The 115,000-nt window shown below is 38.8% G+C and overlaps 3 protein-coding genes and 2 pseudogenes across 3 annotated transcripts in view; 3 read left to right on the top strand and 2 right to left on the bottom strand.

Annotated features, from left to right (window-relative positions):
* The first annotated feature begins 20,255 nt into the window (after positions 1 to 20,255).
* LOC140922478 (uncharacterized) lies at positions 20,256 to 43,879 on the top strand. Its single transcript, XM_073372459.1, has 5 exons — positions 20,256 to 21,231; positions 21,816 to 21,872; positions 23,956 to 24,039; positions 31,696 to 33,642; positions 43,200 to 43,879. Exons 1-5 carry the CDS (start codon positions 20,475 to 20,477, stop codon positions 43,877 to 43,879), a joined length of 3,525 nt encoding a protein of 1,174 aa, XP_073228560.1. The 5' UTR covers positions 20,256 to 20,474.
* A 45,229-nt stretch (positions 43,880 to 89,108) lies between these two features.
* Positions 89,109 to 94,360, top strand: LOC140922623 (uncharacterized). Its single transcript, XM_073372607.1, has 3 exons — positions 89,109 to 89,272; positions 90,580 to 91,100; positions 92,379 to 94,360. The coding sequence occupies exons 2-3, from the start codon at positions 90,630 to 90,632 to the stop codon at positions 93,327 to 93,329; spliced, it is 1,422 nt and encodes a 473-aa protein (XP_073228708.1). The 5' UTR covers positions 89,109 to 89,272; positions 90,580 to 90,629; the 3' UTR covers positions 93,330 to 94,360.
* An 80-nt stretch (positions 94,361 to 94,440) lies between these two features.
* LOC140922477 (uncharacterized) lies at positions 94,441 to 96,319 on the bottom strand (annotated as a pseudogene).
* Positions 96,320 to 96,404: 85 nt separating this feature from the next.
* LOC140922476 (uncharacterized) overlaps positions 96,405 to 115,000 on the top strand; it is a 20,173-nt gene continuing 1,577 nt past the window's right edge. Inside the window, exons 1-6 of the mRNA XM_073372457.1 lie at positions 96,405 to 97,190; positions 101,958 to 102,032; positions 110,148 to 110,189; positions 110,848 to 110,889; positions 111,228 to 111,290; positions 111,801 to 111,842. Of these exons, the coding sequence (XP_073228558.1) occupies positions 96,422 to 97,190; positions 101,958 to 102,032; positions 110,148 to 110,189; positions 110,848 to 110,889; positions 111,228 to 111,290; positions 111,801 to 111,842 (1,033 nt within the window). The 5' untranslated portion in view covers positions 96,405 to 96,421. The remainder of the gene's footprint in view (positions 97,191 to 101,957; positions 102,033 to 110,147; positions 110,190 to 110,847; positions 110,890 to 111,227; positions 111,291 to 111,800; positions 111,843 to 115,000) is intronic.
* LOC140922624 (uncharacterized) lies at positions 107,899 to 108,360 on the bottom strand (annotated as a pseudogene).

Here is a 115,000-nt window from a genome sequence, read left to right as displayed (position 1 = left end):
GGCTTCTCCTTTGACAAATCCTTTTCGAACATTTGGAGGGTGACACGAAGTGAAATGTGCGTGCAAGTTTCCGTTTGTTTAAAATGTGTCTTTGCATCAAGGATAGATTTTTCCTTGAATCTTGTGCCTTTGTATACAACCGTGTCTAAAAACGCAGTCTCAGTGTCAAATGTTTCGGCCGTGAATTCAGTAGTTGGGTGATGTAAGTTTGCTTGTTCAGTGAAGGCTTCGATGTCTGGTTTACTCATGTCCCATAGGGAAAAGATATCGTGTATGTAGTATTTCCAAACTGTTGTTCTAAAGACAGTTTTTCAATATATGTCATGAAAATATTGGCAAAGGAATCAAAACTGCTGTCGGCTTTGTGCCCATTGCAGTTCCGTGGTTTTGTAGGTAGTGCTTTCCACTAAAGTGGAAGAAATTGTCTTTGAGGATTTTTCTAAGCATTTCCAGCTATTTCCGACAAGTAATGTGTAGAAATGGGTTGTCTTTGTAGAAATTTTCATATGCTTTGTGACAGACAATTTCAATATACCCTCATTTTGCTGTATATTTGTGTCAAGACTCATAACGTCCATCGAAACAAGAAATGTTCGATTTTTCACATTTGTCTGTTCAGTGAAAGGTATGATTTCTGTGATTTTGATATTGGTTGTAGCAGTGTATCAACAAATTTTGTCAAGCAGAGAACAAGGTTTTATTGGATTATTAAGAGGAAACCAAACATCCATGTTTTAACTAGGGGGTGGGTCATGCAATTTCCAACCTTTCTTTAGGGGTGGGTCAGTCATTTTTGTGCCGAAGGGAGGGAGTGGGCCATGTGTTTTTTATCAACCACATTTCCAAATGCGCCGGCCCACCCCCCGCCCCCCTCCCCCATACTTTTTGACCAGTCCCTTAATTCGAGTTTTTCTGGCGTCCAAAAAACGCATTTGTTTTGCAAGAAAAGAAGTATTAAAATAAGGAAAGTCTGCCATCTTTTATTTAAAACAGCTTGGATTTTCAAATTGCCGCCTCTGGCAAGAAGAGTATACAGCTGTTTCGAGAAAGGTTGTCGGGAGAAATGTGCGCGCGACAATCCCGAAAGGTAATATGGGATATGATCAATGCACTGTTCGTAACGACTGACTTTTGTTGCTTTCCTTTAGTACTCGCAAACATATGTCCGTGGCCTCCCGTAGCATTCTTTCAAATTTCTTTGAAGAACAGTGCCCTCAAAACCACCCACAATGCCTTTCGCGATTGTCGCGTGCACTTTTCCCGACAACCTTTCTCGAAATAGCTGTAGACAAAAAGAGAAAAGTGTATCGCAGAATTGATCTCGGGATTTTCCGTGACGCTTAATTGATCCTTAAAATCGTGTCCTCTGAATACCCCCATACTCCGCCTGGGAGTTAATTTTTCCCACCTAAAGAATCTAACGGCAACCCCATTCCCAGTCTCCTCACCGCGCAAGTGAGTAAACAAAGATGGCTGCCAAAGCGAAAGTCCTCCTTCGGTCAGTAATTCATGTATGACCCCATGAAATGTCCTGAGACACCAGTGCCATCTCCTTCGATCGTTCAAGATAGATGGCACGTAAAGGTTTACAAAGTGTGATGTCTTTCTCTTAGCCTATAGTACTTATAGGGGCGTTGACAAGATTTTTAATACGCGTATATTGCTGAGTGCGTTGCAAAAAGAACTCATCTAAAGCAATGTACATCGGCTGGGACGGGAAATTTTTAATTTACAAAATGCTACTGAGTAGAGCCTTTTTAGCTCATGGATGACGTAGTCATGCCATGGGCTTTTGGAGGCACTCGAATGGCACTCGATCACTCACTCACTCACTCACTCACTCGATTCTCATTAATTTATTCATTAAAGTCAGATTAAACACTTTACTCCAACCTCCCTTACTTAGTATTGCTTTTTTTTCCAAGTGCCTTTTACGTATATGTTTGGAATATTCTAGAGGGTACTAGTAAGGCGAATTTTTTTCCGACACATCAATTATAGAGATGGGTTTTGTATAAATGGAAATGTTCTGAAGAACACTGATCATATCATTCGCAAGAAATGGACTTAGAATTGTTAAAAGGACATTGAAATAATTGAGCGTGGATCATTGTTGAATATTTGGACGAATTGTGCACATTTGTTCTCGCTATTGTACTTGATATGGAGAAGATGCGATCAACAGGAGTGTGAAAGAGCTATTGCAGCCAGACGATGGGATTTCGTTCAGCGAAAAGTGAACAAGCCAAAAAGCCTTATAATCACTGCAAAAAAACGGTCATCGAATTGTTAAAGCGACATTGAGGAGTATCTATTGAGATTTATTCAGTTATTTGGACGAATCCGCTCGACCATTTGTCTTCGTAAGCAAACAGGGAATGAATTAATGTTGTGTCAACTAGAAGCACAGGTTTTAGAACCAACAAGCGTTACGCTATTTCGCTTGAATTCTTAGGTGATCTTTGCCTTAAAGTAGGCTCTTGTTTGTCGGTGATTCCATTTAGAAGTGCTATTAATGTAATTTCTACAAGAAATGCTGCGCTGGTATATAAACAAGTCTCTGGCGAAAGGCAATCGGATACTTCGACTGCGTTTAAATTACTTGGCTAGTTCAGAGCACGTACTGCTTTGAGCTTAATCCGTTTTACATGTATTAAAATAATTTTTAGCGGTGTTTATCAAAAGCGCGTTCTATTAAAGCAGTTCAATTTAGCCATAAACGCCCCTGTATTCTGTATTTAATATAGCTCGTACCGCATATACTAACCGTTACGTACTCATCATATGGAAAAATTTATTTGAAAGCATCGCACTTTTAAAACCACGGTTTAAATAAAACTCATGTATGCAAAACTTGGCTATTTTACAAGAAAGTGTACTGTCGTTCGGAAAGTGTTTGACAGTCACATGAGAAAGCAAATTATTTTACAACTAAAAAGCGTTAATAATTGCTTTTAAAAGTGATCTTTGCTTTGTAAGTAGAAATGCTGCGCTGATAAAAAAGGTGCACATGCAATCGCATACTTCGAGTCACGCTGTATTTTGGCAAGTCCGTACAGAGGGTGTGAATGGGGTTAACCGACTGGCGACAAAGGGCGAAAAATATTACTGACTACCAACAAAACGAGTAAAAAATTATCGACTACCGACAGGAAAAATATTAACCGTCTACCGACATAGGCTGACATTATCAATATCTGTTTAAAAAAAAGAGCATTTTGCATTTTTTTCTAGCCGTTAGGAAGTAACCTCTTCAAATTTTTGACTCATCAGATGGTCTAACAGAAAGCACTTCCTCTTTTGTTGATACGAGTACATCACTACAACTAATATCATAATCACAGAAGCCACACGTTAAAGATGCTACCGATTTAATAAATTTTATTGAAAAGACAAAGGTGAAAAAACTGAACGTTTCTTCTTTCGGTCCGAGAAATGCTTAGCTTAATCCTTAAATAAAATTCTTTACAGTTTAATGGAAAGCACTATCAGTGAAAAACCACGGTACCGCGATGAGCACATACAGCAGTTTCCTTTCCAACATTTTCATGGCCGCATATATTGAAACCAACTTAAACCAACTGTTTGAAAATGCTACATAGATGATGTTTTTTCCCTATGGGACATAAGTAAACCAGACATGGTAGATTTCTTCAAATTCACCGAACAAGTAAACTTACTTCACCCTACTACTAAATAAGCACTTTGCATGATTTTAGCTACAAGATTTTTCTTTTATTGTTGAAAAAAGTTGAAAAAAAAAACAACATTTATTTTCACTCAAAATGGCTTGACCACCTGCTACTTATTACGTCATATCTTCAGACCATAGAAACTGATCATCACTGAACTTGTCTCAAAATGCGTGCGAGGATGCGAGGCATATAAACGAACATCTGCTGAAAACGTCGGGTGCTGATGTTTTATCCTCTTGGAAAAATCCAAGAAAAACCTAAAGGGGTGTGTGTGTGTGTGTGTGTGGGGGGGGGGGGGAGGTGGCATCCACCCCCCCCACCCCTTGTATGTCCGAGGGTTAAAGTGTCATTTCTTTGAGAAAAGAAAGTTATGGCAAAGGACATGATGCTTGTTACAGCCAAAACGTTAAAGGTATAGATGTGCAACCTGTCACCCCTTGTAGTTTTTCACTAAGAATAATTTAAGTATCCAAAAGGCTACTCTGCCCTGTAATCAACAGGGAAACCAAGTTCGCATTATATTTTACAATAAAAGGTTTGGTGATTTTATCAATACTCATGATATTCATTTGGCAAACAATGGTGAAATACACGATCATGTTGCATAAAAAAACAATAGTTAATGAAGTTTAAGTGCAATCAAATGATGCATTCTTACAAGTTTTACTCTTTGCTAAGGGATCAAAGTCTGGAAACTGGGTAAAATACATAAAAATATTAATAATTAACAATCGTTTTTACTTATTAACTTAGATTTTACGACAACCGACAAAAATCAAAAAGTTTAACCAACTACCGACAAAGATCGAAAATTTTAACCGACTACCGACAAAGTAACTGAATTTTAACCGACAACCGACAAGTGGACCCCCCCATTCAGACCCTCCGTACACAATGAACCGTTAAAAAAGATTTATATGTTTTTCTTTGATTATTGAACTGTCTTTTCTGCACTAATTCAATTCATCCATGAGCTCGCTCCTAGGAGCCTTTGATTTGGAGGAGGAAACGTATTTTCCAACTTTACTTAAACGTCCTGCCGACCCGTAGAAAACGGAGAAAGGTATTAACTTATTGTTTATGTGGCATGTTTTATCACTTAAACTGTGTACAACGTCTTGTTGAGTTTTATTAAGCTTAGGCTTAGTTTTTCTGTTTCTTGCCAGGTGTGAATTTGTGACTGTACTGCCTCTGAATGACGGAGTGATACATGTAGTGACTCAAAGACCTCCTTATTCTTTTATTTTCTTTCAAAAAATTCCTCACCACGACCCCTTCTATTAAAATAAGTTAGATGTTTACTACAAAACTAGAGAAGAACTGGAGTCGATAAACGTCTGGGTGCTTCGTAACGGATGCGGTTCACTGTAATAATACTCAAGGAGGGACCCACCATATACATGTACTCGAGTTAATCACTTTTTTGCTGGTTATTTAATACATGTAAATGTAGTCCATAGTATGAGCAAACACTACATCTGCATTTAAAACTAAAGGGAAAGCCATAATAGCCTATTTTACAGTTACAGTCGAGGCTGGAGTTGACCTTGTTTTGATACAACCCCTCCTTCTTTATTATGTAGATCATGTTGTTCTTACACTTTTTTTTTTCAACAAAATTTGCATTAATAAGAAAAGGAAGGAGGTTTAATTGTATCAACCTCAGCCTCACATTCACTCAAAGACTAGGACACCAAGCCCACAACTGCATCACTGGAAAAAAGATAAAAAATCTGACATTGATTTTACTTAGTTTTCACCTGGAAATGTCCTGGTTTTCAAGTAAAATCCAAATTTGGAAAAAGTGCAATTTCCCCAAGTTTGGTTTATCAAGAAATATCGAGAGTGGGTTAAGACAAATTCCAAACCTGGCACATATCTGTATCCAGGACTGGAAGAACATGAAAATCACAATATCCAAGATAGGATTAACATAACATCCAGTGGTGGAGATGAATTTATCCAGAACAGGATATTTCAATTTTCCAAATTTGGCAAATAAGTAGACCACTCAAGGATTAATATCCTCTTCATGTTTGGAAAATGACATTTCCAGCTTTGGATTTCCAGAGATCTCCCTGTCTGGAAAATGACATAACCAGTCTGGGTTTAATTCGAGCTCCATGTTTGGAAAAAGACATAACCAGTCTTGATTTTATATGTTCGCCATGTTTGGAAAATATAACATAACCTGGATCGAATTTTTGAGATCTCCATGTTTGGAAAATAATATAACCAGTCTGGGAGATATGAGAACTCCATGTCTGGAAAGTGATATAAACAGGGGATTTATGAGATAACCCACACACAAAAAATGTCATGCCCAGTCAAGGATGGAACCTGCTTGGTCAAAATATTGAAAGTGAAGAAAATCAAAAATCCAGTCCAAGTATTCCTTCAACAATCAAACATTTAATCATAATAAACGAGAAACCTTTACATGTCAACACGCATTTTTAAGGAGGAGAGTCTCACCTATTTGAGACGTTTTAGCTTATAATGTCATGTACACGTGGGAAGGAAGAATACGCAATAAAATGTGAATAAATTCTGGCCATGAAAATCGGCTAGCTACTGATCATTAGTGACTGAGACATCATCCCGAGAAACTCTGTCAAGAGCTACGTTTTCTGCAATAATTTTAACCCTCTTCTTTTGCAAAAGAGTTGATGCCACTGCTCGTATGTAGGTGTTTTTGTCTTTGTTTCTTAACAAAGTTAAGCCCATCTTCTTGGCTTCTTTTTTCAGCTCCTCTAATCATATCTCATTGCTGGCACTTTTTGCTGGCCAAACTAGCAGAATGGCTGTAGCTGACATCAAGCTTAGATCTGAAAAAGACCACAACCAAATTCATTAATTATTTTTGCTTTGTAAATGTAATAATTTATTAGGGTCTACTGCTCTTATTAAGACATTAATTTTAATAGTTACATGTAATCAAAAAACATTTAATAGTTTGTCTTGTCAAGCCCTCGTATTGATAGTCTGTTGGTGATGCAGTACTTGAAGAATAACTTGAATTTCTCATGAAAGACTCAAGGTGTTGCAAATCATCACTTGTGCAACACATGTTTTATCTCATTCATCAGCAAGAACTGAAAAGGTAGTTTGCTAGAGCAGTTTGGGAGGTCACTGATAAAAAGCAGAAAATGGTGGACCCAAGGTTAAAAATAAATAATAGTTTCATAGCTGAATTTAGTATCACCAATATTAGGAAGAATTGAGTACAATTGTGTAAGAGTGATTTATTTGTCCAAGGATACAAAATGATGGAGTGATACTAGAATTTACACTGTAGCGCATAGTACCATGTATAATTTTTTGTTTTGCCTATTTGATTGGAACTGCATTTCTGTGAAAAATCACCTTTGTTTTAGAAAGGTTGGAAAGATTTCTGCATCACCCTATACATTAATTTTACATGCACCACTGTCATACTAACCCTGCTTCAAAAAAAGGGGGAGAAAGAATAGAGATTGAGTTGCAAAATGTACACCTAATTAATGTATGGGGTGATATGGAAATCTTGCTAAAAGGTTTCATTATCCCCTCACTCTAATGCTGTGCAACATGTCTTGTAGTTATTTTATCAAGCAGTGTTTTTGTACTTCCAATTCCGTAGTTCATAGGGAAATGACACAAACAGTTGAAGTACCATCAAAATAAAACTAATCCCCTGGTTACAAAAGAAATGAGACCAGCAATAGCTTACCATCAATGAAATATGCTTCATAGCCTTGCACTTTCTCTGTTTGTTTTGATATGGAAGGGCTACCTCTACTGGTACTCCCACCTGACTCCTGATCACTCTGCGAACTTAATATGGGTCATTGTCTCTTTGTGTCCTTTCCTGCATGTATTTCCGTATTATTTCCTCGATGGACTTTCTTCCTAAGCCTGCTTTGGCGAATGTATAGGATTCATCTTCAGCCAACTCAGCTGTTATCTCCTGGAGCTTCTTGGAATTGTGTGCACTGCCTCGGAACAAAGATGTTGGTCTGTCATCAGGCCACACATTCCTTGCAAAGGCAATGATCCTTTTTTTCCTAAGAAGGCAGAATAGAATTAAACTGAATTTAACTCTAGTGCTGTTTTCCGCAAATTATAAATCTCTCAGATGAGAAGTACAAAGGAGGGTCAGGCAAAGTTATTGGAGTCATGTTGAGAAGATTTTAATAGAACCAAGAGATCCTGAAAATAATCCCCCTACTTCTAAACACTTTTGGTCATTTATCAAACATGCACACAGTGATAAATCAGGAATTTCTTCGCTAATGGCTGGGTGTGACATAGTAACAGATTCGACTACTAAAGCCAAGTTACTTAATGACCAGTTTCAGAGGGCCTTTTCCAAGAGTGTACCAATGAAACTTAAACATATTGCTGAGCAAGCAGCCAATGGAAAAGCATCTGGGGGCTGCTACCCTAGTATGCCACCAATAAACATCACTGTTGCAGGTGTTGAAAAGATATTGAACAAGTTAAATCCCTATAAGGCACCTGGTCTAGACAACCTACAACCCCGAATCCTAAGGGAATTAAGCTGCCAGATTGCTCCAGTCCTTTGCAATATACCGTAAAATTCTGAAAATATTTAAAGCCCCGGGGCTTATATTTTTCAAAGGTCCTTTTTGAGGGGCTTATTTTCGGACGGGCTTATATTTGGAGGGGCTTATCTACGGAGGGAAATTTGCGTTTCAAAATCGATTGGGCTAGCCTTATAGTTGGAAGTAAATTTACCGTTTTTGCTTTATTCTACTTTGTATCTAAGGGCAATTTTCCAAGTACAAGCCCCCGGGGGCTTATATTTGGAGGTACGATTTAACAGAGGGTTTTTTGCGTTACCGGTTTGGGGAGCTTTGGAGGGGCTTTACATGGAGGGGCTTATTTTTCGGAATTTTACGGTATTCAAGGTTTCCCTTAGAACAGGTACTGTTCCTGATGACTGGAAGTTAGCTAATGTAACTCCAATACACAAAAAAGGATCTAGACAACTAGCTGAAAATTATTGTTTCCCTTACTTATATATGCTGCAAATTAATGGAACACATTCTGGTCTCACATATTTCAAAGCATTTGGATGGCTACGGTATTTTAAATGATTCTCAGCATGGTTTCCGGTGAGCACGATCATGTGAAACCTAATTAATTGCCTTTATAGATGACCTTGCAAAAGAAATGCAGGGAGGAGGCCAAACGGATGTCATCGTTATGGGCTTTAGCAAGGCATTTGACAAGGTTCCACACAATGGCTTTCTATACAAATTGTTTAAGTGTGGCATTGATGACATTACATTGCAGTGGTTGAAAAGTTTCCTTGAGCAAAGAAGACAAAGTGTAGATCTAGAAGGAGAGCATTCACATTCAGTTCCAGTAACATCAGGTGTACCCAAAGGATCAGTGCTGGGGCCGTTAATGTTTCTTCCTATTTATATTCACGACTAAGAGACGGGAATGGGTGTGCAGCTCGAACTGTGGAGCCTGAGTGTTTAATGCTGTCCAAATAACATACAAAGTTCAACATCATAACTAAAGAGTGGTATACAAATATTCCTAAATAAAGTCACTCAGGCTAAACTATTCACGTGCGCCGCCTGATATGAAAACCCAAAAACCCAATGGGAAAAAATTGGGAACGTATTCCCCAACCGATGCGGTCACACAGCCTCTGGGGGTTTAAGGTAAAAAATCAATCGATGACTATTAAAAGTAAGATATAAAAATAAAAGTTGATAGTTCGAGAGCTGAGACGAATACATTACAACTGTCAAAACCTTATATACCTAATAACAATAGAGTCAATTAACGCCATAGCGGCTCACGTGCGTTCATACCAACAGGAAAGTATTTTAGATTCTCTGTCACTGCCACTATGTTTATAGCTCTGCCGAATGTAAATACATTTATTTTTATTAATGATCTCCCATGCTATGTTAAGTCAAGGGTCTGTCTTTTTGTCGATGACACAGTCATTTACCTTACAATAAAATCTGAGAGCGATTGCCGGCAATTACAAGATGATCTTCACAGCTTGGAAAAATGGGAATCTGACTGGTGTATGGAATTTAATCCAAGCAAGTGCAATGTTATACGGGTAACACGCAGACATACACCTTTCAAATTTCAGTACAAACTTCATGGCAAGGTCCTGGAATCTGTTGATACTATTAAATATTTAGGGATCAACCTCTCGCATGACTCACGCTGGAATCATCATGTAAATGCAATTACCACCAAAGCAAACAAGACTCTGAACTTTCTACGCCGCAATCTCCGCACTTGTTCGGCCAAATCCAGAGAACAAGCATATAAAGCCCTTGTGAGACCGATTGTTGAATACAGTGCCACTGTCTGGGACCCTTACGTAGCTATAAGAACATACAACAATAATTGAAATGATTCAACGCCAAGCAGCTCGCTGGGTACGCGGGCGCTACAATAGATGAGACAGTGTCACTGATATGTTAACTTCTCTTAATTGGAGATCTCTGGAGCTCAGGTGATCTGACGCACTTCTCTGTATGTTATACAAGCAGTGTAATGGATTAGCCACTTACAACAAGCTTCTTGCGACAAGCTTCAGAGAGAACATAGAGCAGACTAATAATAATAATAATAATAATAATAATAATAATAATGATAATAATAATAATAATAACATGTTTAAACAGGATGACCATTTCAGTTATAAAAACTGCCATCAATATGGGTCCTGTGTAAAAGTAAATGAATAAATAACTTAATCATATACGAAACTGGGATACATTACATAATTATAATCAATAAAAAAAGGTAGCTCCTTATGAACAAAATTACATACAATCATTAAAAAGGGTAACCCCTTATAAAAAAGGCCCTCTTAGTCAACTCGAGATTGACTTTATCAATAGATAACTATCCTTAGACCTAGTGTCATAGTCATGAATAACATAAGTTCGCCGTCGAAAATAATCTGAGAAATAACTTGGAGCTTGTCCATCAAGACAATTCTTGACAAGTTTGACGACATGTTTCTCTCTTCTCGTCTTAAGAGGGTCCCATTACCAAGACAAGAAGCCACATCTTCAGTGGACAAATGCACCGTCTTTATTTAGCACTATCCTAGCAGCACGTCTCTGCAGGCATTCCAATTCTTCTTCATTTCCTTTACCACAGCCATGAAAAACAGCATAACAGTATTCCAAATTTGGTAGTATCATCAATTTGTACAAACGGTCCGATGCTTCAGTTGTTAATGATGATCTAATTCTTGAGAACGTCCCCAGTGTTTTAGAAACTTTCTTCTTCACATAGTCAATATGCAAATTAAAAGAAAGCAGACTGTTGTCCAAAACTACGCCTATGTACTTAAAGGCATCACAGTGGATCACAGATTCTCCTCCCAATGTTATATGGGCCCCATTGATGTCTTGGCGACATAGTCTCTGGTGGCTGCCGAAAACCATGAACTCAGTCTTCTTTAAATTCAGAATCAGTTTATTTGTAGACAGCCACTCAGACATATTAATCAGTTCCAAATTTAACTGTAGCTCAATTTCCGATATTAGTGGAGCTGAGAAAAGATAACTGTGTCATCAGCATACATCATAACTTTACAGACATCAACACAGGAAGGTACTGTAGATCATTAATATACAACGTAAATAAAACCGGACCAAGGATACTCCCTTGAGGCACTCCATTTAGGACAGCTAAGGGACTTGACAGCTCGTTATCCAGGGAGACAGCTTGAAAACTGTTGGATAGATAGCTTGTTAACCAATTAATCAAATCTTCTCCAAAGCCAAATCGTTTCAATTTGGATAAGAGTTCCTTGTGCAGCACAGAATCAAAGGCCTTCCTTAGATCAATTATAAACAAAGCGCCTGTTAACTTTCCCGACTCTGCACTGGACACCAGGCTCTCTCAGTCATCGATTTGAACAGCCATGTTGTACATGTGATTGTTGTAATAACTCTTTTTACCCTAGGACAATTGCACGGTGGAACAATCTCCCACCAGAAATTATAGCATCTACTTTGCCATGTTCATTTACACAATCCCCGTGTAATCTTACATATTGATTAGTAATTTTATGTTATTGTTGTATTCATTGTCGTAATTTTTTATTACTTATTATAAAAGCAGTCTGCAATACTCTGTTGGGAGTGAAGACTTAAATTGGTAAATAAATCGGAATCATCATCCTGACCCATCGCAGAGGTCGTGGCTTCACTCAGGTTCAATGAGTAGCGAAATACATCATTGACAGTTGAAATTTGCCTTCCTTCTTTGATTGTTTTTTAACTGTGGATGAACATTTGGAGAATCCAACAACAATAAAACTTTCCAGATTTGGTGAATTTCAGAAACAAAGCGGTTAGTATCTACCTTGCGTTTATAATCTTCAATATTTAATTCATCCCCTCAAATTCGGCAAAGTGAGGCGAGATGTTGGACGTGAATATCCATAAGACTAATAAAGTCATTTTGGCCTTGAAAAGAAAAAAGGAAAAGCTTGTACTAATGCGAAAAAAGTAATGACACGTCGGCTCTGTGAGAAACCCGGGTGTGGAAAACGTACGTGTTTTGGACTTCGTAATTCAAAACTTGTCTACCATCACAACATTCAACATGATAAAAGTTAATCGATATGACAATCGAGGAAAAATGTCTAGAACTTCGTTAAAAATCTGTGAAACGAAAAAATAATATATACTTGTTCACATACCTTGAAAACCGACCAAAATCTCGCTAAAAATCGCGTTGTTTAAAAGAAGAAATAAGCCACAAAATGTGCTGCTCCGTCCGCTGTTGCGAAAATTTTTGATCACTGGGGCGATGTTTTGATTTGTGTTTTGATAAACACAAGCGCGCCTTCTCATTGGTTGAAAAGTGTCGCGTGACCAGTGGGCCCTTGATTAAGGGATACCATTTGGATACCAATTTGGATACCATATTCTGTTATTTCAAAATGGTAGCCGACCACGTGGAGTTACAGTTACTGTCAAGGCAATCTGAATGGCATCAGGTTCGACTTTTTTTCACAATGCTGTGTATTAGGAAGTCAGCTGAGTAAGTTTTTCTCATTTTTTGTTGAGGGAACTACTCTCCTTGGCCATTTTCAGGCTTTTACGCATCCGTTGCCTCCACCTGCAGGTTTAGCTTGCGTCATGCAAGACTTATAATTAAGTTGTAGTCCTTCAACCTACAGTGGTTTCGAGATTTGGGTGCTTCGTTTTCGAGATTTGGGTGCTTCGTGCTTGGGTCTTCGTTTTCGAGTGCTTTGTTTTCGAAACTACCGTCGAAAACCGTGACAAGGTCTATTCGAACATGACTCGGAGTCTTTCTGGTCATATTTCTATATCTGGTTTGGTTTTCTTTCTGCTCAAGTCTCTTTATTCTGGGAATATAATTTTGAGGCAATAGAGTCATGAAAGATTTTCAATTTTGACCCTAATCTTTTAGTCATGTGAGAATTTTAATACCGAACTTGGGCTATTCACACCATTCTGTCCCGGGGGGGGGTACTTAAGGAATTTCTGGGTGGGGATGTGCCGCTGGGACCCTGGAACTCTTAACCTATACTAGAGCTAGTTCAGCTAAATTTTGCTACCCTATACTAGAGTAAACTCCCCAAATCCCCCCTATCCTAGAGTAGCAGTTTCCCTGGTCTAGATAAAATCTTCAACAAATTGATCAGTTTCCTGAAAAATGATACCCTATTCTAGACCCAGACGCTCTGATTTATATACCCTATCCTAGAGTAAACTGCTTGAAAACCATACCCTTCACAGCGGCACATACCTATATAGCCCATATATGGCAGTACCCCCCCCCCCCCCCCCCCGGGCATTCTGTATGTCTTCTGAAGATTTTAAGAAATAGTCTGGGCCCTTATACAAATGCTTACTGACCTCTTTCTCTGAAACATGTAGCCAAAAGAGTTGCTAATGCATCAGTCGAGAAGAATAAACCAAATGGAAGCAAAAGAATAAAATAAGTCCCAAGCGGATGGCGCACGTGCAGGGATTTACAATATCTTTGTAGGAATTATCTTGTGATTTTGATGTCTACTGATTATTGATTCATTGATGATATCTTAGTGTTTTTGGTTTTGTAATTTTTAGGGTTTTTTGGTTGGTGTCAGTCTTGAATTGTTGAAAAAATCTTGAAATTTGCCCAGCAGTTTTCCAGATCTGGAAATTAAGGTCTGGAAATTGAGACAATGCCTTAAAAAATGGTAAAAAGTCTTGATTTTTTTAAAGTTTCAACAGGTGCTTTATTAGTGGAAATTTTTGTTATTGATAAAATAATCCCGCCCATACGTTTGCGGCGCATCATGAAAAAAGCTTTGTTCCTGCATGGTTTTTCTAAGTCACTATTGATAACCTATTTGATAACCTTTAGTCTGGAAAAATAAATAGTTTGGAAAAAAGTCTGGAAAAAATCTTGAATTTTGGATCCAAAAATCTGTGTGAACCCAGAATTTTTTTGCCTAATTTTTGTATTTAAGGGGGTTTTGGAGGGTTCCGGCCCGTCAGGGGGTTGTTCTGGTCCTGTTGCTGGTTTTACAGACAACTAATGGAATGTATTGTTATTTTGGAGGATCTTTTTTACCTCTGAGGGGATTTTGCAGAAAACAAAGACCCTGGTCAAATCTATTAATAAAAAGAAGATCTTGTTGTTTCTTACACACCTCTAGTACGGTGTCGTATAGGAGCCGTGTCACGCCGTATCAATTAAGCCACTTCAAGTCCTTTTCAAGTGATTTTGGAGGGAATCTTCATTTTCTACATTTGGGGGAAAATGGGGGGTGTAGAAAATGAAGACGGTGGTCAAAAATTCATTGATAATAATTGAAGATCTTGTTGTTTCTTACACATCCCAGGTCAATTCGAACCTTCAAGGGAAACAGAAAAAAGTACAAGTTATCGGGAGTTCGAGTTATGGAGGGTAAAATTATATCGAAAATGTTCTGAAGGGAAATGCAATTTGCTTCGAATTAGCGGGAGGTTCGAGTTATAGAGGGTTCGAGTTACCGAGAGTCAACTGTAGTCGTTAATGTGCATGCAAGTGCTTTTGAGGGGGGTCTTTGTTTTTAGGTCATAGGTCTTCGTTTTCTATCCACCCGACAACCTTTGCCATTGTTTGAAGTAGATCTATGTAGATGGGACTCAAGTCATAAGTAACTGACACCCATATCTAAGATCTATGATATTTATGGTAAGAACTGAGGCAGAATGGATGTATACAAAACATGGACCTCCGGTCCATGGACTATATCTCTGTACGTGGACCACGTACCCCTACTTTTTGAAGATGAATTTTTACTAGAGGTCTAAAGGAATTTTAAGAACCTTAAATCTACGAAATTGTGTCGTAAATTATATATATTATCCGAATTAAGGGCTCTTCATATTACTTGTTAAAATTCTTCGTGAATTCCATGCCAATGTAATGGGTTTGGTTTAGTCTGGTGAAGGAGTAACAATATTTTAAGGGAATGGGAAGGAAGGTAGGGAGGAACCCATACGAAACGAGCAGCGCTGCTGCAGCGCTGCAGAATGGCTTCAAGAAGTGCTACAAAAGAGCTGTAAAAGCGCTGTAATAGCGCTGGGCTGCACCAGCCGCAAATTTTGGCTGCAGTGGAAAGCCCTTTGACAGTGATAAGCAGTGCTTTTGCAGCGGTGCAGAAAATTCCCGAATCACGATCTGCGCTGCAAAGTGGCTTCGAAAAGACAAAGAATGTTGTTACCGGTAATGCCCTACCACTCGTTAGCACAAAAAAAAGAAATGCAGGCTCCAACAATACAACAATCATGATACATGGTCGAGGAGTTGACAAGGCCTTAGTAGCAGAGTAAAAACCACTAGAAAGTCAAAATGCAACTTTTCCTTTATTAGTATCCAAGTGTACACGTTACTAAAGCACGTGACATAGAACAAATCTGCAGCAGTCTCGCTTTGTAAATATTTAGCAATCACGGCCACTCATCTGAATGTAAGAACATCCATTAACATGCAGACATTGAAAATTATCTTTTTTGAAAATAAAGAGAATAACAGCGATTGTTCTACATAAAGAGACAAAGCAAACTGCCTGCAACAATGAGGTGCCTGATTAAGTGGGTGCATGTCCATAACGTGGCCTTTGACTGTATTATTTTACTTCCATTTTATGTTCATTAATTACCGATAAAGCTACTTGTTTTTTAAGAAGGAGTATCCAGAATAGCTTTGATTTAAAGTTCTAGAGTTATTAGTGAAGCATCCAATTTAGATACAATATTATGTTAAAAACGTTCCATTTTTGGTTACCCTTTGTTTGTTTGTTTGGGTTCTTACTTTTGTTTAATCTGTCTTTATAGGTACATGTTTAGAGTTCAGTAAACAGAATGAACTTCTGGATCTAGGCTTGGAAGGGGGTAAATATCCAGTCTGACTTTATATAATTTGATTGATAAATACTGAGAGATAAATAAGAAGGAAGAGGACTGTGTATGAATGTTGTGCATTTTAATGGCAGGCAAACGAAGTTTAGGAACAGTTTTTGAGAAAAGAAGTCACTATTTCCTTGGCCAGCTGATCGGATAATTATTTTGTTTACTTTAAACCACAAGAACTGTTTTGCTGCACTCATCCTTAGGAATATTTCTTACAATTGAAACTGTGCAAGTGCAGACAACACATCTTCTCCAGCCATATGATTTTATTACCAAAATGTTAATTGCCAGTACCAGAGATTGCAGTATCACTCTAAAAATCCATCATATTGAAAGAATTTCTACAGGTGTTTTAGGTGTATGGGTATATCACCATATATACCAGCGCCCTCACTCAAAAATAATTCTTCCAAGTATATCTCTCCACGAAATGGCATTTGCTCATGTTTTGACCTATGCTTTTGAAGATCTGAAGATCTTTTCCTCTGCAAATTGTGTAAATTTGCCTTTAAATTAAAAATGATTTCCCTTTGTGTGAATTCACCCTACTCTTTAAAGAACATTCCAGTAATTCCACTTAAATACAATCAAGGACACCCAACTTGGGTCACACTGCTTTGATACCTGTCTTTCTCCCTCCCAATGTTGTTTTGTAATGGTTTCTGGGTGGAATTGTCCAATTTCGAGGCCAACATTAATTGAGAGGGAAAAGGAAGTCCTCCACAACATGTCAATCTTTTTCCCTCAATAGACCTTTGTCACACGGCTGCCATTTTGTCTCAGGAGATTTAAAAAGCTTCGTTTACGCACAGCAAGCCTTGAAGAGAGAATTAGGCTAGCCGCGCATAAACAAAGCTTTTTAAATCTCCTGAGACAAATGGCCACTGTGTGTGACAAAGGTCTATTGACCCAAGTTCTGATGTCACGAATTATTGGTTTGCATTTAAATGAATGCAGCCTAATCACATGCAATCAGCATCCTTACCAGATTTGCTATGTGGGCAAATGCTGATTCGTGATTTGCTAGTGAATATTAATAATATTGGAGGTGAACGTAAATGCTTGCTTCTTCCATCAGCCTTTTTCCAGTTGTACTTTTTTGTGATTTGAAATAGGATACCCACTTACCTTTCTTTGACAAGTGGAAGTCTTGGTCTGGTCATCAGGGTTCTCACCAGGAGTCAGTTTAATAAAACTTTTACAAGTGTAATTTGTAAGTGTAGCCATCAATTGTCTTAGGGCACTTTCCATTTGTCAGAACAGACCGGCCAGACCATTCCATTCTTTGTGAGAATTTCACTTTTAATCTAAACTATCCCGACCAGATCAGTCAAATCCTAAATGGTATGCACAAAGGAGATGGTTTTTTCAGTAAAACCCCTTTGGAAAAAGTGGATTTCATTGGCCAGCTGACTGGTAAGGCTGGCCAATTCTGACCAATGGAATTTTAAGAACCTTAAATCTACGAAATTGTGTCGTAAATTATATATATTATCCGAATTAAGGGCTCTTCATATTACTTGTTAAAATTCTTCGTGAATTCCATGCCAATGTAATGGGTTTGGTTTAGTCTGGTGAAGGAGTAACAATATTTTAAGGGAATGGGAAGGAAGGTAGGGAGGAACCCATACGAAACGAGCAGCGCTGCTGCAGCGCTGCAGAATGGCTTCAAGAAGCGCTACAAAAGAGCTGTAAAAGCGCTGTAATAGCGCTGGGCTGCACCAGCCGCAAATTTTGGCTGCAGTGGAAAGCCCTTTGACAGTGATAAGCAGTGCTTTTGCAGCGGTGCAGAAAATTCCCGAATCACGATCTGCGCTGCAAAGTGGCTTCGAAAAGACAAAGAATGTTGTTACCGGTAATGCCCTACCACTCGTTAGTACAAAAAAAAGAAATGCAGGCTCCAACAATACAATAATCATGATACATGGTAGAGGAGTTGACAAGGCCTTAGTAGCAGAGTAAAAACCACTAGAAAGTCAAAATGCAACTTTTCCTTTATTAGTATCCATGTGTACACGTTACTAAAGCACGTGACATAGAACAAATCTGCAGCAGTCTCGCTTTGTAAATATTTAGCAATCACAGCCACTCATCTGAATGTAAGAACATCCATTAACATGCAGACATTGAAAATTATCTTTTTTGAAAATAAAGAGAATAACAGCGATTGTTCTACATAAAGTTTACACGGACAGCAGCCAAATGATATTTTGATTCGTTGCAACGGGCTAGGCTGGATTTTGCTCACCTTGATGTTTTGTCCATGATCCACAATCTTCTACACTTTTTTCATGAAAGAAATCAACCCAATTTTACTTTGGTCGTGGTTAAATTTTACAATGGACTAATAAGGAACGAACATTACCATGAGCATATAAATAAGAATCTTGTAAGTGCGAAGCCCATCTGAGATTCTTGTATCTGTGTTGCTTGCTCTGGTTCGATTCGTCGATACTTAGCGTAGAAGTCACTGTTCAGTGCGTTGTTTGCAAATACATTTGAGCTGTTCCAGCCATCCAAAAACTTCAACAGAACTTCCATCTGGAAACAGAACTAGATGCAAAAAAACTTAGAATGTTTGCGCCTTTTTTTCAACGGTCGCAAATGTTGGGCGATCCCGTGTTTGTCTAGAGATGTAATGGGATCTCTTGCAAAAGGACCGACCAATTAGATTACGGCCTAGAATGTCTCCAGGGAATTAGCGATAACATTCCCACGGTCGCCGGTCACGGAATGAAATTTAATGAAATCTTTATTCCGAAAGCATAGAATTTGGAGGTTTATTCAATAAGTGATCTTCCTTGCGCACAAGCTTATTCACATTTCTTAGAGGTACAGTCAAAGTTTTTGCATTATAAAAACCGTAATCTGTGCCAAGGCTTTATCTGGCGATTCATGTTATTGGCGCTCAAGAAAGTCAGATCGACTGCAGCTGAATTGTAGCGTTACTACAGCTAGTTCGCAGCGTTTGAAAGTCGGTAACTGTGCTGCAAAACCACTGCCGAGAACTTCAAAGAGCCTTCAAAGGCTGCACAGTGCTATTACATCTGGCTGCAACTTGAATGAAGCTGCTGTTTGGCTTCTAAAAGGCTGCTGAACAGCTGTAATTTAGCTGTACAGCTATTTTGAAGCGATTTTGTGGCGCTGTACAGCGCTGCAAGCTTTGTACGGGTTAAGTAGTCTCCTGGCAGCCTTTTTTTGTGTGTCGATGGGTATCGTGACAACACAAAGAAGCCTGCGTAGGAGACTAGGGAGGAAGCTAGAGGTAATGATGTTTGAGTACCCTCCTCAGACTTCCCTTCCCTTGATAAGTCCTTGGAAGTGTTTATTTACAAAATGAGCTGCATATTTTCAATCAATTGGTCAAACTTCTGACAAGTTTCATCTTCATTTTGTGCTTGATCCATAAGCTAAGGAGTCAATAACAGAGATGCCAACCAGAAACCGTATTGCGAATAAGAAAAATTCAAGTTTTGAGCTAAAATTGGGCTAAATCTCAAACTAAGTCTGTTTAATTTTTTACTGAGTATTTAGTACTTACAGTGGACGTAAAAAGCGGGAGATTTATGTACCAAAGCGGGAGAGTTGGCATCACTGCAATAAGTTTGCTGATGAGTGAATTGTTTCCATGGGCTATCAAGGGACGGGGGAAGTCTGGTGAGGGTACGCAATGTGACGACACAAAAAAAATCGTCTGGGAAGGACACTTAATTCTTCCTCGCTACCACAAATTTAATACTGTTACTCCTTCACCAGACTAAACAGAACCCATGTATGGAATTAAAGAAAATTTTAAACGCATGTATAATACGAGGAGCCCATAACCCTGATAATATATAAACTGACTGTTGTTTAAGGTGTTTGAAAATTCATTAAGAGCACATAGTATTAAATATTCATCTTAAAAAATTAGGAGTGGTCTACAGCTAGGGGTAGTTTATGGACCAGGTACAAGAAGGGGTCCATGGACTATAGGTCCACGTACAGGCCGGGGTGTTCTATTGACCATGTTTTGTATGTACATGTCCCCCTAAAGGGGCTCCATGGCATAGGCTTCAATAAATGTTTGCTTTCTGCCTTTTATGTGTATTGAAACTTATGAAATCTCTCAATTACGTTTTCTTTGCAGAAATATGCTGTTTTATTGGGTGCCAAGCTGGGCCACCTTGTGTTGTGTGTGACAAGTGTGATGTTGGAGGAGATGTGTAATTGTTTAAACATAGCTCTTTTGCAACAATCTTTATAGACAGCTGAGTGATTCATCTTTTCTCATAATCATGACTGACATGGAGATCTGTTGTATCAAGCACATACTTTGAAGCTCTGTGGACTGGATTAACAGACATCAACAGAAATGTCGGATACGACCACACAAAAGGAGTTTGAAGAAACAGCTAAAGAAGCTTTATTGAACTTTTCTCACACAAAAACAAAGGAAAATTGTCAAGACGTTTTGCCAGTGTTTCTTATTGCAAGAGCAGATACTCGAGGAAGTTTTACAGTGTGTTCTTCAGGGGCTGTCCTAAGAGAACTGCCAACATACAAACATAAAGGCCGGACATGTCTAGTAACATGTAGTTTGGGTGATGTTAATAGCTTGAAAATCACGGATTATTCCTTATTTTTCCTGGTGTCTTGCTCAAGTGGGAACAGAACTAAAAAAAAGGACTTGAAAAAATTAACCAGCAGCAAAGTCAACATAGAAAGTGATCAAGGACTGATCATAATTCCAGTCAAGAAGAAACGAAGTTTTCAATGGAAATCATATCTGAAAGATCACCGAAAATTTTCTGTTAAAGTTTTGACAGATGTAGAGCGTACTAAAGCCAACTTAGTGTGCCAAATCATAGAAGGAAGAACCAGTTCATTTGAAATAAAAACTTGCAAACTTGAATACTTTTATGATCAGGATTGCTACAAGTATGTGTATGTGCTTCATCTTGGCAAGGTTGTTTGTAAGACTCAGTCAGATATTAATGCAAAAAAACAGAATTTTTATCCTGATGGATGTGTGATTTTGGAGAAGGAATCAGCTTTGGCTGTTGGTGTCCTTACCTTTGTGGATGATAAAATTAGTCCTCTATTTTTTGAGCAACAGTCATCAGTTATTGGTAGGTACAATGCTAGCTAGTAAAAGGGATAAGCAATTTACACCGTTTTTGTGGGGATGACCTTCTTGGTGCACTTAGCATTTAAGTCAGGAAAAGACCAATTCTTCTCATAGAGAGGATTCCACTGACAAGATAAGACAAGTCTATTACTAATTAACTATTATTATTATTATTATTATTATTATTATTAAGTTTGAAAGTGATTTGTTGACATTGAGATGGCCATAGAAAATGTTTGTATTAATGTGGTGTTCATACAAAGTGGGTTGAATTTAGAGAAAATGTAATAGCATTCTTTCTCCAGAGACAAAGCAAACTGCCTGCAACAATGAGGTGCCTGATTAAGTGGGTGCATGTCCATAATGTGGCCTTTGACTGTATTATTTTACTTCCATTTTATGTTCATTACCGATAAAGCTACTTGTTTTTTAAGAAGGAGTATCCAGAATAGCTTTGATTTAAAGTTCTAGAGTTATTAGTGAAGCATCCAATTTAGATACAATATTATGTTAAAAACGTTCCATTTTTGGTTACCCTTTGTTTGTTTGTTTGGGTTCTTACTTTTGTTTAATCTGTCTTTATAGGTACATGTTTAGAGTTCAGTAAACAGAATGAACTTCTGGATCTAGGCTTGGAAGGGGGTAAATATCCAGTCTGACTTTATATAATTTGATTGATAAATACTGAGAGATAAATAAGAAGGAAGAGGACTGTGTATGAATGTTGTGCATTTTAATGGCAGGCAAACGAAGTTTAGGAACAGTTTTTGAGAAAAGAAGTCACTATTTCCTTGGCCAGCTGATCGGATAATTATTTTGTTTACTTTAAACCACAAGAACTGTTTTGCTGCACTCATCCTTAGGAATATTTCTTACAATTGAAACTGTGCAAGTGCAGACAACACATCTTCTCCAGCCATATGATTTTATTACCAAAATGTTAATTGCCAGTACCAGAGATTGCAGTATCACTCTAAAAATCTCATCATATTGAAAGAATTTCTACAGGTGTTTTAGGTGTATGGGTATATCACCATATATACCAGCGCCCTCACTCAAAAATAATTCTTCCAAGTATATCTCTCCACGAAATGGCATTTGCTCATGTTTTGACCTATGCTTTTGAAGATCTGAAGATCTTTTCCTCTGCAAATTGTGTAAATTTGCCTTTAAATTAAAAATGATTTCCCTTTGTGTGAATTCACCCTACTCTTTAAAGAACATTCCAGTAATTCCACTTAAATACAATCAAGGACACCCAACTTGGGTCACACTGCTTTGATACCTGTCTTTCTCCCTCCCAATGTTGTTTTGTAATGGTTTCTGGGTGGAATTGTCCAATTTCGAGGCCAACATTAATTGAGAGGGAAAAGGAAGTCCTCCACAACATGTCAATCTTTTTCCCTCAATAGACCTTTGTCACACGGCTGCCATTTTGTCTCAGGAGATTTAAAAAGCTTCGTTTACGCACAGCAAGCCTTGAAGAGAGAATTAGGCTAGCCGCGCATAAACAAAGCTTTTTAAATCTCCTGAGACAAATGGCCACTGTGTGTGACAAAGGTCTATTGACCCAAGTTCTGATGTCACGAATTATTGGTTTGCATTTAAATGAATGCAGCCTAATCACATGCAATCAGCATCCTTACCAGATTTGCTATGTGGGCAAATGCTGATTCGTGATTTGCTAGTGAATATTAATAATATTGGAGGTGAACGTAAATGCTTGCTTCTTCCATCAGCCTTTTTCCAGTTGTACTTTTTTGTGATTTGAAATAGGATACCCACTTACCTTTCTTTGACAAGTGGAAGTCTTGGTCTGGTCATCAGGGTTCTCACCAGGAGTCAGTTTAATAAAACTTTTACAAGTGTAATTTGTAAGTGTAGCCATCAATTGTCTTAGGGCACTTTCCATTTGTCAGAACAGACCGGCCAGACCATTCCATTCTTTGTGAGAATTTCACTTTTAATCTAAACTATCCCGACCAGATCAGTCAAATCCTAAATAGTATGCACAAAGGAGATGGTTTTTTCAGTAAAACCCCTTTGGAAAAAGTGGATTTCATTGGCCAGCTGACTGGTAAGGCTGGCCAATTCTGACCAATGGAAAGGGCTCTTAGAGTGCGAAAACAATAGCTACACTTGTAAAACTTTTCTTTAAATTGACCCTAGGATTTTGTCTTGAAGTGTGCCAGGAGCCTTTTTAATCTTCCTGACAAATAGGGCCCTGCAGAAACTTGTGGGAATCAAAGTTAATTATGGTTTGTGACTGCCTTGAAGAAAATACTAGGACGCTAGGACTACAGAAACGGTGTATCTTTTGCTGCTGTTTGAAGCAAAAACCCCAAGCAATAAATAACATATTTAAGCACGTAATCCACTTGCTCAGTTAAAAGTAATCCAAGATGGCAGGCAAGAGTCTGGTTTCACATGAATGGTAAAATAAATGGTGGTTGTGATGCATTGTTTTCATTAAGTTTAACTTATTTCCATGTAGAAAAACTTAAGTATGAAGTTGTCACCGGCAAAGTTACTCACTAGCCCCTATATTTTGCCTGTAGCAACTGATCTGAACTAGGCTCACAATCCCGAATGCTACAGCCTGGTAAGAACACTGCGGTCACGTAATGCCAAACACATGAAAAAAAAAGTATACGACGCGTGGGCTTGGTTTTAAGGACCCACCAAGGAGGAAAAGGTGATTATTTTATGATTGTTTTTACTATAGAGTCTACTGGGAGTAAGAGCAGCTCGCCTGAAGATCTTGAAGAAGCTGACAGTGAAACATCCAAGGATGGACTATCAGAACCAGGTAAGCGTGCCAACAATACTTACAGACAAACTAACATTTTTCAAGTTGTCTGTTTTTCACATTTTGCTAAAAATGCATTTGCTTCCAATTAAATGGAAACTGCCCCCATTGGTGTTGCAGTTGCCACCCTAAAAAAGTGAATGTACGAACTTTAAAGGGTAGTTACAGTGCCCTTTACATTGAGTGAAAACTATGAAAAGCCAAAAAACAGAAATCGAACTAATAAAAACGTACAAGAAAACAACATTAAGTCTTTCCTTGTGCAAATTTTCTTGCATCAAATTTTTGTTTAATTGCATTGTTTTATTCTCTTACCTGGCATTACTATTCATCTTTTTTTGGAAACTGTTCACTCTTCTGACTTACATTAGTCATTTTACCATTTTGTCATTTGAAGACAAAAAGTAATTTAGTTTGACGGAGTGCCATAAAGTAAAATAGAATTGCGATTTTCCTATCCAGTTGGCCCCAAAGTGAATTTCGCTTTTCCAGCTAGTTTACAGGCACTCCACTCAAATAATAAGAAACAGGTAATTCAAATTAAAACATAACAGCATTAAAACCCCCGCTGACAGGAGGCAAACAGTTGCATATGAACTTGGGACTTCCGATAAACAAATCTGGTTAGTGGTCAAAGCGGGACCATATCCCATTCTAGTCTTATAAGTATGCATGAAGCAGTGGCTGCTCCGTTGTAATTATGAAGGCAAAAACGTGCTGCTTCTCTTTGAGCTGTTTCTAGCGTGGTAATGCCGTTCACTATATTGCGTGTCCCAAGGCGCTCGCGTATTCCAATTTGGGACGAATAATGAAAGCATAAGCAGGCCTCACTTCCGGTTGACGTGCAACGCTCAATAAAGCCTTTGCTTAAGCTCCCTAAAATCTTTTTATTTACGTCCCGAAGATCGGCAGGGATCCATGCCTGATTCCGTAATAATCAAGTTTCTCAAGTAATAGGTTGCGTGCGACTTCATCGAATTCTTTCGTGAAATCCAAAACTGCGGCGTGTACTTGTTCATAGTTTTGTTGTACTCCAATTGCGTAGGGTCAATGGTAAGAACCAGTTAACCAGATGATGAGAGAGCTGAATTTGCGTTAGATCATTTCTTACATTTGGGATGCTCGAGAGATCTCCCTTTGAAAAGACACTACAAAAGTAATCTTTTAAGATTGTAGCCTTAAGATTCCCATCGCTTGACTGTAATAATTGACATTTGCTTAAGCACTAAAAATGGGGTTCATCTCGGTGAGAAACATATAGTACATTTTTTTGGTCTAATTTGGCTCCCTTGAGCGATCGTTCAGTTTTTTGGGGGGAGGGGGACTGATGGGATTTAGAGGGTAGCTCCTGATATATATGAGGACCCCCAGGACCCCACTTCATAAGAAATTTATTTGGGTGCCCTTCTTGTATCCCAAATTGATTGAGATTTATTCCCCCCAAACAAAAGAAAGAAATGTTGCAGAAAATTGAAAAATGACTAACTGAACGTAAATCAAATAGACGTTTTGAATGGTCATAAACAGAGAACAGACATTGTCTGTATTAGCGGAAGTTGCAAAGTAGAGAAACTTTGGGAGCTTCCAAAAATGAAAAACTTAGTTATTTTTGTGTTAGTATTTACTGCAGTGGATGGTGTACCAAGTGAGGACGGCCTTGTTGTTTTTATTTGCTTTGTCAATATGATAGCGCGCAAAAAGTAAGTGGCGGAACAGTAACCCTAATGCCAGATTTTTTTAGCTCTATTACTTTAAAACGGTCTCCGCCTGCCCAGAGATTGAAGATACAAAACACATTGATACTACTACAGTCAGTGCACTACTCAAAACATTATTTCTTGCTAAACAATACACAACACTAGGCAAACGGTACCTGACGTTAACAACACAGTTATACTACAGCACCCATTACTCTACTCACACGTATTACTGCTACGCCATATGATGGGTAACACTAAAACACTAAAAGAAGGTTGAGTTTGATCGTCCGGGTGAACGTACTCCTGAATAGGACTGTTGTTGTTGACAGTGACTGACGTTTCGATAACCTGTGCGGTAGTCATCTTCAGAGTCAGAGTGAGTTGTATTACGTCAGTTGATGGTATTATGCACTGGTTATTGGTCTGATTGGTCAATTACGTTGCGATGTTATTGGTCGTCTGTCAGTTAAGCCGTGATGTTATTGGCTATAAAGACTCGTAATCAGTAATTGGTGCGTTTCGATCCGTCTATTGTCACAGTTAAACAGTCGTCTATTGTTAGTCAAATTGTCAGTTCTCCAGTCGTTCTCTCGTAGTTAGTTTTGCTTGATCTCGTCAATAAGTCGTTTGTACGGCGCTGGTAACTGTTGGCTACGATTCAGTGGCGTTTGTTCTAAGTTAGTAAACCAGCTTTCTAAAGTAAGATGTTGATAGTAGTCTGTAGAATACGTTATACATGTCGCAGAGTCCCAGTCAATTCGATGTTTCGTCTGTAAATGGTGCTCAGCAATGTGATTGTTGACGTCACCATTCCTTGTCGCTCGTTTGTATTCGGTCAGTCGCGTGCTTAGGTTTCCTCCGGTTTCACCAATGTAAGAAGCCTGGCAGTCGCAGCATTTGATCTTGTATACTGCTCCCTGTCTGTCCTCCGGTTTGTCTTTGTCCTTGGCATTAGTAAGCAGTCGCCGTAAAGTGGTTATCGGTTTGTGTGCAACACGTATATTGGAAGGTTGTAATATACGTGCAATAGTTTCAGAGGTGCCTCTGATGTACGGTATAGTCGCTGTCGTACTAACAGGGCCAGAGTTGGTCTGAGTGTTGGAATCAGTGTTACTGTGAGTGTTCCGTCTAACAAAGTCCGTGTTGTAATTGTTCTTACTAAAAACGTTGTTAAGATAATCAGTCTCGTCTTGTAGGTTGTCAGGTGAGTCGCAAACTAGTTGCGCTCGTGCCACATAGGTATGTTGGGTTTGTGTAGTTTTGGTAGTCCATACTTAACAACAAACTGCTTACACTGAAGAAAACCGACAAGATCGACTTTCGACGCTACAACAGACTGAGGTGTAGTGTTCCGCAGCCACCTAAGCTGTATGGACCCAACATACCTATGCAGCCCATAGTTTCTTTCTGTGGGTCCCCGACCTACCAACTGTCCAAATACTTAACTAACGTACTGAAACCGCTGACTGACGAATCTAGACACTAACTACAGTCTGCTGAGAACTTATTGACGCCATTAAGACAATACAGATACCGGACGACAACAAACTAGTGTCCTTTGACGTGAAATCACTGTTCACCAGTATTCCACTTCAACTGGCTCTAGACTGTACTGAGAACGCTATTAAGAACTCTACTGTTGAACTACCACTACCTACAGGCGACATTATGGACCTACTCAACCTCTATTTGACTTCGACGTATTTTCAGTACAACGGCAAACACTACAAACAGTTACACGGCACGGTACAGCTATGGGCTCTCCAGTTTCTGTTGTTGTAGTAGAAATTGTCATGCAAAACACGCGAACTGTACCTCTTTGGTTACGTTAGTTGACGACACACTCACCGCCGTACACAAAGACGGAATCGACGATTTTCACGAACACCTTAACAGAGAGAACGCGGACATACAGTTCACCAAGGAGATCGAAGAAAATGGTAAGATACATTTTCTAGTCTGCTTGGTCACTCGCGACAACAACAAACTAAAAACGACTATTTACGGAAAACCGACACAAACCGACCGATTACTAGACCAGTCTTCGTGCAACCCGACCTCTCACAAGGCTACTACTATCCGGACTTTGACGACACGAGCGCAACTAGTTTGCGACTCACCTGACAACCTACAAGACGAGACTGATTATCTTAACAACGTTTTTAGTAAGAACAATTACAACACGGACTTTGTTAGACGGAACACTCACAGTAACACTGATTCCAACACTCAGACCAACTCTGGCCCTGTTAGTATGACAGCGACTATACCGTACATCAGAGGCACCCCTGAAACTATTGCACGTATATTACAACCTTCCAATATACGTGTTGCACACAAACCGATAGCCACTTTACGGCGACTGCTTACTAATGTCAAGGACAAAGACAAACCGGAGGACAGACAGGGAGTAGTATACAAGATCAAATGCTGCGACTGCCAGGCTTCTTACATTGGTGAAACCGGCAGAAACCTAAGCACGCGACTGACCGAATACAAACGAGCGACAAGGAATGGTGACGTCAACAATCACATTGCTGAGCACCATTTACAGACGAAACATCGAATTGACTGGGACTCTGCGACATGTATAACGTATTCTGCAGACTACTATCAACGTCTTACTTTAGAAAGCTGGTTTACTAACTTAGAACAAACGCCACTGAATCGTAGCCAACAGTTAGTTACCAGCGCCGTACAAACGACTTATTGACGAGATCAAGCAAAACTAACTACGAGAGAACGACTGGAGAACTGACAATTTGACTAACAACAGACGACTGTTTAACTGTGACAATAGACGGATCGAAACGCACCAATTGCTGATTACGAGTCTTCATAGCCAATAACATCACGGCTTAACTGGCAGACGACCAATAAGATCGCAACGTAATTGACCAATCAGACATATAACCAGAGTCAGAAGCATATAACCCCGAAGCGTCTAACTTCCCCTTATGTGTTAAGAACCAAGCACGGGTTTTTTAGCCGGCGCAGCCGTGCAATCAGAAGCACGGAAGATTATTTTGCCCAAATATGGAATCAGAGAATTCAAGGCTAAAACCTTTGAGCTTGGAACGTTTATACATGTAATTTTTACGGCCGAAAGAAATCTTTTCGTGGCGTAAAAGATAAAGTAAATATGCTTCTATAAAATGCATCCGTGGCAAAACATAAAGAGCCACAAAGTTATAAGCAGTATGGCTTGAAAGCATCGACCAGCGACGAAGTAAGACAAGGATGTTTACGTTTCTTCACAACATCGCAAAGCCTCTCACCGAAAATAGCAAAATGCATCTGCAGCCTGCAGCTGTTCGACCGACAAAGATCATCCTGAGGCTACTAGCTGCAAACCTATCTACCACGGCAAACGAGTTATCTGCAGCTTCTGTTCTCATCCAGCAAAACCAGCATGGCGACTTCAAACAAAATGATATGGCAAGCTGTGCAGAAGCGTTGTTCAAGGCGCCGACGAAGTCTGGACGGAATATTTTGTGAGTGTAGATTTTTTAATTCAACCAAAACAGTACGCGAACACATGTATGGTGGTTTTGATTATACTTGTGACATGAGAAAGTTTGTTTTCTTATTGAGGACAAAGAAAAGTTGTAAGCTGCAAAATTTACCTTCGAGGACTTCGACCTTGTTTCTTTCACGGCGGATCGGAGCGCTTTTCCTTTTTTGAACTGCGACCAAGTCAGCAACCTTTTTAAAGAATTTTCAGGTAACTTACATTTTACACATTATGCTCAAGGAAAGTACGTTATTGAAAGGAAATTTATGTATTTATAAATGTTTCATAGACGTATTATAAATTTTTCATAGAGTTTTCAAGATAAATTGGGAAATGCGCCCGATCTGAGACAGATATTAATAATTTTGCCATGTGCTCAGCCGATTTTACTTGTGGGAACAGATCCACGATCCAGTCAGTGTTATGTGAATTGCTTTTAATGGTAAACTTATTTGTTTTCGAATAAAAATTTTCAAGAAACAATTTGTCTGTTTATTGTTTTCTGTTTGTTCATCCATAACATTGGTTGAAAACATGGTCGCCGGCATCTAAGTCTTGTTACACGCATCACTTCTGCGAAGATGTCAGCGAATTTTATGCAATTTTTTCTTTCGAGTTCAGCAACTACTGAATTTTATTTGAAAATATGCGTTACTAGTTATTCTAGATAGATAGATAGATAGTAAGTGATTTTTGAAAGGTTGTTTGCGCTAATGGTCACGCAAAAACCGTTTTTGAAGTAACAACTTTAAGAAATCGCTTCTCTTACGGTGCATTCATTTGTAGTCGACTTTGTCTTGCTAGGAGGAACTAACTCAGTCCTGGTCATTTGAGGTCATTTGGGGATTAATACTGTATTCCGTTTTTCGTAGAATATTACCTCATATTAAAACAGTAAATGCTTTTTGCACCGCATCATTTACATCGCGATACAAGTTTCGCGCGACAATCTCTCTTATCAGTAATTCCATATTAGGAAGTAAATTTTGATTGGTTCCCTAAAAAACCCGAGCTTTGCGACCGAGTTATACGCTTCGGGGTTATATGCCTCTGACAGAGTATAATACCATTAACTGACGTGATAAAACTCACTTTGACTCTGAAGATGACTACCGCACAGGTTGTGGAAACGTGAGTCACTGTCAACAACAACAGTCCTGTTCAGGAGTACGTTCACCCGGACGATCGAACTCAACCTACTTTTGAAATGACTTCTGGGTTTAAACCTTTCACAACTAAACACTAAGCAAACGCTACCTGAAGTAACCAAATAAAACTGCTATAGTGTTTGAGGTAGTTGTGGTTATAGCTGAAAGTTCCATCAACATACGGCAATGTAAGAGACATTCCATGTTTTATTGTGAAAATGAAGACTTATTTTTTTCCCACTGAAATTCTCGATTTGTTACAGTTTTTTTTTTTTTTTTTTTTTTTAAGTAATGAATATGTAAAAATCATATAATGAGAACTGCGGGGTGAAGAAGGATCATCGCATAACTTTAGCAGTTGCAAAAAAATCACCCTGCAATTCTCGTATATGATTTTCATATATTGATAACTTCAGCATCATCCTTTCACGGGTTTATAACAAACCAATTCAACGACAGTTGGCTTGTTAGCTCAATTGGTAAGAGCGCTGCACTAGTATCGCAGAGGTCAAGGGGTCTAATACCGTACAAGCCTGAAAATTTCAGGCTTTCTTTTCGCAATTGCAAAAATTGCGTCTATAACTGTGATGATCTTTCTTTCATTTATTTTTTGACCCCGCAGTTTTCGTATATGATTTTCATTTATTCATAACTTCACAGACCTCTTTGACTTGTATGTTTTGTTTTCCCAATAGAGGTCCCAGTGGAACTTCACCCTTTGTCTTTTCATAATTTTTGCGTAGATATGAACGGGAATAAGACGAAATTTGAAAGAAACAGTTCTCTAGAGTATTATCACATGACCTGTATTGGGAAAACGAAACATGCAAGCTTAAGAGGTCTATTTCCACTGGAATGACCCGATAAATCGTGTTCCATTTTACTCCTAACCGGAATGTCTGCAAACGTTTCGTAAATCGTAAACCATCTATGGCCACATTTTGCCTTCGTCGGTTTAAGACGATTTAATCTTCTCTCCGCATGTCACCTCCCTCACCAGGATCAATTTTCTTTCGTGCTCTCGTATTTGGCTTTCTGTACAATCCCTAAAAAAATGAGGGGCTCCTCGTAGTTTATGGTATTGTAGACTTCTAGCTACGTCACGCAGTCTTTTGGAGGTTTGCTGTCTGTGTTACACTTCATATCAAACCTTTTGAGATATTGCAATAATTGTTGATAATGGGAATGACCTGTATGATATACATTATTCCATTTTGCAATATTAAAACACCTTTTTGTGAACTAAAAAGTGTTAATATACATTCTGCCCGATTTGCTCCCTGTTTTGCTGTAGAGTCTGCAAGCAGTAAGAGCAGTTCAACTGAGGACCTTCTAGAAGTTGACGGTGAAACATCCAAGGATGGACTATCAGGTCAAGCTGAGTGTGCTAGCAAAGCTAATGGACAATCAGGGGGAAGTGGAGATTGCTTGAAATTGTCACGAGGTACCAAGGAAAATGACCTGTGGGAGGGAACTGGTACCACTACAAAAAGAGCCATTCCTAAGGAACATGGGAATATGAGTGGGGAACAAGGTGCTACAAGGAAACCCATATTAAGAAAGCAAACCCCCAAAAAAGTTGCCGTTCTATTTGCAAAAGGAAAGAAGAGTGAAAGGAAGAGTGGCGGCCTTAAGAAAGAGGTAAAACCTAAGTGCAGAATTCCATACATTTATAAACGTAAGAGTGCAACTGAAAATGATGATGGAGCCGACAGGAAAGCCAAGATTTCAGCCAGAGCAAGTGTAGATGCTGGAACTTCAGGCAATAAACCAGGGAGAAGTGAAGACGAAAGTGATGATGAAGCCGAGAAAGAAGATAAGAGGTCAACTGGAGCAAGTGCTGTAGATTCCAGAAAGTCAGGCAGTCAAAGGGAAACAAGTGAAGACGAAAGTGATGATGAAGACAACAAAAAAGATAAGAGGTCAACTGGAACAAGTACTGTAGATTCCAGAAAGTCGCGCAGTCAAAGGGAAAGAAGTGAAGACGAAAGTGATGATGAAGCCAACAAAAAAGATAAGAGGTCAACTGGAACAAGTACTGTAGATTCCAGAAAGTCAGGCAGTCAAAGGGAAAGAAGTGAAGACGAAAGTGATGAAGAAGCCAACAAAAAAGATAAGAGGTCAACTGGAACAAGTACTGTAGATTCCAGAAAGTCAGGCAGTCAAAGGGAAAGAAGTGAAGACGAAAGTGATGAAGAAGCCAACAAAAAAGATAAGAGGTCAACTGGAACAAGTACTGTAGATTCCAGAAAGTCAGGCAGTCAAAGGGAAAGAAGTGAAGACGAAAGTGATGAAGAAGCCAACAAAAAAGATAAGAGGTCAACTGGAACAAGTACTGTAGATTCCAGAAAGTCAGGCAGTCAAAGGGAAAGAAGTGAAGACGAAAGTGATGAAGAAGCCAACAAAAAAGATAAGAGGTCAACTGGAACAAGTACTGTAGATTCCAGAAAGTCAGGCAGTCAAAGGGAAAGAAGTGAAGACGAAAGTGATGAAGAAGCCAACAAAAAAGATAAGAGGTCAACTGGAACAAGTACTGTAGATTCCAGAAAGTCAGGCAGTCAAAGGGAAAGAAGTGAAGACGAAAGTGATGAAGAAGCCAACAAAAAAGATAAGAGGTCAACTGGAACAAGTACTGTAGATTCCAGAAAGTCAGGCAGTCAAAGGGAAAGAAGTGAAGACGAAAGTGATGAAGAAGCCAACAAAAAAGATAAGAGGTCAACTGGAACAAGTACTGTAGATTCCAGAAAGTCAGGCAGTCAAAGGGAAAGAAGTGAAGACGAAAGTGATGAAGAAGCCAACAAAAAAGATAAGAGGTCAACTGGAACAAGTACTGTAGATTCCAGAAAGTCAGGCAGTCAAAGGGAAAGAAGTGATGACGAAAGTGATGATGAAGCCAACAAAAAAGATAAGAGGTCAACTGGAACAAGTACTGTAGATTCCAGAAAGTCAGGCAGTCAAAGGGAAAGAAGTGAAGACGAAAGTGATGAAGAAGCCAACAAAAAAGATAAGAGGTCAACTGGAACAAGTACTGTAGATTCCAGAAAGTCAGGCAGTCAAAGGGAAAGAAGTGATGACGAAAGTGATGATGAAGCCAACAAAAAAGATAAGAGGTCAACTGGAACAAGTACTGTAGATTCCAGAAAGTCAGGCAGTCAAAGGGAAAGAAGTGAAGACGAAAGTGATGATGAAGCCACCAAAACAGGTAGAAGTGCAAGTGTGGCAATTGGAGGTTCAAGGCAAGGTATAGCACATTCGTACTATTATTACACGTCAATGCATATTTAATCTCCTTGGTTAACACCTAATTAATGTTTTTTCCAAGAATCTCAATATTCCCCGGGGCATATCCGTGGCGAACGTTTACTTTCGACGGAAACAAATTGAACTAGTTTCCTGAGTGACCAGTCACTAAGTGCTTTGATACGTAGCTCACAAAAAATTTAACTTGTGCAAATTTATGGAAAGTAAATATCAACGAGAGGTCAATATTTGCAGGTAGCAGTGCACTATTACCTTCAGAGGTCACAGATGTTCTTGTCCAGAGACATTTAAAGGAAAACGGCCTTATTAGAGAGGACATTTTTGAACGATGCACGTCAACCGGAAGTGAAGTTTTTACATTCTTTGGTAGTGATTTTGTCTAATTGTTTCGGGAAAATCGCATTTGTAAGAGTAAAGACACTTAGCGATAGTAATTTGATGGCGCGAGGCTAATTAAAAAGAAAAAGGCCTCACTTTCGTTTGACGCGCCTCGCTCAAAATCGTGTTTTCTTAAGTTCCCTATTGTTTAATGTCATGCGACGTAGAAGTGATAAACGAGGTAAGTTACGTTTAAAACACCGACTGCACTTTTGTAACATTTAAAACGCGTTGCTTTGGTTTTTGCTGTTAGTTTTTGGCTTTTTCTCCTTTTACAGTTACCCAAACTCCATTGATTTCCGCTAGGGTTAAAACAGTCCATTTTCAGTTTTTACGCCCTTATGGCTCTCTTTCAGCACGTCTTATTTATACACTGTAAAGGAAGACTGCATTGTAAACCGTAACGTACCCTTTCCCACCAAAAGATAACGCTCTTAAAAGCGTTAATTTAAGCTTGCGTAGAGATTGCATTCGAAATGAGGAAGCAATTAATTCTACACGAAATAGGATTTCCTCCCTAAACGTTTTCCACTCCCTTTTAAATCGACGGTCGAGTATTCTTCAGGATATTAGAGACCTTAAGATACCTCGAAATCGGTGTACGGGTAACGGGTAGCGCCATGTTTTTTCATTTTGTGGTGACGTCATCGACCTTACCCGGTAGAACCAGCCGTTTTTCCGGGGTAGACACCAGTTTACCAGTAGAAGATTCACGAGTAGCTGCAAGTCCTACATGATGGAGAAACGAGTAAGTTTTTAAGTACAAATGTAAATTGTATGACTCCTTGGCAATGTTATTGCAAGTCTGTTCAAATATTTTTGCCAAATTTGAATTTTAGCTGTAAAGAAAGCGCTTCCAAATGTATTAATTTTGGACCTCAAATGCGCAGGTTGAACTCTGAAACGATATCATTTGTGGCGGTATTTGGGGGGATTTCTGAGAATTGCTCGAACGTTTGAGTTTCGCAAAAGAAATAGCATTGAAAAATTTAGCATGGGCCAGTCACTGTTGAAGTTGACAATCAAAGGAATTGTTTGGTGAGGTGCCTCGATCAAATGGCGGGGTTTGCGATAACAAGCTTTCGGTCGAGGGACTTCCCGCCAAGTTTCTTAAAATCTTTCTATGATATTTCAATAAGCTTATGTATGAATGAATTATTTGTTGCAGCTTGTTGTTAAGATATGAAGTGTAGAATTTGAGGGAGATTTTGTATGCATTAAGCTACTTAATGCATACTTCGGGTATCTTCGGCACATGAACATGTTACGTGTACGGGTACACTACCCGTACCCGTACACCGATATCGGGGTATCTTAAGGTCTCTAATTACTTTTTACATCGTGTTCGATTTGCTTCTGAATTGATTGAGTACGCGTGTATAAATACGCGGAAATCAAAGGGCCTGGATTCGAGAAAAAATTGTCGGGTCGAAAGTACAGGTCACATTCCCCAGGTCAAGAGTACATGTCACAGCTCTATCGCTAAGTTACCAAACCACACAGATTCCTCTCGATCTAATAGCGCGCTTAGTTAAGAGATTAGGGCTAGGAGACACTTCTAATGCTGCTCACTTATATGGATCATGGTGACCTATGCTCTGACCTGTGGAAAAGTGGCCTGTATTTTAGACCCGCCGGTAGTCGCAGCCTTTACGCGCTTTAAATTTCCACACACAAACCTTTATTTATAGACTTACAAGATTCAAAAGGAACAAGGCGAGCCGAATCAAGGCGATGTGAAGTAAAGCGAAACAAAGTAAAGCGGGACTGAAAAACAACAATTAAACAAATGCAAAATCAAAACAAAATAACTACCAACTGAGCGAAACCAATACAGCAAACTGTAAAAAGAGAATAAATCAAGCAAGATAATATATAGATTTAGCCAGGGCTAAAAGCGAAGCTCCCATTAATAAATTTATATTTTAAATCAAACAATAAACTTGTAATCCACAAATCAGTTAACTTAAGGGCACATTCATGTGACTTTTGAGGGAAAGGATAAGTTATTTTAGAGTGAAACATCTTACATCGAGTTGATAGCCTAAATATATGTACACCCAAAAAATAGCAAACATCTTCTATCACATTCAAGAGCCATAATGGCTCTTGATCACAGTAGATTAGGCCTCGAAAACAAATTCTTGGAAAACAAATCAGGCCGCATTTTTTTGCGTTCGACAGGTTTACTTTACAAATTCTTGCCAACAAATCTGAGGGTGTGTAAACCAACTTTTTATACTTTTTATACATCACATCTGAGGTGAAACAGTACTTTTTATCATACAGACCTCGGACAGAATACGGCATTTCACAATTTTTCAATGTTCAGGACGATCAATCGTGGGCTTTTAGCGAAACCGTTCAAAAAATTTCCAAAATCATCCATACGGGCAGCCGGTTCTCATTTTTAGTGCGAGCTGTCAGTGTGGTCGAGTGTTTGAATGAACTTTAATGGAGATACGCTTCAACATAACGAATTTATTATCATTATTTTTTGTTATTTAATGGTTCCAGTTATAACGATGTGTAATCTTATAAAGCGTTTGATACGCGCAACATTTCTAAGTACTCCTGCAAGCGATGTTCATGAACGATGAAAACAAACACCACGGACAAGCGATTAAAATTGCAAGAGAGACTACTAACAATCAATAAGAGAAATATAATTCGGTAAAACATTTACGGAGACTACAATTTTCATTCACGAAGACAAGTATTAAAGTGTCTCTAAAAATCCTGAGTGTTTAAGCTTAAAGCTTAAGCTTAAATTTATTTTCTTTTACTTTCAGCCGGCCTCCCGGTGTTTGTTTTTTTTCAAAGATGAACTCCTCGAAACAAGAAAATCACTCAAAAGGTTTTCTTTCTACAGCCAAATTTATAACTAAATATTCTTCGGAACGTTTTTTTTTCTATTTGCCGTGAGAAAATATATCTGAAGGCCCTTTAAAGTTCTGTAAGCTTATATCATACCTGATACTAGATCAGATCATTGACTCAAATCTCAACAAACGTGCAAAAACTTGCCGCATAAACTGTGCTCGACTTCATGAAATTAGATATAACAAAAACAAACATCAAATACAATAATTACTCAGGCTTACTATTCGAGATTCAGTTCCTGAAAGATATCAAGGAAGGCCATAGTTGCTGGAGACTTTTAAACCCTCTTACGCTTTGAGCAAGGTGAAAGACGAAAACGATGCCATCCGAAATCAGATTACCCAATTTTGACAAGCGACGCTTTTCTTAACCAAAAACCCAATAAACAAACCAGCCATGGATAACAGAAGACTCTTGATAGCAGCTGTATTTCATTTTGTACATCCAGTGGAAAAAGATTTAGACAGTTAAAAACATCACAAGTTGACACAAAACTCTGTCAGCTTTTGATGTCAAAGTAAACAACTTTCAAGATGCTGCATAAATTTTCCGTATGAACTCACCTGTCACATTTTAACCAATCAGAAGACAAAAATTGGACGTAGAGCGTGACCAACGCGTGACGATGGTAAGAAAAGGTCTTCCCCGCCTTAATTTTTAAAAAAGTGGCTGAATTTTTGCGTCCGACGTCAGTTTGAAATCAAAATCTTGACAGTGCGGGGCCATAGTGACATAAACACAACATATTTCATAATATATAGATTTAGCCAGGGCTAAAGCGAAGCTCCCATTAATAAATTTAGGATTTAAATCAAACAATAAACTTGTAATCCACAAATCAGTTAACTTAATGGCACATATGTGACTTTTTAGGGAAAGCTAAGGCTAAGTGATTTTAGAGTGAAAAAAATCTTTCATCGAATTGATAGCCGGTATATATACGCCCAAAAAATAGCAATCATCGTCGATCACATTTAAGAGCCATAAGAGCTCTTGATCATAGTAGATTAGGCCTGGAAAACGAATTCATGGAAAAAAACAAATCAGGCCGAATTTTTTGCCTTCGACAAGTCTACTTAAAAAAATCTTGCCAACAACTCTGGGAGCGTGTAAACCAACATTTCATACTTTTTATGCATCACATCTGAGGTGAAACAGTAATATGAGGCGCTGTTTTTATCATACAGACTTCAGACAAAATGCAGTATTTCACAATTTTGCAAGACAAATTGCACTCATTCAATATCCAGAACCGTACGAGGCACGCGTGGGCTTTTAGCAAAACCGTTCAAAAAATTTCCAAAATCACCTATACGGCCAGCCGGTTGTCACTTTTGACAAGCGCCAAATTTTCAGTGAACATTAAAAGAGTCACGCTTCAACATAGTAAAGAATTTATTGTTTATTGTTTATTTTATTTTATGGTTTTATAACGATGTGCAAACGCGCGGCATTTTGAGTACTCCTGCAAGCGTTGTCTGTGAACGACTGAAAACAAACAGCAAAGCAATTGCAAGAGACTACTAAAAATCAATAAAAGAAATGTAATTCGGTGAAACATTTACAGAGACAACAATTTTCATTCACGAAGACAAGTATTAAAGCGTCTCTAAAAATCCTGAGTCTTTACGCTTAAGCCTAAAGCTTTTAGCCGGCTTCCTGGTGTTTACTGTTTTCAGAGATGAACTCGAGGCAAGAAAATCGCTCAAAGCTTTCTTTCTACAGCCAAAATTATAACTAAATACTCTTCGGAACGTTTTTTCATTCTATATGCGGAGAGAAAATATCGACTAAAGGCTTTAAAGCTCTGTAAGCTTATATATACTAGATCAGATCATTGTCTCAGATCCTAATACAAACGTGCATAAATTAGCCTCATAAACTCAGGGGCACCCAACGGCAACTTTCGGGAAAATATCTGTTCGGAACACGATTTGAGATCTAGAATTTTCGGAGCATTTGTTGTAAAATTTCTTGCTTGCCTGCCTCTCCTAGGATTTTCGAACATCTAAAAAATGGTATAATTACCCATTTTTAACGGATTTTGACCCTAAAAAGGGCCACATAGAATTTTCGGGAGCCTATTCCTGGCTGAAATTTTCGAGAAGGTAAGTTTTTATCCCTATAATTTTCGGATCACTAGACTTTCAGCTAGGAAATCCGAACAGATGAAAAGTTTTTAGGGGATAAAAATATGCCTATATCTACCGTTTGAATACTAAAATACGTTCAACAATGCTATGTTAAGTGGTTTTGAACTACATCCTCGTTGGGTGCCCCTGATAAACTGCGCTCGACTTCATGAAATTAGATATAAAAAAACAAACATACACTGTATACAATAATTACTCAGGCTTACCATTCGAGATGCAGCTCTTGAAAGCTATCAAGTAAGGCCAGAATCGCTTGAGGGACTTTTCAACCCCGCATCCAGCAAGGTGAAAAACGAAAACGATGCATCCGAAATCGGATTTCCAACTTTGACAACCGGCGCATTTCCGAACCAAAAATTCAATAAACAAACCAGCCATGAATCAAAGAAGACTGTTGATAGCAGCTGTATTTCATTTTAACCATCCAGTGGGAAAAGACAGTAAAAAACATTACAAGTTGACAAAATACTCTGTCAGCTTCAGCTTTCAAAGTAAACAAGGTTCAAGATGCTGTATAAATTTTCTGCATGAACTCACCTGTCAAATTTTGACCAATCAGAGCATAAAAATTGGACGGTCGTAGAGCGTGATCAACGCGTGACTATAGTGAGAAAAATGAAAAGCCTCTGTCTTCCCTGCTTGTATTTTTAAATGACTGGCTGAATTTTCGCGTCCGAGATCAGTTTGAAATCAAAATGTTAATAGCGCGGGGCCATAGTGACATTAACTCAACACTTTCTGTCATCATGTCGTTATTTTGCTGCCGTTCTCTTTGCCTTTGTATTTCTCTTTCGCGTTGCCTTCGACTATTCATTCTAGCTCTGTCTCGTTCTGCTTGCCGGCGTTTTTCACTATAATTTTCTCTCCTTCTTCTCGCTCTGACTCTTTCTACTTGCCGACTTTCTTCGCTAAAATGTTGTCTTCTTCTTCTACTTCTAACGCGCTCTCTTTGGCGATCGTCTTCGCTTGTTCTACGCGTGTTGACTCTTGCTCTCTGCCGTTCACCTTCTCTTTGCTCTCGGCTTAAAACCTGTCATCTACACGCTAAAATCTCTCTGCTGTTGTTTGTTGATATAATAGCTTTCGTAAGTTGTAATAAAAAGTTATAAAGCCTCTTTTCTTTTTGCCAAGTTGCTTAAGTTGGTTTGAAATTTTTTTTTCAAAACCAGTTGCGCGATATAATTGCGCGACGTTGCGCCATACTATTTCCCGCCAAAAAAATCTCTACTTTCCCCTACCCCAAGAGTCCATGCGGACTACTTTCCACTACCCGGAAAGTCCGTACGGACGGACGTACGCTGACGTCATAATCAAAATTTCTCGGATGGGTAGTTTCTCTTAGTTATGGTGCTCCGCTCGCGCGCTTCGCGCGCGCAAGGAGCTCCGCTATGAATCATTGGAAAAAAATAGACTTGAGCTGCGATCATTTGAAACTGGTAATTTGTCAGCGGATAACTTCAAAAAAGTACTCGACCTCGATTGGTCGACACTTGAGCCCGCGGTACGGTTAGGTGATACTGGTCAGCGGATATTCTGTTTTGACAGCTGTCAATTGATCACAATATTGATGTGCAATTAGTTTTCTATTGGGCTCCCAAACTAGCTAGAAAGTGTGAGAGTAAACATTGGTTGCCCTGTGGTGCGGACGGACGGTGGGGCGTACGGTCACGTGATTACCAAATTTTCTCGGATGGGTAGATTACCACATTTCCTTAGCTATGGGGCTCCGTCCACGCGCGCGCTTCGCGCGCGGGTGGAGCTCCGCTACAAGTTGATAGCGAGATAAATGAATCACTAGGAGGAGCGAAGACCAAAAACTAAACTGTAAACTACAGGCCCAAGGACAACAAAGAACTGGCGCGAAAATTACAATAGAAGCTAAATATACTATACGCAAGAAAACCTATTATGAAGAGCAAATATACGCGAACAATGAACGACTTATGGTAAAAGCAAAAGATTTCTGGCACTTACGTAAACCATATAATCATCACAAGACTCATTAGCATACGATGAAAGTTTACAGCACCCGACCAGTTAGCCTCACCATCGAAGTTTTGCTCATTTAGATTCTTTTGTTTTTTGACCACTGAAGTATTCACTTGATCCAAAGTAATCAACGCTTTCAAACGGTAGAATTCGTGAAGCAACCCGTTCCGCAAAAGCTCAACATCTTTCGCAGTAATCACAAAACATGCATAACACTCTGGGAAATTTTTTTTATGTTGTTAGTCACGTCTTTCTTACACCCAGTTTTCACGGTCTCCGCTAGGTACGCCTGGGACCATGATGTCCCTTTTGAAGCACATACACGGGAAAAAAGGGAACGCTTGCAATTTTTCTTTTTTCAGTCTCGCTTCTACAGCAAGTTCGACTAATAAAGCCTAGTTTATTCCCAGGGAAGGAGAGAAAGCGCAGATTTGTAATGAACGACCGGGATAATTCTGTTTTGCCAGGGCGGATAAAGGTTGGGCGGTGAAACGAGCGCTCCGCTCTTCATTTAATGTGTGATGCGGAGTAGGACTGGCACGAGCGCTCTTTCCGCGCTTCCGGTGCGCTTGAAGGCCGGCGAAATTTTTCTTTTTGCGAACCGGAAATCCTATTTTCTTTTTGTAATTTCAGGGTACAATGTTAAATAGATAAATTCGTTTCATAATATTATCAATAAACAGTTTCATATGTTTGTGTCTGTACGTCTATAAGTTAAACTTGTTGGTCGTATAATGCCAAAATTTGAGTTTAATTCGAAAGTGTTGAATACCTCCTCCTTCCACTAAATATCACCTAATCGTCTTTGGCCGTTTCGTTTGCAAAAGCTTAACACTTCTTAACCTCAATTTTTACATATGTTAAAGAGGGATAAATTTTGTATAACATAACAAAAAATTAGATTGATATATATTGATATAGTGGCGTTGTACTTCTTCAAACTTTGCTTCTCGGGTGCAACGCGCCATGGCGATTCGCGCAATGCGTTGCAAATCCGGCAACCGCATGTAAACAAAATTTATTGAGGTTAGTTGTACGGTTTTTCCTCCGTTTTTCTCACTAAAACAAAACAAGGTAAACAGTGAAAACTGAGGGGAAACTAATTTTGAAGTTTCGAAGAAAAAGAAAGACGTATGAGATGTTTTTTTCAAAATTAAAAAGAAGGATGATGGTGATTGAAATTAGCATAATTTCACCTTGCACGAGCTGCACGCATTCAGCAAAATACACGTCATCTAGTTATGAAACACGATCTGCTGTCTTTTAGTTTTGCCATGGATGACATGGATGACATTTTCCTTCGTGTTTTAGACAGTACTTAGCTGTTTTTGTTTTGGAATAACATCGACATTGGCGAGTAGCAGAACGAAAATATAATTCAGTGGTAGAGTCATGGAAGTAATAAAAGAAACCCTTTGAAAGAGATGTTTGTCTACTCCAATTCAACTAAACCTCCCGCAAAAAATAGCAACATTTGCCTCTCGGAGACAGCGTACCAGCACAAAGTAACGAGGAAGAAGTGCAAGAAAACAAATCAAGTTGCCATAATTCAGCGACAGTGTTTCATGTACAAACCACATCGCAAGCCCTGACCGAAGTCGAAAACAAGCGACATTTCTAAGCAGAGTCCCAGTCCACTGCATCACACCTTTTTGCTCGGACGCGCTCGTTTCACCGCCCTACCTTTATCCGCCCTGGTTTTGCTGACTGTTTTGCAAATTTTCCGTGGACAAAAGGGTCACGTTTTGTATCATTTGAGAGATTCAGAGTCACGTTTACGGCAGAAGGCAAACTTGAATTTGTACCAGTTGACCAAGTTTTTCCTTTGCTTGTCGTTTACTGTTCTTTACTACTACAAAGCAGTTAGTTTTTTCACTAATTTTGTTGAGCTCTTTTTATACGCTTATTTTCTATCTTGAGAAATTGTCAACTTGAATCTGGCGTTTGCCGTAAACGTGACTCTAAATAGAACAATACGCGAGAGATAGTGAGTCCTGACAGACTTAGACTTTTTAAATCTTGTCCTGCCGTTGCTATTCGGGTAATCAGTGGCATAATAAATAAAACACAGACACAAAATTTTTTAAGGCATTTTCAGTTCATCATTTGTTTCATATATTTCTTTGATTTATAGCATCGACCGTGGTCGTTTCCCATAGTCATAGCCCACAGGAATTGCAGAATGGATACATGTTAACGAGGCTCGTCCTTGAAGGTGGAGCAATGGCTTTAAGAAGAGTTTTTGACAGCATTCATCCCCCGACAGTCTTGGCCAATCGTCTCAATGAGAATTATGTTATTCTTGGAAGCCTCTTTCGTCGAAGAATTCTAACCAAACATCAATGGGAGTTACTTTTTCCACTTACAAGAAATCCGAGCTCCAACAGTTTTGACATCACACTCCTATTTTGCCTTTTGAGAAGTATTTCTGGTCTTCGCCCTCCCATGAAAGGATGGAGCGAAATGCCATCACCTCTTGAACACTCTCTCGAGGCAGACATTGTTCGCATTAAAATTTTCCGAAACCAGTTTCTCCACGGTGATTTGATCTCTGGTGTTGATACGCCAACTTTCTCTACCTTGTCCAGTGAACTTTGTGAAATTTATAGGAGATGCGATTTGCCTGAGGATGAAATAAAAAGACTGAGAACAAACCCCTTTGCAGAAACCAAAGAACCCAAAAGGACAAAGAACCAGGAAATGCAGACAGAGGGACCTCCTGCAATTACTGATCATGCGTTTGGCGATACATGCGGAGAATTGGCCTCTATGTCCACCCATTTCTTGGTAAAGGAAGGTAAATGTGACAAATAGCTTTATGTTTCGAATGGGTTGATTTTAAACTGTACTTTAAAATATTACTCTTTATTTATTTATTCATTTCATTACTCATCTATTTACAGCCCTTGTTCAATATACACTTAATGTCAGATCCCGAGGGAAAGCAAAACTAACTGGTTTCCCAAGGGACTTGACCTAAGTGTTTTGTTATATTTCTAGACTTTCACTTCAACGTACCTCAACAGCAACAAAAGAATACCCTTTAGCGGAGCGAATCAAAACAGTCGACTTAGTACTTATAACTGTGAAAGGTTTGAACCCAGGAGTCAGTTCAAAAGTAGGTTGAGTTTGATCGTCCGGGTGAACGTAGTCCTGAATAGGACTGTTGTTGTTGACAGTGACTGACGTTTCGACAACCTGTGCGGTAGTCATCTTCAGAGTCAAAGTGAGTTGTATCACGTCAGTTGATAGTATTATACTCTGGGTATTGGTCTGATTGGTCAATTACGTTGCGATGTTATTGGTCGTCTGTCAGTTAGGCCGTGATGTCGCTGTCATAACAGGGCCAGAGTTGGTCTTAGTGTTGGAATCAGTGTTTCTGTGAGTGTTCCGTCTAACAAAGTCCGTGTTGTAATTGTTCTTACTAAAAACTATACCGTACATCAGACGCACCTCTGAAACTGTTGCACGTATGTTACAACCTTACAATATACGTGTTGCACACAATCCGATAACCACTTTACGGCGACTGCTTACTAATGTCAAGGACAAAGATAAACCGGAGGACAGACAGGGAGCAGTATACAAGATCAAATGCTGCGACTGTCAGACTTCTTACATTGGTGAAACCGGCAGAAACCTAAGCAGGTGACTGACCGAACACAAACGAGCGACGAGGAATGGTGACGTCAACAATCACACTGCTGAGCGCCATTTACAGACGAAACATCGAATTGACTGGGACTCTGTGACATGTATAACGTATTCTACAGACTACTATCAACGTCTTACTTTAGAAAGCTGGTTTACTAACTTAGAACAAACACCACTGAATCGTAGGCAACAGTTACCAGCGCCGTACAAACGACTTATTGACGAGATCAAGCGAAACTAACTACGAGAGAACGACTGGAGAACTGACAATTTGACTAACAATAGACGACTGTTTAACTGTGACAACAGACGGATCGAAACGCACCAATTACTGATTACGAGTCTTCATAGCCAATATTAGAACTTATAAGAACGCAAATTTAATTCTCAAAACCACTGAATGAATGATTTACAAAGTACTTTCCTTGTATTATCTGTATCTTTTTCCTCCACTAGCTGCTGTTTCTCTTCTGGGATAACTTTGAAAATCGTTGCTATTTAGCTTGAGGCTTCATGTTTGTGTTGTTGTGTTCATTCACGAAAAAGAAAACTGGCAGTGTTTTTCCCGCCTTCTGTCACGCCACTTTCCACCATGCTTTGATCATGTGCTGTAATGTATCCCGAGCGGGGTACCGTGCCTAATGTATCACAATCGGCATACATTTGATTTTAGTCAAGGCCATGTGACCAAGAATCAGCCAATGGCTGTCCCTGTTTAGTTGAGTGAAAGTCTAGGAATATAACAATATTGAATGTCCAAAATTTCGCTAAATGAGTGCTACTACGATCTAAATTTAATGTCACAAAAGTTTGTCACAAAAACGCTTTCTTTTCAGCTTATCAGAAGTGGCTGTACCTGTTTCGGTCATTGAAATGAACTTTGGCGCCCTCTAAGTGAAAATATTGAGCTTGAAAATGAAGGTTTTTCGCGTCCGCCATTACAAATTTATGTTCCAGTGACAAAGCTATTGTTCTCTGATTGTGACGTCATTTTCTGAACACGCCAAGAAAACAAACCTGAACAGTGAGAAAACAGCGAGCGATTTTCAAAGCTTCGCTCGTCTTCGCCCGATTCTGGAATTTTGAAGGAGGAAATCGTAGATTACGATGACTCTGTAGAACCAGCACCGACTGAATATGAGAACGTCAAATACTAAGGGCAGCTAGCCTCAGAGAAGGGAAAAAAACACACTTCACCAAGTCGTATTTTATGCAGTTTGTGCCGACGGAGATTCGGACTACTGGTAGGTATATTTGTATACGTACTAGCTATAATAATAATACACAGGTAAGACGATCGAGAGTCCGCACCAATTTCACCTGCCTTCTAGCCACTCTCGAGTGCTCATTTATCCAAGTGTAGATAAAGTTTTGCTTTATAGCTCTTCAGGCACAGCGAATCAGAGTGGGTACAGTTTTCAGTTCAGCTAAGTTTCAGTTCCAAGAAGCCAGCTCGTTATCATATGCATGTGTTTTTTTTTTTTACCATCTTAACTGAACGGACTGCTGTCCTTTATTATTGAAAATTTAATTGTTACTTTAGTGTTGCGTATCTGAGCTGAGGATTTTAAAATTAGATCTAATGTTTAGTTCTCTTTGTCAGAAAAGTTAATTTACTCATTTTCAATATAAATAGATAAATAAGGGGATCGCTCGCTCTTGATTTGGTATATCAATTTAATAATTTTCAGTACTGACATTAAAGACTGTCATATTCTTTGTAGCTGATGTTTTTTTGAAAAGGCTGTGTCTGCCTATGCCTTCCCTATCGATTGACTGCAGATCATTATTGCAACTTATAAATTGCAACGCTAATAAAAATTCAGAGATTTCACCTCATCCAACTATTGTCAATGATATCCCCTTGTATTCCCATAACTTTTATAGATAACTTTATGAAATTGTCTTTTTTTAAAATTTATTTATTATTCAAACCTAGGTGTGCATTTTTTGGATGCTCTCTTTACTGGGACCAGCTTTGAAGCTTTGGCTAGACAAGAAAATATATACAGTGGAAAGGTTAATAAAGACTAGCCTCCCCGCAGACGTCCTTTGGGGTTCGTTTGTCAGGCTAAATAAAGACACGTTATGATGTCTATATTATCTGGGTGTCCGTATTATCCGGGTGTCCATATTAAGTTAGCTCTCTGGAAAAAAGTCACAGACACGTGATTTATTTGATATATAGCATAAAGGAACAAGGAGGAAGAAGGGTAGGAACAATGACTGTAGTAAAAAGCCAAGGACGTGAAACTTGTTGAGTAGGAGGCAGAAAATTTATCAAAGGGCTACAAACAGGGGAAGAAAGAAAGATGTATCAAAATCAAATGTGTCATGCTATTTGGCTGCAGATGTTTTGGTAATAAAATCTTATTAATCCTTGAACTTGGTACAATGTCTACAGTTGGCACATCATTGTGACAAGAAAAATAGAAAGTGCCTGGGTAACCAGTGTCTGAAAAGCTGGATTAAGAATATATAGGAATTTCTGACTTGAAACACAGAAAAGTGGTTGCTGTCCACATTAACTACTGTGCGTACTAAGCCGGTTAATTTTAAAGAAAAAATGTATGCTTTTCCTCAGGACAAACAAAACTGCCTGTTATATATCGGTGTCCAATTAAGTGGGTGTCTGTAGATCATAGAGTACTGGGTTATCACTGCATTAATAAATTATTAGTTGCAACTAACTTTATGTATTGAAAAACTAAATGGTTCAATACATCACTAGGTTGCACGATTCTGCTGAAACCACAGTGTGCCATAAATTCACTGCCTCTAGGAAGAAGTGTTACACAGTGGAAATTATGTTCATCATGGAGGCCCATCCTTGATTGTGCTCTGTGGGTTTTTCTTGCTGGTTTTTTCCATAGTAAAATATTATTAGAAACTAGCATTTTTAAGAGTTAAAACCCCTAAGAGGGCCTGGGAAGCAGTTTTTAACGTGCGCGGACCGGTGACCACCTACATTGAGGTGGTGGGGGGTGGGGGGGGGGGGAGAGCAAATTTGGCTGTTCTCTCTTTGTGGCTGTTTAGAACTGTCAGATTACTGAACCTTTCTTGAGTCATTGTTGAGCAGAGTCACGTTCATAAATTTGAAGCCGCTGAAAAGTACCTTTCTCCTGCTGAGCGTGATTGCACATGCTAAATCCACCACTAGAAGTTTGTAGATCATGATATTACACTGTAGGTTCCTGTAATGCCTTCATTTTGTCTAGCATGTCATTGAAACGTGCCAGAGACCACATCATCAGCTGATATAATTCGTTTTAAGAAACCATAGTTCATGGAGTAGTCTTCAGATTTAATAAAGAACCTTAATCAAAAAAGACTATTCGGCATTGTTGCAAATGCTACATAGCTTTGCTGGTTTGAAAATGCAGAAATCTAGGACGGTTAACTTTTTGAGGCTTACCACGCATCAGACTGATGGGATCAAAACGGACCAATAATAAATTTAGATGCTGGAAGATTCTTATTCCAACAAAGATACTATTCATATGAAAATGTATATTACAATGGAACCTCTATAACGAAGTCCTCAGTCTAACAAACTATTTTTTTTTACTCCAGTAATAGTAAAATATAAGGCAATATGAAAAAGAACCTCTTTTAAAGTTAACAACCTCGTTATAATAAACATATTTTGCCAGTCCCTTGGCCCTTCGTTATATCAAGGTTCCACTGTGCTTAATTTTATTTATTTATTTTTCAAAAAGTGGGGAGGCCCCTCTGCCCTGCGTGGGCCCTGCCCTAGCTTGGCTCAGGCTATATAATACCCCCAAAATAGACTATGCTAAATCAGGCAACAAAGAACAATAAAATTGCAGTCTTTAAACAGTATTACAGTCCTTGGCTTGTTTATTGTAATCGCTGGTATGACTAAAAAAATAATGGATTTGTATATTGTACACGGTACGTAAGACCTAAACTTTTCCTCCAGGTTCTTAGCTGGGGCCTCACATTTATCTTGTGATCAACAAGTGTGCAGATCAATTGTTACAGTAGGGTGGACAGTGCCTTTGTATGTGGTAAGGGGCCATGAAGCTTACTCATTTAAAGGAATAACATTAGTCTATCCCATATGAAAAGATACACCAAGGTTTTTTGAAGTAGCAAGGCTGTGCTCTAAGGAAAATTGAAAGGAGCCCAGTGCTCCGGACCCGTGAAATCCTGGGTGCCCAGCACATGATTTCTATAAAAAAATTTCCTAGTTGCCCTGGAACAATAGTTAAGCACCACGGGCCAACCGGGTGCTGGTAGAGCACAACCTTGAGTAGTGAAACATAAAGCAGCAATGATGAGCAGGGGCCATGAAACTATCTCATACATCTACGTAACCCTCAGTTGCAGTAAATATTTCAGTGACCAAGCCTTGGTGATTATTCATTTTTAACTTGCAATCTGTAAGTCACATCGCTTCAGTGATTCAGTGCATGAGTGCCCCTGTGTTGGAGTTAACATCTCAAATTATGATATACTATAATTATAATTGCTGCGGAGCGACCGTGGGGAGCGAGCAGCAACATAATCAGGATTTAAGGGAAATATATAAGGGGCGACGAATTCTCGAATTCATCACTTTTTACCACAATCCATTGCATTTAACCAGAGTGCATTGCGCCACGAACAACTCAAATAAAAACACGGGGAAGTTCGCATCGTTAGCTGCCCAAGACTCAGAGTTTTCTTTGTAGCAAATTTTCTACAGCACAGTTAAAGGTCTTACCAAATTTAAGACACGCGGAGTCTTTCAGATGAGTACGATGGTTAACTTGGGGATTGGATTTCAATTCAAGAGCCTTTGACTCGTCCAGGTGTTAAACCTGACGAGAAGATGAGCATTTGCTCTTCGACTCCGCAACACGGGGGATATACAAATTCCAGCTTGCTAGAAGGTGATGTGAAAGTGAGAGAATGTCATATCATGCTATTCTTAAGAACCTGTATGAGCCAAAAATGGATGTGATTTTGACCATTCGCTTCAAAATAACGGCGGAAATCGAGATAACAAAACATCTGTTTTGTGTCCTACGTTGCAGACGAGGACGTGTATCGGCGTTTTGAAAAGCATAATTATGTTCTTTCATTCATTCATTGCCATGAAATATGCGTTTACATTGTTTTTTTACTGATAATAGCTCTCTCTTACGTAACCAGTCCCTGTGGTGTAGTGGTTAGGTGTAGTCGCGTCGAACCGATGGTGCCGGGTTCGAGTCCTACCGTACTGTTTTTTTCCTTCTTTCTTTTTTTTCCGTTTTTTGTGTTGTTGTTTTCTATAAATATATAGCTAAATAACTGTTACTTAATAAAGTGCAATAAACAGCAAGAAAAGTATCGTGTTTCCAGAGAAAAGATAGTACACCGTATATTAAATATATGGATAAACAATCTGAATTTCTATCATTTCCTACAATTTACTGTGGGAAAACCAGAGTTGATAACCACTTGATCATTTTCTAAACAACGTTCCCACGAGTTCTTTCTATAGACTGATAGTCATTATTCTAGTACTTTCCAACATGTAAATGGGACATTCAATGTCATTTTCGATTGTTTTAAGTCTCACTGCGTAACTAATGCCAGTATCAACAGAATGTGCTGCAGCATTACTATCTTTTAGATACCCTAGTTATTATAAGTATTCAATGCGAGATTGCAAAACTTTTTGTTATTCACTCAAAAGAATAACAATACACAACATTCAAGATAGGATCACAATTTTATTTTAAAGACCACATCAGTAAATGGTAATAATTCTTGCTGTATTTTACAAAATTGCACAAACAGTTTTTGCAATAAACTTGTGTGGGCTCTCTTGCTTTAGCTTGTGGTTTGAACTGACAATGTGTCTGTGCAGTTTAAATCAATTCTCAATCATAGACTTCTCAAGCACATTCAGTCGCGTGACATACTTCATAAATCTCAAATAGGTTTCTTAGCAAATAATCGAACCGCTGACCATGTTCTTACACTACGAACATTAATTGACAAATACGTTAACTGTCACAAAACGAAAGTATACGCATGTTTTGTGGACTTTAGAAAAGCATTTGATTCGGTGTGGCACGATGGACTCTTATACAAGCTGTTACAAATAAATGTCCGAGGAAACTTCTATAAAGTCATAAAAAGTTTATACTCAAACTCTACCTGTTCTATTAGGATTGGAAATAACCAAACACAGCCTTTTCAATACACTAGAGGTGTGCGTCAAGGCTGCATTTTAAGCCCTCTTCTCTTCAACCTATACGTTAATGATCTAGCTTTTTCATTCAACAATATTTTATCTGATCCGTTTGTGCTACCAAATGGCACCAAACTCAATTCTCTTTTTTATGCTGACGACCTTATTATATTATCACGATCGAAACTAGGATTACAAAATTGCCTAAACAAATTGTCTTCATATTGCAACGCCTGGATGCTTAAAATCAACCCCAAGAAAACCAAAATAATGGTTTTCCAAAAAGGCGCAAAAAAATGTGATTATGTTTTTCACGTAGGAAATGAAATGATAGACATTGTAAAAGACTATACTTACTTAGGGACTCGCATCTCGTCTCCCGGAAATTTTACACTCTCACTTGAACATCTTCGGCAAAAAGCCCTTCATGCTCTATTTAGTCTAAGACGCCACACTGATTTTAGTAAACTGAAACCTTCCCTTGCAAATAAAATTTTTGACACAATGGTCTCACCGATTTTAACTTACAACAGTGAAGTTTGGGGTGCCTTTGTGAAATCAGATTTTAAGTCATGGGATAACTCCGGAATCGAAAAAACTCATTTGCACTTCTGTAAACGATATTTAGAAGTCCATAACAAGTCATCCAATGTTGCATGCAGATCTGAACTTGGCAGATTCCCTCTGATCATTGATATAAATAACAAGATACTTAATTACTTAAACTATCTCCAAGAAAAAGATGAAAATTCTATAGTTAAACAATCTTTAAAAATATCTGTTGACCTTTATCATAGTGGTCAAAATAGTTTTTACTCCAGTCTTAAGAAGATGACTGACTACTATGATTTCCCAGGCTTTAATTGTAATTTACTGAATAAATGTAAAATTAAGCAATATGTAGATCTTATGCAAAAGAAATATATCACTTACTGGAATCATACCCTTCAACATTCACAAAAACTTAACTTTTATTATAAAATCAAAACGAATTATAGCCCTTCTGTCTACCTAGATTTAACAAGAAAGAACCCGTCTAGGAAAACATTAGTGAAACTGAGAATAAGCAGTCACAAACTTAGGATTGAGACAGGTAGATACGACAATCTACCACGTGACGAAAGGTTATGCAATCTCTGCAATTGTAACAGAATTGAAGATGAAACTCACTTTTTATTAGACTGTCCAAGTTTTTCTTCCATAAGAGATATGTTCTTCTCTAAACTAGATCCTAAAATACCGTTTCTGCGACTACAATCACATGAGTCCTTATTATCACATCTGATGAACTCTCCTGACTATTTTATTAACATCCAATTAATTTCATTTATATCAACTTGCTTTGAATTGAGAGACAAACTTATCTCCGGAATAATTAATCCTACTGATGGTTAGAAATAAACAATGACTGATAAGTTTCAAATTATTTTAAATGTTTAATTTACAAGGAATCAATAAGTAATTTCAAGTAGCTTTTGCAATACTGTAATACTTTGTTATGGTCATGCAAATAAAGCTTATTGTTGTTGTTGTTGTTGTAAATCAGGCTCTGAGTTTTGGGAAGACTAAAATTGAAAAAAAAAATGAAAAGAATGTTGGAAATACTAGGGAATTTACTGTATATTAAAATATCATACCATTCAGATTGCACCATGGTCCTGATAGATTTTAATATTTTATAATAAAAATTTACAAATAGAGCTTTTAAGCTTTTTATAAAAGCTCAAAGGAATGTTAATAGTGGTAACAGAAAAAATAGTACACTACAAGAGCAAGGTGTGACCAATAATAGTGTTTACAAAACTAGAGGGCTCTCTGTGATCTGTTGCCTTAGGGCAAATCTTTTTGAAAGTTTCCTAAAAGTTTCGTAGTCGTCGCGTTCCAGTCGAAGAAAGGTCTAAGAAAAAATTTATCTTCGATGACTTCGCCAGTAGTAAAAGCAAAAATCACCACCGGCGATATATGTAAACTTAGCGTTGGGGGCATTCACTGCAAGTTTTGCGAACTGTAAGCTTACCTCTATGCGCTCCCTCTTTATGCGAAGATTTCTTTCCGCATTCAAGATCTGTCAATTGATCTTTCTTCCATATACGAGCAAACGATCCACGTTTAATTTTCCGCCACTGGTTGCGTTGAAAGCCCCATAAATGCTATTGCAGCACTCTTCGAAGTTATCAAACCGAGAAAACAGCAAAACTGCCAGCTGGAAACAAACCTATCCCTCGAATCTCACATTCAGTTGGTCAGATTCGCGTGCAGCTCAAATCTATCGGTTGAAGCGGTTGCTGCACACATACTGAGCCTAATGTAGTAAGATTCGAAAGAGTCTTCCTAAACAAGAACGCATCGAAGTGGGAGGAAAGGGAACACTGTTGAGCAGGGTTCTCGGAAGAAAATTGTCATGCTGTGTGTACTGCGTTAAGTAAATGACGTCACAATGCAATTGCCTTGTGATCTTGGTAACCAGGCCACAGGAACATAGCGTTTTAATGGCGGACGAAAATTAATGGTTTTTGAGCGCCAAAAAATACCACTTTCCTTAATCGTATGAAGCTATAATTTGCACACCATGTACTTCAAGTACTAAACTGCCAATCTAGCGAAAAAAAATGGTAGTCAAAGATTTGATCGTAGTAGCACTTTAAAAGGGCATAACAGTAATGTAGGAGCTGCCCTTAAGGTGTTTCCTCATTGGTCGCAGAAACAATAACGCATCACTGTTTATCATTATTTCCCATTGTTTCACGGTTAGGGTATCGAACCCATAGGCTTTTAGATTAGGAGAGCTGCTACATAATAACCAGAAGAAGTAATAATATATTCATAAGTGAATTAATATTTTTAGTCAAAGAAATTGTTTTCTTAAATGATTACTATTGAAGCGATTTTGCCGACGCTACTTGTCTTTGCCGTTTTCTCTCACTCCTGTGATATCTGTAATTGTTAGCCTTACAAACACGTAAAAACATCTTATAGTCGTAACTAAATATTTCCCATTAAAGCAAGAGGACGTAAGTAGTAGTTTGGAGACGTTCCGACCCATTTACGCCTGCAGCACACTGGTCAGCGGTCAGTTTCTTTTACTTGTTAGGATCGCTGAGTAGAGCCGTAGAAGGAACAACCCAGGGAGCATCCATTATTATTCTAGTAGCGCGCTTGTGAAGGTGGAACATGGTATTGGAATGACCAGTGAATCTGTCACCCCATACACAGTTACCGTAATCCATCACAGGCTGCACAAGAGCATTGTAGAACATTACCCTTGCACGGGATGTAAGAAATCGTTTTGAACACTGGAGGAGACATAGTCTCTTGCAGATTTTCTTTCTGGTCTTTTCTACGTATTCATTCCAGGTGAGGCTGCTGTCAAGGTAGATTCCAAGCAGTTAGGTGCTGCTGACAGTCTCTATAACTTGATCCTGGAAAGTGATTTTTAGAGACTCTTCGTTCGTGGCGAGCGATCGATGTTAAGGCGTGCTGTATATCATTATGCTCTTAGTCTTCTCAGTGTTCAGCGCTATTTGGTTATTTGCTACCTACTTGTTGATGTTTCTAAGGTCCTCCTCCAAAGTCGATGCTACTTCCATGACATTATGGCCTGCTATAACTTGAGTGGTATCGTCGGCATAGATACTACTCTTCATATTCACATGGGGTGAGAAAACATCATCTGTATAATACACCTCCATGTAGTTATCTGTGACGGGGCAAATGGACTGAATTTGAATTTCATCCGGATCTAACAACTCGGTTAATTTGTGGTGCTCTGTGAAATCCTTTACTTGTTTTTTTTTTATAGGGTTGCTTGCCCCATTTGCCCCACGTGCTGTGCAAGGTAATCTTCGCGACTTTCCTGAACACAGGGTTGTACGCCATCTTGCTACCTTCGTTTGCATAATACGCTTCAATGAACGAAGCTTTAAATAATATAATAATATAACGTGTCTTTATTTCATAGGATAAAAATACATATTCTATGTTACAACAACTATTCAGAGAAGAAACAAATGTTTTAAAGATAAAGTGTATATAACATGACAAAAAAAAAAAGAATTTTAAAAAGTATACGAAATTGTAAATTTTAAAGGAATATTATATTGAAAATACAATGTAAAAACAGTAGAATGACATGATAAAAACTTCATAAAAAAAAGGGGGAAAAGAGAAACATCTAAATAGCTACGTTATAATTAAATATTAAGCTATTTATAAAATGTTCATAAACCTTTGGGTGTTAATTTTTGGCCTAAAAGGACTAAAAGCAGAACTACGATGCAGCTGGTACTTAGTCTCCTTTCCTTTGGGAAGCATGTGGTAGAGATGGTGGCCTTCCAACTTAGACACTTTGGTGTAAATTCTTCTGCCTTTGTTTTCTAAGAGCTCCGGATGTTAACATTTTAAGAAATATAATTACGCCTGAAGCATCTGTTCAGAAAACATTGCACAGTTGAAATTTTAGCCTCGGAGGCTCCATATACTGATAGACCATACACTTAGTTGGGTAAGACTATAGCTTTAAATAGGTGGTCTATTTCTAATTGACTTTAACCTTCTTTGCATAAAGATTCTAAAACATTGAGTCCTTTGTTAGCCTTAGTAAGCTTCTCTTTAACATGGTTAACAAAACGTGAGTCTTCCTGGAAATACAGTACGAGGTTTTACAATTTTTTACACTGTGATTTATCTGCAGTATGCGGATAGCCACATCTGCGTTCGAACCCTTCTTAAGAAAGGTGAGGTCTTTGTACTTTATGGGATTGCAGGTCATATAGTTGTCTGAGACCACTGTACAGTACCGCAAATAATCCCCAGACCGCAAATGATCCCCAAAATGGACCGCAAATGATGTCGTGAAAAATTCAGGAATAGAATGGATCTTAGTTGGATATTAGATGAAGAATGAGGCTGTTTACAACGTAACTTGCGAGGGAAAAAAGGAACCTTTTCTTCTGTTCTTTTAAGGAAAAAGGGAGGGAGGACGCCAGATCACAGGTTCATTTAAACAACGTGTAAAAAAAAAAAAAAAAATGGAACAAATCTGAAAAGGATATGGTATCAACCTTCCTTTTTCCTTTGGCAATTGCTTCAAATTTCGTTTCGTCGCTGTAAAAATGTAAGACAGACAGGACGTTACGCAGAAATAACTATCATTTTAACGCCTAGATGCTCAACTTGTCTACTGAGGAGTAGAAATCCGGCACTCTCTACATAGCGAGAGCTTTATTGACTCAAATGATTTTTTGTTGGAAGCAGTAGAATTAATTTTCACAATATCATGATCTAACTTTAATTTTTCTCTGAAGTATTAATTCTACGGGATTAACAGCAAGATATTTGTATACCTTACTGCCCTTTACGAAACAAGACATGATTTTAAATAAACACACGTCAAAATGTACCCAAATTTATCAATCTGCTTAGGTTTCAGTTTATTTCGAAATGGCAACTTAGTTACAGCTCATGAACATGTCACGAATAGTTATATTGTCGCTAACTTGTATATTTATTTGTTGTGCCTTTGCGGGAGACAGTTACGAAGTATCTAAACCCGGTAATGAGAAACCAAAAAGCGAGGTTCCCAGAAAGAAAGGTCAACATTCAGATTACGGTAAACACGTGGCTAGAGGCTCCATTTAACAAACTTATTTAGAGACTGACCCCAAGTCCCACAAAATTTACGCTAGAATCAAGCCTTTTGGCTAATATTTTATATTAACCGGCAATTGTTTTGACGTGTTAACGAAAATGCGCAACGGGACCATAGTACTACACAAAAACTGCTATTTAACTGGAATTAATAGTGTTAAATTCACTTTGATAAAAGTTTTTTCTCCAGTTGATAATAAGTATAACGGATGGATTGATTTTGAGAAAGTTTTTATCTTTATCGAAGTTCACAACAGCATGTTGAAGTTTTAAGCTCAGTTGTTAAACTGTAACCAGACAAGATACTGCGATGCGTAGCTATTTTCTTGTTTCTTTTATGTAACGATGTTTTAAAATTAATTTGTTAAAGTTTATTTCTTGTTTGCTTTTATTTGATTGCACAAAGTCTTGAATGTATTTTTCATTTACTTTTTATTTATGTATTTATTTGAATGCAAAATTTTACTTTTGCTACTTTTTGTAAAAACATTGAAATTGTTTACTTGAGTCTAAGGCCATTCCTATTTTTCGTTTGGGAACATTTACGGTCGAGGATCATTTGCCGTCCATTTTGGGGGTCATTTGCGGTATTGTACACCATTCCATGAGCTTGGCCACCAGATCTTAAGACCGGTCTTTATCTCACAGAACTGGGGCAACTGTGCTTGAATCATCGGCACATTTATATGTACAAAAAAGTACAATCATCCAGTGTGATCTCTAAATTATCTAGAAAGATATTAGAGAGGCAAGGGTCACTAACGCTAACCTGACAAGTGCCCTTAGTGACCTTTCTCCATAAAAGTGTTTTGTATCTGTATCTGTTGCCTGTCTTGTAGAAAGTCTACATACAGATTTATAATATAACGATTTAGGAAGCTTCTTTAATATTGCAGCTGATAGGTAATGTTTAACGGAGCCAAAGTCTTTACTAGAGTTCATGGCGTAAGGACGGACAGCTCTACACTCTGGGCTGTCCAAATACTTCTGAATTGTGTGTTGGATGGCCAATAACGGGCCTGTGTAATTTCCATCCTCTCTGTAAGCAAATTGCCCTGGGCTGAAGTGTTCTTCCACCATGTTCTTAGCGTGACTACCGTGAATGGATTTTTATACAATACCCATGTTATATTTATTCCTTGATAGTCATCGTTCTCTTGAGGAATTTCAACTTTTGGTAAGGGGTAGTTTACCGCCTGCACGTTAAGGTAATACTGCGTGATTAAATTGAGGTAAATCGTCAGGTTCCATGCATTTTTAGAATTACGTACATACATACATACATACCCAAACTTTATTGTTACTGGAATATACAGACTAGCTCTATTGAGCTAATATTTCCGAGCAAAAAGTAAAAATTATTGAAAATTATTAAAGTTAGTAAAAATTATAAAACTAATTCTAACGAAAATTCAGATTTCTTAAGGATTTTTTAAAGTCATCCGGATTGATATTATTTGTCTTATGTCGTCTTGAAGTGAGCTCCAGAGCTCTGCAGCTTCGTACTTGCTGGACTCGAGTCCATAAGTGGTTGTCCTGAGTTCAGGTAAGCTTAGTACATTATTCCCTCTTAAAAAATATTTGGAGCTGCGAAGAGAGAACAGTTTCTTAAGATATTTAGGATACGCAGAGACAAATAAGCTTTTTAACACTACAATAAGCAGGAGGACCTATACGGTACTCACCATTCTTGTTAAGCCATGGGTACAATGGCGTGTAATCATAGTAGTGAATTTTTCCATCTTCTCTATGGTACAGTTGACCGCATTCGTTCTACCTCAATAGAAGCCTTCATGTGGGTAGAGCGGTTCAGCCACTTGATCTTGCACAAACTCGTGAATAGCACAATGGGCCGCTTTGATTTTTTCATTCACATTCCCAAATTTCTTTTACGTGTAGTCCTCGGCGAGCAAAATGCCCATCTTTTGTTCAGTGAGTTTGTACATACTTGACTCCTTACTCTTTTAAGTCCATTTACCTGAAGACAAGCTTGAAAGATGTCGCGTGATGTTCCACAACTTTTATACGCGTCGTACAGTTACAGTGATACAGTTACCCTAATGGGTTTATTGAATGTGACTTGTACTGTTGTTGCCCCCGGGCATGCCTATCTCTGCCGCTTGATCAATCTCACTAAAGGCATTCAAACGCTGCATCACCATATTCGTCTCTCAGAGGGTGCCAAATTGGACATCTTAATTTGGCTTCGGTTTCTGAAAGACTTTTTTCTTTAATCATATCTGGGAAACCTCACACACTTTTCTTCTTTTTACTGATGCGGCTGGCCCAATTGGTTCCGGCGCAGTCTGGTTGTCATTGGCTACACAGTATCTGGCCAGAGATGTGGAAAACCTTCAACACAGCATTTATGTTATTGCTGTTCATGTTTGGGGGTCCCTTATGGCTAATGAGCGCGTCATATTTTTCTCCGATAATGCCGCTGTTGTGGGCATCGTCAATAAGCAGACAGTCAAACGTAAAGGCATCATGGTACTTTTAAGGCATTAGTGTTACATTGCTTTCATAAGATAAACAATCCGTTTTTCTCCGACCATGCCCTGACCAATTCCTCAATTTTTGACGAAGATTTCTGAGCATGTTCCAAACTCAACTCGGACCTGTCCCACTCGACCGAGCCAACTCGGACCCAGGTTCACGCCTCCTGATCATGTCTGCTGACCACAGACTCATGTCTGTTGACCACTGACCAGTTTACTGCAGGCGCAGATGGGTCGGAACGTCTTTACACCACTATTGACGTTTAGTGCTGAACACATCTGTCAAAATCGACCAATCAGGGTCAAAAGCGTCCCCAGAGCCCACGTTACCCTTATTCGGCGGAACAGGCAACGGACAAAAACCGGAACCACAAAATCCTGGTTCCGGTTTCATTGCGCCTGCGTGAAGTTATTTACCCATTTGACCAAGAGAAGCTCCCAAGGAACTTTTGCATTGCTCGCACAATGGTACATAATCGTTCCAAAGCAGTTTTTACATGACTTTTCATCCATGCATCATGTAAATGCTGGTTTTCACTAGTGACGGAGTCAGAGTCTTGAGTCGTAAGACTTTCGTCCCATTTTAATTCTCCCCACACTATCAGAAGTCTTTGAGAAACTTGTCGCGCTGCAGGTGACCACCTTTTGTGAATCTAAATCAGTACTCCGCGATACAATTTCTAGCTTTCGTAAGGGACACTCGATCAATCATTACCAGAAATCGGCGACAATTTGCGCCCGCGAAGTATTTGGCACGCGGTTTTAAATTATCAAGATGGCGGCATAAAGAAAGCAGTACGCCAGCAGTACGTAGAAAAAACAAGGACTGAAATGACACACTATCAAAGGATCTGAATCAATTTAATTTCTTTTTCGAGATAGTCAGTACAAGGAAGAATGAAAAAGGGGAAACTAGAGTCCGGGCTCCTGTTCGAATGACGATTTTAGAGAGATGAAACAACTTCGTTTCATGCGTGACTTGGCAGAGTAAAAATAATTTTTAAAAATCAGGGCCCACAGTACACTTAGCCAGCGATATTCTGTATAATAATAATCATATATGAAGTACCTACCTGTAAAGATGGCGATCAAAACAAACGGGAGACAGAAACCCTACTTTTCACAAGGAATAATAAGCGCAGTGGTGCGTTTTGTACCGCTTTTATCGCAGAAATGGATGTATTTTTACCTCTTTTATCGCAAATTTTGCGGCCATTTGGGGAATGGATCAAGGCTGATTTTTATAACGTTTTAAAGTTTGAACATCGATCGATGATTAGAGAGGTCGGCACCAAGGATTCACATCAACGAAATTTTCTAAAATGTGGAGAGAAGGTAGGCACCTCTAAGCTTTTTTGAAAGAATTAGAGAGCTCAAGGAACTGTAACAGCCGTTCGTAAAATGTGTTGTTTGCGGCCCGTTGGCGAACTTTCGAGAGACCAAAACTGCCGTAAATAATGATATGGTACGTACACTTTACATTTAGAGGTCGGCAAATGTCGTGTGTGCTACTTCAGATCTGAAATTTCCACTTCTTCAATTTTCTCCATACATTTCTCTATAACGATCGGCGGCCATTCTTAGAGAGCGGAAGGTCTGGGTCGAGTCTGGGCGTCCGCCATTTTGTCTTAAATTTCTGGTAATGATACAGTGCTAATGGGTATACGCGACGATTTGCTAAGAGCGATGAAAAAAGGTGAGTTTACTCTCATGGTGCTGGCCGATTTCTCCAAAGCGTTCGACACAGTCAACTACAAGGTTCTCATAACTAAGTTATCAACGCTTGGTTTCTCGAAGCCGTTTCTGCGCTGGTTGAATAGCTACTTGAGTGACCGGTCACATTTCGTACAGATCGATGATCGTACATCTGAATCAGTTAACGTACGTTTCGGTGTGCCAGAAGGGTCGATCCTCTGCCCAATGTTATTTAATCTCTACGTTTCCGATCTACAAGATCATCTTCCTTCCTGGATTGGTTCAATTCAATACGCTGACGATACTACAATATACTCCAGCTGTCCAGCTCCTGAGCTACAAACATGTGCGCAAGAACTAAACTCCACACTAAACACTGTGATCTCCTGGTCTAACGACGCCCATCTAGCACTTAACTCGAAGAAGACAAAGACGATGTCGCTATCCACAAGCCAGATGTCACATGGACATAGTTTAGATAAGAACCGACCAGCTCTTACAATCTCAGATAGTACATTAGAATATGTAAATGTAAGTAAGCTTCTTGGCGTCCATTTCCACCAGCATCTTAATTGAGATGAGCACGTGAAAGCAACGTGCAAGAGCTGTTACGGAACAATACAAATAATAAGAAAACTTAAGAACTTTGCTGGTTATAGACTCAGAAAGCACTTAGTGGAGTCACTGGTGCTGTCAATACTTGACTATTGTGACACTGTCTATTACCCTTTGCCGGAATTTCAACTAAAACGTTTGCAACGTGTCCAGCTAGTAGCTGCTAGTTTTGTGCTGAATAGGTATGTAAATGACATTAACGATATTGTTAAGATAGGGTGGTTACCAGTAAGACACCGAAGAGATTTCCACGTTCTCAAACTCGTTCACCAGGCCTTGCACTCCCCCAGCTGGCCATCTTACGTACCACTAGATACAGTTAAACATCTGCGATCTTTGCGGTCAGGAGCAGCAACAAGATTAACTATACCAATGGAGAGGGGCACTTTTCAAGACTCTGCTGCCAAGTTATTTAATGTCCTTCCGGCAAATATTAGAAACTAAGTTAATGCCTATCTATTAAATAACATTTGTAAATAGTTTGTAAATTGTATATAGGGTTGTATTATTATTACTAATCTTTATAACGTTTTTATTTTTTTTATAGAATATCCTTTTATAGTCCGATATTTTTTTTTTATATTGTAGATTTCAATTCAATTTTTTTTGTAGTATATTATAGTTTTTCATTTTTTATATTGTAGTTTTTAACAGGTGAAGAGGCACTAGGTGGATACACTGTTAATAAACCATTATTATTATTATTATTATAATTATTATTATTATGAATTATTATTATTATTATTATTATTATTATTATTCAACTGAAAATCAATAATCGGAGCCGTAAGCGTAGTCATAAGCACATGGGAATCAGAGTCAGAAGAATCAGAATGTTTTTGACTCCGCTAACGACTCCGTCGCTTACGTCCCGTTTATAATCTAGTGAAAACCAGTTTGTCGGAAGCAGAAGCGGAAGGATAAACCAATCTCAATACACGTTCCCACGCTTTGTGGTTGGTTGAGTTCTTTCGCTTCTGCTTCCGATTCCGACAATCTGGTTTTCACTAAATTATAAGCGGAACATAAGCGACGAAGTCGTAAGTGGAATCGGAATGCTGTTTTCACTAGGTCATAAGCTCTACACTTCTGATAACGACTCCGATTTCGACGCTAGTGAAAACCAGCCTTAACTCAACAAGACAAAAATACATATTTTTAGTCGTTAGTCATGACGACACATTCTTTCGTGCTCAGAATGAGCTACAGCTGGATACAAATTTGAATGGTTCACTAGCATGAATGGATAAAATCTCTTAAAATAGCATTGACTGACTGTCAAAATAAGCCAAAAGAAATTTTTGAATAGAATGTCATCGTAGGATGGTTTCGTGGCTTAGTATCGAGATAACCTTTTTTCTTAATGGTTTTAAGTCGTATAAGATTGATTTGTACACGAATTACCTGTCAAAATCAAATGAGCTTGCTGACGGTTTTTTGATTTGCAAAGAAATTGGCATGTGATGAATACGTTTTTATTGGCCAGTCAGCAGAAATGGGTTTTTTCGGATTCTTGTAGAGGTTAATGATCTTTCATGCTTACCAAAAGGATCGCAGCCTCTTGGAACGAGATTGTCTCATGGTATACCATGATGTAACTTTTGTCATTTTGCTTCCTTTCCATTCGCGCCGTTCGTACTGTTTGAACGCCTGAAACAGGGTAGAGAAACTGTTCCTCAACTGAAAACCTGATCTTATAACCCAGATAACGGCGTTGGATGAAAAAGGGCAATTTAAACCCTTGTGAATACCATTGCTATATTTTAATTTCCTACAGATACTGACGACGAAGATGATACTCGGAATTGCGATGATGACAAATGTGCTGAAAATGCAGATGACAGAAGTGTTGCCAGGGAATGCTATTATGAGTCGCCATATTTCCTTTTGATTTCGTTATGTGTGGTAATTTTGAGTTTGGTTTTGTTATTTTTTACATAATATGGCGCTCTGATCTTGGTGCGCTTCCTTATTGCTATCCCCTATCCCCTGTTCCAAAGCAATTCTTGGTACTTTTTATGAGTGTTGGCCCACCGGGCCTAGGTTAGGGTATCATAAACAGGTAGGTAGGTAAGGAGGATCCTTGCATTTAAAGTTAGGAAGCATTAATTATAGATAGGAAGTATTAATGATAGACCCCTTAGCTTGTATGTTTTGTTTTCCCAATGTAGGTCATGTGATAGTTTCTTTTAAATTCGTCTTATTCATTTCTATATGTAGGCAAAATTTATCTTACAAGCTAAAAAGGTCTATTAGGCTGTAAAGATAAAAACCTCCCAAGTTTTTTCGTTTGAAGTTGTAGGGTATTACATCGGTTAAAAATGCGTGGCTAGTCTAGTTTTCGTTGTAAACTTCAATACTCCTTGCTCAGATCCAATTTTCCTGCCAATTAAGAACCTCACAACAATACCTTCGTACAAGGAGGCACCTTGACTAAAATTAGGATGTTTAAGTAAGAACGTTTTTGAGCGACGCACGTCAACTCGAAGTGAGGCCTTTTCCCTTTTAATATATCTTTACGCCATCATTATACACCTTTACACCATTATTGTTGAGTGTCTTTACTCTTATAGAGACGATTTGCCCAAAATTTGGGTAAAACCTCTTCCAAGAACACAACAATTCCACTCCGGTTGAAGTGCGTCGCTTAGCCATGTAAATAGTTAATGAGGTGTGAATAGCTCAAGTCGTATTCAAAGTCATAACTGAAGACCATGATAACGACATTGAGTTCATGCTTTTAGAATAGGGAAAAAAGTTCATATAAAACAGTTTTGCTGTCAGTAGATTTGCTGATAATTAAGCGGGTGTACAGGACAGCATATAGGTCTTGGAAACAGCTGTACTAGATTTTGCTCAAGGTAACTGCCATACCTGCAGACACGTTAGGATTATTGGCATAGAATCAACATCACGTGATCTTTCAGGGGGCGTTCAGTCGATAGAAATGACGAATGCTAGTAAACCCTGGTTGATTTGTTTGTCCTATACAGACAAAAGTGATGAATATGTACTTCTATCAGTCTATCTATGCGTGCAAAGATCGCGGGTTTCTTGAGTTAAGTCTATTACAGCGTCCGCAAGCTGTTTGTAACTTAACTCAACCAAGGGCGACTACCTTGTAAATAATTGTCAGACGCTGGTACCATTTTTCCCCCTTGGGGGTACTTTTTAACTTCAACAGCAACCATTTGTGTTGAAAAGAAACCTCACCCTCTTTTGTGACACCCCTTATTACCGGCACCAGGTTTACAAATTTAAGCAACGTTTTCTTGTCTATGAACATTTAGCTCGTGCTCACAAAATAGTGCTGAGCATTTACTCCGAGATACAGTAATGACAACATAGTGTTACTCTATAAGCAATACATGAGAAGGTAAAATACAAAAATGGAACAAAATCCTAATCCTACATAAGCGCTACTCGGCCTGCCCAGTGCGTTATAATGGAACCAGGCTATGAATGAATTACCTGAGGGGGTCGCGTTTGAGAGACCCAAGTCATTTCAAACGGGGATCAAATCCTTTTGATCTCTAGCTAATTGATGAGAGAAATCGTTTTTTCACAAGTATTAATTTAACAATTATTCTTTGAAATCGAGGTAAATATTCCTAAAGCCACTATTCATCGAGATTGAAAAGAAAAATTGTTTTAGTATATACACACGAAGTATGTACAAAATCAGAGAGGAAACCATCAAGATGAACGATTTAATTGAGGGATCAAATCATGCGAAAGTTAGATCTTTGCAGAATTTTTTGACATGGCAGTTCACAAGTTTATCACTTTGCAACAACAGCGTTATGGCTTAAATGATGGAACCGTTAAAAGTTTGGATTGTTTCCTTAACTTACCTGAGAAAAAAAGTACAGCTTTGTTGTTTTCTGTTAACTCGACAAGTTTATAGCCAAAAAGGTTTGTATCGTTCTTTGCATGAAGTGGTAACAAAAATGGCGGCTCGGTTGCTCGAGGAAAAGCGTCGTTTTCCTGCAGCATTCTTTGTCGTATTTACTTGAAACGTACAATTTTTGCAAAAATTTGTTTTAATTTTGGTTTGTCATAAATAAACTTCGATTTTTGGGCCACTCTTTTCTTGTTAGGAGACGCTGAGTTCACGAAACGACCTCCTCTACGCGAATAAACGGGAGTTGTAAAATGTCGTAAATGGAAGAACACCGTTTTAAATCCTTCCCTTAAGGAAAGTCAACTCTAGGATTTGGTCGACTTTTAAAAGATCGCTCTCGGAAAAAAAAAAACATCGAGCTGACACATTTTCCACTCGCTAGGAGGTGAATATTTAACAATTATTGAATAAGGCCGAGTGTCATCTGAAGATAACACCCTCCGAGATCTCCATAATTCTTCAGATGATACGAAAGCCGAATTCAATAATTTATTACTCATTTAAACTAATTCCTAGCTAAAACGTGCTGACCTCCATCAATCTTCGACAATACACGTTAACCGGCAAGTTTAGGAGATAAAGGGTTGTTCAGCTCCGCAAAGATTCTCCAAATAGCAGATGTCGTCCTTCGAGTTGTCGTCTTCCTTTTCTTGCTATGTTCTTAGCCAATGGTTCGCCTACTTCTTCCAGGTGAGACGAGTGAAAAGTTCCGCCATTTTGGTATCACTACCAAAATAGCACAACCCCAGGCCTTTTTGGTTAACGGTTGAATAATCTACAACTTTGCTGCACTTTTGACGTCATTAGTTCAATATTGCAAAATTCTTCTTGATGAATTATGCGTGTGATACTAGCCAATCAGAAACCGGCGAAGAATTGTGTGAATGAATAACAATTTTGAATAGTCAAGAGCGAACCAATCAGATTGCTTAAATCACGAAGATCACTGAGTGTGTATATACTAATTTTAGATGTACATAATTTATCTTAGATTATATTAAGTTCTTTTAGAGTATTTCATCGATGTTCAGAATATAAATAATTATAATTCAGACCATTTTAGCCTGAAACATAGATCTTAATAGAAATTATTTGGTAGTTATATTTATGTATTGCACCAACTTGCTAAATGCTTTTTACAGTGTTTAGATAAAAAAAATATGCACATGTATTTACTAAAGCATCATACAACAACAATGTATTTATTTGAAGAACTATAAAGTCTACCAAACTTTATGCCCTGCCATAATATAGCTATAATGCTAATCAAGGCAGGACAAAACTTTAAATAAAGGCGTTATTAAATTACTTAAGGAAAAAGGAAAAGAAAAAAAATACAATAACATACGGAAAGAAACACCTTACCTATAGAGTTTTATCACATGACGTCACGACGGCCATATTGGTGTCCCAAAACAATGAAACGGTGGCCATGTTGGTGTTCCAAACCCATACTGTGGGAGTTGAACTCCTCTCTTATGCAAACGCTTTCTTTTGTTCCAATAAATTTGCATAGATGTTGGACACGTGAGTGAAAACACTCTAAATTCAAGTATAGTACAGGGATTTTGTTACTTGAAAATATACTAAAATTACAAGTGGGGGTACGTATAACAAATTCCAAATAGACACACCAATTCTAGTAAATGACTTTTTTCTTTTTTTTCAGTTCTAGAGAATTTGACAGCTTTCTTAGCATGAACGTCATACATTAAATAGCTTAACTGTTGAAAGAACATGCAAAGGCTGTAGCGGAAGGCAGCTTAATTCAGTAAAAAAGGAAATTGCATCGTCGCTGAGTTTAGAAAAATAAATCAAACGTAGTGCACGTTTTTGCAGAACAAGTAACTTATCGAGGTATGTGTGTGGACAGTTCCCCATGAACAGATACCATAATTTAAACTAGGGGTACTTTCCGGAAGTGCCAACGAGGGGAATTCGTTTATCTTTTGTGGAATGTGCCTAACCAGATCTTCGCGATTTAATACATATTTTTGAGGTTTACGATGGATTTCGCTATAGAAAAGGATGACACTCAACTTTATATAAGAGACTTGGGTACATTATAGGCTTTCACTTCTATGAAAAAATAACATGGCGTGAAGCTTTGTTGTCTTTGCTGGTAAATTAGTGCAAGTTAGCACTTAATTTTATGGAAATTCAAAACTATAAAAGTTAGAAAGCAAACTTTTTATTCTTTTTTTTTTGTTTGTTTTTTGTTATTTTTTATTTATTTTATTTTATAATCACACTTGGCATTCACTTACAATACAGCTACACGGTACTTACTTACAACAAGACTACAAAATTTACTTACGTTACAGCTTTACTACTTACTTGTTTGCTACTTACTTACATTAAAATACCTAAAACTAGTTTACAACAAACAAAAGGACTACTAAAGACAATAAATAAATGAAAAGAAAAGAAAAGAACGAAAGAAAAAAAAGGCGACTTACCTCGCCTTATCTTGTGTGACTTAAAAACAAATAGAAAAAGTATAACCGTAGCAAATATTTACGCGCAAAACGAAGATGATCCAGCTTTTTTTAAGAATCTCCTTGATCACCTTGAAGATTTCGAAGGAGAGGAAATTATTATTGGAGGCGATTTCAATCTCGTCCTTGATGTAGAGAAAGATAAAAAAGGTGGCCTGCCCAGAACACATCACAATGCGCAAAAAACCATTTATGAGATATGCGATAACCTCGAGCTTGTTGATGCTTGGAGAATATTGAACCCCGAAGAAAGAAGGTATACATGGCGCCAAACACAGCCTACTGTCCACTGTAGACTAGATTTCTTTTTAACAAGTCAGAGCTTTCTGGGTAGCATTACCTCCGCAAACATTCTACCGGGCTTTAAGACAGACCACTCAATGATCACATTAAATATATCTCTGCATTCAAACCCAAAAGGACCTGGTGTTTGGAAACTCAACACATTGCTTCTGGCCGATAAGGATTATATCGATTTGATAAGGTTAACCATCCAGGAAACAGAGAACGAATACGCAAATGATAAGTCGATAAACCCTGCGCTCCTTTGGGAAAAACTTCTTCCCGAGGAGAATTTTAAATGGCCAGAAACCAAAGTTAAGGTCCTTGGCGTCTGGCTTTCTACCGATCCTGATATCACATTAAGCTTAAACTATAGGGAAAAAGCGGACAAAATTAAAAACATATTAAGCAATTGGAAATATAGGCGGCTAACGTTACTCGGCAAAATCCAAGTTATTAAAAGCTTAGCGGCATCTCAACTTACGTATATTTTAGCTCCGCTGCCGACAAATCATGAAATTATCAAAGAAATAAACGATCTTTTCTTCAGCTTTCTTTGGAACAATAAGTGCGATAAGATTAAGCGAAGTGTCATGACAAACGACTATAACAATGGAGGGTTAAAAATGATTGACATCGCTTCATTTACCAAATCGCTCAAGACTGTTTGGATCAAAAAATACCTTGACGACTCCAACCGCGGAAAATGGAAATACTTTTTTGAAGTAGAACTAAAGAAGTACGGCGGCAAACTAGTCTTCACATGTAATTTACACAAACGTGACATTTCAAAGTCGATATCGGTCCAAGACCCGTTTCTACAAGAAATTTTAGAAATATGGTCAGAAATTAATTTTGATGCTAAAATCAAAACCGAGCAGCAATTCCTTGAACAACATATATGGCATAATTCGCTGATTAGGATCGAAAACAGACCGGTCTTCTACAAACATCTTTTCCTGCATGGAATCACTTAAGGTAGCCCACTTAATGACAGACTCGCGGAATTTTCTCCCCCTAGCAGATTTTATCAGCACTTACAAAATACAAATACAACCCATAAAGTACTTCGGCTTAATTTCTGCCCTTCGACACCATTATTAGACTAACTTTCTTAGTAAAGAACCTAGTAGCACAGACATTCCCAATACCTCCCCCGAGACCTTCTCCGAGACTTTTTTCAATAACGATAAAGTGAACAGAGTTGTATACCAGAAGCTCCTCTCTTCCAAAAGCACCGTACCGTTTAAGAGCCAAGAGAAATGGAATGACAGCATTAAATCCGACCAAAGATGCTCTGCTGACTGGACCAGCGCCTATTGTCTGGCAGCTAGGTGCACAAAAAGCACAAAACTTGTAAACTTTCAATTTAGATTCCTTCACCGAATTTTACCAACGAACCTTTTCCTAACAAAAATCGATATAAAACAGGACCCGAACTGCTCTTTCTGTACCATCCATCCCGAAAACCTAATCCACCTCTTCTGGAACTGTACAATAGTAGCCACCTTTTGGGATTTGAAACTAAAGCAGATCAATCTAATAACGATAGATTATCCAAAATACACTGCTGTATATCTGGGCCTGAAACCAGACACCTCCAAGTTTTCACTTCAACTAAATTTCTGCTTTCTCCTGGCAAGATATTATATATGGAGCTGCAGGGTCAACCAGAAAATTCCGAATTTAACAACTTTTCTTATGTCCCTTAAATCACAGTTTTACATAGAGTCCAACAACATTGATGCAACTTCTAAGAAATGGAATCCTTTACGTCCACTTCTCAACATTACATAGCTTTTGGAAAAATAAAAGCTTTCCTATTTATCCATTTTTCTGTAAATGAACCAAGGCCAAAGTGCAATTGAGAGCTAGACATACCGCCAATATTTCTTAATTAAAGTATCTATTTCACATATCTTTCCGCACTGTTTATTAATCATCTTATTAATCATCTAATTATACATATTTATGATTTATTATTAATATTAGCAATTGTTGTCAACGTTATCTCAAGTAGTTATTGCTAAAAACCGTTTTAGGCAGAGGAAACTTTTTATTCTGGGGTGCCCAGTTCAGCGAGGCTGGTGTGAATGGGGCCCTGATGAAAAGAAAAAACACAAAAAACCAATAACAGATTAAAAACAAAATTGGAACAATTAAATACAGTTAAAGTATTGGAGACTCAGTTTGGCTTGGATCTAAAGTGCCTTTTTAGGCCAAACCCAATGCTTTACGAAGCATGCCGAGCTTTGCCGATATTTTGCGCCCGATGTAGTACAGTCTATGTGGTCATTCCACGAGAGGTATGGATCCAGCATAACACCAAGATACTTAAACTGATAGACTCGTGATAGGACAGTGTCCCCTGCACTGACTGTGAAACTATATCAACTAGGGCAAGCCTCTGATGTTTACCAGTCAACATTACCTTAGTTTTGGTATAGTCAAGGTAGAGGAAGTTATTATTAAGCCACTCTATTATGTGCTTAAGAGCGGATGTCTGTAAATATCGACCAGAGATGGGAAAAATAAACCCTAGGTATTCTAGCTATGAAAATATAAATTTTAGTTTCATTGGATAAATATTTTGGCGATATGGCGAATGCCAATTTCGGGCGATTGAAGGCAACCTCCAGACCGCTTTTTCGGACCTGTAGACCGGGTTACGAAAAGACCACGATTTGAATCGAATTCAAATATCACTCAACCCAAAAAGCTTCTTATCATATTAAACGAGTTTTAATACACATTTTGGGTGGTTATGTTCTCGAATTGATTGCAACTGGACAAACCACTGCGAAATTCCCGCTGCCTCTACATGACGCGTGTCACGTGAAAGAGTCGTTTAAGACTCGATTGCGTTACGTAAACATGACATACAGCGATTATTTCTGATTTGCGTGGAAAAAAAGGCCATCTCTAACCTAAATGTTATAGGTATGCCATTGAATGAGCAATTTCAATTTTTTTCCCATGCAGTTTTATCATCACAGACTTCCCAGATTCCCGACGACCTTTATCATCTTGGTAACTTTAACTCTCCCCTCCCCGACAAACCCCCGCCTTAAGCCGGGCACAGAGTCAAATATTATTGTTTGCGCTGTTCTTTTCGGTAGTGGGTAGTAGTAGTTCGACACCTCTTCCCCTTCCTCTATTTGTCCTGGTTTCTGTCAGTTTGGAAATATCCTAATGTGTAGTGCAATCCTATTGCAATATGTTGCCTTTAAAGCCCGTATAAAGCATAAGAAAGGACGTCCTACCACGGTACTGACAACGCTTGCGGCGTCGATATTTATAGAATCTTAGACGTCTTGTTTTACTAAGTTTACTCTAGTGCTGAAAATAAGGAAGCATCATTGCCAGCTAGTGCAATTCTGCACCCTTATGTGCGGCCGATACAGCGTACGAAAAGGACGCGCTGGAAGGGTGGGTTGGGTGACCAGTGTGGTTCAAGTAATAAATAACCCAGCACACAGTACGTGCGCATAGGAGAGAGCAACCGATCGGTTGAGCGCAACTTTACAGCATGGCATCTGACTGGCATCGGCCTAGAGAGAGAAGGCTATATAAAGTAATCCCCAGGGAGAAGGGCGTGTGCAGTCGTAAAGCTGCAACTGTCCAGGTGCACGTTGGTTCGCCGCATTGTGAAGGGGGGCTATAATGTAGTTTGCGCATTGACGAACTTATCATAGTTTGGAACTTGCATAGGTGCCTGCTCTTGAGTATCTTCGAACTCATTTCCGAAGAACCAGTGTAACACGATTGAACATTTGCCTCCCCCGCCCCTGGTCCGTTCTCGATAGGTTCATTCCGTGCTAACGTTTTAGAGTAGGTCCCCAATCATAGACTGCGTAGCAGGCGCAATCTTTTTTGGCGGGGGCGGGGAGTGGGGTGGGGGGGGGGGGGGGGGGGTTGGCGAAAGAAGAAATGTCGAAGACGCGTGTTCCCGTCGGGCGGCCTTGCATGCTACGCAGGCTAATCCAAACAACGCCCGCGTTATAAATTGCCAAAAAAAGGTAAAGCAACCATATTTTACGTCGATAACACGTGACAGTAATACCTGAAAAACTTGAGGTCGACGGTGCGCTCATTTTACCTTATGACTACAAAAGTGCAATTGGTGGACCTGACTCTGTGCTCGTATATTTAGTACTTGTACCAAACTCGCCTAAAACTAGTTCTCCACATTTGCACGCTGTAAATATCGTGGTACAATAGCAAGTAGACGTGTACTAGCTTAGACCGAGAGTGCACTAACAAAGATTGGTGTCGCAAGCGCAAGATACAAGGGTTGCACGATTTTCTAACTCGTGCTTTTTTTACTTGTAATTATAAGCTCTCTGTACATGATGGGCCATATTAGATAGCGTGTCGCAGAATTACTGCGAAACGCATTAGGTTTTTTCCTAAGCTGACAGATCTATCAGGACTGGGAAAAAGTGTTGAACCAAAACAAACAACAAGAGAGAAGACGTTATTTGCGTTTCGCGGTTTAATAGACACGCTCGGGAATCACAAGTTTGCGATCGGTAAAACTGCATCGTAAGAAGAAAAATTGAGATTGTCTACTCATTCAATGGCATACCTATAACATGTAGGTTAGAGATGGAATTTTTTTTAGTACTGGATCGTTTTATTGCCATCGTCCATCCTCTAAAATACATTACTTTTATGACTCGCCGTCACGTCATCCAAGTTATTTTCTTCTCTTGGACTGCAACAGCTGCTTTTGAGGTGCTTCAGTTTTCACTTCGTGTTAGTTTAAAAACGAGGCTTGTTGATGTTATTTTTGCTGGCTGGGTGTAATTTTTCTCGAGTTTCTCCCATCTACGCTGATAGTATTCAGTTTTGTTTCAATGATAGTTTGTGTCATGTTTTCGTAACGCAATAGAGTCTAAAACGGCTCTTTCACGTGACACGTGTCATGTCGAGCCAGCGGGAATTTCGCAGTGGTTTGTCTCAGTTTCATCGCAGAAATGAAGTCAAACAAGGACACAAGGTACAAAAAATAAATTGTAGACCTGATTCAGGCGCGGATCCATACTAGTTTCCACCGTTTTACGGAAATCTGTCAAATTTATCATAATAAATACATTTTTATTGAAAAAAAAAAAAACTTTATTAAACTTTCCAAGTTGAAATCTGGAAAATGGTTTGGACAGTCAGTAAATTTCCTGTCTGAATGACTCAGAAACTCAGGAAAGGGGACTTTAGGGAGTTTAAATCAAAAACATTTTTCCGGGGGAGCATGACCCCAGACCTTCTTAGAAATACGAAATTGGTCAGTATTTATACTAGATCCGCGCCTGTGATTAAACGTATTTTGGCCGAAAGATTTGTTGGAGGATTGATTTGTGTCGCGCCGAACCCTGTCAAGTCAGAAAGGTCAAATTACACTTAAATGCTACGTGAATTTTGCGTTCCAAAAATTCATATCATATGTTGCCCAGAGTTTTGAAAGCTTATTTTGAAAGCTTAGCGATTGCTTTTTAACGTGGAAAGTCTTTTTGTGTTTGAAATCATGTATCGGATGTGATTTTAGGCCTTTGAAATTTGACAATATTTTGCTCGCGTAAAATCCTTAAAATTTTGTAAATATTTAAAAATTCATAAAATATTCCAGTTGCAATCAATTCGAGAACATAACCACTGAAAATGTGTATTAAAACCCGTTTAATACGATAAGAAGCTTTTTGGGTTGAATGATATTTGAATTCGATTCAAATCATGGTCTTTTCGTAGCCTGGTCTGAAGGAACGAAAAAACGGTCTGGCGGAGGCTGTCAGTCGCCCGAAATTGGCATTCGCCGTATCGCCAAAATATTTATCCGATGAAACTAAAATTTATATTTTCATAACTAGAATGCCTAGGGTAGTCTACATAATTTTTTGGGGGTTTTCCAAAAATTTTATTTTTCCTACTTCTGGTCGATATTTACAGACATCCGCTCTTAAGATCTTCGGATAGCATAGATTTTATGTCGGAGATGGAGCTACTACTAACGTATAGGCGGGTATCATTTGCATACAATTGGATTTTATAATGCTTTACCTCCGAAGACATATCATTGATGTAGATTATAAATAACAAGGGACCGATCAAGGACCGTTGCGGGACTCCAAACGAAATGGATTGGGGATCAGATGTTGATCTATTCACTACAACGCTTTGTGTCCTATCTGTCAAGTAACCCTAGGGACGCTAACGTATCCAATAATACACTATGATCAAGAGTATCAAAGGCCTTAGTAAGGTCTTAAAAGACTAGGCCTGTGAGTTGACCCTTATCAATGTTCTGAAGCAAGGTGTTCGTGACATCAGTCAGGTACGTGCTAGTGGAGTGCGAACTACGAAAGCAGGACTGGTAGACAGCAAATTGTGTTGCTGCAAGAATGTATATGCCATCTTGTGCACTTCGCGCTCAAGGATTTTACTAAAGATCGGTAGGGCTGAGATCGGTCTATAGTTAGCTGGATTCGTTCTAGAGTCAGATTTATACACAGGCGTCACAGTGGCATGTTTCCATTCCAGTGGTATTGAGCCTTCAGCGAGAGACCTGTTCCTGAGCACACTCAGGAGTCTTGCTATCGCGCCAGAACCGTCCTTAAGGAGACGTGCGGGAATATCCGCGAGGGCGGTTGATTTAGAAGACTTTATATTCTTTAATTCTTTCCTGACAAATTCCTCGCTAATAGATGATAGTTTCCTCTGATTTTTGCGACTATGATGCCGAAGTAATGTGCGAAACCTTGTGCGATCTTCCTCGTTTCATGAGCAAGGCCAGTGGTAGTTTCCAAACAACCTATATTTGAGCACTTTGTATTAGTTGAGATGGCAGATTTCAGAAGTTATTAAAATATAGTTCAAGTGGGGCCTTGACTGCTAAACTTAAGAATTAAAACTAAATTCCGGGCTTTCAGCGATCAACGACATCATCAGGGATAAGAAATATAATATATTGATTTAGCCAGGGCTAAAAGCGAAGCTCTCGATAACATTTATAGTTTGTTCATGACAAACAAAATATGAAATCGTGTAATGCTAAGCGGCGAAGGCAACGCCGGAGAACGGTGAAAAAAACAACAATAGGTCTAATTAACAAAAAAGCAACTTTGCACTTGCAGCACACTTTTTATGTACATTTCTTTGCCGTTGTTTTGCCCGACTACGACTCTCTGTCTTTCTGTTGCTCTATATACCAAATTTGTGGACATGATAATTAATGTAAGCTTAATACTTAAGAAAACATGGATACAGAAACAATTTCCGCTTTCCGGTTTCGTCTTTATTGACTCTTTAGCTGCCTCTGCTTTACAAGAAGCGGATGGTTATGCGATTTCCCGCCAAAATAACCTCGTGTTGCATTTGGGTTGCCATACCTGTTGATTGAGTTATTTTACATTGGTATGCCTGTGGCGCGGACAGACGGTCGGGCGTACGGTCACGTGATTACCCAATTTTCTCGGATGGGTAGATTACCACATTTCCTTACCAGTGGTGCTCCGCTGCGCGCGCTTCGCGCGCGAGAGCTCCGCTATTACCAGCCTTCTTCAGGTTTACAGATGTTACTGAATTTATGACAGGAATTACAATATTATATAGATGAAGAATGTCGCACTTAAAATTGTTTAAAAGGGAGGGGCGGAAATGACGTGCAACACAAAAAGCTGAATAATAATAATAAATAATAAGGATATGAATTGCAATAATTAGTCACGGCGTTTTAGGCCATTAGGTTTAAGGGTCATGGCCTTATCTATCAAATGCGACTCCCTAGCCTTATGAACTGAGTCACGTGAAGAATGAATTTTCTATAGTGGGATTAACTACATGTCAGTATGAGAAAGGTTAGAGTGAGAGAGAAAGTGTCCAGAAACAGTAGTGGGTTTAGATTTAACGCTAATGTGTGAAGTGATGGAGCGTGCCACTTTTCCACACATTACTAACGACCTTACAAGTCACACTTTTTACGCTACAGGTGAAGCACGCTCCATCACTTCACTCATTACTTGTAACACTAAAAAGTGATCTACATGGTTCAATGTAACCGTTGTAATTTACAATATATAGGTGAAATTAAGCGACACCTCTAAGACAGATTTAACGAACACAGATGTGCAGTCGACAAAACTAACATTGAATCTAAACCCATACGTAAAGCGCACGTATGTCCTTATGCTTATGTGCTAGTGAAACCAGGCTTAAGAAAGACAAATATTCCATAGTGGATCCAGGTCTCGGTTAGCTAAGAGCAATCTGAACCAATTTTACGAGAGACGAGGCGAAGCCCTACGGTGTTTTCTGTGCTGAAAAGCACTTTATCGGTGAGCCATTCTAGAGAGTTAAGAGGAAGCTGTCGATTTTTTGCACCGCTGCTGCAAAGTACTCGTAAAAAACGAAGTACGTAAGCATGTCTTGTGGGGTGAAAACCCTTTAAATTAAAAGTAAGGGAAAATCAAATACGAAACCAAAGAAAACTCCTTTTTTCAGTGCAAAGGTATCATAGTTTGAGTGGCGACATTAATGCATGACTGAGATGATTGACAGCTTATACTTCAAGTAATATACTTTGTCAATAAGTGTGAACTGAACGTTTTCTCGGAATTAACTTAGCTTCTACTGCGAAGCCAAAAATTGATTTCAATTTTTGCCGTTCTCGTTGCCGGCTGCCATTCAGCATTACACCATTATTTTTTTGGTTTGAGTAAACTATAAGTATAGTGCAAGAGCATCGCTTTTAGAAGTGGTCTATTATCAATGCTTATTGGTTGAGCTACTACTAGGCTATATGTTATAGCCTACTGGTAGCAAAAAGCGCCGGCTTTGAAAACCAAACCAATGGCGGCTGAATCGCGTTTTGCTAGGTTAAGTTGTTTTGTCTCGATATTTTTGACCAACTATTGGATTTTACTAAAACAATTATTTGTCGAGCCCTCATGGCCTCTGAGTCACTCAGAACCCATCCGGGCACGAGGAATAATTGTTAAGTATTAGACTACTTTCTCATAACCGAACAGTGGCAGAGATACCAGGACTGGACCCCCAAAAAGAAAGGCAGAAATATCTTTGATAATATCATTATATGTTGAAGGACGAAACCCTTTTTGAAGTTCTTCCACACACCTTTGAGACTGCTCCAAACTGTATTGCGTAAAATATCCTTTTAGTTAATTCTTAGCTGAAGAAGAAAATATATTTAATTTATTACTATACGGTACTCCATATAAAAAAAGTAGACAAAACCCAGGACAATTCCTCAAGCTCTACGTTCCCTCTGTATTCTTATTTATATGCCTTTAACATGAGCCATAATCAATTCGAATCCTTTTCCAGAGTTAATTCCATCGAAATACAGTCAGACCTCCACTAACAACCACCTCTGCACAACGGCCACTTTTTTGGCTTACAGTCCATACATTCACTTAACTCTTGTTCAAACCTCTCTTCAAGGGCCACCTTTCTACAACAGCCACTTTCGTCTCTACCCAAGGTGGCCGTTGTGGAGAGGTTCCACCGTAGTCAAATGTGCTATATTTAGCACGAACATAACTATCGCGTGTGACGCGCGCGTGCGCAATTTTCGCGAGGGCGCCGCATACTATCTTATACGAATCGGCCTTCCGTCCACACGAAACCAGTGAATCCGCTCGCCAAAACCGCATCTTTTTTGAAGCCGCTCACCAGAGCGGTTTAAGGCCCCGTCCACCAAGTCCGGATAAAAAAAATGTGCGGTTTCAAAAACATTCGGATTCGTGTAGACATGGCCCTAAGATCGTGGGGGACAACTTGGTCTCATTGTTATGTATTTATTTTAAAACGTATGCACAAAGTACAACGGCTGATATCGACAGGTTTACGAGATATTCTTAACTGGGTAATAGATGAGCGCGTTATTTAAAGTGTGCACGTGTGACATGGAGACAGCGAACAAAATGTTTATTCAATAGTAACAAATGGGCATAATTACATATCTTGTGTGACACTCGTGCGGGGCACCTTCGGGAGTCTCACAATTTAACTTTTCCCACAACTTTGTGTCCAATTTTGTGGTCATGACACACTTTAGATTTTGACCGATCATTTATTAATGAAATCACAGAGTGCGGTCTTCTATTCAATCGTAAATCTTGGACAGAAAATCACGTTTCTACAAGTCTAGCTCTATCGTGGCTTTAAGCATTTCTGCAGAGTGCAGTCTACCAAACTAAAAGCCACCCTCCTAAACGTCCACAGTTCCTTAATGTCTCTTTAAACTTTTACCTAAATCTCCTCCAAAACAGCTGAGATATAAGGGTTTTAAAAGATGTAGCACAAGCAAAATGTTGCTTTACGAAGTAGGTGTCCCCGCGGCCTTAAGACGAGCCACACCCAACCTATTTCCCAAGGGGAACTTTGGGCCAAGTCTCACGTTGTAGTCTTGCAGTGACGACGAAATGCACAACAAAGCGTGGCGCATGCATGTGCAAAGTTGTTTTGGTTATTAACCCTATTTCTCTTTGACGTCTTTGTTGCTGTCGCCGTCGTGTTTTCTTGTGGATGCTTAAAGATCCAAAATTTGTATTGTTCCATACCTCTATTAAACGGCCAGAAAGAGGTGGGTTTGGTCATTTTCCGTGAAATGAAGAAAAACTAGTTTCAATCTGTTTAAAAGGATCGCAGCTAAGGATTAAGATATAGTTATGTCACTATTGCCAGTTTGTAGTTGTAGTTAATAAAAAAAATTAAGCTCCGGTCACATGGCACGCAAGGGAGAATGATGTGCTTATATCACAATCTCAAAACAGCAAATTAAAAAATAAACTTTATTCAAAATATTCAAAACACATTTTATCTAACTCTATAACTATTAAGAACCCTTTTAAAACTCGAAACAGTCAACAAGGCGCGACTGTAAACATGCCACTGTCATCGCGTGATTTCGAAATTGTCTTTCATGCTCCCGTAAACGATGGAAAGAGGTTACCCTTCACGCTTCGACAACAGACTTACTTTCGTCCAGTATATAATATTACCGCTTACCGGAAATAAAAAAACATTCATAATTGTCGAGGGAAATAAGGGGCAAACAGGGAAAAATGTTTACAACTGAGAATGCTGGTGTAGAGGGTGTGGCTGGAATAAGCCTACGTCACAACAGAATCACGTGTATCGCACGATGGGCATAAGAAGCATTGTCTTATAGGAAAACGGTCTTTTACCGCCCTCCTCTTTTTCCGTCCTATACACTTCAAGGATAACGTTTGAAGCAATGGCAAATGAGACAAGGAGAGGAAGGGTGGTGGAAATAAAAATTTTTGTCTCAAAATCTTCTAGCCAGGCCAGGAGACGGAATAATATACTGATTTCTTCTCTAAGTCTGAAGTGAACAATTTCCTTGTGTCCATAGATTGGTCGATTTTTACGTTGCCGGACGAATCTCTTTTTCTAATTCCTGTACGCATCTTTGTCCCATTTCTTGCAAACTGCGCCAAACAGCATTCTGTAAAATACCCTTCAGTCTTAGATCATTGCTGTCAGAAAAAAAAGTTGTTAATTATTACGCGGGAAATGAGGTGCTGTTTGAGGGTTCCCCAAAAGCCAAAGTGTCGCAAAAAAAGAATACCAAATATTACAAGTTAAATTTCTACTCCTAAAACAAGGCATCAAGAAAAACTGATATTAAATAAATATTCAGAACTAAACTTTAAAACAAGTGTTCCATCGGGAAAATAATTTGCTCTCTTCCTACGCCCTAGAATGTTCTAAAAATTAAGTACAGGCGTGCAAAAAGCAATTGTCACTTTGCAAGCTCCCCGGAAAAATTACAACAAACAGCGGCAAAGCTCGAATTTTTTTATCCTCCAGTGTGCTTGATAAATTTTATAAAGCCTTGCACTGGGAGTTGAAAACCTTGACTCGAGTCTAGTTTAGGTTTCTTTACTGTGAATAGCTAAAGTAATGTGGTTTTCATTTTAATTTAGGACGCGTGCGAAAGCGGCACAACTAACCTCACTAGCATCTTGACGACATTGATAACTGTCTGGCATTCTCGCTTGTACACCTTAAAATATAATTAAATATAAAACCAAGAATAAGTTTTCCAAATACATTTTCGCTGGACTTGAACTACTTTTATAAAACGCAAAATACCCCGTTTTCTTATTAACTAGGTATCATCATTTTCTTATTAAAAGTGGGCTCGACCTCATTAGAGTCCGAAGCTTCTCTGTTTGTAATCCGGTGTAAGAAGGAAACGCCATCTCCATATGGGTTAAAACGGCTAACCTAATAAGAAATGGGGAGCTCAAAGAGCGGTAATCTTCACTGTACCCCACCTTCCTCCAAGCAGAGAAAAACAGTAAGGAAACAAAAAATTAAAAACAAAATAATTTCAAACGCTTAGCTTTTCAAACCCAGCGTTATGATATTTGCCTTTAAAGGGTTTTTATCACGGCTGCCTAGTTCATTTTGTTTTTGATGCAAGTTTCGCATTCTTATTCGTTTTGAAACTTGAGCAATTACCTGTAAATCACAAAATTACAGGCTGGTGTCAAACAAAATATGTCTCTCAAGAATCATATCAAACATTACAAACAAAATGAACGTGAAAAACTGTTAGGCTGACAAGTTTTCAAAAACCACAATTGCAATCTGTTTCAATCTTCTTCAAGTTTGTCCATCCCTGCTTCCTTTTGTATTTGTTGTGTCATTTATACCTTCTAATAGTTTTTGAACGGTTATTTTTATGTTTCACTCAATTTGGTGGCGGTTCCCAGTGTTGAATTTTCATAAATTTCGTCGGTGACACAGCTCCTTTTTGAAGTAGAGAAAGCATTACCTGCATTCAGCACATCCCATCCTTTTAGAGTTTAACTTCGAAAAACTAGGAATAAATCTAACGATGTTTACGCATAAAACAACTGATACATAGTAGGAAATAGTTCCAAAAGCATTTTACCTGCTCAATTTCTTCTTTCTTCTCCCGAAGTCGTTCCATCTTAAGAGCTACCAAGTCACTTCCCAGCCCTGTTGCCTTTTTCTCACGTTCTTCAGGGTGGATATTTTTGGCAGAACTTAGAAGGCGTTTGTTATGAGGGTTATGTGAAGAGTTATTTGGCGACAAAAGCGACGCATATTCTTTGGTAGCTTTGGGACTATCACTTTGAGAAACAGAATTGTTTTCACCTTCAGTATTTCCTTTGCTAAGACTATTCAGAGGAGTCAGTGGCTCACTATTCACGGTACCACACGTATTGTCTTAAATGTCTTCATTGGCATCATTATCAACCGCACTCGAAGGCCGCGTAACAGATTCCATGTCAACGCGAGTGACAGTATGAGACGTGGTTTTCCTCAATATTTTCGCGCGATTCTTTTTGGTTTCTTTTTAGGATTTCACGCTCAAAAACTCATTTAACGAGTCTGCTTTACTGCCGTTACTTTGAGGAACAAAGCGCAAATCTGTGACTGCGCGGGAACTGTATTTACCTGCACTTTGTGGTGGTGTACCTGTGGCATTACCATCAGATACCTGATGGCTCTGTATGATGAATTTCAGAGATTTCTTTGGCACCTCACATGGCCGAGGTCCATCCCTGACATCTTCGTGGGATCTTTTGTGGTCGTGTCTAGAGGTTGAAGCACAATAAGTTTCTTCATTATTAGGGTTTTTCTTTGGCGGGAAAACGAAGAGTTCATGTTTTGATCTTTTCATCCATTTTTTCTGATAAAACAAATAACAAACACTTACCGAAACCATTGTTCAAGGTCATACGAAAATCGCTCTATCTGTGGCAGCCAAAGTTGATTGTATGTCTTGGAAATAGAGCTGAGTGTCAGTAGAGTGTTACGTTCTTTTAATATTATCTTTTAGCGTACTAAATTTATGTTTAAGTCTTGTGAGGATTGACGTGGGGTAGCTGCAGTCGGCGCAGCTGGCTATAAAATATCCTGTCCATAAAGATCGATAATTCCGAAAATGTTTTTGGAATGTTGTGTGGTATTAAGGATAAAAATAATAGTAACAAAACGGTTGAAATGTGGATGCCCGCAAAGCCTGCGAAACCGGTTTCTGAAATAATTTTCGGCGTTGTCGATTTTTTCGGGCTTGCTTGTAATTTTTAAAAGTTATTAGAGTTAAATCAATTCACAATTGAAGTAAACATTTTTGTTAATTTTTGTTGTTTCTTGTGAGCTGTCTATTAGGGAGGGAAACATTAATTCATGGCGTATTGCATGAAAGCAGGGCTGATTATACAGCTAGATGACTCCGCTTCCTGAACATGCAACTGCTTATATAAATGCTGGTAATTTTCGTCTTGGACGATAAAATTAAGACCGAGAGTTACAGTTGTAAATTGTGATCTTCTCTCTGAAGTAAGTAAACAACTGACCTATATTTACCCTCGACCGTCTTGTTAATAGCATTGAGGCTAGTGGCCCGAGCATTCCCTTCCTAAGGTTCACGTACTAAGCAACGTGGCTCAGAGATTGGGAAGATTTGTGCGGTTTCAAGCGGTGACCTCAGGGTACATAAAAGTGACAATAAATAAATACAGCACGAGTACCACGGCAAACAAAAACATCAACATTATTCTTCCGGGATGGTATCGCTCCTTGATGTTTGAAGTACAAGTGCCTTCGTTAATGTCTCATTTTCCCAAGAAGGCCGCGTTTTAGACGTACGAAAGATACACTCTCAGAGACGTTAATTTATTTAAAAAAATCTCATTCCGTCTATCTTGCTTAAGATTGAGAACTTCGGATTTGTCAGCATAGTTTGTTAGGCTGGTTGGGCACTAAGTGTGAAAGCGTTCCGATCTGAATGAAGTTCTGCGTTCATGTTTGGTTGTTTCAATCTTATGAAAGTTACATACATGCGTAGAATGCATGTATTGCATGCATATTTCCTGGTAGATGGCAGATGTGTGCCAAACCATAGTATTTGAAAGGGTGAGGAATAAAAGAGACTAAAATTACGAACCATAACCTTTACTAAAATGTTCTTTTAGTAAAATTATAGTTAACTCTTCTTAGAAACTAAGTGCCTTTTAAAATCTCAAAAAACCAAGAACACTGTCACTGTTTAAAAATTCTTTTTCTTCAGCAATGGTTTCCCTCAAGATGCCACGCCCACCCGATTGTTAAAAAAATCGACCGAAAACTGTTGTACATACGCGCAAGCAAAAGGAAATTACTTTCGACGCACATTGTCGTGAACTGACAAATTTTTTATCCTCCTGTAGATGATGACATTGCAAAAACGTTTCCTAGTTGCAGATAAAACCCCAAGGGGAAAATACGAAGAACTCTGGGGAGGAGGAAATAGACCAGCAGACTGCAAGATATAGACTTAAAAAAGACAGCAAGCATGTGTTGGAAATTATATTAGGCGACTCAAACGATAAGGTAATAAAAAAGTTCCTCTAGAGGGCAACCTTTACAGTTTGGAAGCCGACTTGGTATCCGCTTAGGTAGTCTTCTAACCCTATGACCCCTTTCCAACAAGATTCTCAATATAAGAGTCGAAGTTTAGATGGGAGATAAGACAAAGAAAAAGGATTTTGGACCCGCTATTCCTCATATCCAAGTCGACTATGGCCGAGTACTTTCCTGCTTTCCATGATCACGTTGCAGGACGAACCTCCTTTTTTAACTCTTGCACACATCTTTCTCCCATTTCTTGCAAACTACGACGAACAGCATTCTCTAAGATACCTTCTAATCTCCGGTCATTGCTGAAAAATAAAAACAGCCCAAAAGATAAAAATACAATAACACTACTTTCTCAAACGTTTTCGGTCGATAGGCGATTGTCACTGGTTAAAGTTAATTCCATACTTCCTCGAAGTAAATGGGAACTTATGCTCAAGCAGTTCACGCGTAAAAATTAGGACTTTGCGTGCGAAATACCATTTTCAAACATTTCCGCAGAGCTGTGAAGAAGTTGAAAAGGTTTTCAACCGAACCAACCAAAAACAGATTGTTTCTAATCGAAAGCGAAACACTTGACCTTCAATTTGCTCAACTCTTCAGTGTATTTAGGTTTTCATTAAACCTAGACGCTACCTTACAGGGGCGGATCCAGGATTTTTTTTTAGGAGGGGGTGCACTCGTCTCTTGCTCTACTTCAACACCAATAAACCATATAGTTTTTTTTTTTGGAGAATACCAGTTGTATTAGAAAACCGCAGGTCATCTCAGGGGGGGGGAGGGGGTGCGCACCCCCTGCACCCTCCCCCTAGATCCGCCCCTATCATAGCACTGAGATATAAGAAACGTTACTACAAAAAGTCAAGATTGTCACCCGTGACATTATAAAGGTAACAGCATATTTATTTCAAAACGTCAGGGACGACAAGAAAATTCCTGAAAGAGGAAAACATTTTTCATTCTCAGTTTTAATCCAGTGAAAGCCAGAAAATCTAAAACAATGACTTCGCACTTTCTACAGCGCCTATTAAGGTTGAAAGGGTTTGCCTGTTATTTTACTATAAGGTTATTTTTGACCTATTTTAAAGTACTTTTTTTTCACTATAAAACCTGCCATTTGTATTTAATACAATGAAGCAAAATCCATATCCAAGAATTGGATGATCAAAGAAAGGCAGTGCCCAGGAACAGGTCTCACCACCGTGGAAAATAAGGGGAGCCCGTCCGGTCCTGTCATTGCTTTTATGCCTTTAAAAATAAAGTCCTAAGTTCTCCCTATAAACTGGTGTTTCAACATTACAGTTACCCTTTTCCCCCTTTTCTCGAAGTCTTAAAACCTTGTGTTTTTTAACTTATGCCGCTTCGCACACATTCAACAAGAAAAGTTTTACTCAAAGAGTTTTTCTCGCTAAAAAAGTGAAAAACATTTCGGAAATGGAGTGTAATAGTTTCGTTTGTTTCACTGTCGATAAAGAAAACGGTAGAGAGCCGGCGAAACAACAGCGGAAAGGGAAAAACAGAACGAGACGTAAGTTTTTGTTGTGCTTTTTGTCGGAGCTACTTTGCCTTTCATTTAAGCTTAAGCTCATGATATTGAAACCGGCCATTTTACGTAAATTCACTCATTTTCAATTGTGCATTGACAACAAACAGTTAAGATTTCTTATAGTTTTTGGATTACCTCATATCCTTACCGTCATTTATGTTTTTAACAAACGTTTTTACTAAAAAGCTGATACTTCGTTTTCGTGGTCATTTTGCAGCAAGTGTGTAGCGGCAAATAAGCATTTTTGAAAGATTTAAAATAAAAAGGCCGCCAAAATGATGAATGTCTCGGTATGTATATAATAAACACAATACCACATGGAAAGTGCCTTGTACGATATTTACGCACTCGTTGTTTTTGTATCAGAAATCTTACTCGTTCGCTGCGCTCACTCGTTCGATTTCTGATACTTCAACAACTCGTGCGTAAATACCGTACGCCAGCACTTTCCATGAAGTATCCTCTATATATTTTGAATCGCGTTTTCGGCAGGAATGATTTAACGATTTCCATAGTGTTTTTTGGTATCCTTAATAAAGAATGTTTGAACTTTAAGAAAATGTTATTTATTTTCTTGTAGGTATAAAAACGTTTGAGATATCAGCATATATTTAAAATCTCGTTTTCACAAAAAATGTCAATAATTTCGAAACCCTGAGACAGATTTTTCTCTAACTTCGGCAAATAAGCCTCAGAGCTTTCTTTTTATATCTGCAAGTTTGAAGTCAATCGTGACCGTAGAACTCGCTGCACAAATAGCTGGTCAAATTTAACCTTAAAAGCTTGCAACTACAAAACGGTTTCCTTTGTGCTGCTCACTAGTCTTCCTTGAAAAAATAAAAAATGTAAAAAAATTGAATCAAATTAGAAAAAATTATATAATAATGATACAAAAGAAAGTAACATCTTAAGGGTAATTATTTTTTTGCTGAGGAAACAGCAAGCAGTTACGGTTGTTGTTCAGTCAAAAAAGACAAAAAAGTACTTAAATACAAGTGATGAATTTAAATTTTTAGCTCTGTTTCATGCTATCTTTTCTTTTACTTTTTCCTGTAATGCTATGCACATCATTGAGAGTCTATTACATTTAGGACTTACATTTAAGATCGTTTATTGCATTTAGGCCTTCTACAGCTTTCTATGATCTACCTTTCGCTTCTAACTCTTCTTTCAGAGCATTCTATTATATATATAAATGATATTCATACACGCTCGAGTTTGCTATCTTTCATGTTATTTGCCGATGATACTAATCTCTTTATTTCTGGAAAGAAACTTGAAACCCTTGTAAATAGGGAAATGAAAGGTGTACAACTATGGCTTAATTGGTAATCGCGAAAGCCGAGGAGAGTCTCCCGACTTCCGACTTCCAACTTCTGACTTGGCTATTACACCTTACATTCCTTACGTTACAAATTCCAGTCCGAACCCCGACTTCCGACTTCCGACTTCTGACTTTCGACTTCCAACTTCCAACTTCGGACTTAAGTCTTTTCACCACTTTCCATTTCCCAGCTCAGCCAATCATGACGGCGAACTTGACACATCCTGGTATCGAAATATATTGAACATATCGTCAGCATACCAAATACTACCACGTGCAGCCTCACAGAAACAGCTCCCCTTATTGAAAGAGTCAGGTCAGCAATTGAGTTTCCTTGGTCATGTGCTCCGCTTACCTGACAATAAACCTGTCAGAGAATTTGTTATGTATCGGTTCCAACTCAGGGGAGGAGGAAACCCGGAAGACAGCGAACCTTGTTCACCAGTTGTATATTTATTGTCTTCTGGGGAATCCTGATATCCTGTTAAATGACAATCAGCTGTTGGAAATGGCTCAAGACCGCCATCGATGGAGGAAAAACTTTTGGTCGACTGCTCCTCAGCCGAAGGATGATGATGATGAACTTCAAAGTAAAAACTTCAAGGGGTGGCAGGCCACACGATCTCTATTGGTGTTAAACCTTTAATACCCTTCTACATATTGCTGTAAGAAGAATATCTCTTTGAAAATGCTACTCTTTAAATTACAATTCTACCAAACCAGCTGATTTGGGCCATTCGGTGTTGAAGATACAAACATAGAGGACGACGAGCTGAAGGTATATTTGAAGTGAACCTTGCATGTATTGATTTATTGTACACAGCTACACACATTGAACGGTCACTTAAGTTATTCAGTGACAAGCAAATTCGCTAGAAGTTTCAATGAACAACCGAACAGCCAAAGTCGTCGTGTTGTAACCTGTATTGAAATTTGATGCGTGAGGTCTCTCGGTCGGATAAAGAGTGCAAGATTGCGATTATTTTTCGACGACGTTCCAGAGGAGATAGCCTGTTCAGGCCTTCTACTATCTGAACGCCTGGAACAGGCTACAGAAAAGAAAGGAATGGATTTGTGAAAGCAGATGTCAAGTAAGTGATCGTTTATTTGTTTTGCGGAATATTTTGACTTAAACCCGTACCCTTCCGCGACTACAGTTTATCCTCGGTCTGCATTTTGCACAAGGCCTGGGTTTTACTCTCAGTCTGCATTTTACCCTTGGTCCGCAGTCTGCGTTTTACACTGACCGCAAACTACGAACCTGTCACAAAATGTGCGTTACAACATTCACTGTTTTGACGTTATGCTAATGGCCTCCGAAAAACTATATCGAAAGACCTTATAATGTCTCAATTGAGCTTGGCATGGCAGTAGCACAACGTTTGAAACAGGCCTTTGGGAATAGCAGAGGGGATTTATTGTTTAGACTAAGGCCCTGTTAACAAGGAGGGAAGGTAACCCTGGTGCTAGGGTTACCCTAGCAAGAGAGTTACCCTAGCACTCGCATATTTCTTCTTTTTTTACACGACGTGTTTACAAGGCAGGTAGGGTAACCCAACCTGAGTGCAAGGGTTACCCTAGCAAGAGGGTTATCCTACCTGCCTTGTAAACGCTCTGCAAGGGATAACTCGCAAGGGCGCGGCGTAGCCGGCTTTTCGACCAGTTGTAGGCCTGGCTAACTTTCATTTCCACGATCCATATACCTTGAAAATTACACGCATGACTAGTACTCACTGACCTCACCAACACTTTAAGCTCTTAAGATTTTTAGTTCACCCTGACAACGCATAATTCCTTACAAGCGGTAGAGTGATCAAACCAAAACTGTGTAGGCCCGGGCCTACAGGTCGATGGACTGGCTACGCCCCTGACTCGCCTACCTGGGACAACTTTCCTCCGTCATGCGTGACCAGTAATCTTGACAATTTGAACAGAATTATCCAATTTCTGAGCTAAATTATAAACATCAGAACAATATAATGTATTCTCTGTATACGATGATAATATTTTCCCGTTTTTTCGTGAATTTAACGTGTTTTCCATAGAGAACTTCAAGTTTTATTTCAAATCTTGGACGTTACAAAGAATATCACGTATGACGGAACAAGTCAGTAATGCTGATAAAAGTTGACCCGGGTGATAGGGTAACCCTACCTATGAAATTTGCTTGTAAACCACAGCTAACTTTAACACTCGCTAGGTTAACCCTCGCCAGGAGCCGCGGTAACCCACTCTCCTTGTAACAGGCCCTAACACAAGCGCTGTAAATCGATGGGAAAACGGTAAAACTCCTGCGCCTTACCAGAGGGAGGGAGATAGGGAAAAGTTTCTAAACGACATGAGATTACTATTAAAGGTAATATTAAATAAACTAGAGCTGCATGTTTAGTCCGTTTGAAGAGAAAAAGAACCTACCCGCATCAAAACCAGCCTACGGGCCTGTTAAGAGGGTGCATCCAGTTTAAAATATATCCAGTTTTGATAGTTTTTTGGGCGGTATACTATTTACCACTCCTTTGGTAGAAGTATCATGACACTCACTGTGTCTTCCGAATGTTGGTTTGCTGTTCAATCGCTTTATGTGACCGTGATTTATAACGTTGGGAGAGGTAAAAGTCCGAAGTCAGAAGTCGGAAGTCGGAAGTTGGAAGGCGGAAGTCGGAAGACCCTCCTCGGCTTTCGTAGTACTTGATGCCGGAAGTAGAGAAATTCCGAGAAATAACAAACTGAAACACCCTTCTTGTTGCGAGAGCTTCATATGGCCAGCAGACAGTCTTTAAAGCTTTTACTACACTTTTCAATGTTTTCTTAAGGACTTTAGAACCGATCGACATCATTTGAAGCGCTGTATAACAGTTTATAAGGAACTATAAGCTTAATTGTTATACCTCATTTGCAGTTAACAACAGGATTTCTATTGAGGTGTTCGCTGAAGCAGTACAAGGTAAGATCAAGTAGTATTATTTAGCGTGATTTAGCGGATGAGCACCTTTCTTGAGCCATTTTTGCTATAGCTGAAAGTCTAGTCAGTCACTGGAAACCTTCTTGATCTTCTTAGCTTAGCAACCGGACACGATCGATGTGCAAGGTTCAGATGCCGAACTTTTCATGAGCGGAACCTAATACTCTATTCAAATTGTCCTGCGTCATTAAATGTTCAAGGTAGAAGACATCGACCCATTATTTCTAATACTCCGACGCTGCATGAACGTCTGTGGTGTTTATCGCTCTCGATCGTCCTGAACTGTCTGAACTCACAAACTTCATTTCCGCCGGTTAATCGACATACAATCCCGGTACATTCTTCCGCTCGCTGATCAAAGCATATTTCAAGTGAACGCTTGAGAAGACACAAAAATATACATACACTTTATTCACGTCAAATGCACTACTTCCACTCACTCCAACATTAGACTACAAAGTGGCTCCGTGCCTATCGATTCCTGTCTACTGAACTCTACATCAATCCATAAATAAAGGAGGGTACTATTTTTTTGGCCAATTCTCAGTTAACTACTAATTTTGGTTAGCCATTAACTTTCACTTTCCTACAGGGAATATTATTCCGTCATAACCCGAATTTTTCTTCCTTCAGCAAGTCAATAACTTTTGGGGGTAGGCCTTACTAAAATCACGGTATAAATTTACATGAACTCTGCCACTAGTACAGTCTAACCTCTCCTTACGGACATCTCTTTTCTACAGACTGTTCGTTTGGGCCCAGAAATGCCAAAAATCATTCCCTACCTCTATAATTGTCTGTAATCTATAATTGTTTGCTCTACCCAAAAAAAGTAATTCTGAGTGACAGAGATTTCAAACCTCATGCTTTCGAAAGCGAGGAAGGGTACAAATTATTAGCTGTTGATCAGACCCTTCCTACAGTCTATAAAACTCGTTTGGTTGCACTCCTTTCTTAGTCCATTTCAGGTTCCTACCTTTTCCTAGCCTAAGACACTTTTAGTGGTTTTGGCTATCAGAGCCAGAATAAAGGTCCTCTTAGGAGGTGTACGTATGTCCCTTTATACTCTGAATTTTGCCATTTTATCCAGTCTTATGTTGCTGTTTGAAGGCCATGTGACTTGTCGGAACTTTACCCTAACAGGGCCTCAGAGTAGTATAGCTAATTTTGCAGCACAAGAGGTCACTACTATAATACAAATCTTTGACATTTTACCCCTTTAATATTGTATTATAGCAATTATAGTAAACCGATCTCAAAATAATATTGTTTCTTTTCCGTGCTTATAGATCAAGCTATTGAAAGAGAACTGAAGAGAAACATTGCAAGCACGTACAAAATGCAAAATTTGGGGGGCATTATTTGGTTTAGTTTCCTGCACATTATGCTGTCTCTTGCTGAAGACAATGAGGATGCAGATGTGATCAAGCGCTGCGTGTCCACCAACTCAGCATGCAGTTTCACCTATGCTCAAGTCTACAAAAGCTTAACAGAGAATCAGAACAACTTTAACATATCCCATGCCTTGTATCCTGATGGGGCAAAACCATCATTTCTTGTAAAAGTTAATGTTTATGGGCCCAATAAAACACACACCTCTATACCAGCAAAGTTTACCTGGAGTATACACTGTCTGTATGCCAATGCCCCTGGTCCGCTGGTGGAGATGTTGTCTCTTGGGTCCATCCTTGTAACATTTCGAGAACAAGAGCTCAACATACAAATTCCTGCGTTTTGTTGCAATATGTCAGGTTGCGATGAGGAAAGGAGGGAAATGATAAAAGGTTTTCTTATAAGGGCACAATTTGAGGTAAGTGAATATTTTGAAGGAATATTATCTATTGATGGGTCGTATTCTAAGTGCACTGGCAGATCCATGTGGAGAAACAGAGGGTTACACACCAAAAACCACTTTTCAAATGATTTTACAGATTAAAGAATGTAAGTAAATACTACTTTCTCTCCGTAAACATGATCAAATGGATGTCATGGCAGTGTCGCGAGGCGAGCACGCCACATAAGAATTCATAAGGGAAAAAATGCTAATGCTTTTAATCCTTTAGTTTCAAATGAATATGTTTTCTAAGACTCTTTTGGCTTAAATACTCGGTAAATTAACAGGGAAAATAACGAAACCTGCTTTAATATATTGAGGCGAATCGTGATTCGCCTTTCTTGCTGGAACTTAAAGTATCGAAACTTTATCTTGAAGATTTAAAACCAAATGTTTATACGGGAAGGCTCCGCTCCAAGGTCCAACCCCTTACTCTTTTAAATATACCATTTTTCACGAAAAAGGTACTTTCGTATACCTTCTATTGACAAATGCTACCCTTTCACATACCTTGTTTAAAACTTTGCAGTTTTAAGAACCAGAATTGAGAGATGTATTGCTTGGTAACAGCGTTTTATGACCCGTAGAACGGAATTTCCGGTTAGGTCAAATTAGTAACGTTATACTGTCACACTTTATGTTTAGGGGGCAAAAGAATTGGGAGAGCGGTGCGTGAAAATAATGCTTATTGTTTCCTGCTTAGAATGGCTAACGTGCTTGGAACTTGAGTTACTATACAGCCCCGTCTCAAAAATGGTACTCATTTTTCTTGTTAAGAAAGTCTTCCAAAAGGGCACAATGTTCAAATGGGTTTATGTTTAACTCTCACATGAGGTGCTATGTCGCGCAATGGTCAGCGACAAAGTTATGTGGTGGCCTAAATGTGTACAGCCACCTCTCCCCCAGGTAAAATCGCCCTTGGCAGCTCAGTTAAATGCTCCTTTCGGCGTTTCTTGTTACCCATAAGTTCTGGATAAAACGACTCGTTCCAAATGTCTACATGCCGTCTTCAGCAATAACCATACCCTAGAGGTGTAAAGGGCAGATCGATAGAGCTTTTAAGAATACTGTCCTTTGATGCCCCAAGGGGCAGGGCTGAAAGAATTTAGTTAGGGATTTAAAAAAAAATGTTCAAATGCACCTGTAGAACCGGCTACAGGGAAGTGATTTTGCTGTCCTCTCTCTTCTTTAACTTGAATTTTAATTTTTCAGTTTTACTGTAAGGCACATGTATTTGTTTTGTTTGCTCTACAGCTGCAGGATCTGGCTGATAGCCCCGCCATTCGAAATCCATCACTGAATACAGCTGAGTGTGTTATACAGGGTCATCAACCTGACTTTGCAACAGGACGAAGTGATTACGTCAGAGCAATGTTATGGTTGTCTATGTTTTTTGTAATATTTAGTGGCCCTTTGTTGGCTAAAAATATAAGAGATATAGAAGAGTTAAGTTTAGGAAATAGCAATTCTGAGAAGAAAAACAAATTTGAGGCTGTGTGTTTTTCTTTTTATTTCTTGTCATTGTTCAGCAGTTTGCTTATCGTTGTTGCCTTTGCGCTTTCAGTTATGTACTGGAAACTTGGGGGTACCTTTCACTTTACTGTTATTATAATAATAATTTTCGTTCTTAGTTCGCTAGAGTCCTTTTGTGTCATCAGGTGGTTCGAGTATGGTGACTCAAAGCCTTTATTTTTGTTAAAGATCTATGGAGGACATGCGATAAGCTATATATTCTGCTGGATTATAATTGGGATTAGGATAAATCCCACATGGGGGTTAACCATTGCTCTTCTTGTTTCCTCTTGTTTCGCTTCTGTCACTTATGCAAAGTATATTTACCTTGAAGAATTCCCCAACGGTAACAGCCACAGTACTGCCTGCTGTACTACTACCAATAGTTTTACCACTGGTATTGCTTCTAGTAACGGTAGTAATTCTAACAAAAATCCCACACAAGCCAAGGTCATTTGTGTAGCTTATTGTCTTGTTGTCCTGTTACTTTTTCTCGTAGTTATTTTTGCAGGGCACTCAAGTAGTGGCAAGGAAATGGCTGTAGATGAAGTGCTTAAAGCCACCTCGTTGTACTTCATCACTGCATTTATCTCATGGGCTGCATGGAAGAAGCATGTTTCGGCTGATGCTCTAAATATGATGCTCGAGAATGTGGCCCAAGATCGAAATATGACCATCGGCACTGATGAGTAACCTTCGAAATACAAGGATTTGTATGGGAAAAATACGATTGTTTCTGTAACCTTCGAATGTGAGAGGATCTGAATAAAAATTGGCTAACCTCACTTAAGTTGTGTAAGTGAGGTTTTAGCCAACTTTTATTCACATCGGCCTCTTCTCTCATTCGAATGTTACAGAAACCATCGTATTTTTCCCATACAAAACCTTGTAATTCGAAGGTTTGCTTTGAGCTTGGGCTTCCTGTGATGGCATCACAGTATCACATGGAATCACCAAAGGTACCCCAAGCTCACGACTGAAAATCATTGTTACGTAACAGAAATAAAATAAGGGTTTGTATGGGAATTTTTAGCGATCATTATTTAGGCAGCTGTCAAGGGGTCAAAAACAGCAATAAAAAATAATTTATCAGAACTTCTTACTTTGTCTTCTCGTTTTATTTATGGTTTTGGCCGTTTTAGTTCGATTCCAGTACGTTCCATAGTCAGGGTTGTGCTTTTTGTAAGAGATGCTTGTGGATTCATAACAAAGGACAAGAACGGAAAGAAAATTTTCGTACTCAGAGCAAAGATAGAACGTTATTCTGACTTCTTCATTGGTCGAATGTTAGATGAAGATAAAGGGAAGGAGGAAAAGCATGTTTGATCTGCTTTGTGGATGAACGTGCGGAACAATTGGCGAATCTTAGTTTACATGTTTTGCCTCATTAACATATGTCTTTAATTCTATGATCAAGCTAATAAAATTAAACCTGTCAATAATGAAAGAGCATAACAAGAAAATTTCAGTTATCTGTGAAAATTTGAGCTCGATATAACGAAAAGTTTCGGAGAAATTACGTTTGAAAAACTCGAAACTTTACAAAGAATGTAATATCCAAGTGTAACAGTTTTCCGTAATTTGTTTTTCCTTTTGCGTACGCTAATTAGTTTATAGTTCATTTCGACCTTTTGTTTAGTTTATTTGCGTGAATTTAGGTGTTTAGTTCCATGGATCAGCGTTGGCCCCCTCGTTAGCGTCTCTTTGCTCTTTCATCTTCATTAGCGCCCTTTTAGTTTCGGCTTTAGTTTTCTTTTCCACATGTTCGAGTGCATTTTTACATCGTAAATAAATAAATAAATAAAATAAAGTGTCTTTATTGTTCAAAAGATAAAATTACATATCTTATGTTACATTTAAATATAACAATGTTAATGGGCTAAAGTATGTCTCTAAATAAGATTAGTATATATATAGAAACAAATACAAAAATCGAATACAGAAAGTACACTATTTACAAAGCTGCATTATACTTAAAGACAATTCTATTAAAGAATGTATTCTTGAAACGGTCTGTGTGAATGGCGGGCATTGCGGGAGATTTATTCCTTAAGTTGTAGCTTGTAATCTTAGTCTCAGGGGAATTAGCTCTAAGAGGGTAGTTCGGGATACTAGAAACCTTCCCACAAATTCTATGATCTTGCACTTTAAGTAATTCACCTATCTCTAATTTCTTGGATATGTATCTGCGTTTAAAACATCGATTTAAAAACTGCTGGGCTATAGTTAGCTCTGCTTCGGAGGCCCCATACCGAGATAAAGCATAAGTAATATTAGGTAGAACTATGGTCTACTTCTGCTTGGCTACATCCTTCTTTTCGGAATCATCTGATGACATACAAGCATTTATTAGCTTTACATAACTTTTCTTTAATTGCAGTTCGGCTGAAATGTGAGACCTAGAGTGGTTACTGTACTAGTCTGTCGTGGTTCTGCAGTAAAATTTTCAGTTAGTTTAGGTCCGCGCTAAGCGCAGTTCTCGTCAGTGCTTTTCCACCAGTTTCTTTGCGTTTCTCCGCAGGCCGCTTTCACAGCAGTTTCTATCATACGGTGCATACACGGTGCAGAAAAAAGGTAATTTAGTGCAGAAAAGAGTAACAAACGTGACATTCTGATTGGCTGATAAACAAAGGAACTCACTGAGAGCCAATCAAATGCGCCATCTAAATGGCGCAAAATTTGGATCCGCTCCGGAGTAGTTTCGAGCAAAAACCGCAATGGTTGGCGTTTGCAGCACATTTGCTTTTGCGACCGAAACAACTGCGGAGGGGCTGAAAAACTGCTCTAAAAACGAAAACACTGCGAAAAGCACTGGTTTTTGTCTCTCTGTTTGGAAGAATTGGTGCGTAGATAAGGAAATTACTGATGAAATAGAAAATTATGAGCCGGCTGAGCTTAACACTTTGCTCGAGCATTTCTACGCCGAAGTAAACAATAAAAAAGGTAAAGATTATGAACCAGAAAGCCTTAAAGTAATGATGGCATCTCTTGATAGACACTTAAAGAACAAAGGCTGCACCCTGTTTATTATACGTGGCGAGAATTTAGTTCGTCCAAAGAGGTTGGAGGACAAAGCGAAACAGCTTCCCTTCGCCTTGGTCTTTTTTTAATGTCGTTTTTTTCTTGTTACTTGGGAGTATTTACAGTCCGCGTTCTTGTGTTTGCTGTTCTGTGCCATTTGCATGAGAAATTTCTTGAGTTTCACCGACAGTAAACATTGTTTCGCAGACGATGAATAAACAAGCCAGCTCTTCATGATTACTTTGGTCATTGATGGGAAATCGCTTTCAGTCGAATGCTGCCTAGAAACAGAAAATGCGCCGTGACGTCAAACTACTGTATGACGTCATGTTAGACACCACCGGATTTTCGCAGGTAAAGATGAATGCTGCGAGTTTGCAGCTCGCTAGGATGCACGCGCGTGCGCGTGCGACGAGATTATAAACATACTCACTTCGCTTGGCGCTTCGCGAGGAAAAAGCTAAATGAAAGAAATCGATTTTTGAACTCTTGCCACGAAATCAAGATTTTGCTCGATTTTTCCTGACCGTCGCTCTTAACAATTAACAGACCTTAACAACATTGCGGCACTTACACATGCCTGACATAAAAATTTCTCACATACCGGTAATACAACGACGCCCAAGTGTACGCTCCGATAGCGTCTTTTCTTGTCGGACCATGTGACCGGAAACACATTGGCCGCGCGGAATAAAGAGGCCTAGGGACTACAGCGCAAGTACAGTTAAGTACAGCGCACGGCGTACCTGCTTCGTTCGCAATAAATGGATCAGCTTCCTAAACTCAAAGGAATTACTTCGAAGAAAGAGCGTCGATTATATCAAAACGCAGACGTGCTGGGAGTGTGTCTTGTGGCAAAACATGCCGCTAGTACTGGACGCCACACAGGGCTGCGTACTGGAAGCGTAGTACGTGGTTTGTACGATTACAGCAAAAAGAAGATATTTTTAGTTACAAGCGAAAAGATCGTCCGAGAGGAAGAACTGGATGACCTGAAGAGGAGAAAGAACGTGTTGAACGCGAGCGATTATACCTTGTACTTCTTATCAAGTAGTGATCCTCATTCGCACAGCGAGCAGCCGAAAACTTATCAGCTGCAGGATGTAACTAATCTGACTAACTCGGAGGAAAAAGTAATTTTCAATTTCGGTCTGGTAATCATTCCTATTGCTTCTGAGAAACTGAGTGAAAACTCTGGCCTAAAAAAAGTTCGACCTTTTGCAGCCAATAAAGACGTAACCGGGCTAAAAGACCTAAACGATTCAATCTGTCAAATTGTAGAGGGAAGCACTAAAAGTATTGATGTGAAATCGTACAAGATCGAATTCATTGACAATGAATGTGCTCTATCTCTCCCAGAAAAGGAAACTACCCATCGTTATAAGAATTGGACAGAACTTACTGCAGATGGGGCCATAACCAATCTTCACCCCTATGGAGCTGTCATCTTAAAGAGTGGCCGTGCTGTTGCTGTTCTCAACTTCGTGGATGATAAAATTTCTTCGGTGTGTCTGTCAGAAGTGCAGTTCTCTGGTAAGTATGATACGAATGATATAAACAATATGACAATCTGCCCAAGCTGCTAGGAAGTAGGGCAGTACTTAGGGTGTAACTTATTGTGTCAATGAACCGGTTTGCTGTTCCATTTTATTCTGTCTCATCCTTGGAGACCCAGGGGCAGTCAGTCGGGCTGGGAGAAAAGGCATAATGAAAGTTTTCAAGCACTGATGGAAGAGCCCCTGGGTACCGACTCTCACTGGACCATTTCCAAACGGTCAAGTGAATGCTGGCTCCTGATTGAGCATAAAAAATGCTTTGTATTATTGTGCCCAATCAGCGAACAGTTTCTCCTGAGTTCTTTTCGTGAGCTTGTACACGACGGCTATTATCTTGCCACAGTTGCCCGGTTCATTCTACCGATGAGTCAAAAAACATTTCGGATGCTATCAGCAGGAGCAATTCAATTTTCACTGAGAATAATAGAAAGTTTAAGATGCAGCAGCCACGAGAAAGTACAAAAAGCAGCAATAGCTTGACAGGCAAAACAAGAACTTTGCATGTGCATCACGCTTTTTTGTACATTTGTTTTCCGTCACTGCACGACTACCACGTGAAAATGCCTAATTTAACTTTTTGTGAAGGACAAAAACAAGCAATGACAAAAATTTTATTTCTCTTTATGACTGGATTTGGTTGATAGAAATTCAGCTCCAGAAGAGTTCACTTGCATTTGACAAAGTAAGCGAGTTGAAATAACCATGATAGAGACTGAAAAAATGTGAATTCACTTTTCATGCGATGTTTTCGTGGCTGTCAGCTGTTGTGTGATCTTAAACTCCCTAATATTTACGAAGACATGATCGATGCAAGCATGAATACCTGTTGTAAGCTCAAGCTTGTATTTTTGGAAAAGTGTCTTTAATTTTTGGGTAGACAATATTTTGAAATGGAGAGTTTGCATTTCTCTGGTGCATGAGCCAGACAAGCCATGTTTGAGCTAATAGCTGTCGTGTATGAACTCACGAGAAGAACTCAGGAGATGCTGTTCGCTGATTGGGTACAATAATACAAAGCGTTTTTTGTGTCCAATCAGGAGCCAGCATTCGCTTGACCATTTGGAAATGCTTCAGTGAGAGTTCTCTGTGAAAGATATTATAGCCTGGGAAAACATCTGTTTCTCCACGCTCTTCACCGCTAGGGACGTTTCGCGCGGACGAACGTCTGTGACTCAGCGACAGAAATTCCATACTGATGACGTAAAATATGTCCAGAATCCGGTCAGAAGCCTTGATTGGTCGACGGAGTAGTTACATTGTTTTAGCTATTGTTTACGAATGACAGACGAAAGACAAAAGGCCACAAAGGTCAAATGTAAACGCGATGAATCTCTAACTAAACAGTCAATATTTGTGGAATATAGTCTTCTCTAGAACAAACATTTGAGTTTTGCTGGAGCTCGTTCACAGATGAACACAACACTTTACCAAAATCGACCAGGAGAAACCTAAAATTGAATAAATTTACATTTGGAACCCCATGAATTCCGGATTTATTAAGTAAACATCAATTTGCGTCATCAGTATGGAATTCCTGTCACTGAGTCGCAGACGTTCCTCCGTGTAAAACATCCCCAGCGGCGAAGAGAGAGGAGAAATGGATGTTTTCACAGGCTAAAGATATTAAGAAGAATAAAAATTCAAGCCAAAATACTCATTTTGTCCTTCTTATGTTTTTTGCTGTTGATGGACTAAAGTGGTGAAATCAGAATCGGGATAGTTTATGGGGTGCAGGGAGGCTATCTTTGTTGACGAATTAAGTGCTATTGATTTTCCTATTTTTCTCCCATTTTTTATTATAAAGTTTCCTGCTTTTCCTATTTTTTGAGCAACTATGCCGCTGGACACCCTGGTAAGGTTGCTACTAAGTTTCTAGCATTTTATCTGGTTTGGGATTCAAGTTCGACAGGTTGTGGCTTTTGGTCAAATCAATTTTCATTTCCATATGAAAATCCTTCCATTATAATAGCACTTCACTTCATTAAACGAAAGAAGCACTCTTGTATGAATTATAAGTTCCTCACGTTTATGTCAGAAATTGTAAATATTAAGTGGTCTGCACGATACAATGATAATGAAGATAATATTAATAACAGTAATAATTATAATTAATAACTATTAATTTTTGTGAAACATAGGCATGTAAAAATTAACGATATATTATATAAATAGCACCTGCATGGTTTTTATCATAGTGTTTGTGCATGGAAGATGATTTACTTTTGTGGCCAACCAACATACCTACCAGAATCACACAGGTTACATTGAAACTGGTACACTACGCACTGTTGATTTAAGCCACTTATGGTTTTGTCTCACAACCGTGGAGGTCCTGGCCAATTTTCTTACTCACAAATATTGGTTGGATTATTTGTGGTATATGGAGCTTAAAACTTAGATCTTTGAACTGAGGCTTAACAATTTTTGCCAAATCCTGGTCCTCGAAAGGTATAACTACCCGAGTCATGTCACAACTCGTCATTTCCACTGAGGCCTGCAATGGCTGAAGGTCAGCAACCCTCGAGCTGACAAAATTGTTAAGGGTGGAGTTGATAATTAATGTGCTGAGGGTACTTCAAATGTGAAAACAGAGACTTCAAGCGCTCACACTCCTCTGAAAAATAAAACCATATTGAGGACAAACGGTACGCAAGATCAAGCATAGTTTTAATAATAAGCTTTGTTTGTAACTGTTGTCAACATGATTATGGTAGTGGAGAAGTAGACCAGTATTAGTAGGCTTCACGTACACCTTAGTCTCAATTTGGGGCACTCGGTTGAAAAGCTGGGTTCCGAGGAAGGGAAGCATCCCATCCTTTTCAGTCTCCATATATTGTTAAACTGACAGCAGAATGGGCTGGTTAAGAGTGTTTAAGAAATCCGTAGCTGTAGTTTGATCAGGCATTCCATTGAAATGTCGGAACAATATATTGTTACTTATTAGATGTCAGTAAGAATTAGACCATTAATAATGATAATGATAATAATAATAATAATAATAATAATAATAATAATAATAACAGCAGCAGTAGCAGTATCTGATTTAATTTTTTTCAGTCATAATTCTCGCTGAACGAGGTGAGTTTATAATCTTCTCGCGTGCAGTGTGCGCGGCTCACGTGAGGATCATAAGTGGAGTGCAATTTTCGCTTTGGTCGTAAATCTTTCTCTTGGTTTAATCACTGCAGTTGCCTAGCAACAAATCAAAAACAAATCCTAAAGACAGCATTCAGCATGATTTCATTGTGCATTTTGGGTTTCCAGGCAGCACGGCCACCAACTAGGGCTAATTTTATTCATCCTCTGTTTACTGTATGTTGGCAAATCACAAAGTATTTCTGAGGCAAATAACATCAGGCTCCAAACACAACAGCGTCCGTTTGGACAAGTGGCTGGAAGTCCTTGCAGTGGAAGATTTAACACCAAATGAATGGTGACCTGAACTTCAGCGAGAGCAGCGAAGAAGAAGACTAGTGCATTCAATTTGAGTAGTCTATATAAAGCTTGAGAGTATGGATAAACATGGAAATAATGCAAAATGACTTTGAAATACTTGTTTAAGCTATTTTTCCTCACGTGTATCTTTGAATTCATGATACATACAGCTGATCCACAAGGTTCAAACAGTGTGAATGGCAGAGAAAAATATTTCAAAGCTATTAATTTTAAATAATGTACTGTACAGTGGTTGCATGGCCCAGTGGTATCGAGGCCTCACTTTTTGCGCTGGAGGAAGTTGGGGTGCATGTTCAAATCCTGGTGGGGCTACTTCCATTTTTTTTTTCATTTTTTTTCTTTCATTGTATTTTTACCCTTTGGCTAATGTTTCTGTTTATTCTCATTGCTTTTAGCTTTGGGAGATTTTTGTGATAACATATTTCTAGTTTTAGTAGTCTATCTCAGAGCCTGGAATCACTAAAGCTGTCATTGTTTTTTAAACTAGCCAGGGTTTTTGTATGTTCTAATTTTGTTGACCATATTGTCTGAGTGATGTCCTCATGGCTGTCAACCCCCCACATCTTTAAATATTGAGAATTGATAGGGAAGGGATGATAGATGATGTCATAACGTTCAGCACATGATGTCATTTACGCACAAAAATAGTCGTTGACTCCGATTATTATGAATTTGCGATGACACAAAACATGCAAAAAAGATGTTGTTGGCATTGTAACATTTGACCTGATTGGTTTACTTCCCACCAATCACATCATTGCTTATATTACAATGGCATACCGGAGTTTTTTAAGAAAACGTTTGATGTTAACGGTTAAATAGCTCAAACAACGCAAAATATTTGAAATTTTATTGTCAGAAAGTCGAGTCTACAAGAAATGGCAAACTTCGGCGATTATCTTTGAGATTTCAGACTCTAATCTTGAGTCCGGGAAATACGGTCCAAAATCTGGAGTCTCCCGGATTATCATCCTGGAGAGTTGACAGCCCGGTGTCCTCAGCTGCTAACATTTGACCAACTGGGTAATTCCATTCAGGTTTTTCTATAGAAGTTGGTAAACTTCTGTTTGTAGCACCATTTTTGAATAGTGTCTGCCTAGTGCTCCCCATAAAATGAATGTCATGTTATTTTGAGCTGAGTTTAAATTACTTAAAAGTACAGTGACTGTCCTTTTGGAAATAATTCAATTTTGGTCTGTTTGACTGTTCTCACACATTTGTCATCATAGAGAAAAGATAAATATTAATGGTTCTATGTCATTTTCACTGATGGTTTTTTTTTCTGTAGAGTGTTTTCGCAGTAAGACCAGCGTAACTGATGGAACTGATGAGTCTGAAAGGGAAGATGGTACCTCCTCTGAAGGTAGGTGACGGTGAGTTAGCCCAACAACAATGCCTTAGAAATTCTGCAGTCTTGTCAATCAAAAATAATGCAAGAGCTGAGTGGCCATGTATTTTCAAAACTATGTTGATCATTGTTCCTATTCATTATCCTGAATAACAGTAATGAAACACCTTAGACTTTGACTGACTTTAAGTGTCATCAAGTGTACTAAGGAAGACATTTTGCTCCCTTGCAAAAAGAAGCTGATACACAATTTAGATGTGTTTCTGTTTAAAAAAACCTTTTTAAAAAAATCATGTCTTCAAATCGAAAAATATTTTGAGAGAGGATCTTGTAGTTTATATAATTATTATTATGAAAATAATAATTTTTAGGTTTTGGGCTTTTATCTCAAACTCAGATGACTTGAAATTTTCTGCTAACTCAAATTAAATTTTGTTTCCCTTGGACAAAATTTACCCTGATAACTCAAATTCTGAATGTAGAGCTCACCATATCATGCACCTATATATGTCCTGGGTGAACGTAGTCCTGAATAGGACTGTTGTTGTTGACAGTGACTGACGTTTCGACAACCTTTGCGGTAGTCATCTTCAGAGTCAAAGTGAATTGTATCACGTTAGTTGATGGTATTGTACTCTGGTTATTGATTTGATTGGTCAATTACGTCGTGATGTTATTGGTCGTCTGTCAGTTAAGCCGTGATGTTATTGGCTATGAAGACTCGTAATCAGTAATTGGTGCGTTTCGATCCGTCTATTGTCACAGTTAAACAGTCAATTTGACTAACAATAGACGACTGTTTAACTGTGGCAGTCATACTGCCCGCAGACAAGGGACGGGTGACTGTTGTTATGAACAAGACAGACTACAACGACAAAATGGACTCGCTTGTTAACGACAAACCGAGCTACGAAGTCCTTAAACGAGACCCGCTACCCGCACTGCAACGTTAACTTAACAACAAACTGCTTACACTGAAGAAAACCGACAAGATCGACTTTCGACGCTACAAAAGACTGAGGTGTAGTGTTCCGCAGCCACCCAAGCTGTATGGACTACCAAAACTACACAAACCCAACATACCTATGCGGCCCATAGTTTCGTTCTGTGGGTCCCCAACCTACCAACTGTCTAAATACTTAACTAACGTACTGAAACCGCTGACTGACGAATCTAGACACAAACTACAGTCTACTGAGAACTTTATTGACGCCATTAAGACAATACAGATGCCGGACGACCACAAACTAGTGTCCTTTGACGTGAAATCGCTGTTCACCAGTATTCCACTTCAACTGGCTCTAGACTGTACTGAGAACGCTATTAAGAACTCTACTGTTGAACCACCACTACCTACAGACGACATTATGGACCTACTCAACCTCTGTTTGACTTCGACGTACTTTCAGTACAACGGCAAACACTACAAACAGTTACACGGTACAGCTATGGGCTCTCCAGTTTCTGTTGTTGTAGCGGAAATTGTCATGCAAAACATCGAGGAACAAGCCCTAGCTACCTACACGCGAACTGTACCTCTTTGGTTACGTTACGTTGACGACACATTCACCGCCGTACACAAAGACAGAATCGACGATTTTCACGAACGCCTTAACAGACAGAACGCGGACATACAGTTCACCAAGGAGATCGAAGAAAATGGTAAGATACCTTTTCTAGACTGCTTGGTCACTCGCGACAACAACAAACTCAAAACGACTATTTACAGAAAACCGACACATACCGACCGATTACTAGACCAGTTTTCGTGCAACCCGACCTCTCACAAGGCTACTACTATCCGGACTCTGACGAGACGAGCGCAACTAGTTTGTGACTCACCTGACAGCCTACAAGACGAGACTGATCATCTTAACAACGTTCTTAGTGAGAACAATTACAACATGGACTTTGTTAGACGGAACACTCACAGTCTCACAGTAACACTGATTCCAACACTCAGACCAACTCTGACCCTGTTACGACAGCGAGTATACCGTACATCAGAGGCACCTCTGAAACTATTGCACGTATATTACAACCTTACAATATACGTGTTGCACACAAACGATAACCACTTTACGGCGACTTCTTACTAATGTCAAGGACAAAGACAAACCGGAGGACAGACAGGGAGCAGTATACAAGATCAAATGCTGCGACTGCCAGGCTTCTTACATAGGTAATATGACAAGCTACCCAAATGATATGACAAGTTGCTAGGAAGAAGGGTAGTACTTAGGTGTAACTTATTGTGTCAATGAGATGCAGACTTAAAGGACTTACATATTAAGGCGCCTTTTATATGGAGAAAAGTTGTCATGGGTGGAAGGGTCACCTGCCTACATTCATTCATTCATTCATTCATTCAGGCGGCCTCACCCACCTACCCTGTCGTGTTATTGGTTAAAATAGGAACCTTTAGATTCGAGGACAAGAACAACTATGAGTACGAGATTTAACTTTCGCATATTCTCAAATAAGGTCCCCAGAAAGCTTCTTTGTACTTCTTTGTCACCAAAAAAATTAGCACTATTATCTTTACTGGAGGAGGTTAAGCCATCATCCAATTGCAAAATGATAAAACCTTCAACACTTTATGACTTGTTTCCGCTACCATGACATTCTCTCTAAAACTCCTAGCAGAATGATAATAATAAAGGTAATAATGAATAAAATTATGAAACTTATACAGTACAGGCCATGGGTATTGCAGCACTTACACGTGTGTAAATTGCGTGCAACATGGCGGATTAACATGCAAAATACACACAAAAAACGCATATGTTTTATTTAATGCGAACAATTAGATGCAGCTTAGATTACACGCGAGATGCATGTATTTATCGTATAGAAGTTTCCTCTCTTACTCCTACATGCAAGCTGTATGTATTTTTTAATGGCAGATAACTAAAAGAAATCGTAAGATGCTGATGGATCACAGTCTCTTCACATTTAAATTTCAGTAGGAACTAATGCGTTTCGATTGAAAACGGAAATAATTTTGAATCATGTTTTTCACTTTCAACATGGCTTTATTATAGCAATCTATGAAAGAATCTTTTTGTAAGTTAGAACTGAAAAGTTGCAGTCTTCTTCATACAATGTAGTCAGCAGTGTATTGTGTGTTTTCATTTAGTTTGTCATTGTGTGACCATTTGTTCAGCCAAATCGAATCAAAGGAAAATTTTTACCGGATATTAATTCCAAAACATTTAAGTTTAACCAAACTGTAGATACATGTTTTTAAAGGTTGACTTTTGATTAACAATGTCGCTAATTCCTTGGCGGGACGGGGTAAAGTTGAATGTGGTATGCTTTTAAAAATATAAAATTTCACATAAGCGTACACACGTAGTTCCCGCCATCGCGAGTGCCTGTGTTTATTGTACCTAAATTTATTTGTCAAACCTTGCCGTCAAGAAACATGAGTACTTGTTGCATTGTGTTAATTTTGGGGTCATTTATGTAACGTTTTAATGAGGAGAAGCTTGTAAAGCAACAGTTTAACCAAAGAAAAGTGTTCCATGTGAAACAAGCAATTTTCACCATTAAAAAGGATCACATTACATGAGGAGATAAGGAAAATCTGATGTTGGGGAAAAAATCTAACCAGCAATGCAAAAATAACCATAAAAAATAACTACAAGCCTAAGTGAACAAAGAGGCAAGGAAAACAAAGCTATTTATTTCAAAACCTGGCCGAGTTTATAACAAAATGAAAATAAAATACCAACGTGCTGTACATCACATGTCCCTGAAAACATTTCAAACAGCGCAGCAAATTATTCCAAGTTTCAATTGAGTAATGAAGAGCCTCAGGAAATTTTAAAGGCGGTTTAAATATTATTAAACTACACAAATATTTATCAACAGTAATTTTGTAGCTGGACTGGTAAGAGAAACGATCATTCTGAGTTTCCCCCTAAATACGACTTGAGGCTTAGGGCCAGAGGTAGCTCAGAGGTCGTCGTTCACCGCTTGACCAAAGATGAAAGTTGTCAAATACGTGCAGTCTACGTGTAAAATTTTACTCTCAGTTTCCAAAAGTTTGCGTGTATTTTGCTTGTATTTTTTACACGCTTGTTTTGCGCGGCGTGTATTTCTTGTGTAATTTGCGTGTAACTTGGCGGATTTACACTCAAGAAACACGCGTGTAATGCTGCAATGCTTGTGGTGGCCTGTACTGTATTGCACATACACAATAGAAATATTTTCATATGTTCATTACAAACGATAATTTAAGAATAAGTCAATTAAAAGCTATCTTAAGAAAGTACATTTTGAGAGCTCTCTTAAAAGATGTAAGGCTCTGAATGTTTCTGATCTCTGCCGGAAGACTGTTCCACAGTTTGGGAGCTGCCAATTGAAAGGCTCGGTCAGTAAATGTAGGTAGGCATCGTGTGTTGGCTTGTACCAACAAAGTTGCTAGTCCATAGAGGCACTTGTCCATAGAGGCATTCAATTCTGTATTTGATTGGCAACCACGGCGAACATGTATGCGTCAAGCATGTGCAGCTGGATAAGTTATCATTTTCAAATCGATTCATCGCATACGTGTGGACGGGCCAAAATGATGCAGAAACGCTATGTGTGGACGTGAATTTTTTTCGAAAGGGAGAAAAAAAGTTGCATTTTCAAATGAAAACGGATACGTGTGGACAGGGCCTAAATTTGGTTGTTCAAAACCCAAGAGTTCTTAACGAAAAAGTTTAGCTCAAAACTCAAAACTCAAAAACAATTGGGCAATTAATGTTTTTAATCTCATTGTTACCCTTGTAAATTGTTTTTGATGAAGTGACTACTGTGGAATGGCGAAGTTAAAAGGAATTTTTAACTTTATTTTGTCAAGTATGAGATTGTTTTTATGACTTTTAAGATGAATTTTAATGTTACTGTAATTTGAAGACAGTTTTCAACCATTTCTTTATTTATGCTTATTTATGCTATTGAAAATGTGCTTGTCCAATGGACAAGTCATGTCAAAGGTTTACATGTCCGAACTAAATTTCTACCGGTCCCAGAAGATCGGACATAGGTTTTGGTGCCACTGATATTATCCACCAAGGCTGAAGGTTGAGATGGATAACTTCCTATCCTCTGAGATCTGCTTAATTCCTCACATCCTCCTACTAAAGCCAAATTCAATATTAATTTGTTTTATTATTCATTCAAAATCGTTCTAAGTTTTGCACAACATTTCTTGCTCATAGACTTTCCTCAAACCCTTGGCCTATTTCTCCGCATGGTTTCAAAAGTAGATGTTTTTCCTTGTAGATACTCCTCTAAAATCCATCAAGCGATAATTATGTTTAGCGTATTCTTGTATTTTGTCTGTTCTGATTTATAAGTGTGAAAGGTTTTAACCCAGGAGTCATTTTAAAAGTAGGTTGAGTTTGATCGTCCCGGTGAACATAGTCCCATCTATAGAGCGTTTTCACTCACGTGGCCAGCATCTATGCAAGTTATTGGAACAAAGGAAAGCGTTTGCATAAGAAAAGAGTTCAACTCCCACAGGACTGGTTTGGGACACCATCATGGCCGCTGTTTCATTGTTTTGGGACACGAATATGGCCACCGTGACGTCATGTGAAAACACTCTATTCTTGATAAGCTTTCCTTGCCATCTCTCCTCAGATACCGTTGATTGTATCTCCTGCTGGTGGGCTTTGTAGATTGCCTGCTCTACCTTCTTAGCTTCCACTTCTTTACCATTGGTGACAGCAACTGGGTTAGGGAAGTTTAACCACAGCTGTAGATCCAGCTCCTCTGTGTACTTCTTCGCATCTCTAATATTATTATTATTATATATAAGATATACTAGTGTTTCTCTCTCAACATCCTAGTCCAAACCATGGACTTTGGGAAGCAGAGAAGGTTTCTACTTGATGAAGAGGACCCGCCTGAGAAGGTGGGATGTAGAAAAGAGAGTTATTTTCTGGAGTTCATGTATGTTGATGTTGCCAGGAATTTTGTTGGAGTAGTTTTCCATGTCCTTCTTGATGGTGCCAAGGGCTCCCATAACCACCGGGACTGTTGTTGTTTTAAGCCCCTACATTCACTCAACGTCGATTTTCAAGTCTTTGTATTTGTTAAGCTTTTCCATGGTTTTGACTGAGGTGTTGGTGCCGAGGGGTATAGTCATATCAGTGAGAAGGTAGGTTTTATCCTTCTTGTTCGTTAGCACAATATGCGGCCTATTAGCTGCTATGTTCCTATCAGTGTGGATGGGCATGTCCCACAGAATAGTGACACGGTCATTTTCGGTGAGAGTCTTGAGTTCATGCTCATATCATCGTTCCTTCACCTCAATGCCAAACTCTTTGCAGATCTTCCAGTGCATGTGTGCAGCTGCCTTGTTGTGGTGGTGGATGTATTCAGTTTTAGCCAGTTCAGGGCAGCTAGAGACCAGGTGGTCAATGGTCTCGTCAAAACGGCCACACAGTCTACATTTTGGGTCCACGTCAGGCTTCTTGAGGATGTTGTGTCGGTACCAGCGTGTTGGGAGGCTTTGACCTTGGGCTGCCATGATAAAGCCCTCAGTTTCTGCCTTGAGGCCAGCTGCTTTTAGCCATCTGTGGGTCTTTGTCTTGGTTCACGTCAACCTGTTTCACCTGTTGTGGGTATTTTCCGTGGAGCGCTTTTGATTCCAACTTGGACCTGAGCTGTTGGTGACCCTGGTGTTTGGCCTTGGCCTTTGTGCTGCAAGCATAGGTGGTGTTCGCCTCATCTTCTGCAGGTGGTATTTCAGGCACTCCCAGTTCACGACTGAACTTCATTGACTGTCTGCTGACGGAGTACAAGGATTTCCTGTCGTCATGGTCTTTGACAAAGTGGAGGAGGGTGTCCTGCGTCTCCTGGAGGTATTTGTCAAGACAGATAGTGGTTGGCTTGAAGGAAAGCTCCAGTTGTATGAGCCCTCTACCTCCTTCAGTTCTGGGCAGGTACAGCCCGTCCACGTCAGATTTGATTGTTTTGATTTTATTATTATCATTATTATTATTATCATTATCATTATTATTATTAATTAGAATTTTTGGAATTGGAATAATTATGTTGTAGGATTTTAGGATTGTGTTGAGTCCATGTAATGTGCAGATGAAAGTTTCTTTTCCTGGATTGAAATTTGTGCAATGCAAACCAATAAATATTATTGTATTATTATTATTTTTATTATTATTGTTGTTTTATTTGCCACACAATAATACAAAAAGATTTACAAATAATATAGGATAAATAGAAAAAAAAGTGGCAAGGAGACCTAACAGAAACTATAGGAGCTTATGAGAGGTTAGGCCTCCTCGAACTACGGGCTAGAGCTGTTTAATATCAATTGAAAAAAAGATGGCATAAGGACAAAGATGAAAAGATCTAAGATTGGTTTTCATATTTACATAATAATTTAATCTTCAGTATTTTCCTAAAGGAGGAAAGGGATTGAGAGTTGATGACCTCATTTTCAACTAAATTAAAAAATTTGGGTCCTTGAAAAAGGCAAGAACTTCTTATTGTTTGTTGGATAATACGCGCAGCAGACAGTAGGCCTGGGAATTTCTTGTATTATAAGAGTGGAATTGATTGCTTTGGGAGAAATTGTTATTGAACCTTGGAGATAAGAATGAATTTTTGCAAGAATACATAAATTGGCCCAGTGGAACAAATGGATATCATTAGATTTTAGTATACCGAGTTCCTTGAGCATTGAAATGTGATTTATTATTAATTCTAATAATGCGCATTTGCAGTTAAAATAGTTATAACCTGAGCCACGCATACTTCTAGCAATAACGCAGTGCAAAGAAAGTAGTGTCCGATACCGGGGGCTAGTGAATTTTGCTATTGCAGGCTAGTAAACGAGTTAGTAGAAAAACTCTGAATATCTTAGACAACTGGAATGGTTATCCAGAAAATGTTGAAAGGTGAAGAGTTAGAAACCTCTATCATTTTTAAGGCTTATTCCTTTTGTTTATGACAATGTTTATATATACATGCGTCCAAGCAACCCATGTTTAAATGCAGCATTTCAAGTCATTTATCTCATGAAGTGTTGTCTGTTCTATGTACACAGGGACAATTGTCAAAGTATAAGGTTACAATAAATAATAATCCGTGTAATACCTTTCTTTATAGGAGATTCCATCACAGCAAACATTGGGGATCCGCTTAGAGATGGTAATTATTTGTAAAAAAAAGTTGGGAACTTCAGAATGCAGCATCACTTTTAATCTCCTACCAAAAAAGCCGTTAGATTATATGCATTATAAGACATTCTTTTCCAGATTAAACGAGCCACCAAAATTCACAACTTCAGAAGTAACCCTATTTGCGATTCTGAATATCTTAAACAACTGGAATGGTTATCCAGAAAATGTTATCCTAAGCCTCTCACGAGCTTTAGAAATTTGTGGGCAATATTTCCTCCTTCGAACAGATATTTTACTGAAAAACGTCGTTGGGTGCCCCTTTTTGTTCTTGTTCTTTCATCCACCTAATGTTCATCTTATTTCAGCAGCAACCCAAGTTCAACCTGTCCTCCATAATCCAGAAAACAGCAATGCAATACAACCCGATGGTAAGTGCCGTGGAGTTTAAAGGTGAAAAGTTAAAAATTGTTGAAAGGTGAAGGGTTAGAAACCTCTATCGTTTTTAAGGCTTATTTCGTTAGTTTATGTCAATGTTTGTATATGCATGCGTCCAAGCAACCCATGTTTAAATGTAGTATGTCAAGTCATTTATCTCATGAAGTGTTGTCTGTTCTATGTAGACAGGGACAATTGTCAAAGTATAATGTTACAATAAATAATAATCCGGGTAATACCTTTTTTTATAGGAGATTCCATCACAGCAAACATTGGGGATCCGCCTAGAGATGGTAATTATTTGTAAAAAAAGTTGGGAACTTCAGAATGCAGCATCACTTTTAATCTCCTACCAAAAAAGCCGTTAGATTATATGCATTATAAGACATTCTTTTCCAGATAAACGAGCCACCAAAATTCACAACTTCGGAAGTAACCCTATTTGCGATTCTGAATATCTTAGACAACTGGAATGGTTATCCAGAAAATGTTAGGCTAAGCCTCTCACGAGCTTTAGAAATTTGTGGGCAATATTTCCTCCTTCGAACAGATATTTTACAGAAAAAAGTCATTGGGTGCCCCTCTTTGTTCTTGTTTTTTCATTCACCTAATGTTCATCTTATTTCAGCAGCAACCCAAGATCAACCTGTCCTCCATAATCCAGAAAACAGCAATGTATCACAAGGACCCGATGGTAAGTGCCGTGGAGTTTAGAGGTGAAAGGTGAAAAATTGTTGAAAGGTGAGGGGTTAGAAACCTCTATCGTTTTTAAGGCTTATTCCCTTCAGGGTGCAAAGAAAGTGATTTTTAAAGCTTGCCATTCGGGCAAGCTGAAGCTAGCATATACTAGCCCAAACGTCATTTCAACTAGCCCCAAAAACGTTTTGATGAGCAGAATTGATTTTACAGTTCTTCTTTCATTTGAATTCCTCAAAAAACTTCACTCGCCCGTCGGGCAAGTTAGTTTGAAAATTCATTAGCCCGATAGCAAAATCCACTAGCCCCGGGCTATTGGACACTACTTTCTTTGCACGCTGCCCTTAATTTATGCCAATGTTTATGTATACATGCGTCCAAGCAACCCATGTTTAAATGCAGCATGTCATTTATCTCATGAAGTGTTGTCTGTTCTATGTACACAGGGACAATTGTCAAAGTATAATGTTACAATAAATAATAATCCTGGTAATTCCTTTCTTTATAGGAGATTCCATCACAGCAAACATTGGGGATCCGCCTAGAGATGGTAATTATTTGTAAAAAAAAGTCGGGAACTTCAGAATGCAGCGTCACTTTCAACCTCCTACCAAAAAAGCCGTTAGATTATATGCATTATAAGACATTCTTTTCCAGATAAACGAGCCACCAAAATTCACAACTTCATAAGTAACCCTATTTGCGATTCAGCTCCATCATCAAAGTGTATTCATTATCCGTTTTACTGACTGGTTAGGTGCGTTGTTGATAATTCATGCTCAGTTCTCTTTCCTTTAACTATTATTTCGGTTACGGTTTTTTTTCACATTTAAGTTAGGTTAAATATTATAGAGCTTTTTATAGAAAAACAAGATCGGAAAGCTTTTAAGAAAATTTCTTAACTTAGCACCCACCTTCTGCGTGAGCAGATCCCTAGTAAGACTAAGGCCATCAATTATAACTTACGCAACCAGAATAGCGTTCGCACACTTATTAATACAGAATGTTTTAAGAATACTTTTATCAATACACTTATCTATAGATATAAACTCAATATGTAATAAGTTACGTTGACGTTTATTATTATTTTACTTCTCTTCTTGGTGTGAAAAATTTGTAACGATAAGATATGTAGTTTTTACAGGGTGTCAAGCGAGTCCTGTATTCTTAGAAAATCCTTTTTTTTTTCCAGACCTTTCCTGTTAAGTCCTATAAGTTGAGCAAATTCCTATATTTTCCTATTTTTAAGCTTTTTTATTTTTTTATTTTTTATTTTTATGAAAAAGGCTTAAGAGGCAGTCTCCGTAAAAACCGCCCACTCAATTTCACGTGGTAAATAATTTTGCCTGAAACTCTGGCAAGTGAAAGGCATTATCGAGACTATAACTAAAATAGGTTTGCTTTGATTTACAATAATTTTCTTACCGTGCTGGGGGCGCTAAGTATTTTGTCCCGCCACAGCCAATTTACACGTCTGGAAAATTGAAAATTAGGCATTTTTGGCGGCGCTGTAAAATGTTTGGTTTGCACCATCTGCCAATGAATTATATACCTATTTATAGGTAGACACCTCTAGGTTTACATGAAAGCAATAGTTATTCGCTAAGTTTAGCTGAAAAATCAAGCAAAATATGACCCCAAATAATTGCCTTGGAGCAAAAGGCCAAAAATGACCCCGGTTTAAAAGGTTATTTCTGACGTTTGGGACCTAGCTGAAAGCTGTAGACCAAATAGACAAAAAGATAGACCGTCTGTTATTAAGAATATACAAAAACCCCTGTACGATTTCAGTATTTTAAAAGTTATGACCGTTTGTATCAACGCATATGCGAGCTTCTGCGATATTTTCAGCTCTCGCGTTACGGATCTATCTCCAACAGATTAGGTCAAAAGAACGGCTTACCTAATTCATTACTAGTAGTGACTCACAAATTGAGCCATATTCCAATCCCTGAGATGCCAGATTACATAAAATTGCAGTAAATGTGCCAGTTTAGAAGCTGCTGGTATGCGGCCATATTTGAATCGGCCATGCTGACAATCCGAAGCTCCAAACAGGTGATACTGTGTCACGTTTCGAGCTAAATAGCTCGGTAAAACAACTTTCCAGAGGTGAGAGTTTGGTCGAGAATCAGAACATCAATTAAGCAGGTTTCATTTTGGGTCAGAAAATTGAGATTTAAGTACTACGACTTCGAATAAACCTTCCATTCAACCAGCTCTACGAGGTCGAATGCAGGTTGACACGCCAAACCGGAAATGCAGAAAGCCGGAAATACGGAAAACCGGAAATGCGGAAATCCTGATAATCCGGAAATCGACAAATCTGAAGTCAGTCAGAAACCGAAGAAACCAAGATAGCTGCATTTGTTTAGGTCTTCCTTCTCGACGCTGAGAGGCGTAAAAAATAAAACCTTCCAAATGAGGAAACCGTAGCTCTTTGATTTTTTTCAGTAAATTGAAACGCCGCGTTTTCACGATCGATTGCGTTTGGAAAATATGCTCCATAAGAAACAGCAAATGTCATTTACCAGTCACAAACGTGCGATGTGCGTTAGCATATCACACTTGTGACTCATCCTTCACATAAGTTGGCTATATATCGAACTGGAGATGATCCCTGAGGCTCGGTTGTCAGCATGAAGGCCCTTGAAAATCGCTTATTAAAAGCGGATAAATAGTCCCGGCCTGTGAGTAAGTTTATATTAAATCGATCATTACTTAGAGAGGGGAGGGGAGGGCTTGAGCAAATGGAGGAAAGCCTTCTTTAAATTTTACTGACCCTCCTCCTTGTAAAGCAGATTTTTTGTTATTCTCTTCTCATCTTATCTCGTCCCTTTGACAATCAGAACTAGGTTGACCTCCTCCCAATCTTTACCAGTGCTAAAGAGGAAAAAATCTTTAGTTAAATCAGTAGGCAGTTGACAGCTTCCATTACTAGGCATCCAGTAATAAATAAAGCAGCAAAGTTCGCCTTTGGACGTGGTATATATGCAACCTGGTATTTTTTTTGTAGGAAAGGGTCCTGAAAGGATCATAGTAAACGGTCGAACAAAGAAAAATTTTATGTCAATTTAAAATTCATTCCGAGTGCATAAAACAGCTGTTCGTTCCAGAGGGGACATTTTTTTCACGGTATCATCACGGATAACACGGGAATAGCGGATAACACAAAGCACGAGAAAGTCATTTGGAATAAAGAGGATGACTTTTGCAAGAAACTCCCATTCAATCTAGAGCTGCTTTGAGAGAGGAGTCAATTATGTATGTGTGTTTAGAGCTTAAGACCAATATTTAAACCTAATGGTACACTAGGGGGAAAGGACATACATACTTTATTGTTACCTCCCCAAAGGGGCTTTTCAGGAACAATGATTACCGTATTTAAAAATATCACATGTATTTATTTATAGACTGTTCACCTTTCCCTATTTTCCCTTAAGACCCTCGAGATCGAAGTCTTTGCGTTACGGGCGGCCATCTTAGATGAGTGTCGAATCTACTTAGGGGGCGGGGGACGGTTTTGTAGGAGGCGAAAAAAAAATTTTTTTTCTTGCCCTCCTCCCCCTAGAGCTATAATCCCCGACGCCCGCCCCCTCGGTACATTTGAAAATCAAGATAGCCGCCATTAATGGTAGGACGCGGTCGATCTCGACGATCTCACGGAAAAATAGGGGACTGTGAACAGTCTATTAGGGCGACGCTTTT

The sequence above is a fragment of the Porites lutea genome, chromosome 13 (genome assembly GCF_958299795.1).
Source record: "Porites lutea chromosome 13, jaPorLute2.1, whole genome shotgun sequence".
Taxonomy (NCBI): domain Eukaryota; kingdom Metazoa; phylum Cnidaria; class Anthozoa; order Scleractinia; family Poritidae; genus Porites; species Porites lutea.
The sequence above is the reverse complement of the archived record's forward strand: the minus strand, read 5'-3'. Positions and strand labels throughout refer to the sequence as shown.

Excerpts from the sequence above, each read along its gene's own strand:
- LOC140922478 (XM_073372459.1), top strand. The coding sequence starts at position 20,475 with ATGTCGGATACGACCACACAAAAGGAGTTTGAAGAAACAGCTAAAGAA. Across the intron at positions 21,873-23,955 it reads GGATCTAGGCTTGGAAGGGG|AGTCTACTGGGAGTAAGAGC; the intron begins GTAAATATCCAG and ends TTTTTACTATAG. Across the intron at positions 24,040-31,695 it reads GGATGGACTATCAGAACCAG|AGTCTGCAAGCAGTAAGAGC; the intron begins GTAAGCGTGCCA and ends GTTTTGCTGTAG.
- LOC140922623 (XM_073372607.1), top strand. The coding sequence starts at position 90,630 with ATGCAAAATTTGGGGGGCATTATTTGGTTTAGTTTCCTGCACATTATG. Across the intron at positions 91,101-92,378 it reads TTATAAGGGCACAATTTGAG|CTGCAGGATCTGGCTGATAG; the intron begins GTAAGTGAATAT and ends TTTGCTCTACAG.